Raw genomic sequence first — 114,580 nt, forward strand, 5'->3', positions numbered from 1 at the left:
CAATGCTGAAATTCTGATTCCTTGTCACATTTCCACAGAAGCATGGCTTGCACTCTTGGTAAAAGCCATGCTGCCACGGGATGGTTCTCCCATTCTAGGAGCCATTTCTTTAGGGAGCTGCCTCATACTACAGAAAAGCTGGAGATGCCAGATGCTGCTATCTGCCCAGACTGGTATTGTGAGTTGCATAATAAGAGGAGGGATAAAGGCTTCTTGACATAGATGGGAGTTTGTTCCACTTGGAGAATGGAGGGGGGGAAACCCCACACAACTGGTTAATGAGCAGAAATAGTGTTAATGAAACATTACAGGTATTGTAGCAGAACCTCAGCACAGCTGTGAACGGGTGGTGCTGATCAGTATAGATTAGGGCTACAAGATGGCAAATTAATTTGTGAACTACCATTAAATCTATTGTCTCGCTATATTTAAGCGTTTTAGCATATGTCTAGCACTGAATATGCTAATAGCTTAAGAAATGGTAATAAAAACTGTTCATCTAGTTGGATGGAAGGTCTCCAGTACTCCCCAGAGCAGGCTGCTGAGGTGGAGAATTACGACACTGTATACTAACCTGTGAGAAGTTTTTTAACCAAGTCATAATACTGGTTACTACTGGTTGTTACCATATTGCCTTTTAAGTACCATCTGCTTCCATGTTTTGCTAGTGTGAAATTGTTTCTGCTGGTTTTAATGTGCTTTGGGTGTTTGTTCAATGTTTCCCATAGCCAGGCAGCTACTGGCGGGCTCAGCTGGGAGCGGGAGGGTGCAGCACCATTCTGCATGCCTGTGTATGTGGATGAGTAGGTGTCTCATAAACCCACGGTTTTTTATGAAAAAATCATCACTTTCAAAAGATGAATTATGCATGTCCCTGGTTTATAATGTCTTTGACTCTTTTTATGCAATACAAGTGAAGGAGCAAGTGCATTTCTTTTGAAATGAAAACCTTTGAAGCTTTATTTAAGAGTTGTGACCCTGCTACCCAGCGTGGTGACACCACAGGAGGGGCTGTGGCGCAGGGGCCGGAGGGTCTTTCCAGAACCTTCCCGCCAGACGGGGGGATGGGGCAGCCTGCGAGGGACTGGGAGGCAGTGGCTTAAGGACCAGTGTGTGACTCTTTAATTTGTAAATTTTTTGTTTGCACCTTGACGTCAAGGCTGTGTTTTGTTCGGGATGGTACACTGAGGCCTTCCCCTCCGTGTGAGGAAGCGCCTCAGCAGGCCCCGGGGAGTGGCGGGCACCTCCTGCCAGCGCGGGACAGAACCGTGAGGGACCGGCCGCGGCAGAGGCGGGACGTGACCGACCGCGGCAGCAGAGCCTTAAGCCTAGTGGAAAAGACTTTGGCTTTCTTTTTGACTGGAAATGCTACTAATGGTCCCTATTGTTTCTTTCGGTTCTGATGCAGATTTCCCGAGGTCTTGTGTTTGAAATTGCTTCACCCCAACTGAATTGCAGTAATCCCACCCACCTACCCCAGGTGACAGGCCATGGGTCATGCAAAGTGCCAGCACCCTGCGGCTTGCCCTCTGGGGAGGAAACCTTTCTGTGTCAGATTTGCTTGGTAATTGCGTTTTCTGAAGTCGTAATTCACTGCCTCATCCCTCTTAAAGCTTTGGCAGAGTACTGACTTCCATAAGTTGCTGACCTAATTAGTCATGACAGCTGTTTGTTTAGCAGGGCCCCTAATGCCACCAGAACTACCCTTCTGAGATCATCTTTTCAAATACAGGGTTTGTTCAGATCTGAAGAAATACCTTCAGAAATACCAGCCTCCTAGTACAGACTTTATTGTGCTTGTGCTGGTCATATTGGATATCTGGGGAGGATTTTTATTCAGGAGTCCTTAAACTCACAGATTGAACTGTTCTGTATCAAGCAGGGGATTAAAACAATCTTCTTACAACTGAGCAGTGTTATTCTGCAAGCGCTAACTGCATCTAAGATATGTGTTTCTTTGCAGCCAAGCTGAACATTCCTTCAGAAACCTTTCCCATAGCACAGCAGTGCTCACACATGAGGTAAGATTTTGTGGTAAGTTTTCCAGTTTTTTTTATTGCTTCTATTTAAGAAGTCCTTGTTTCGCTTGCAAATCCATTAATTCTTTAGCTTCTGTAATGTAGCAGAGGCCTAATTGAGTTCATCTGAAAGCTGACACGAAATGCTCTGCAAAGGCAGTTAGTGTGTATATGCTAACATTAGTAACTTAGTTTAGAGTGTGTTTGTACTTTTTAAGTGACTCCTCTACATACCACTGTGGTTCACAGTACAGAGTGATCTCAGAGCACACAAACTTGATTCTTTTTGGATGAGACTAAACTGGAACATGTGCTTCAGTAGCGTACCGGACATGCTGCAGCTGCTAACACACGTTCAGTCCATGGGGCCAGACTGGAGCTCATCTAAAGTAATGCCCAGACATGTAGTGTGTGGGTGCTGGGTCCTCAGCACTCACTGTTTCACTATAAATCTGCTATTACTTGGGCTATCCCACTTGTCAATGTACACATAAACTTAATATGTTGCGAAAATGGGACAAACAATTTCAACTTTCCCCTAGCAAAGTTGGGGGGGGATGTCTGATATTTACAAACAATGCTATTTTATATAAACATGTCAACATGGAAATAAGTTTCACAGGAGGATGCTTTGGAGACAAGCCTTTCTGAATAAAATGTTCTGTCTGCATGCCCATTTATCTTTGTAAAGAGAGGGGAGTTCTGTTTCTAATTCAGAGATGCGTGGGATCCTTCAAAAGTGTTTTCGATCACAGGTAGAAGAAAAAGCCATCCTAAATCTTCCAAAATCTAAAATGTTTGAGGAAGGTGAATGCCAGGAAAATCCTCAGTCCTCAGCCCTTATGCTGCTGGATGACAGAAGAGTGTCTATGTGAAGTAAACTGGATTACGCCAGAAGTAGAAAAACATGGATTCTGAGTTTGCACTTGGTGTGCTTTGTGCTTGTTTAACCACAGATTGGGGTGATTAGCCCACCGCTGGGTTTGCACATGGACAGGATCTGCTTAAGATGCCAGACTTCCCTGTGTTTGACATGTGGAGGAGTCTGACTCTGATTGTCTTTGATTCTTAGAAATACATCTTTCAAATGGAAGTTTCACTGGGCCTTTTCTTACTCTCTCTGATTTCTTGTCAGCACTCCACTTGAACCATTATATCGGCAACCTTGTGAATAATACAGTTTCCGCCAGTTTCTGTGTGGTCATTTCTTTGCAGCTTGTTCTTTGCCATCTATTCAAGTAGTGCAACTCGTTTCCTCACTTTCAGTCTCCTTCCTTTAATTTTTTTACTAGCAGCTATATCCAAGAAATATCGTTTGACCCCAGCTTGCCAGAACTTCCCATTTTTGTCCGTCAGGTCACTCCTTATCTATTTCATGGAGGGAGGCCCCTGAAATACATTAGGAGAAATTTAAAAACCTTCAGCTTGGGTTTTCCCCAGCAGTTTAAGATAGCTAGGTGCAAAACTTACCTTAACTCAGAAAACCCCAGCCTGTGTGTGTGTAGTTTTCTCTACAGACACACACAGGTGTATCTGTTTATGTAAGATACATTCACACACACATTCCTACAGTTTGCCTGGGCAAAATTGTGTTAGCATTAATTGTGTTAGCTTTCTAGTGAGGCTGTGTCTAGGGACATGCTCTTCTACATGTGTAAGAAAACATCTCACCAGTTAAGAAATTCACTGGATGTTGGAAAGCATTATCCCTGAAAATTAGAATTGTTGGCCCATAAGCACACCCAGTACACATGAGTGTGCATATTTTCAAAGCTATCTTTTCAGGTAACTTTTGAGTTCTATTAATTTTAGAGAAATCTTTGCTTGTGTTGCTGGCGAGTTTACTAGGGATGTTTTTATAATTTGCTGGACAAACAGCATTTAACCAGATTTGACTTTGTAGTCAAAAGTCAGGAATAAGCCTGAAATATTAGAATATTAGAAAACTAATATTAGAATACTAGAAAACTAATAAAATGCTGGTATTTAAAATAGCTGATAAAAATATGGCATATGTAGGTGAGGGGATAACAGAACACACATACCATATGACCCTATGTATTGCATGTAGGTGTTCATGAAGTACATCACAGGGAACTTTTATGTTATCAGATATCTATTGTAGGTATAATGCAAGAACTGTCACCAAATCTCTGTTTCCACTCATTGCTTTCATTATGTTCTGATACATAAATGGAATGCCTCCTTTTTTTGCTGCTGCTGGCAACAAACTACAGATCATTAGGAAGTCCCTAAGCGATAGTGACAACTGTGGGTAGAGCTACCAGAGAAATTGTGCAGTGCGCTCCATAAGCTGAACTGTATTTTCCTCTCTCATGTGAAATGATAGGCCCCATATAAGCTTTCTCTGTTTACTTTCAAAGATCCTATGCTTTACAAAGCAAAAATGGGTCACAGGCACAGCTAATGTAGTCGAAGGTAGAAAACAAATATACCCTACCATCATCCAATTGTGATGTAAAAAATCTAATTAGGAGAGATTAGTTTAATCTGTTAGAGCTGTCTCTGTGTACATGCGGGCAGCAAAAAAAGGATCCATTTTCTTAAAATAACTTGACTTAGAATCTCAGGGTTAAAATGTTTGTTTGCTGAATAAAACTATTGAATTGTCTGATTGCCTCGGACATAGTTGTACTGCTTAAACACAGTCTACAGCTGAGCAGCAGCAGCACTAGTTTCTGTGCTTTGCATTGCCATTAATCAGAGTGGACTTCCCTCTGTGGCTTTATAAAGCCCTTTGTTTCTCTGTCAGGATTGCAGCAGGGTGAGTCTCAGCTGTGATATGAATATATGTCCAACAGAAATTAGATCAAAGCCACTGGTAAAAGAGGAGGTTGCCATGTCATCCTTTGTGAAGCAAGCCAGGTTAAAGTCAGTGGTTTAGGTGGCAAATCTGTGCAGAGCCTTGAAGGTCCTGAGATGGCGCTGGGAAGGAAGCAGTGTGCTAAGTGCAGTGCTCAGTGTGGTCAGAGCTGCAGTGTGGTCTGGTGTAAACCTATAGATTGTTAAATTCGGTGGAATGAAGTTTCATGGAGGATTCCCAAAGGTCTCCCCGAAGCCCTGTGAAGGAGAAAGAAACAGGCAAACACTACCACATCCGTTTTTATTTTTTTTAAATAATGAAGGCTGGATTGGTGCTGAACTTCTACTTGGAAGAACAGTTGCAGTGAGGGAAGCTGTGATAATGCTTATACAAAGCCATTGCCCGGCGTGAGCACCAGTGGGAGGTTTTGCTGCATTGCTGTCTCTTTCAACCCTTACAGATAAAAATCTATAAAGAATTCAATGTTCACTCAGTGCTTTTTTGCTTCTGGATCTGACCGTACTACTTGGGGGTAATTTATGTTGGAGACCTGAAATGAGCCATTTAATACTAATATGTAACTTGATTTAGTAAATATTAGTTGAAGTAGGACAGAGCTTGTTGAAAAGCTCTCTGAATGCATCTCTGGAGGTCTGAGTCTGAACACACATAAGGTCATGTTGTATTTAGGTTAATGCATTTCTATGTGAGCTTGCAGCTTGCTGACATTTTAGAAGTTCTAGAAAATATAAAATTGAAGATCAGATGAGAAGAATGAATTTTTTTTTTTCCCTGTAGTGTTGTGAAACACTTTTGTGTCTCACTGTCTATGTTCTTAGAGAGTGATGGTCCATGAAGAAATGTACTGAACTACCTATATTTCTGCACACACAGATGTTACAAGAACAAACGTCCCAGGCCTTTCACAAGGGAAGTGTAGCAACAGCAAGGACGTTAATTTTGTCAGAATAATTTGTGAAAATGAATGGGGTGGGAAAAAAAACATCTTCTCCAGTTACTGCAGTTCTGATTTGTCTAGAAAGCCTAGAAGAAATTCCCGGTCTCTAAAACATTGTCTCCAATAGGAAAAAAAACCGCTTGTGCCACCTTCATGAAACAAGCAGAGCTTAGAGAAAGTATTGAAAATCCCATGAACTAAGTTTTGAAGTAGTGGGAAAGACTTCGGTTTTCTCTAAGGCCATATCAGCAGACATACAGTTGAAAGAATCTGCTAATAAAGTTACCGAGGGTGATACTTGTTTGTCATGATAATATTAAAGAATTTGAGAATTAATGAACATGTTGCACTGTTCTTAACCTGATGGTAACGAGGAAGGCTGTGATATGTCAGTACCCATGGAGCTCAGGCTCCTCAGAAAAAGCAGGAACGTACTGCAGGTAATGATTAAATTCAGAAGACAATGGCTTAAAGAAATACTCAGTTGAGAGAAATTCTTGATAGCTTTTGATAATAAAGTGTAATTGATATAGTATAAGCAGGGTAAGAGGACCCTTTGCTAACTGCTGTTGACAGTCTGGAGGCTAGGAATGTTCTACTGAACCTCCAGGATGAAGTCAGGGAAGAGCTATTGTGTGTTGTTGGCAGCCAGTCAAAAATATGAAACCTTACTCTACATGATGCTAATTTGCTTACCTCATTTCTAGGCCTCACTGTTACTCACCTCACATAAAGTAAAATATAGAAATATCTGATTCACTGCATGACTGTCTTCAGCCTCCTGTACTATCAGCTGAGAAATAAATGGTTAACTTCATTCCTAACCCAGACACTTTTTTGTGGTTCCAGCTGTAACACTAGAATATTTGCTGTCTAGCAAGAAGGTCTAGGTGGTAAAAGCCATTAACATATTTCGCTGCTGAAGCACAAAAGCCATAAAAAGAGTAAAGAAAAGGCCTTTTTTTATTACCTCATTGTTTAAAGATATTTTTAACCCTTGTTTTTTTTCTTCTGATGTTGTCCTAGAGGTTGTAAGATAAGATTGAACTTTGAGAAATTAGATTTTTTTTAAATGTAAAAATTAAATTAATTTATTTCTGCTGATTTAAAATCAGTATTTAGACTTATTATACTATGTATTAAAACTATTGGTAATGACTGATGTAACTGATTACTTATTTCACTTTCTTGTCTTCTGTCAACAATATATATGAGTTTTCTTTCTGAATGTATGCAGCAAATCATTCTTCCATGTTATAGTCTGAACTGCTAGGGGGAAAAAAAAAACCCAGTAAAAAATCAGTGCTATTTTTTATTTTCTTGAGTTGGGGCTTTGTAAGAGTCTTCCCACACTTCAATAGTATGCTGGTGATAGAACCAAGTTATTTTTGTTGGCCCTTACAATCAGCCCCTGGAAAGGAAATCAGTTCCTGCAAAAGGAAAATTAACAAAACACAGATTTTCATATGCCATAGATATAAGTCACATCCCTTGAGCATGTTGTCTTCAGGCAGCAAACATATGCCATCCTAAATATTAACAGTCATAATGTGCATTTGCTTCTTAATGAAAAACTGAATGAACAGTTCACAAGCGTGTGGGGCTTTTTCTAATTTTAGGAGGGGGTTAATATCTATGTTAATAAACTTCGCTTTTTTGGAAACTGAATTTCTTCTAGAGCCTGTACTATTTCTAATTGCAGCTGTCTCAAGCCACCACTGATTTTGTGAGCAGGGTGCTGCCTTTAAAGAATGAAGATAGATCTCCACCATGACTAATCACTCCAGAATTTCATGTACCTCCTGAGCCCAAGTGGAGTTCTCAACACATTATTGCTAGGTACTATTTTTATCATGGTCCTACTCCATTATTTTATTATAGTGTTTTGCTCTGCTTAAATTAGTAGAGCTTGAATCTTAACCAAACAATTCTATGTTAGTCTGAGTAACACCCAGATAGGAAAGGATATTTCAGGATTGGAAATTAATTATTCCTTATTTATTCTGCACTGCTACAGAATCTGAGGCTTACCTGTCCAGTGTCTTCTGATTGCATTATTTAAGTTCTTTTTTCCTACTCTCGTCTCATATTCACCTGTCTAATTCAGATTTCTAAGCAGTATAAGGTTAATACACTTTAACACTCACATCTGTGAAGCTGTTCCATTTAGGAAAGCAAGGTTCTTTCCCTTTAGCTCCTAGTGAAGGTTTTATAAACAAAGCAGTCTGAGGAAATATAAATGTAGTCTTGTTCATCCTAAAATTAGAGGTGATTCTAAAGTGTGTCTGACGAGCAAAATAGAATCTTCCTTTAAGTTTTATATGTTGATTGCACTTCATGTGTTAATGCCATAACTTAAATAGTTTGGTTCGGGCCAAAAGATAAAGTACTTTTAAATTCTGACCCATTTAGCAGAATCTTAACCTTGGTAATCAATCTAGTAGTTGCTTTCTTAAAGAGCGATTCCTTTGGCACTTTGGTTGTCTGTCATTGAGTTACTCCTCTTATAAGGAATATCTCTCCGCATCTCTATCAACAAATGTAAATAACAAGGCTTAATGTAAAAAAACTTAAAGGTTAAATAGCAAGCACAACCTGGATAACCTTACTTACTGCCCTTTTTTTCCCCAAAGTTATTGGTTTTGGCTTCTTTACTACTTATATTTTTAGTTTCAGAAAAATAGCTAGATTTTCCAGAGCAAATGCTAACAGCCATTTTACCTGGCAATCCTAATCCCATTTATGGCCTTGCACTACAAATTTTCTTGCTAATGGTAGTGAAAGTTACAGGGTGGTGCAGGTATGTCATACATAGCGAGAGATTTAGGAACATGACCTAAGACACTCTGTACTACTAGGGAATCTCTCATTGAGATAGAAACTCTTAATGATGGATGGCTCAGTAAAGAGCCAGGAGGAAGAGGAGAGGCTGGGCCATTGGCACACTACAGATTTTATGGCCTTGACATGAACGCCTGAATTTCCTTTCACAGCTGTTGCAGAAAGATTGCAGTGTCCATCTGGGGTTTAGAGGAAGGCAAGAGGAGCTGGAACAAAACTGGCTCTACCTCATTTGTTCAGCTGCAGGATTCATTCTTCAGAATAGCAGCAGGTTGGAGAGCCCTGGGTTATGCAAGAGTGTCAGAAAGCTGTCTGACTGCCCATAGTTGGCAACTCAGTGAAGAGAACCTCACTGGAAACTCCTGAGGAGCGACAGGCATGTCACACTAATGGCAGCTGCAAGTTGGTGACTGCTGGGAGGCGCCTGCAACCAAATATAGGACAGCTTTCCACATAAGAATGTTCTTACGAGCCATCAGCCTGTTTACATGCAGAACCTGCTGCCACTAGTGAAACTGCAAAAGTATTTATTGTCTTTTCTTGATGATGCTCAGACGATTTTATTCCTGGGTTCTAAACCCTTCCAACAGCTAATTGCTCAGAAGTGCCCTGGGTTGAATAAATGTCTGAATAAGAGCTAGATGTGCTTCTTTTCAATTACTTAGTGAAGGAGAAAAAATTTTGAATGTTCGTGTGTAAATTTAGCCTTTTCTGTCCCCTGAGTACACTCAGCAATCAAATAATCTAGATTGGTTTTCTAGTGTCAGCTCTGTGAAAAAGAGATGTCTGTGTTCTGACAGGCTTGCAAAATTGGCCTCTTACTATATGGTTGGCTGTCTTTTTGCACAAATACAATGTGGCAAACTCTGGAAGGACTAGCATTTAGCCCATTTGATACAAAATTTCTTATTCCTCTGTATTCAGTGCTTTGGTCTCAATGACAAGACTTCAGTAATGTTTCCCCCCATAATGGTTGAAATAGGCTTCAGATCCCATCAGTGTGAAGCTAGATCTCCCAAAACAAAACTGGTCCTCTTCTGCATGTCATGATGCGTGTTTAGGATCCCAGTATTGTCTATACTATTAAGGCCATTTTTCAGCTTACGGTGTTGGGCAATGTCACCAAGCTGTGGGTTAATTTTGTTCCCTTCAGCTTTTATCCACTCAAAGTGGGAGGCTGCCACACCCCAAAAGTGTATCTTTTCAAGCCATCAAGTGTTAATCCATTTATTCTTTACAACAGCAGTAGCTTTTTATAGCTAGTCTCACTTCTTGCAGTGCTCTGTAACTTAAGCAATTAGAGTTGATGGAGTGACATTGAAAATAGTATGAAACTGTTGACCTACAAAATATGGAAAATGCTCCAGGTTTTGGCATCATTGGTTTTGCATGGATATTCTTTCTGCAGAACTGTTGTTTTGTTATTTGATCCCCAATAAGCAGCACAGCCAATTCTAGCTAAGTTTGGCCTTAAATATCCTGCTCCAGTCTCTTCCATGACCAGTATGTCTGCACATACTTTAGGATCCCTTTCCAGCAGGGTTAGTCACGGCTGGTGCCAGCCCTTCCCCAGTGCTGGCCACCTCCTCCCTGACTGAGGTCTAAATTCCTTTTCAATTCATAAAATATGGACCTGAGACGATTTTCTGAAACAGTCAAATAATTATTACTGATTTTTATCTAATGCTTTTAACTAATGCTTTGTTGAGACATTAGGCCAAAATATTCTGATGTGTTTTCCAAACCTTGTCTCTTAAAAACAGACAAAATCTCCTCCACTTAATAGATTTTCCAGAAAAAAAAAAATTCTAGAAGACTAGTGGCAAGAGAGATTCAACAAATCATCTAATCCATGAGCAGTTTTACCTGTGTAAGTCTTGATAGAGGTTTAAGTAATCTCCAGCAATGGAGGCCCCACAGCCCTCCCATGCAATCGGTTCTACTACTTCACCATTCTTATCATTAAGTGCTTTCCAAAATCTAACTTCCATTTCCTTTTCCACACTCTCCCAGTTACTAACCATTCATGAAGAAACTACTCTTCAATCATTTAAATCCTATAAGGCAGCTATAAAGTAGGAAGTTGATACAGGTAGCAAAATCAAATGGTTTGTTTGGTTTTTAACAGGTCCCTGTATCTGGTATTTAGATTTATATGTCAAATTCTTTGTCCTTTTGAAGGTAAAAATTCATGGTGATTAAAATGAGTCATGAACTTAGAAAACAGAGCATACAATGGTTTAAATTCTCATGTATACCTACTAAAATGTAGTGGGAGTTGCTGAATTTAAAAGCATAAAAATATGAGATCCTGTATTTTTTAATAAAATGGCAACAAAATGGATTTGCCTTTACAAAATCCATTCCAGGCTGTGTTAATCAATATACATTTATAGTGTCTGAATGGAAAACCTAATTCTGTCTTTATCATAATAACTAAACAGTTTTATATAAACTAATGTCCAGTTGTAAATCCATTTTTTCTTGGAAAAAATAGTTTGAAAGCACAGATTTAATCTGATAAATGATGCAACAATTAACTGTTTTCATTACTTGCAAGCCCAAGTTAATAGCTGGATTCAATGTCAATGACTTCTTTTCATTCGAAAGAGATGCTTTTCCTCTCCATTGCTTTTTGGCACTGATAAATGTGTCACAGGAAACAGCCTCCAAACAAAGGAAAACCACAATTTTTCATGTATGATAGTGTATCAAGTGCAAAATTAAATGGTTCAGACAATGAAAGGAACCAATCTCTATGATAACATAATCTTAAAATAAGAACAGAAAGCTGTTATTTTGCTCTGAGGTTTGTTTCAGCTGTCAGCTGAGAAATGGCAATGCATCCTTTGCCACAGGTTAACCAGAAGCGTTGATGCAGAAGAATGAGCTTCTTTAGGCAAGTCAGACTTCTACTCTGGAAGAACTGGATCCTCCGGAAAAGACAAAAGGTAAAGTATTAGTCTTTGGATTTTGGCTTTGAACCATGCTCTCCACTGGATGAAGTGACTGCTACATTTATCAGCATGTAAAAATCACGAATTCCTCAAAGAATCAAATGTGATCTTTGTATGGGCCTGCTGTCTGGGATCTTGTCTAGTGCAGTTTGCAAAGCTGCTCTTTACAGACTAAACACAGAATACTTGTATTGGGGTTTTCTTTGACAAATAGTATTGTGTACCAGGAGAAGAGTTGTGGGTAGTAATATTTTTGTATTTTCACATAAAAAGATCTGCTGTTAGAAAACATCATGGACACCATTCAGCTCAGGGAGGTTTGATTCCTAATTTTAGATTTGCTGCTCACACCCAGCTGCTCTTAGACGTGAATCCAGTTAGTGCCTTACAGTTCACACAGATTTTTATCTTTTTTAATATGGCTGAATGACATAAGTAAAGTGAAAATCAGAGAAGTATTTTAAATCCTTTCAAATCCTCTTAGATCTTATGATACTTCGTCTTACAGAAAATTTATCTATTACTTTCCACCTATTTCATCATTGTTCTTTTTCCTTTTTTAAAAATTTTCTTAGAGTCAAACAAAACCTCAAACTAGGGTCTCGGTCATCTGATGTACTGCAACTACTTCTGTCCAGCAAAGGAAGTCCCTTTGGCCTGGTTACCAGGCAAAAGAAGTCCCTTTGAAGTCCCATAGAGATAGACTAACTGTTTCAAACTAAAAATAATACAAAAGTACATTAGGGCATCTGTGAAGCTGTAACAGTCACGCAAACAATTTTGCCATAATAAGAGATCAATAGGGTCAAACTGAACCATGGGATGAGTTGAAATGCTTACCTATGCTGACCTGATTTTAGTCATTAGGAATGACTCACGTGCTGAAACTTCCAGGATAAAAGGATTATCTGATTTTCTTCATAGACAAATTGAATGTCCTTTCTTTCACAGCTTCCTGGCAGACTTTCTCCCACAGTCTACATTGCCATCAAGAACTGATGCATATAATATTGCTAGCTCATGATTTAATACAGTATGAAAGTCACCAATCCATACTTGAGCTAAATTACACCAACTATAAGGACCCCTTTTTGAAACTGAACTTCAGTTATTGATTGTAAAGGAGCTGTAGTAGTTTAGTTCTCAAGTTCAGAAAAAAAAGAAAAAGACAACCCAAACAGAAAATCCACGTCTTTCTGATCTTCAAATGTGTATACTGAGAGAATTGGAAGCCACTGTTTTTTAATTTTTTGCAAATGGATCTGTATGTAATTCTTCAGTATTTTCAGTGTATGAAATACTGTTTTATTTGGGCAAATCTGCTCAGATATGTGACCCAAAGTGCCTGCTTGGGTTTCAGGAATTATCTTTTTTTCTTGTTTATTTTTTCCTATAGAATTTTCAAAAATGTTAACTTGGTGTTTCCTGGTGTTGCCAGAGATCCCCTTCTGTGATGATCATTCCTAGCTTGTAAGCACAGTGATTTAATCCGCAACAGAGAAATATTTTCTCCACTCTGAAGAGTAAAATACTTTACAACAGAGTCAGTAAAAATAATTTCCTTTTCTAAGTATATAAACCTACCTGCTTATTTGTCCACACAGAGAAACAAGGTAGCCAAACCAAAAATCCATAATGTCAAAAGTAGGTATAAAATGTGTTTTGGGAAAATCAGCCTGGTTTTTGTTAACCATCGTGCAGTACCATAAATGGAGGCATATCCAATCTTCTACTCAAGTTCGTCATTTAGTCTAATCTAATTCACAAGAGGAAAGACTTCATTACAGAGTCAACAGTTGACTCAGCCAATTTAAGCTTGTCACATTTATATGGTCTTATCACTGTGCTTGGTCCATTACAGCTCTGGCTGGATATTATGTTTCTCTGTGCATGTTGCTGGGATTTCTGGCTGTTTATCTCGTGGTTCTGCAGGCTTATGGGCTGCTTTCTGATCCTTCTAGTGAGTTCTGAGACACCTGTGTGTCCTCAGGAAAAGGATCACAGGAAAGAATCAGAGGGCTAACAGCACTTGGTCCAACCTTATCGCGTGACACATTGTGTACCAGCTTGAAAGAAAGCTTCCCTTGTGCTTTAGCCTTCAATCCCTTCCAAACTAGTTAGCTCAGACAGAAAGGTATTACTGAATTCAAGTCTGAGGATTTTGTTTTTCCTGGGAATGAAGTAAGAATCAACATCTCAGCAATAACCCAGATTAACTCTGCAGCAAAGACAACAACCAAGGAGTCTCTCCAGTTCTTACCCGCCTGAGTTTACGGGTGTGTAGTGCTTGTCCCAAATGTCTTATCAGATGCATGGCAATGGGTGTTAATCAGACCTTGTGGACCCCTGTTGAGAAGGGTCTGCAACACTGTATTCTGAGCTGTGCACATCAGCTGTCAAGGAGAAGAGCTGTACAATGGCAGGTTTCCTTCTCTAATAATTGTGTCATCTGCCCTGTGCTGCTGGTAAGATTTTGCCTGGCTTTAAAAATATCAGGCATGCACAACTTCCTAGGTGGTGGTGGTGGATTTTTTTTGTTGTTGTTGTTGCTCTATTTTAAAAAAGAAAGCCTTAAGGGAAAAAATGTGAAATAGGAAATGGTTGCCTGGTGTAAAGCTTTCTACCCTTTTACTGTAAGCATAAGCTGTGCTTAACTAAAGCTATTAGACAAAGTTATAGTGGAAAAAACAGGGCAGCTCCAAAACCCTGTTCTTAATTATGCTGTGGAGTATCTTTTGCCCTGCATGGCTCAGTTTGGGGAAAAAAAACATTCACACGTGACCCATCTTGTCTCTGGCTCTGCTGCTGTACACATTATTGTTACGTATTTGGTGCCTGATCAAGGAGGCAGGAGCAAAGGAAAGGAGGCAGGGAGGGCTTTCCTGTGCACGTGCTACAGCCTCAGTTCTGGAGAGAGTTTGTCCTGGCTCTTGTAGGAGAAAAAGTGCCACGTGGCTGGACACAAAAATCCCATAGCTGGTCCTCAGAGCCCAAAGCCTGTGTCACAGGATCAAAGGGTTGTAGTTTCAAACCTCTGCCAAAACACACAAAGGCAGTAAAACAAACTGAAACACAGGAGTGGAGGAAACAGACTGAAAACCAGGCAGGATGTTGCTCTGTGGTAAAGCAGTGCCCTTGATTTTCTGTCATGACTGGGAGCTGGTGACCATTCTAAGTGTATTGAAAGATCTGGGCAATAAAGTGGCCTTTGATGGGGTCTTCTACGTAATTGAATAAGGTGTTTGATCTTAATGTATAAATTTCTACCTGTATTAGAAAATTAATAATGTTGAAATGAATGATGACAAAAAGAAGCAAAAGTAAACATCAAAGAATGTAAGCTTATGCTAAAGTCTTTTACCTTTGGGTAAGCACAGTGCACTGACAGCCTACTAATGAGCCCAGCATTGTGAAATTGTGGATAACCCCCCCCCCCACATTCTGTCGCTCTTGCATCTAATCCTTTTTTCCTGTATTGTTATAGAGTCATCCACTTTGGATAAAAACTATTTAGACTTATATCTGATCTATCTGGCAGTTTAGTACTACCTGCCACCTCTTTTTACCTCAGTCAGGATGCTTAAACTTTTCTTTAGAAGAGGTGGAGAAGCCACTGGGTTAATGGTGATGCTTCATGGGGCTCTGATGAAATCCTTGCTATTTTTGGGTGTCCTTTCCAAATGGTGAAACAGGCAAGGGATAACCATGGGCACATGCTGCACTGGGCATTGCTGCTGTGAGAAGGGGCCTCAGCCCTCTAGTCACTTAATGACTCTATACGTGGTTCATCTGTAAAATTTTTTTTTTAATTTATTTTTTTCTTTTTTTCCAGCTTCGTTTTCTGGTGGAGCTTGTATGGCCTCTGTCATTATTTCTTGCCCTTGTCTGGCTGAGGAAAGCTAATCCACTGTATCGCCAACATGAATGTAAGAACATTTAAGATTTTTTTAATGCTCTGACTTGTGCTAGATAATGGCTAGAAGTTCTCAGACAGAGGCACTGGGACCTGTTTGCTGAGTATTATTCTCCAGTGGCAAAAGAACAGCCTTTGCTTCAAGTAGTTTAGTTATTTATAGCCATATATTGTAAGAATTACCAGTGAGAAGGAAAAAAAAAAAAAACTCCAGTTTTCCTGTGAGGTGCTTTGTGGTCAGACTTACATGAGGTCTCAAGATTCTATCAAGTTGTAGATTTCTGTAATTCTGTTACTGAGAAAGTATTGCCTCACTACTTATTTAAAAAAAAAAAAGCGCAGAATTTATTTCAGTTGAAAATAGCCATATTGCTTATATTGGTGACTTTTTTTTTTTGCTTAGTAAAAGAGAAACCTATATGATTTCCATCGCGTTCCTTCTGTAGTGAGCCAACCCACCATGCCATTTAGATTCACACAGGCTGCATTAGAAAAGACACCTAATAATTTATATTTTGTGTTTCTGTACTCTAGGTCACTTCCCAAACAAGGCAATGCCATCTGCAGGAACACTGCCATGGTTACATGGCATCTTCTGTAACATGAACAACCCCTGTTTCCGCAGCCCAACCCATGGAGAGGGTCCAGGTGTTGTGTCCAACTACAACAATTCCATGTAAGCAGAGCTATATGTGTGAGACTGGGTTGCAGTAATACAGGCCTGCTAGGCAACGGCCGGTAGCCTGCTCTTGGCACCTATCGAGCATTCATGGGCATGAATGATACAAGGATAAAGGACGGAGTATCCTCAGCCTGCTTAGAAAGGTTCCTCAGTGCACTGAGGGATATTTTAAAGAATTGTTCTGTGGTGTGAATGAAAAGGGAAAGGTGAGCATTTAAGAAGACACCGGGGTGCAAATACTGGAAGACAAAAATTTTCATTTCTGGCACATCAGTTTGATTCCAACAATGGTCAGTAAAGTTGAAACAGAGCTCATCATGGTAGGTTTGGGTCTTTTCGAGAAAGGGTTCAGTTGTACTAGTCTCTAGGAAACACATGTTCACTTAATAAAATCCATCCTTTCTATTATCTACTGCTTAGTGAACGTCTCAGGACAAGTCTTTTTGATATCAGAGTGTGAAACCCCTAAGCTTTCTTTTCTCATCACTTGAGTTGTCCCTGCTGAATAAGACCTCTGATGAAGTAGCAGCAAAGGAAAATCTGCACTGCCACTTCTTATGTAGCACCTGGTTTGGCTATATACTTGTGAGACTTTAATGAGCATAGTAACCTTCAGATACTAAGCTTATTAACAAAATAGGAGGATGGGAGATTTCCGGACTGTTAGTGAAAAAGAGCTGTGGGAGTGCTTTATTGCATTGTTTGTTATAGCTGAGTCATGAAAGACAGCATAGGAGACAAAGACTCTTAGAGTAAAAACCTGTTAGAATAGCTATAAAAAATGCTCCAAATCTCCCTTTGCAAATAGTCAGCTTTGGAGCATCCAATGATTAAAATTCATGAGCTAACAATGTCAAGGCCATTAAAGCTCCAGTCATGCGAAAGTCCGTAGCTTGGAGTTAACTTAGCATTTGACCTTTTGTTCCTAGTGAACAGGATTTAAAATAGTCAGCTGGACTTTTTTTGTGGGGTAGAGTCAATCACACAGTGAAGCTAGAGGGTTCTGTGTTCTATACATTCTGGCTTTTCTAGGTTGCTTATTACAGAGCAAACTGTCCCTTTGTGAGTCAGAGTAAATTCAGTGCATTACAGAGGAAGCAAATACATTGTGTTTTCTGAAAGAATTTAGTCCTTCCTGTTTGCTGTTTCCTGTAAGCTAAAATAAGTCATGAGGACTGAGATATACCATTCCATGTATGGAAAAACATAACACCGTTAAAGAAATGTAATGGCCTCCCCTGCTGCTAACAAGAATTTTTTTGTACTTGTTTATAAACACAGGACCTGATTGCATCCTTGCTTGAACTGCATGTTCTAACCCAGAACCAGTAGGTGAACAGCTGCTTGTGACAGTTTGTCACTGCTGTTTTCCTGCCTCTCCTAGAAGAAATGTTTTGAAGGGACCTAAACGCCACCCTTACGTTGGAGGGGACTGAGCTGGGAGAGGGATGAGGATTCTGTGTCTGAGTGATTCCGTGTCACTTACCTGGCTGAGCAGGGCTGCATGTGCCCCAGGTGCCCCATCCAACTGCTGGAGCTGAGCCTGCGCCAGAACCAGAGCAGATTTGCACCATAGCTGTGAGGTGAATGCTGTCTGGGGAAGGTCCTGTCTCCCCAGCAAGATCAGCATGGCTAATGAAGAAAGTGTATGAGAGGGCAACCTTGTGCAACACCAGTAGCACTCTTAAACCTTCTGTGTACTTCCAAATCTAACTGAATCCCACACCACCTGAAACTACTCTGTTGTCACCACAAAACCGAGCTTTGAGTTTCAAGACTGAGGACAAAATAATTTATTTTTTCCTCATCCCAAACGTGGAGAAAGTCAACTTCCCTTTTTTTTTTTTAATGTGAAAGTTTCTCAAGAGTCATCAGTCTGAAATTATTGTTGGTTCACTATTTCTTCTTTCAGCCTTGCAAAGGTATATAAAGATGCTCAGGAGCTCTTACTGGAAGCCCCTGAAATCCGTGACCTTGGCAGAATCTGGGAAGAACTGATCATTATGACTCAGTTTATGGAAACAATGAGAACTAATCCTGAAAGAATTGCAGGTAATTGTTTTGTCTATATCCTTTAGACTATTGAATTTTTCCTTCTGAGAGCTGACTAGTAGTTACTCTGCAGACTGACAACATTATAATGTATTTAACATGTGGCTGTTACTCTGCTTACTGTTAGAGAGGGTAAGTTAAAAGTCATCCAGTGTTGTAACAAACACCTTTCATTTGAGAGAATATAACTTAATATATAACTTATATAACATATATATATATATATAATGTAACTTAAATAACGGTAGACAAAACTCAAAACACGGATATCTCATCACTCAAAGTAGAACATGTGAATGAAGAGATTTCATTAATTATTATTACAGTAGAGGCAGAAGCAGTAAGAAAGCGCCACTGGAAGATGCAGAGGAATGGAAAGCTAGGAATATGCCTGAATATATACTAGGAGCATAACCCAGAGAAGAGCTTGGAGACGCTTTGTTTCAAGTGTTAGCTGAAATAGGTTCGGAACAGTGAAGAAGAAAACACTTTCTTCTTGTTTTGATGATGTGTTTAAAGGGAGAAAGCATTGCACACTACTTACAAACAGGATTGCAAATTATATGACTCCATTAATTGTTTACTTAAAACAACCTGCCAAACTCAAAACACAATCCTGGGGAAAAATAGGAAATGGACTAATAATAAATTTTTAATTTAATATTTGGGCTTTAAGTACAGAATTTGAAAAGATACTCCTAAAACTAAAGGCACAAAAATGGACAGACTTTGAGAATTGATCTGTCCCATTCTCAAGTCCTCTGCCACAGGAATAATATTCTTATTAAAATCAAATAGTCACTCTCCATATATTTTTAATAAGATGCGTATAAACCATCTGATACACATGCTCCACTGTCTTATCAGAGGTTTCTAACTAGAAGTAAAAAAGGGACTATCTCATTGTAAATGACACTGAGACAATCAAAATGCCCCAGAATGCAAACCACAAGAACTTGAGTAAAATCTGAGCTGTGATTTGTACGCAGCTATAGAAACCAAACCCGCCTGTTTAGAGGTGAGGACAAGCATGACACACCATGAGTTTGCAACATATTGCTAAGGGACCACACCCCATGGTTTGCGAAGTTGCCTTTGCATCCTGTGTCAACTTTACTCAGCATTTGGAAAATAGAGTATGTTCCTCCCCACTCCTGTGAAATACAATGTTAATGCTCTTTCAGAATCTATGGGGTTTTTTAATGTGTTTTACTTAAAAAAATAATAGATGTTTGGAATCTCCTGTTTCATAAAACAAAATAATAAAGTCAGTTCTGGAGCTAAACTAATAAAATGTGAATTGCCACATTTTTCCATACAGAAAAAGGCACTGCAGAATTGACTATTTAAGTTTTCTCTGTGTGTAGCTTACTACTATTGCCTGTAATCTTAACAGAACATTGTTATAGCTGTGAAGTTGAGCAATGAAAAATTAACAAATGTCAGAAATGAGATTGCTCCTTCTCCTGATTCATTAAACTAGATCTACCTCTTGAGTCCTCCTTCCTTGTCCCGTTCCCCCTTGCACTGATACATTTGACAAGATGTGTTCCTGTAGTGCGCTTTTTCCTCCACAATACCTGGGTGCCAGGAAAGGCATCAGTGAGAATGAGGGACAGGCCCCTACTATTGTTTTCAGTGTTTACTGCTTGAATAAATACGTGGAGGAGCAATTGAAGAAGTTCTGCTCAGCCCCTGCAGCTCTAGGACAGAATATGCTTATTGCAGATGAATTGTGGAAGTTAGTTGTCAAACTCTGATGAGACTCTACTTAACTCACAGAATGGAGACACTCAGCAGCAAATTTGTGCGTGTTTATGTGAAGATGTCTAAAGCTGCATTCCCCATGTCAGTATGATACATGCTGCTCCTATCAGTTTCAATTGCCTGTTCTAAAGACTGGAAGAACTAGTGCTTTTCAAGCATTCTTTACCAAAGTCTGTTGATGCTATGTGAACTACCTTTAATAAAGGCTGTGGTATTCAATGGACGTGAGCAACATTCACTTTCCAAGCTTTCACTTGGACCATACTGAGGCAGAATTCACACTGATACTGATTTGTAACAGAGACAAGTTAAAAAAGATTGGCACTGTTTGACTTTAAGAGCAGCAGTATTTTGAATATTGTTATAATTGGGATTAGGGAAATTTGGAGCCTGTCATGTGTGTTTAATTTAACAGTGGGTAGTCTCATTGGTTTGCCTGAAGATTTGCCAGTTTTTAGCTTAATAGTTGGTAATCTAGTTTAATATTACTATTAAACTACAAACAACTTATGCTTCTCCAAGGAAAATGAGTTTTTTCTCTTGAAAGATTTTCGAGGGGGCATTTTTGCAATACTATAGAATAATATTAACTAGCTAAGATTAATTGACAGCAAGTGATAAATTAGTGTAAATGTAAAGGGTTGGCTAAAGTTATTTACACAAGGCCTGGAAGAAAGGACACTAACAACAGTAGCACACTTGAATCTGAACATTTAAAGTAAAGCATTACCTCAGAAAAAAGGCAGACACTTTCAAATACAGTCAGGGATGCTTTCAATACTTCTGTTGCTGAAGTTCTAATCTGAAACATCTTTGAGAGATCAGATATTCAGTCAGAACACTCAGCATTTTCTGATGATCATTCCCCAACAAAGGATTAAAACCATTTTTGAATTTCAAAAATAGTTTTGGACCGCATTAGTCACTACTAAGTATATGAGCCAAAGTACATACTTTTTGCAGGTTTAAGCCAGGGTATGAGTTGTTCTTTAACTTCCTTTGTTTGGTACCTCACTGATCTCTGCACTCCTTTCTTCGTCCAGGAAGAGGAATACGAATTCTAGACATTTTGAAAGATGGGGAGACCCTGACTTCATTCTTGCTGGAAGATGCTGGCCTCCCAGATGTTGTTGTTTTCCAGCTTATTAATGCTCAAGTGCGCCCTGAACAGGTGGGTAGAGTACAACAGGTACCAAGCTGTTATCTGTGTGGAATGCAATCTCTTGAGTTGTATGTGTGTGTATATGTGCAGCCTCAGTGAGGGCCTTGTGCCCAGAATACCTGCTGCCTTACAGGTTGTTTGTACAACTTCTGCCCTTGTTTTTTGTGAATCTAGAGGAAGAGATGTTTGTTTTGTCTTTAAAAAACATTTTGAATATGCATTAAATATAGATATTTGGTTCGATGCTGTTGCTCCCAAATAACGAGCATCAAGAAAAGATACTGCCAAGCAATGCATCTGTCCCCATGATTAAAGACTTGGCTCAAACACGTAAGACAGCTGTGCATCCTTTTGAGACAGCAGTCCTGATGAATAGCAGCAGAGAACTATCTGAGGTTCTTAATTTAACATTTAAATTCTCTTCCCCAATGTCAGCAGAGTGATACGGTGGCTTTATGGCATTGTCTCACATGAATAGGTGGGAGGAGAAGCAGACCCACTTTCTTAGATTCTGATTGAATAATAGATCTGCTCAGAAAATTCAGAGTGAAAACTGCAGGTCAAATCCCTCCTGAAGCAGCTAAGTAGGGGACTGTGTTTGACCAAGTCCAGGCTGTCTCTGCCTCTGCATGTACTGGTGGCTGGGAGCTCTGCAAGGAATGCTGTATTAATGAATGTTGCTGAATCAGAACTCTGGAACAATTTCTACACTGCATTAGTGTGTGGGTGGAAGCAAGTGAATAATTGAGGCTGAAAGACACAATTCCTCTTTTTCACTGCCACATAAAACACAAATGCTGGAACTGTGTGTGGCCAGAAAGAGGGAGGACATTAACGAACTTGCACGCAGTTCCTTCTGTGCACCACAGGTTCCAGCTGGTGTGACTAGTAGCCAGATTACTTATCTGCTGTATTCTTGATTAGTACCAGGGGAAGCCCTCCCCTCTCCTCCCTTTGTCATGAAGCAATACCACAAGACCATACCAAAGCCGGTGTCAACTGATACATCCCACTTATATTCGCACCTCTGTATCAGCTGAGATGGTGAAAATTTTCTTCTTTGCTGTTTGTGACAAGAAGAATATACACAAATATCCTGCTGGGCTTCTCTTTCCTTTTTTGTCCCTAACCTCTTCTTCGTCAGAGATCTGCTGCGCCAGGAGAACTGTGTGCTGCTGTGTTAGTCTCTATTAGCTCCCCAGTGGCATTCATTCATTTACTGTTAAACGCTCTGCCTGCCAGTGTACGCGGGACTGAAGTTTTCAACACCATCACCGAAAGTATGATTGAAACCTACTGGGACATGGTGTCTTTCTGCTGTATTTTCTGTGCTGATGTAGAAAGAGATGTAGTTCTCTTTACGCTGGAAATTAAAGAAATCTGAACATCAGTTAGAGAGGAAGCTGGTGTTAAATACTGCTTTTGCTGTCCTCCATAAAGTTTTCTTGTTAGCAGTAATGACAGGGATACAAGATCATCCCACAAGAGCTGATTTACAGCTATGAGGAAAGAAAGTGCTGTGAACGCTTCCTCCAAGAGCAACTGATGCAGAAAAACTAATCTCATAATTTTCAAAAGACCACAAGAGAATTATTTTCAATAGGAATTGAACACTTGATCTCCTATGGGAGATAAATCGCTTAATTCCTATAGACCTTCTTGATAAGCAAGTTACTTGGGCTGGACTTAAGGTTGGTTGAGGTAGAAGTTGCAGAGCCATGACTGGAACCTAGATCTGTGGTTATCTTAAGCCTCAGCCATGATAGTTCATCTCTAGTTCTTCATGCTGCTCTACCCTCTGCTTGCTGGCATATCGCTGTACACCCTCTCCCCCTGGCTCTGATGGCACAGAGCTGATCAACCTGAAAGCAACTTGTTTACAAGAGCCTGCCTGTTGCCAACGGCTGGCTGCAGATCTATGTCTGAGCTGCCTGGGAGTGCAGGAAATGACACACAGAGCTGAAAGGTAAACCTGATCAAACAGCCAACTAGCTGAAAAAATAATTTGGACTTCATCTTGCCAGCTTTGGCCAAACAGTGACACATTGATTAAAAAAAAAAAAAGAAAAGTATTGAAGTTTTCCTCTGAGGACCTGCTTTTTTGAGTCATTCTGAGATAAGGATAAAAGACTGATGTTAAAACACAATAAGAAGTTCAGGAAAGATTGGTAACAGCCCACCCTACCGGAAAAATTGGAAGGGCGGAGGTTTGTTGTTTTTCTAATCTGTTCATGAACATTCTTGAAATGCAGTTATAGTTTGTAAATAACCTCTCTTTTTTTTTTTCTGGGTTTAATCCTTCTCAATGATGTTAATGTCACAGTTTCCTCATTTCACAAGTCAAAACAAGGTTCCCAGGCTGCCTTCCTGTGCAGCTCAGTTTCATTGGAGTTCACACTGGATGACAAAGATCATGCCAGATCAGGTGTATATGGTTAAAAAATGCTGTTCTTTTCACACATATCCCCAAGACGAAAGTGACTGAGCAAATAAGCAAGTTCTTTCACTGACATAAAGTGAGTTAAATCCAGTTCAAATGTTCCAGTTTGAGGGAGGGCAGGGGTGTTTGGTTTTGGAGGTTTTTGCAAGTCAGACTGTATCTGTCAGTTGCATTTCCTCTTTTGCATTCTGCCTGTCTCCACACTGTCCAACTTGCATTAACAATGCCTTTATATGGGTACAGCTGCAGTGATGATAGTGACAGTACCTCTCAGATACTTTTACTAGAAATTCACACCTTTTTTTGCATCATAATTCCAATACACAATCTGTGTGTAATTCAGGTGCTTTTTTTGTCAGCTGCAGCTCCATAAGCTGAAACTCAGGGCAGTCATAGCAGACAAAATACAATGTTGTGCTAGACCTCTCTTCCCCTGCCTTTCCCATTCTGAATGCTGACTTTCCACAGCCACACTTGCAGTTTTATTGGTAGCTTCTGACATCTGAAGCATTTAATGAATAACTCCTCAAGCTTGAATCCACTTTCCAAAGCAGCTGAATTATGTTTTTTCTCATTCCTCTGGGTTTTTAAATATTTCTTTTTACAGGCACCACCAAACAAGTCTCAGCTGCTAACTATAGGAGATTTGCAGATAATTTTGATAATGTTCAGAATCTCTTAGATGGCCTTGTTAATTTGCTTAGATAGGAAATAAATGTGCACCTATGTCTGTCCTGGTATCAGTGTGGTGTGTTTGTTTTGATCCAAATGTCTTAAAGACTGGAATGCTCAGCAGATTATTTTTCTAGAGAAAATTATATTCTGTGTAGATTTTGATGATTTCTTTTTCTATGCAGCTTATTAAATTCATTTAGCCTAATGATACTGTGTCAGTGCATAGTTCTTGCTTGCTTGAAAGTCTGTGTTCGTCTCAAACACAGTATGCATTTACAGTCATCACAGTATTGTGAGCTTTTTTCCTTACAATTTGTACTGTGAAAGGAGATGGACAGAGGATGGGAACATTAGCTTATGAGCGATTTCCAGTGCTGCTTTTTGTTATATTGCCATGTATTCTGTCCATTATCAAGCAAGTAGAACTGAGTCATAGCCTACCAAGAGTATTCCATTACAACAATGTAAATCCCAGGTAAATCTACTGATTTCTGTGGAGTTATTCTGCATTTACATTGGTTTAACTACAAACTAATCTGTTCCCAGTGGTTGAACACTGAAGATAATAATTGTTTTTTTCTGTTCCATGTTTATATTAGAACTGGTAATCAGTAGATGGGTGTGGTTTAATGTAAAATGGCTTTGTAAAGCCTGGCTGTATGCCTGTGCACAGTGACAGTGAATAATGGCTGTGGGGAAGCATTGGGGTGGAAGTCATAACTGAAATAAAATACTGAGGGAAATCAAGCTTGAGAATCAGTGGAACTGGCCTTTTTCTCTTAGAGCAACGGACAGCAAAAATATAACTAGCCTAAACACGAAAGGTAGAGTGATGTGGCACAATTGGTTGGTCCTGGGGAAACACTTTCCAGCCAGCCGTAGCTATCCCTCTTTAACCACAAGGATGGGTGGCACGGCATCAGGTGTGCTTAGATGACAGAGAAAGGGAAGAAGATTCACAAGAACTTTTGCAATGAAAGGAAGAATCACTCATGAGAAGAGGAAAAACGTGACTGAAGGCAAGGTGATCTAGCGTAACATCAAGTGAAGGTGGTTCAGGAGTTGATGCTTCAGCTGACCACATCCTTCTGCCGTTCATGAAAATATTAGCAGGGGCTGATATCAAGGTGTCCACTTTTGATAAATCTTTAATTGTTCCTGAGCAATATGAAGGTTCCACAACAGTAAATGAAACATTGTTTTTGGTTGCAGTTTGCCTACGGTGTCCCTAGCTTGACTCTGAAGGACATTGCTTGCAGCCAGATGCTCCTGGACCGCTTTATTATCTTCAGCAGCCGAAGAGGTCTCCCTTCTGTGCACAAGGCCATGTGTGCCTTGTCCCAGGAAAGCCTACAGAAAGTAGAAGATGCCTTGTATGCAAATGTTGATTTCTTTAAGCTATTTCAGCTGGTAAGTATTAACACAATCATCGTGCCTTATGTTGTCATTTTTTTGGCTATGGGCATTTTTTCATTGCCCTTCAAGAATTTTCTTTGTAATACATTACCAATGTTCCAAGTGGTCTTTGTTTATTTACCTCTGCAAGTGTAAGGTTATGGATGTGTGATCATTAACTTACCATCAGCAGGACACTAGACAGTTCTGAGTATGCTTTGGGATGAAACAGATGAAATTCACAGTACAACAGAACTAAAAGATTCAAATGCAATTTTAAAATCAGAGTGTGTGTGGAACTATTATCTGGTCATTCCAGTCTGTGTAGCAAAACAGTGTGTGGCAAGACCTACAAGGACCTTGCTGAGGGTTCTGGAAATACCCCATACAACCCATCCTGTCTTTGCTCCATCCAGCATAACAGAATTTTATGCTGAAGTCAAAACCATGATGCAGCTTGAGTTGGGATAGCCATATGAGCCTTTTTTTTAAAAAAAAAAAAACCAACCCAAAACATTTTGTACTGGCTTTCATCACCCTCTACAGAAGCTTTTCCTTACCTCTGTTCATTTTCATTGCCCTTCATGCTGTTCCTGTTTCTACTGTGACCATCTTGCCATAAATTAACCACAACAGCAACCTTGGTTCAGTATGGAGATGATATGCCATTTATATATATATATTTGTTATTATTTATATTTTATTATATATTTAAAAGTAATAATATTAATATATGTATTTATATATATAATGGCATACTGGTGGTTTTTATTTTTGCTTTTGTTCTCTGTTCTTTTCCTAATATTTTTCTAATAGTCCATTTGTATTCTGCACACTGAGCTGGTGCTTTCAGAGCACTATTCATAAAGACTCCAAGGTCTCTTTCCTCATGATGGCAAACTTAGAGCCCATCATTGTGTATACGTCTTTTGTATTTGTTTTCCCCATAATCATGACTTTGCATTTTTCAACAATGAATTTAATTTGCTGTTTTTCACCTTGTAACTTAATGTCATGAGACCATCACATTGTCAGTTTGCTGTATACAGCAGGATATATGAGCAGCTGCTAAAGTTACATAGAAAGCATTGATCGGACTTTTCTGCCACAGCGGTGTAACATCATGATTAATTTAATATGGATTTTATTCAGCTTTGAGTTGCTCAGAACTGGGAACAGAGGATGCCAGAAGCTTTAATTAACACACAAGCCAAATTACTGTTTGATTATTGTAGCATTGACAGTCATTCATTGTGCCCATGTGATTTTGCTAATCCTGATAAGAATCTGTGGTCAGCTTTTGAAAGCTGCTGCTTTCCATTTCTAAAAATATACTCAGATATTTTCATATATCTGATTCTTGCTGGAAGTAGCAGAGAATTAATGCTACAGTACTTCTAAGATAGGTTTTCAGCATTTAAGGGCTTCATGTGAATATGCACAGTGCACTGCCCAGCTTTAAAATTAAACTGCTAACATATCGTGACTTTGCTGCCATATCAAATAAAATGGAAAGACGAGATTTGATGAAGCAGTCATCTACGTTTAAACAAAAATAGACTCACATGGGAAATAGGAACATAAACCTGAAACCAAAATCTGGAATTGTGAAAGACTGAGTGTTCAGATGCAGGATTACGGTCTGGTCTGTTACTACAAGATCTGTCTGCCAAGACTTCCCCCAAGTACTGGAAATCTGTGTGTTGGAAGGATATCCATAGCCTGATTCCCAGTGGGTTTTAATGTGCACCCAGCTGTGGAGAAGAGGGATTATCTTTTCATGATGCCTAGCGCAATGAGACCTCAAGTTGGTAGAAGCTTTCCCACACTCCAATCATTATAGTTGCTAAATAATAATTTTAATATATTTCTGGTTTTTTTTGAAGGCAGAAGTCCCCCTTTTAAATCAAAATCCATCTCAGTTACTCCTGTTAAACTAAAAGGTAGACTGTGCATAAGCACTCCTTGCCACAGTCATTTTTACAGTGTGTTTCACCACTTTGAAATTAATGTTTCTTGTTGAATGTGTGAACAACATATTCAGGTATGTATGTGCATAAACATACACTCAAATCCTTCATGTGCTCATGTATATCCTCTAGGGGTTTTTGCCAGAAATAAAAGCAACTCACATTTTTGATAGCAAAGCAGAGACAGAAAAACAAGACCCTTCCTTTACTGTCTGTCTGGCTCAGCCGCAGCAAGGAAAATCAGCCTCTTTCTGGAGCACTGCTGTTCTTGAACCTGCCTGTTTAAACTTTGTTTGAAGTTCTTTAAATCTTATAAATAAATGGAAATAAATCTTTAATACCTTATTGCAATTTTGGGTGAAGATAAGCAGTTCTTCACTAAGCATAGACACGTTGCTGAAACAGCTGCTTTGATCACATGCAGTTGATATGTAGTCAAACTGAGTGTAAATCTACACTGTTACATGTGCAGAATGAATCTTAAAATTCTGCATTAGTTTTAAAACTTCTGTGTTAGAAATACTTGTATATTCAAGACCCAGGTTATTTTCTGCTCTCTTACGCAGTCAGTCACTCTGTGCTTCATGGTCTTCAGGCTACAGTTGTGTTGTATAACCAATCACATACCAGAATTTGTTTTTGCAGAGCTCCTTGTTTGAGTAGGGCTTATGTTAGGATGGGCAGCTGACTGTGGGTTCCAGAACCAGGCCTTCTATTGTTGGAAAGAAACTCTTCAATATTTATGCTCTTGCTTTTTTTCATGACACCATATTCACTTCTAGTGAATATGAAAATAGTTGGATAAATATTCTGGGGAAAGCTTTCATCTTCCTCTGTGCTTAGGGTCAATAAATGTTTCTTGTTGCTCTGATATTTAAGTCAGATGAGAGTTGTAGTTTGTATATAATGTCTGCCAATCCTGTCTTATGTGTGCTTCTAGAGAACATGAACTAGCTGAGTACAAATTCAGTCATTTTAGGATGTTTCTATTAAGACTCTGATTCATACTGAATGCCTCCTGCAAGAAACACGTTTGCTCCTAAATATTATAATTTTGCCCCCATTTCTCTTTTCTTTTCCCCTAGCTACAAGAAGGAGGTTCTTAATTCCATATTTATCCCAGGCTTTTCTCTGGTTTGCTTCAGATTGTTTACAATACCTGTTGCCCACAGTTTCAAAAAGGCCAGGTTAAGGCAAATGCTCCAAGAATCCTGTATAATCTTTGCAGAGACTGGCTCCCCTTGGGGGACAAAGGAAAAGTGTATTTTGAAGCATTGTGTGTGTATACTTCCTGCCTGAACTGCAAGTGACAGATCAGAACATGCTAACATAAGCTTTCCATAAAAACTCTTGCCTTTGTGATTCCCTGCCAGGTACCTACACAGTGCAGCTGTCTTCTGCTTTCTTAACCACCTACTGACTGAAAGGAATGGCAGAAAATCAGCAGGGTGTATAGCTACACAGTTTTGGGGAAGTCTTTTTAGGGGCTTATCTCATTAAATATTACAGTCTAGCTATCTAAAATTCCAGCTTTATATTTTATTGTAATACCAGAAGAAATAGATTCCTGAGAAAGCCTCAAGAGTGCTAACTCCAAGCGCACATGTGATTCTTTAGACAGCTGACAAAGAAGGATGCAGTGATGCAAGCAAAGTGGTATGTGACAGCACGCCATGGTGTCACCTGTTTCTTAAGAAGCCAGTGATAACTAAAGCGTTAACTTCTGCTGGAAAGGCCATTTGGCCAGTCTGCAGGAGCCTGGAGAACTAATGGTTTCTGTCAGATCTGACAGATGGCAAGGACCAGACTGTCTCCAAAATCAGGAAATCTCTCAAGTGTAAAGTACTACCAGTTATTTACCTCCATGGCAAATGGGGGCTTCTGTATCACAACCTTTGCTAAATTCAGAAGTTACCAAGAGTCTATACATCTCACTGGAAGAATAGCCTCTGTGAGAAGCAGCTTCTCAGAAATCCCCATTCCTGCATTCCTCCTCCATTTTTTGCACCTTTTGGCATGGTGGGCTTAGATAAACAGAACAAATCCCAAGCTATATTTTCAGTGGCCTGTGACTGTTTTAGCCTCTTATTAGTAAGAACACTTACACAGGCTGCTGTGTGAGTCTGCACGCGGGTACTGGATTTGTGGCCCTGCAAGGCAGGCTTACAAGTCTCACTGTTCCAAATAACTCAAAGTATTTGAGCTGAAGAGATGCCATTTGGATTTTCTTCTTTCACTGTAACAGCTGTTGTCATGTAGAAACTATGCAAAACTCATCTGTATTTCTGATGTATTCACAGCTTCCCACTGTGTTGGACAGAAACTCACCAGGTGCTGACCTGAAGGCTTGGGGGAGGGTGCTGTCTAATGTGTCCCAAGCAGTGCAAAAAGTAAGTGGTCTAATAATAGATGACATCACTTTTCTGGGTAGCACATAGTCCTCCTTTTCCTTTGTTCTTTTTATGTTCCATTTACCTGCTTTATCAGAAAGAAAATAGACTTGTTTGGGAAGAGCTGATTCTTTAGAAATTCATTTTTCTCTCATTGCAAAATAAATGTAGACATAAGCATTGGCAATTATGAAGCATATTCTTTTCTTCAGAAAATACATGAGAGAACAAGAACTGAAAATGATGCGTGTGACCAGGACAGAGGAGATAAAAGGATGAGGTTCTGATTGCATCCATATTTTACCAGTCTGGGCACAACTGAGACCTCACCAGATACTTACCTCCTTTGAGGGTGGCGATTAACAAAGTCTTGTCTTGCTGCAGCTAGCCAGGAAGCCAAGCATTCAGGACCTTTTGATGGTTCTGCAACCATTTGTACAAGACGGAAGGCCAGAATCTTTAGGCCGCTTGGTGAGCTCCCTGTCTGATCTTTTCTGTGGCTACCCAGAAGGAGGTGGATCCAGAGTGCTTTCCTTCAACTGGTATGAAGATAATAACTACAAAGCTTTCCTGGGGATTGACTCAACAAGGAAGAAATCCAGTTATCTTTATGATAATACAACCAGTAAGTTTTTTCCACCAAATCACTACAGAGACTGTAAACAAGTGCAACTTATGTTAGAATACCACTGTTGCTTTTATAAAATAACATTTTTAAGCAGTCGATTCAGGAAATTAGAGACAGGTGAAATGATTTTACTTTATACTTCATGGCTGGAAGCAGAGAAGCCCAGGAATTGAGACAGAAATATGCGTTTACCTTCAATATGAAGGCAGAAACATCATCATCGGCATAATTAAGACAGTCCCTCTGTCTTCTAATATATGCTACTGATATCAGGAAGAACTAGATGCTTCTGAAGAAGGTTCAGGAAAATACACTGCTGCATTCTGGAACTTTTACCCAAGATAATTTTTTTAAAATCTCTCAACTTTATTGACGGCCTGGAGTACAGGAATTTTAAAATCTCTCCTTTTAAGTAATTCTCAATTTGATACATGGTGGCTGTTCTCTTCCTGCATGAAAGTACATATATTTTGTAGCAGTAATGTTCTACAGCATAATTAAATCTTACATAGAAAGTATTTCAATTTACCAGTTTTTGTTGCTTTGATTTCCTCACTTCTTGCTATTGCAGTAGGAGAGAATGCAAAAAGGAACCAAATTTATCTTTTCTACCATTCGTTATTTTATCTTTTTATGATGTCCCTTTCTGTTTGCTATTTAGTTTTTCTTTACATTGAGACCACCAGCAATTTTTTCTGTACTAACAGCTATATTATAGCTGGTAGTAGACTTCTGTGTCCCTTCCAGTATGATAGATATGGTTGCATGGTTACAAAGTACAGGTGAGCACTTTGCCTGTAGAGAGACTCCTAGCTTTCACTGTTCGTGTTGATACTTGGCTCTACTTATGTCTGAATCTTCAAAAGACCTGTAAAAGGCCCAGTACTCCGTTTCTTCAGCCAGGGAACAAAATAGTTGAATACTATTCAAGTAAACTAATTACTTGATAGTGCAGGAGCAGGATAGAAATGTTTACATTAAAATGTTTAGTTCTAAATTATTGTAGGATCCAGTTCTGAACTGTTCTGGAGTTCAACATCCGAGCCTGCTGGATCTCCAGTCCAATAGTTTATACTGTGTAAGAATTAACCACTAATAGGAGAAAAAATAGCTTTGTATCAGTATCAACTACAATACAAAAGAGCTAAGTCATTAGGAGAAAAACAGTTAGAGCTCAAAATTTTTTAGTGAGATCTGAGCTGTCTAGTTTCCTTCCATTTGAAATACCTTATAAATAACAGCAGCTTTCAAATGGTTACATTCATTTGTTTGCTCTTCCAATTTCCATGATGTCTACTTTATAACTCCAATATGTACTTAATAGCCTTTCCCATCTGTTCAGACGCTGTACTTCTGCATTGCAGAATGTGCTTAACGCATTCAGATTCAAAATGCTTTAAACTGTCCATATTGCCAGTAAAAAGCCCTGCAGGGCGTTGTATATATGATAGGATTTGAGTAGGGTTACATAAAGACTGTCTTTCTTTCTGTCTTTAGCACCCTTTTGTAACGCATTGATCCAGAACTTGGAATCAAACCCTTTAACCAAAATAGCCTGGAGTGCTGTGAAGCCCTTGCTGATGGGAAAAATTCTCTTTGCTCCTGATTCACCTTCTGTACGGCAAATCCTAAAGAATGTAAGAAGTTCTGAAATACAAAAATGTATATTTCTAAAAAATTGCATCCTAAGAAACATCTTTTGAAAAAGTGACCCAGCTACCTCAACCTAATCAGATTTTCTTCTCAGAACTCCATTTGTTGTGATGGTCATCAGAGGGAGGGACAGTTACTCTTTGTTTAAAAAACAGGAGACAGATCTTCACTGATTCATCCCATCTTGGCCCACACTACATGCTTTTTCCAGCTCAAGTAGCCTTTTGTTGGCATGATTCCACATTTACACTAGTAAAAATAGTAATGTTTATATATATTTTACAGATGTAGGAACATCAGCAGCTCTGTGCCAGTCAATATTTAAATGGGGCAGCTATGAGGCTTGGATAGACTTATTGAGACCTAACACTGAGACATTACAAACCAATAGCAACATCACGGTTTAGTATTATATATGTTGAAATGATAAATAATTTTCACTTCATGAAAATAGAATGGAGCCTGGAGTCTTCAGCTAAGTGCCTGAAGTTGGGTGAAATGAATCTGAGCAGTTAAATTGAGGTCACATATGACCTAGGTTTTGGCCACCTCATAACCAGCAATTCACTTCCTCTCAACATCTATGTAAGGCACAGAAGAACTGCTGCTCGTAGTTCACACAGGAAAACATCAGATTTACAGCAACCCAACATTTCAAATCTTACTCTCGTAGTTAAGATATTAGTTATCTGTCTTCTCCAACTGCCTCCCATTTATTCATCTACCCACATCATCATCTTTCTTTTTAGTTCTTAATGGAGAGAAATAGTCAAGGGGAAAAAGAGAGAAAGAAATCATTCTACCTAAAACCTGAGTATATAAAGGAATTAAAGTTAACTGGGGTTAATGTGCACTTGTTTTTTCCATTACATATGCAACAGAAATTTATCCAAAGTGACTTTGATTACAGTTGGATTTTACAAATTCTTTTTCTGAGGATTATTAACATTTCTGCTATTTTAACAAGTTTATTAAATATTGAAGGTAAAAACTACAACATTTGTAAGTTACAGGTTTCACTGTCACTGAATGGCTGGATCATAAATTCCGTTTGTTTATCTCCTTAGCTTTCTAATGCTCTTTTCTGCTGTTTTGTTCCTCAGGCAAACTCCACATTTGAGGAACTTGAACGCCTCAGACTGTTAACCAAAGCTTGGGAAGAAGTAGGACCTCAGCTGTGGTACTTCTTTCAAAACAGCCTGCAAATGAATATGATCCGTGTATGTTATAACTTAGCAGAGATCCTCAGTAAGAGCAGCCTTTCACCATCCTTTATTTTTACTAAGGGAGAAGATAATTAATTTGGAAGGTTTGGCTGGAAGCACAGCCTTTGCAGCAAGGAATCTGTGGCCTTTAAGGCTGTTGGACTTGTTACTGGGCTTGGTTGGAAGGCTAGTCTTAGATGCATTACAGTGTCTCTGTGACAAAACCTCCGATCTGGACACTCTCTAGGATCTGGCTAATGACTTCTTAATAAAGGCAGCAATTGCTGCTTCCCTGTCTCTCCAGAATGTCCTTCAGGAACAGACAACTTGATTTTCTTGGGTTCTGCATAGGCAAAGAAGGCAGTAGGACTATGTTTTTGCTGGGCCCAGCAATTTACTGCCTTAGGAGATTGCTTATTTCCACATCCTTTAGATCTGATTTTGATCAGCTGCAAGTAGTATCTGTAGTTCAAGTTTATAAAGCAGTTCATACTAGAGAAAACATTTGTTTTTCCACACTCTCTTATATTAGATTAGACATTTATTACAGTTATCCTCTTGCTTATAAGGAAGCAATGCAATAAATAGTCAAGGATAAATTTCTTGTCATGCATTCTTCAAGTCTCACCTCCAGTTCAGCTATGCAATTGCCCATTTATAAAATTAGTTCTTTAGCATACCCTTTTGTACTACTTCACAGCTCAGAAAGAGCTATGGAAATGGAAACCTTTCTAGCTAAACAGGGCATGTGAAGAGGATCACTGTAGTGAAGCTGTCCTGATGTGTTTCCTCAGGACTCTCTGAAGCATCCTACAGTGAGAGACTTCTTGAACAGCCAACTGGGTGCTGAAGGTTTAACCGCTGAACACATAATCAACTTTCTCCACAATGGGTCTCCAGGGAGCCGGGAGAAGGGAATGGCAGACTTTGACTGGCGGAATATCTTCAGCGCTGCAGACCAAGCTCTGCGTTTGCTCAGTCAGTATCTGGAGGTAAGGTCAGCCCTCCCGCTGCTGGGAATACTTGTAAAGAATATCTTAAAGCAGGGTAGGCAGTACTTGGGGTCTGTGGCAACAGACAAGAAGGTTAAAATCATAAGACATCTTCATTTGTTTCAAATGTAATCTCAATATTAAAAGCATGTTTTTAAAATAATACAGCAGTACAAGAACATGAATACTTATTATTATGAAAAAAATCTTCAGTTTGATGATCCCCAAATGATGTATTCAAAATGTTGGTTGAACATCTGAACACACTTTGATGCTGAGAGGCAGAAAGTGAATGCAGAACCTCAAGGAAACGTTTTTTTTGTAAGTACTAATAACTGACAGGCCACTAATTTCAGCAAGACCAGGCCCAGAGAAGCTAATAGTCCTTTGGTAAGTCCCCCTTCAGGTTTTTAAGCACCTGATCAAAATTCCATTGAAACCAATGAGGGAGTTTCCACTTGTTCTGTAGCCACTTCTGACAAGACATCTGTGTCTCTTTCCTGGAATCTATACCCCACTTCTCTAGGGTGCTGTGGTTTTAGTGGGGCTCTCTGGGGCTTTTTGAGAGCCACAGTGCAGAAAGTGAGGTGAATTTTCATTACGTAAATAAAAAAAATGCTAAAAATGTAGGTGAAAATATCGAGCCATTGTAAAAATACTTTGGAAGATACTTTGAGTAAGAGGTTACTCTGGTATGGGCAATCTAACTTACTGATGAGTTCATCAGACTCAGACTAAGTCCAGTGCAAAAAAGGTTATAATTTTTTTTAGAGGGCTAGGCAAACTGCTGCCATCAATTCCTTTCCAGAGCTGGGTAAGTGACACCAGGAGGTTTTTCGTTTGGGGTTGGTTTTGGTTGGTTTTTTTTTACCCTGTATATTTCTGATTGCAGGTAAAGATGTGTTTGGAACTGGACCTGAGATGGGGTGGATTCCTCCTAAGTTAGAAAAATTAAATTCCGACTGTTCTTTGTAAACTTATGAGCCCAGGCAAAACTAGTGAACCCTGCAATGCTGGGACCCTGCAATGTTGCAGATTAACTCCGAGAGTTTAAAAAACTATTGCTGTTGGCAGTAATAATACTTGGGAACTCAACATTTAGCATCTGCCATATGAGGGTCAGAGTCTTCATAGAGATGAATTACATCTTACAAGCATCTCTGAAAGAAAAGTAAATATTTAGTTATTATTTGATGGTTAAATAAGCTGACCCTCAAGCTCACAGAGAAAATTGATACTAAGTGTAGGCAACAGGACCAAGCCTAGCTCTCTAATTCCAATCCAGTTCAGTCTAAAAGACCATTCATCCCCTGCAAGAAGGCAGGAACTGAGAGTTTATCTGCCTTCCTTATAGCTATTACAAGAGGGAACAATAAAGCTTTTGCACAAAGCTCTGCTGATTCTTCTGATGATCTTTTTGCACCATGTTAGCAGAGTTATTTCTTACTCAAGCTGAGTGAAATATATTGCTTGCAGCAGGTCAGTGCTGGAACATCCACAATATCAGGGCAGTTACTGTAACTGGTAATAGATCTTTGTGTCCTACAGTTCTTTGTAATGAGCTTATTCTTTTAAGTCTGCTGTTTACACTGAGTTGTTAGCATTTCAGAATGTTTTCACACTGTGCCAAGCACAATGGGAACAAATAGCTCTCTTTCAGGGACACCCTACTCCTTACCATAGTATGCCATGAGGTGAGGTGTGCTACCAGCAACTGTCTTTGGAGACTCCAGATCTCTGCTGCAAGCTGTGGTGCAGCTGAGAATCTCACAAATTATGCAGTGGCTGCTCATCCTCACCACCCCAAGAATTTCCTGTTCTTCCCTTTGATTACCTTAGGCCACAGAACAGCTAAACTGTTTGTGAGAGCTACTTAGTCACCTCTTTATGCTTATTATTTTCTGGTTTTATCTTCCAAACCTGTTCTTAGTATTTTAGTTTTGGTTTTCCCATCTTCATTGGACCATTTTAAACTGTTAAATAATTACTGGGAGAAGATCTGAAATAAATTTACTGAAGTAGTTGATGAATCAATTTTGATATGGTGAGGTTTATGAAGGCACAAGCTGTGTTGCAATTCACTGAAAAAAGCCTACGTAGAGCACACAGCCTTTGTTTTGAATGCAATTAATGTTAAGAGAAGCTTTTGGCTAGTAGATTACAATATAAAATCTCTTTTCACTTTCAAATTTTGTGAATTATTGCAACACTGGTGTCTTAGCCTATGTTCCTCTACAAGCTTTGGTTTCATTCTACTCATGCAGAAGATCTATAAGCATTTGTGTCTTCTGTTTTGAACACTTGCTGCTTCCTTGGCTGGACCCGTGGATAAGAGCCTATACTGCTCCTCATCCCAGTCCAGACACTGTCTATTCTGCAGTGAAAATCTAGACAAGATCAGTTGTCTGTCAGTACTATGCCAGTGCCATTCCCACAGATTCCCCTGGAGAACTACATGAGTTCTTCTGCAGCTCTGACACGTACCTTGAAAATAATTTGTCATAACAAAGAAACAGCAAATAGTCCTCCAGACACTGCAAAGAACTCAGTTAGCTGTGGGATAAACATATCACAAAAAAAATAATACAACCTGAGCCATTAGTCTAATTTGATTTCTTTTCTGGAATACAAACCAGAAAGTTTTTCTGCCTTATTTTGCTTTCTGATATGAAATTCTATGTAGTTTAATTTTGTAAAGCAAACTAGGAGAATGAACATTTGCAAAACACCAGGAAGAGTAAAGCTACAAAATAATAAAGTTATCAATTTAAGCACTGTTTTGTTTTGCTGCCAGTTAAAAATATATTTTCATATAGATCCCATTAAACTGCGATACTTCAAATTTTAAAGGAAACAGAGCATGATTTATCACAGGGCAAGGTTAAATAAAGGAGTCTTTAAGATGTCTGCCTATTAAATAACAAGTTGCCTGTATGAGCACTTTGATGTGGAGTAATTTTTGGTTATTGACCTGCAAGAGATGATCAAGAAGATAAGATCAAACAAGTTAGCCTCCTGGAATTTTATGAAGCAAGGTAATTCAATAAGTATCTTCCCAGTCCATCAGAGGGTTAAATACTTATACCCTCTAGTAGCCAATTTTGAAGGGTGGAAGCTAAATATACAAACATAAGCCTGTAATTTTACAGATAACTAATGACAGAGTTTGTAGTGTTCACAATCTTTTTGTCTTACAATGCCTGTTAGGTACGAGTTAAATGGGGGGACATAAAGGGCTTAGATTTTGATGACTTGGTATCTTGTATATGGAGTGATAATAATACATTTCATAGTAATGACAGAGACTAAGAAAGGAGACAGTTTGCTGTGAAGGGTAAACTACATTTTAATACTGAGATAGCCGAAGCATGTTAACTTAAGCCAGCAGGTTAATCACATGTCAGATTTCAGTAGGGACACAATATTATCAGTAAGATCAATTGACTAGTTGACTTGCATTAAATAAGTGCCTAAATACCTAAGAGACTTTAAGATTCAAATTTATGCTCTGACTTTCCCAGCGTTTCACTTGACAAAGTGCTTTTCAGCTGAAGTCCATGGCTAATGTGCTTTTCTTATGGATCAGTCATCCTTTAGCTTCCTGGTGTTCACTTGGACACTTCCTAGGCTGAAAAAAATGTCCCAAAACTTGGAAAAGGATAGTATTTTGATTCAACTGGACTGCTAAAAAGCTCTCATGGCCAGATTTATTTTATAGCTGAGTTAATTTTATCTCGTGGATGCAGACTGTGGAGACAGTTCCTGGTACTGGGACCTCATCTGTACTGCAGCTTTAGCACTTCCAATTCAGATAGTTGCCTTTTTGAGGGAACCTTCCAGGTATAGTCCAAGTGGCACAGTTCACATTTCCATGGCTGGATGATTACAGTGGCTTCAATATATTTTTAATTTTTTTTTTTTTTTTCATTCTATCTAATTAGTAAACATGGCACCATAGGTTTTGGCTGAACCTAGTATTGGCTATACATTTTGTACAGGTACATCTAAATTTGCCCTGTCATACTTAAATTGCAACAGCAGCTCCTGCTCTAGTGGCCACCCTTGCTTGATTTCTTACTTGTCAGGATGGACATTCCTTGAGCTTGGAGGAGGTGATCCTTAAATATCAGGAATAAACTGCTTTCAAAATTATTCCATCCACTCACACTGACCACAGCAATGCTAAATCTGAGGTTTATAGTTCTTTTTAGGGAGAATGATGTTTCTGAGCTTGTATTGATAATGCTGTGTGTTTTGAATTTGTCATAAGAATTAGACTAAGAATGGGGAAGCTTTCAGGAAGGAGGAGAGAGTCAACTTTTAATAGTTTCAGCATAAGCTTTTAAAGCTGAAAATAGCAACTACTTCAGCTGAACCTACCTCCCTTTTCTGTTTCCAACCACTGATGTTTGCTTTAATATATACCTCTTACTAGTTTATTTCCATGTGATTTTTATCTTTGTGATTATTTGTAGTGCTTGACCTTGAATAAATTTGAAGGTTATCTTGATGAAACTCAACTGACTCATCAAGCCCTTCATCTGCTGGAGGAAAACAAATTCTGGGCTGGTGTAGTTTTTCCAGACATAGAGTCTACAACCAGCAGTCTTCCACCACATGTGAAATACAAGATCCGGATGGACATAGATGCAGTGGAGAAAACAAACAAAATCAAAGACAGGTAAGTGATGGTTCCTTCTCAGTTCTTGCCTGCCATAACATGAATATGAGAGACGTAAGGACATTAAAACCTGCATTGGATACATGCATGAAATCCAACTGTATTCACCAATAGTTAGCATGTATCGCAGTGTAGAATCCATCTCCAGTTACCAGGTACTGACACAAGTAGTATCACTCTTGTGACAGGCCAGGCAGTGGGTAGGTGCATGCATACATGGCAAAGGGAATGACTCTGTTCAGAATCTATTCAGTAACCTGCTTAAGTTTTTAGTTCGCTGTATCACTGGGAGAGGCAGACAAGGAAGTCCTATGTGGACTGTGACCCAGCTCTCTTCCACCTGGACAGCAGAACTTCTCTGCTGTTCCTCCTCAAGCCCCCCTCAAATGCACTCACTTAAAGGGATAGCAGAAATAATTTCTTAGGATTGTCTACATAGAGGAATATAATGGTGTCTGGTAGCTGCAACCCAGCTGTTCCAGTTTAATCTCCAAGGATACTGTATTCCAAATACAGTTATTTCTATTCTAGAACAGTTACTCTGCTACATGATTAATTTATGTACGTTTTTGGCCAAAATTGCTATTCTGTGTCGGTGTAGAGAAAATTAAAGGAAACAAAAGAACCTTCCAGGTCATATACTTTCTCAAGCAATGTGGTCTGACAGACCACCATCTAGAAGAGACAACTCCAGGCAGTGCCCCTGCAATTTCAGTAGCTAAGATTAATTAATTTATTTATTTTCCCCCTGCCCCTCCCCTAAAGCCACTGTTTACTCAAATGATTTCCGTGTGAATTTTCTTTTCAGGTACTGGGATCCTGGTCCAAGAGCTGATCCTGTGGATGATTTACGTTATATCTGGGGAGGCTTTGCATATCTCCAAGACATGATTGAGCATGGGATTATAAAGACCCAGACCAACGTTGAAGTGCCATTAGGAATTTATCTGCAGCAAATGCCATATCCATGTTTTGTGGATGATGTGTGAGTAAAAGCAGTTTGTCTTAATTCTGATGAATATTTGGATTGCTGGATGCTTTAAGACTCTCAAGCACTGGTTCTAACCCTAGTCCTAAGGTATATATGCAAGAGCAATAACTGAGACATAACTGAATGAATTTGTTCTTATCCTGTCATAACCCAGACTCCAGAAGCTGCATTTGCCAAGATTCTACCCCTAATCCCAATCCTGGTCTTTGTTGCATCCAGGCAACCATTGTCCAGAGCTGAAATGAACACAAAACACTGGCCCCTTAAAAGGCAGCAATTTTCTTCCAGTTTTGCATATCACACAAAATCCAAAAAATAATCTGGGGCTTTTTGGCCTTACTTTTCCAGGCAATAATAATAACCTAACCTAAACCTTCACACTGATTACAACCGAGAATCTGTTGTCAACAGGGCACCCCAACTATAACACTTTGATCTCTAACAATGTCAGCCCTGGAACTACCCCTGTGATTACACAGGATCTAGCAAAAATGTGATCTTTTAAAAAGTTTTTATCTAACTAAAACTAAGCCTCATGCTATAGCATATGACCAGTGCCTTTAGCAAAACTGAACACAAGCACTGACCCATGTTAGAACAAACACTGCCTCCTTCAGTTAACTGTGCAGAATCCATTGAAGTGTAGTAAGCTTCTTTTCCCTAATTACATCTCTAAAACCCAGGTTTCTTTATATCCAAAGAATTATTTTCTAAAGAAAAATTGAACAGAAAATGCTTGTCCCAATGGAATTGGTACCTCTCTTGCTATCTCTGTAAGTCTTGAAGAATCAAACAACCCAGTCTCTTCAAGTGTATTACCAAACCCTAACCCTAGACTTAATCATATGTAGATATACCAATACCCAAAGCTGTAGTTTTTGGTCCTTGAAGACACCTACAGGCCTTGCAGAATCCCAAGACAATTTAGGCTCTTGAAACTCTTTTTCTTTCCAAAATCCTAACCACATCCCTAAACAGGATTCCATTTATAACTACATGACTAATATCTGCAATCAAACTGGATATATAGCATTGGTTTCTGTTAACATCAGCCCTTTTCCTTCCCTTGTGGATGCTACAGTTTTCAACAATAACCTGGTGTTCTCTAACCTTCTTCTCCCTAATTCCTGTCCATGATTTTTATGCAGATTGACTGTGTTTTGTCTTAAATCTCATGTGAATCTAGCAAAGGATTCAAGGACTTGTGGCTGCAGTTCATTATTGCAGGCACCAGGAGTTTCTTTCCTTGGTGAAGAGCAGAATAAAGAAGCTAAAGGAGAAAGAGGTGGTTTGTTGCTCTGTAATTAATGAAAAAAGAAAGACACTGTGCTCCTGGGTGTGGAGATTTCATGGCTACATGGAGGCAGAGGGGCTGTGGATGCTGTGACCCCCATTAACACTGCCTGAACCAGCACATGTGCTCCAGATTTTATGAAGTGGTGCCTCTTCCCTGTTTACAGTGTGCTTCTTCCAATGCTGCAATCTGTGCTAATGCAACTGTCTTGGTATACATTTCACTGCAGAGGGGGGAAAAAAAAAAAGCACTATAGAAATCATTTCATAGTTCTGTCAGTGTGCCCTGTGCAGGCAAATGCTAGTACTTCAGATAACGGCAGATTGCAGATGTACATAATTTGACCTGTTGTTCCCACCAGTCTTTACCTGTTAGTCTGACAAAATGTCGCCCTGGCAAGCCTGCTGTTTATTTCCTCCCCACTGAGAATACTGCAGAGGCAGAAACCCCATCTGTGCAAAAGTTCTTTGAAGCCTGCAGCAACCACACACAGTTCGGGGCCGATACCCAAACCCAGTGATGGCCTCTGCAGAGAGCCTGCTTAAGTGAAACAAGCGCATCCTCATAGTAAACGTGTATGTTGTGCTATCCGTGGCCTAGTGCCTGGGTTACATGTGTCCACCAAGAGGCAAAACCCAGTGTACCCCAGGCCATTCCACAAAAGCATGGCTTTGTTTCAGCAGGCCAGATTGCTCTTCAGGAATTTTTGGTGAAAAAGTGAAGATTTTCCATTTGTTTTGACAATGGAATAGCTGTGATAGCATATGGCAGAAATGTAGTTCTGTAGGGCTCAGATTTAGGAAGCTGAAGTGGTTTTGCTCCTTTTTGTTTTTAGCAGCCCTAAGCTTTTGTCCTTTAAAGAATCACGTCCATTTGGTTTTCAGGGTAATTTCATTGAAAAATTGCAATCCCAAATTCATAGAAAATGTTTTCAGATTTTTCACCCCAAAATCTCTTTCTCACCCTGACAGCACACTTGAGGCAGTGCTTCGCTAAGGATCATCTACCACGGTTGAGCAGCCATAGAGTCTGGGGGGAGGGACAGAGAAAGGGAGCAGCGCCTTCATCACAGTACATGAAGGGCCACCCACAGCAGCCTGTCCCAGCACTGTCGTTTTGGATGTGGTACTTACTATGTGGGACAGTCCCAACACATTCCCCAAGTCATGGTTTGTACGAATTTCAGCAGCCTTGCTGGCAGCATCAGATGCTTTTATGCTTAATTTGTTTAATTTTTTTGCCAGTGAATCCTGGGAGCATAAAAAGACAGTGACACTCCCAAATTGTTAACATTAGCATATGTCTTAAAACATTCTTTTTACATCATACTAAAAGCATTATGGCAATTCACGGTGAAGAGAGATGTATTTTGATGAGCCACCACATGTTTTGTAGCTTTTAGTAACCCTTAGAACCTCTTTGTAAAATAGAAATAACATTTATCTGTCTCATGGGAGTGCAGCAACCGTTAGTTCATTAATATTTAGGTTGCTTGTGAAGTTCACTAGCAATGTGTTGGTGTTTAGACTGAGAATTTCCAGTCCCATGTTTAATAAATGCATTCTTCCCCACTCCTTTTCCTTTTCGTTCTTGCTTTTCGTCTCAATATTTCTCTGTTTTACCTGAATTTAATTGTTTTCTCCCTTCTTGCTTTGGTAGCTTCATGATCACCTTAAACCGCGCCTTTCCCATCTTCATGGTGCTAGCTTGGATATATTCAGTTTCCATGACTGTGAAGAGTATAGTGCTGGAGAAGGAAATGCGTCTGAAAGAGGCTATGAAGAACAGGGGTATAACTAATGGGGTGATTTGGTGCACTTGGTTCCTAGACAGCTTCGTCATGATGGCTGTGAGCACATTCCTCCTCACAGCACTGATTATGGTAAGGATTGCCACTCTCAAACTCACTGTTGTGTTTGCGCTGCTGGTACCAGTTTCCTGTTGAGAAAGAAGTAGCAGTTCATAGGGAGATGTAAATGGCTGGTGTCCTGTTCTGATCGCAGTATGTAGCAGGCACAGTCGTCTAAGCAGACCTCATGACAGCATCAGCACTTGGCAGAGACAGAAAGACAAATTCACTGGTAATCTCTATTGTGAGATCCCCCACAGAACAATACATCAAGCTGATTACTCTGTATATTGTATTTCCTGTAGACAGAGGCAGATCTCCCAATAAATAATAATTGTTGCTTTAAATAGAAGGGATCATAATACAAAGAATTTTAATCTTGTAATTCACCATATGTGATTCATTTATGACATTCAGCACTTGCCTGCTTAGAAATTATGCCACTATTTCAATGGAAAAAGAGACTGCAAGGACAGAACTTTCAGGACAGCCTGAAAAAAAAAAAAAGAAGGGAAAAAACCCCTTTTGCTTCTGTGACTCAGAATTGCTGTAATTTTTTTAACTTTTCAAGACAGTTTGGATGTTGTCTCTAAGGACTACCTCTTATCTCTGCTACCAGAGTACCAAGCTCCTCATAGCTCCTATATTTAGTTCTATAAATCTGTAGCATTTTGATAAGGAAGAATGCCCTTGCGCCTTTTCTGAACTGGTATTGGTATAAATGCATAGTTAGGGTTCAATCCACTCTATCTTATCAGCCTGCCCTGATGAGTTGTTCTACTTCCTTGCGGTTCCATTACAGCTTGGGTGGATAGCGAAAGCTTACTTTATTTGCTACACTGGTTTAATTAAAAATCAGGAGGTAGTTAATACCAGAGAGGAATGTGCTTATACATATAATTCGCTTCCTTTCCTGGGTTTCACTATGCCAGCGTGAGGCACCTTTGTAAATACATTCTTATGAGAGATTGTATCACTGTTGATAAAGAAATCTGTCTCAGAGGCCCAGTGGGATGTTGCAACAGTGTTGAGACCTATTTATAGCCTTGTAGACCTATTTGAGCCTTATATAAGGCTCAAAACAAAGTTGAGCCTAATAAATAGGTCTCAACATTGGTTTTTAGGAGTAAATAGATAATCAGCAGCAGTTTGTGATCTTCTTGAGAGGGAGCATTTAATCTACAAAAGCTCTAAGGAAGAAAGGTCAATAAAAGTTCACCCAATGGGTTGGTTAGTACATAAGGATCTCTGAGAAGCTGCACCTGGATTCCTCAGCTGTGATACCCTTCTGGAGTTTGAATATCACTTAGGTGCAGAAGCTTTGTAATTTTCCTGTTACTTTTTTTTTTAAGATGTGTTTTGTCAGGCTTCCTTACATTGTCTTTCCTGCACATCGAGCAAGTGGACTGAGGAGAAGATGAGAAGAGATCAATGAAAATTTATTATGATAGTTCAAATGGAAATTCATACATTTTAAATAAAACTAAGCAGGCACATCTTGCTTGGAATCATTTGCTTATTAAGACAGGGACAGAATGTCTGTTTTCAATCAGTTATGTGTTAATTCAGTCATCAAATATGAATATGAACTCCACAGCCTATTGTACTAGCCTGAAGTCACAATCCAGGAGCAGGGATAAAGATAGGTGAAGGATTTGTTTTTGTAATGACCTCAGGTGTTGAAACATCCCTGCCTGGGAGAGTTAGAAATCATATTAGGTAAGAAAGATTGGCTTATTGCTCATTCCATGTTACATGTCAATGGCAATTCTGACCTTTTCTGCTAGTTCAGAAAGTGGCAATACTTCTAAATTTTTCCATTTTCCTTTTGCTTACAGTGTGGACAAGTACTACGTTATAGCAGTCCACTTCTCTTCTTTCTATTCCTACTGACATTCACCACAGCCACCGTAACACAGTGTTTTTTGTTCAGCACCTTCTTCTCCAAAGCAAATCTGGCAGCTGCCTGCAGTGGAGTCATCTACTTCACCTTGTACCTGCCCCACATTGTCTGCTTTGTCTGGCAAGACCGCCTGACTGTTAATCTGAAGATCCTAGCAGTAAGCCTTTCACTGATTATATGGTATCTTTGGGTTCAAATTTTAGCTTCCCTTCTCACTGTGCATATGTCAGTAACAAAGCATTGCACACCTCTTCCTCTCTGCTTTACAAAATGTCCCTCTGTCTGAGTTCAATGTCATTTTTCCTCTATTCCAGAGTTTGCTTTCTCAAGTAGCTTTTGGTTTCGGTACTGAATACTTGTCACGCTATGAAGAGCAAGGTCTTGGCCTACAGTGGGGTAACATCAGAACCAGTCCCTTGGAAGGAGATGAATATAGTTTTCTTTTTTCCATTAAAATGATGCTTTTTGACGCTTTTCTCTATGGAATACTTTCTTGGTATCTTGATAATGTTTTTCCAGGTATGTCAATTTCTTATTCATACAAAGTAGTGGTAGTTGTAAACTGTGTTAGTCTAATCAGTCTCTGAGTATTTCTCTGTCAGAAAAAGGGTATTTGACATTGTAGACCATGAGTCTTATCCAGTATAGCACCACTGGTTTATTAAGCGCTTCCACTTTTCTCTCTTTCTTTTTCCTTTCTCCTACTTTAGTCCTGAAAAGAATGGAAAAGGAGGAAAGAGTAAGAAGGAGGATGCAATTTCTGGTCCTGTATTAAAATTTAAATAGAAAATAAATCTACAAAAATATCATCTGTTAAAAGCCAATTTGTGTGCATATTTTTCTTTTGAGAAGTTCCAACCATTTCTAGTGAGAATTTTTAAAATTTTTGAAAATATAGAAATAACAGTTCTAGTTCACATATATACTGTGGCCACATTAGGCCAACTGTTTCTTAAAGGATGGTACTATTTCCTGAGATGTATACTGTGTCCTAGGCAGCTGTGAAAGTTCCTGTGTGGGTTTATTTCATTTCAAAATAGGAACCATGGTTCTAGTGCAAGTTCACAAAAAGATTTTCTTTGTTATCAATTACAAAGTTTGGGAAATTTCTTGGTGAGAAAATGGTTTGTCCTTGTAGCTTAAATGGTTATCTTGCCTCTTATTGAATATTGTTACAATATAATAAATGCAGACTCTTATACTGTACAAGCAAGTGAGCTTTCTTTTCATTAATTTATTACTCCCACATGTGAACTGCAGTTCCAGAATGTGTTTCTTGGCAGATGGCTATCTTTCTTCTTTTGCCTTTTTTTTTTTTTTATTTTGCTTGAGTGGTTACTCAGAATTTGAGATCTTGCAGATTTTCTAGCTATGAAGGAAAATTAATGATGGATAAGGTAAGATGGTGCTTGTCTGCACACATCACTTATGACAGTTAATCCAAATCAAGAAAAGATAAGGATTTGCTAAATGGTTTTAGATGTGTCTGAGGATATTTTGCTTCAAAATAAAAGTATGACCTTAAGTTGCTTTGTTTGTGTCCCTACCAAAGCAAATGGTATGCTACACCAAATTAATGCCTTTTCAGTTTTTAAAAAACGTGTCCTCACAAAGAAGTTTAATGCAATTTTAACATACTTATTTTCAAAGCTGATTTGCAGTAACTTTCCTAAAAGTTCCTCTTTGGAGAAGCCCATGTTGCAACTCTGTTTATTTAAAAAAGAACGGACAATGTACTATTTCCATGAACACAGCAGGAATTAAACAACAGGAGTTTCTTTGCTCATAGATCCAAGTTGGTTTTTTTCAGCCAGCACTTTACACAAAAGTAATGCCTCTCAGGGCTTCTATTCATTAGCTTCAGTTCCTCCGAATATTTGCTCTGAGTATCTCCTTGGCTTTCTGCTCCTCTGTTTCTGTGGAATTTCTCACAGCATTTCTCTGTCACACACATGCAGACCTACCAAATCAATGCTGTAGTCTTTGAGCTTTACTATATGAGTTCCCTGGATAATCCTTTGAACTATATGGTTCAGCTCCTGCTCAAGTTTTCTCTGCAGCCAACCACCCATTGGCACATGGGTCCTTTGGCTATTTGAGCATTCTGCTCCATAATGGAGTTCACTTGGGTTTTGCATTCATCCTGAATGAGAAGCAGTTGTTTTAGCCACCAGCTTCAAAGGGGTGTAATCCAGTCCATAACAAGTGCAAGGCAAACTGCTTATGGATGCAGACAGAGCATTTGTGTGCATTAATGGGAGTGCAAGTGATTGTCTGAAATACAGGGTATTTTTGGTAAGTCAGAAATAAGCAGACACTTTCATAAACAGTGGGTTTCAATATAGAAAAACTGACCATCTTGCAGTGAGCATCACAAATACTATTTGTTTATTTTGAATAAGTAGCACAAGGCCAATAACATCTGGGCTCACAAGGATGCCAGTTTTAAACATAGCAGCTCAAATCCCTGCATTCTATAAATCAATATGATCCAGGAAAGCAGTGCTGACTTGCACTAACTCTGGTCTGGCCTGACAAGAACTGATAATGTTATTGTACTTTCTCTTTTCAAAACAGAATTAACCTGTGACCAAAAAAGCCCATTTCTGCTTAAGAAAAGGATTACTCTGTTGTCACTCTTCCTGCAAGGCTGTGGGCTAAAATAACAGCCAGAGTCTCTTTTCTCATTGCCAGTTATGAATTCAGGCCCAGGGTAATAAGTGTAAATATAATAAGCTTTTCACTCATGTCAACCCTCAAGTGTTAAGCAGGCCTTAAAAGAAAATCCCTGAGTGAGGCTGGGATCCCGTCTTAAGCAGTCAGGGTGTTCCTTGGCAGCTGCTGCCCAGTTGGTGAGGATTCAAATTGTCCCCATGTAGGGAGTAGCTTCATTCTGTAATTAAACCACATTCTACTTAAGAAAAGGTAAGGCCAATCAGATCACATATTTTCTGAATATTTTACTCCTGTCCAAAAGAAAAAAAAAAATCTGTTCTGTCAGGTACTTGGTGGATGGTTTGACCTTCTGATATGTAACACTAGGACTGCAAGTGTTTATAATTATAGCTCAGACTTTGCCTAGATGAATTTGTGCCTATTGAGGAATGTGTTTATGAAGTGCACTTTACCCACTTATTTTTTGTTTAGGGGACTATGGGCTACCACAGCCTTGGTATTTCCCTGTGCAGGAATCTTACTGGCTTGGCTCTAGAAACCCAAAAGCTGAGAAAACAGCAACTGCTGATGGTGAGTTCTTTTAAAACTTTGGTGTTTAGAAATAACTTCAAAACCACTGATCCGCTTAAAGGTGACTACGTAACATTTCCATTACCTGAGCTGCTGCAAAGATTAGAGACAGCCATACACTGGGAATCTCAGCAGGTGCCTTTGAACTTGGAGTGGCCTGCTATTATTAGAGTTATTAGAGGTGAGTCACTGTTCCATCTGAGAGCCTTTACAGCATTGGGTTATAACGCAACATCAAACCCCTATTCTCTAACCAACACCTTTTGAGATATTCAAGGAGTTCTTATTGCTCAACACAGCATTTGTGAAATGAGTCAAAATGAAATACAGTGTTGATCTTATTTACACTGAGGCTCCCCCATCTTTCTAAACCTGATTCTTTTCTATCTAGTTTGACACTAATTTAAGTCTGTTTACTTTGGATTTGTAAGCAAGATCAAAATTTATGCCACCCTTGGACCAAGTGCAAAAGTCCTGCTTTTGTGGATTTTTTTCTGTGCGTTGATACTGGAGTAGTTAAGAACAACATGCGGGTGATTGTTTTGAAATAGGAATTAATGCAGAATGATGATTAATGTCCGGAATAGAGGCTTGCTGAAGGTGGTGTTTTGAAATCTGCCTTATATTTACAAGGTAACAGTGAAACCGATCAAAATGACAGATGAAGAAATGATTTCTTCAGTCTTCTCATTACCATCCTTCCCCTTCATCAACACAGACTGACTGCTGACAAGACAGTCTTATCTCAGGGTGATACCTATAAACCAGAAGGGAGTTAATCCTTTCTGTGAATATGCTGATAATATGTCCACTGCTCACATGTTTTGATCAGAAGAGAGGAGGTTATAACACTGAGGTTTTTGGAGAGGCTTTGCCTTGTGGTGCATTCTGAGGGAATGAACAGGTTTTCCTTTAGACTTGCTGTGAGGGTATTCAGAATGGTAGAGGCTTGTCTAGATATTACGGAGTCTGTTACCTGCTTTAGCTTTGCAAATGCTGCCCACCAAATCAGAATTTGTATAGGAAGGAGGAGGAAAGAGCCAAAGGAGGACTCGGAGCATGTTTACAGATGAATGGAAAATTTCCGAAGACCCAGATAAGATGTCAGCCACTACCTCTCACTGGCTTTCTGTGGAATTTGAGCATATCCTGCACCAGAGCTCCTTCAAATATCTCAAATTTGGAGCACAGTTACTTACAGGATTTTATCATTTTCTATTTCTTTAGTTTAAGCTTAAATTTAGTAGAAATGAAATCCATTTTCTGATTATCTTAATGCCTCGTAAGTTCTGTGTGTTCTTTAATATATTTCCAATACGAGGCAGACTCGTGATTTCTTAGTACCCAAACTAAAGGTTCTAAGAAGGCTTGAAAGCCCCAAAATATTCAGTTGCTCAGGAAGGTCAGCAGCAGAAAAGTTTATGGCTACTACTTTATTGCCAGGTTTTTTTATGTTATGAGCTTTTAATAACATTTTTTAGATTACTTAGACAAAACATGTTGCTTAAGTGAAGCCTAGGGTTTATTTTGTAGATGACATTATATCAGATAGCTTAGCTGATCTAACAGTTCATTGTTGAGAAAAAATGGGGCAATCTTGCAGTCCCTTCCACATCTCTCATCCTGGTTGCGCTGATGCTCATCAGTCCCTGGTAAGATTAAGAGGTAGATCCTTCTGGAAGCCATTCTGAAGAACATGAAGGACAAGGTGATAGGAAATAATGAACATGGATTTACCAAGAGCAAATCTTGCCTAACCAGTCTGATTTTCTTCTGTGATGACTGGATCAACAGACAAAGGAAGAGCAGTGGATGGCATTTAACTTTACTTTAGCAAAGGCTTTAGCATGGATTCGTATAGTATTCTGATAGCCAAATTGATGACATACAGGCTGCTTGAGTGGACACTAAAGTGGGTAGAAAACCGACTGAACTGTTGGGCCCAAACGATTGTGATCAGCAGTACAAAGCATAACTGGGGACCAGTTATTAGTGGCAGGGGTCTGACAGGAACTGACACTGGACTTAATACTGTTTGATGACTTTATTAACAGCCTGAGTGATGGGATAGAGGGCACCATAAGCAAGTTTATGGAAGATACCAAATCAGAGGGAACAGTGGAGTGCAGGGCAGCTCTTCAGAGGAACCTCAACAGGCTGGAGAAATGGCTTTATAGGAACCTCACGGAGTTCAACAAAAGTGAATGCTTAATACTGTGGCATGGAATAATTCCATAGGACAATAGAGACTGGCCACCACCTGGCTGGCAGGCAGCTTTGTAGAAAAGGTTTGGTTGACAAAATGTTGAACATGAGCCATCAAGTGTGCCTGTGTAGCCAAGAAGACCAGATGCATCCTGAACTTTATTAGCAAGAGTATAGCCATCTGTTCAAGGGAAGTGATTCTTCCCTTCTAGCCAGCACTTGTGAGACTGCATCTGGAGTACTGTGTTGTCCAGTTTGGGGATCCTCATTGAAAGGAAGATATAGAGTTACTGGAGGGAGCTCAGTAAAGAGCCATCGAGTTGATAAGGAGCTGGAGCATATAACATATGAGATGATTCTGAGAGAGCTGGATCTGCTCAGCCTTAAGAGAGAAAGCTAAGATAGAGCTAGACTTCTCAGATGTGCCTAGTGGAAGCATGAGAGGCAATGGATGTAAGCTGGAATACAGGAATTCTGATTCAATATAAGAAAAAAACTATTTGTTGTGACGGTAGTTAGAATACTGGAACAGGTTGCTCAGAAAGGTTGTGAAATCTCCATTTTTGGAGATAGTCACTGTGATCTGAATTGGCCCTATTTTTGGAAGATTGAACTGGAGATCTTCGGAAGTCCGTTCTGATCTAAATTGTGCCATGATTATCTCAGCTAGCCTGAGTGTGCTGATACTTATCTCATTCTCTTTTCTACAAAACATTGCCTTGGGTTTTCTCAAGCAGGGACAGTTGGAAAGGTCATCTCTGATTAATTCCTTTGTAGGAGGCACGTGATTCTTACCTATTTGAAGAACTGAGACTCTTCCGTGCCTCAGCTTACGTGAACAACTGCAGAACATTTCTCAACTCATATCTTTCCTTCAAGGGTAATACTAAGCATTTTCTTAATTTATCGTAACTGGTTAATGTGTTGGGAAGAAAACTGGATAAGAAAATATCAGATAATGTAAATGCACAGATGAAAATGAAGCTAAACTGGTAAATTATCTTGGTACTTTTAAAATTTACTTCAATCAGTGCACTTTTGTATCCCCCACTTTGCCATTTTAGGTGACGCAGTGAACTTGTTTAAGTTGTTATTTGTGCACCAGCTAATTTTATACAGTTTTATGAGCTAAAATTTCTTATAGCAGAAAGTTATGGTGGAATTTCACAACAAAATTAAGTCCTAGGCCATCTGATAAATTACAATTGTGCTAGTTGCACTCTAGGCTGCCAGCTTGAATTTGTGTTATGTAAACAGTTCCTTCAGAGGCTCCCTCTTCTTACATCACTGTTCTTCCTGCTTCAAGCCTGTCCCCATTAGTGATTTTATGTGACTGTTTTCCTTTGTGGCAGCAAGGTCTAAGACCACATTGGAAAGCCAGAAATTCTTGTACAGAAGTTAACACCAACTCATTCATTCTGTCCTGGAGCTAGTCCCTTAATCTAAGTAGTAGTTTAGCACTTTGCTTTTCATTTAACCTTTTTATTTTGTTTTTCTTCCTCTCGCTCCCTGTAAGTCTGGGAAATATTTGTATGGCCTTTCTCTTCGTGTGGAGAAGAATTTGGTCTAGAGTTGCATGGACAAAATATAAAGCATGTACCTAATATTAGTCAGGATCTTCTACTCTGAGTCTGTAATTGCAAAATTGTCAGTCATCTTCCTTAAAAATCTGTTTCTGACACTGTGAAGAAGATTTTAAGCTAGATGGGTTTGAGTGCTGTGTTCCTAACCTGAGTAAAGCACTGATTATTAATGCTCTTGGAGAGCTCAAGGTTTAGGACTACCTCCTTTTCCTCAAACCACCTCTAGAGATAAGAGGAAATTAAATTTTGGTTAATTAAATGTTGATTACTTTTGGTTTATATAGAAAAAAGTCCAGAGTCAGAAGGCTGTGTGGATCAGAAGGCCGTGGAAGGGGAAAAAAATGAAAGCAGAACAAAGAAATCTGAAGAACCTGAAAAGCCAGAAGAAAAGAGTGACAACCAGGGGGAGAAGGATGGTAAAAACAAACAATGTAAACACAAACGAGAAAAAGAACCCGGCGAGCAGGGGAAGCCTAAGACAGATGTCCAGGACAAAGATGAAATTCATAGTAAGGAGAGAGAGCAACCTGAGTACTTCTGAGATACTATACTCATTGTACTTCATAACAAACTAGATGTAGGAATGATTGGAGTCAAACTACAAGAGCCCAGTAGGCTACAGAGGATAGCATGCGACTGCCAGAGCTAAGCTGAAGAGAGGCACTGGTTCTCCCAGCTACCCTCTTATTGATTCCTCTACGTTCACAATCCGTTAGAATATTTTAGCCACCACGCATAAAAGAGCTGCCTTCCAGAAAAGCTCTGTAACTTGTTTTTTATGGTGCAAATGCAGGCTGCTTCTATGGTAAGTTAGTGTTCATGCTGAGGGAAGCCTCAGAGACATATACATTGACTTCTTAGAATTAAACAGAGCCATGACTTCAATAAAAATACTTATGCTGAGAGGAATGTTCTTCCCTCCTAGCCCCCCCCCCCCTTTTTTTTGCCTATCTTTAGTGTGTCTTGCATCTGTAGGGAAAGGCTGGTTTCAAAGTGTTTTATCTGAAGCGTTCTGTGTGTCTGTCTGCAGCCTTTTCTGATGCTGACATTAGCCACCACCTAAGAATTCCTGAATGACCTGCCTTATTTTCAAGTCCCAATGTCATCTTTTGTGGGGAGCCAGAGGAGTTTTCTGTATGTGATGCTCAAAGGAATGCATGTGGATTCTGTAGCAAAAGTAACTGCTACAGACAGCTCTGAGCCCACTCTGACTCTCTTGAAAAGCTAGAGATAAAAGTGGGGTCATCAGAGCTCCTCACGTAGGCACTGAAAACATGCATTCAGGGTGAACAGAAACAGGACAGGACTTCAAAAGAAAAAAGACAGGCAGAGGGCAAAGGTTATTTCAGCCAATCTTCTCCTAGTACTGCCTTATCTTTGTGGTGCTGTACTCAGCTCCCAGGTTCCAGCTGCTCCATGGCCACAGAGGAAGGGCTTTGCCTGTCACTGCGCAAAAAAGCCTGCCTTCCTTTTTAGTCAGCCACAGAGGAACTGGGAGACATGTGGAGAAGCCAAGAGCAGACCTGGTATGGTTCAAGGACACAGTTTCCAAAATGGCTTCACATAAGAGCTAGTGCTTCATGTAAGAGTAATGGGATGGGAAATGGAGGTAGTTCTAATGGCTTAACTCTACTGCAGTCCGATACTAGCACGGGTTAGCAGAGCAGGCCAGACACACTATAAATCTGTCCTAATTGCTTGATACGTTTTAAGCAGAACTTTCACCAAAGCCCCATCCTCAGAACTTGTCAGTGAGTCTTGCAGGCAAATATGAATTGAGCTCATGATACATATAAAACCAAGGATGGTACCTCAATTGCCAATATATGCATAACTATCTAGCCAGACTCCATGTCAACTTTTGTAAATACAGAGCTGTTTGTATTTGGCCCAGTGGGGTAAAAGGAAAGCTAGATTCCTTCACAAAGCAAAAGAAAAGTTTTTCATAAACATAATTTTATTTAAAATAAAGCTACCCATTCTAGATTAATTATTTCAGCTGCTCTGTAGTATACACAGCTCTCTCATGTACAACATATTTGGGACTTTTTCCTGAGTATTGTTTATAATGACAGTCATACAAGCCACTGATGGAGGTGGGGCTGGTTTCACCCAAGTGGCATTGGCTGCTCTCCACACAGGCCTGCTGGGTACTGAACAATTTAAGTAAACTGCAATTGCAAAACAAGCCTCCCTACAAAGCCTTAAGCACTCTGTGTAAACAAAAGTGGACAGGGTCTTTAGTTTAAATTTCTCAACTCCCATAATTCACATTGCCCAAGGGCTTAATTTACTTCAAAGGAAGTATGTTTTGTCTAGAAGCTGATGCAATAAAACATCCTGATGGTGCTGTTAACAATATACATTTTTAATCCTGAGAGAAAGCCATCCCATGTAGTGCTCATGTTAGGTACTGCTTAAGTCTTGAGCTGGCCTCAGCAAGGGGGTAAATTTCACCTACCAGGATTAAAGGCATATGTTGTTTTTTTTAAACCATCGTGGTAAAAGATTGCACAGCTGGGCAGATGATTTGAATGGCAGATTTCAGCCTGGCTAGAAAGGCAACCTGCTGTTTGTTTAATGTAATCTCTCAGCCTAGCTAAATATCTACAGACAACAATCCCAAATAATCTTCCTGCTACACAATGAAAACAGAAAGCATGGTCAGCTTCACCTGATCCAATGAGTTACCTCTCCACAGATCATTACAATTCTGGGCTCTGCTTCTCCTGTCATTGATATGTGGGTGAATCTAAATAAATTGCACTGCAGTTAGAAATCTTGCCTCAGTTTGGTACTGGCGTGACTGGAGAATCTGGCCCTGGCACATGATGCTGTATTTTACTGGGTATGTGCTGTTGCTTCTGCACTTATTGATGTGTCATCATCAGAACTGGGATTAAAACATGTGCTTTTATTCTGTTTTCATTCTTGATTTCTTGCCTTTCAAGTAAATACCTTCTTTGAGCCTGAGCCAACAGGATTGATTCCAGGAGTATGCATTCAGAACCTGGTGAAGATTTTTGCGAACAGGCCCAAGCCAGCAGTAGATGGGATGAATATTACTTTTTATGAGGGCCAGATCACAGCCCTCCTTGGTCACAATGGAGCAGGAAAGACAACCACCATGTAAGTCTGTATATTAGAAGAAGCAATTCCAGAGCAGTGCTCTATTGCTTTGTCCTGAGGAGCAGTCTTCTCTTTTCACTCTTCCTTTGTCTCTCTACCACCCCTGCAGCTAGCTTGACGCACAACATCAAGCTTTTTCCAGACAGAGAAATGCTGCCCCTAGGCAAAAAGATATCCTGGATTAGCTAAAGCCCTGGGAGGGAGGCAATGCATGACACAAACAAGTGAAAGTCTAGAGAGAAGGAAGCAATTCTCTCCCTCCGAAATTCATTTCCCATGGTCAAACTCCCGATAGGTGAAGAGGGAGAAGGATCTTCTGGCTGAAAGAGCTGAAGATTTGAAAGCCACCACACTCCACATGTTCTTGGTTTCTCTGTCTAACTGGCTTTTTAAGTCAGTCACATTTTTTGGTCTGTGTGCAAAGGAGTATAAAATATAGGCCCTCTTTAGGTATATGGTTACATATATGCAAGATCCATGTCCAGATTAAAATGTCTCTCTAGTCCTAGAAGCCTAGCGTCTCAGAAAGCTGGAACTTTAAGAATTTTTAATTTTCTTTATACAGAACTTTATTTGGCAAAATAGGATTAATTGGTGAACAAAACATTTCATGAGTCTGTGACAAGTTCACCAAATGTTGAAAGAACTGAAGTGTTTCATTATGATTTTTCCCAGCAGAACACTTTAGTTTTTTTAATTAAAAGACTTTTATTTCAAATGCACTTTAAATTGCCTTTTAATTTTTTTAATTGTTCCGCAAGAAATATGTTCAACCCAAAACAAAAGCATTCTAATCTGCTGAAATGTTTTGTAATTTTTTTTCTATTCTCCTGATAAAAACAAAAAATTTCTATTGCTTTGAAATTTTCAGAACTGAAAAATCCATTGTTCATCCAAATCTAGCAACAGGTTCCACCCATTTGCAGCAATAACATTTGGCCCCCTTCCATTTTACAGAAAATAAAGGTGTAGGGCGTGAGTCAGCGTGCCTGGAGACTTCACACCATTATTCTCTATCTTGGTCCTAGTGAGCTTCATTTTAGAATCATTTGTACATAGCGGTGATGTAACATGCTGAACAAACTACTCATGCTCCATCTAGTGGAATCATGCAACACATCTTCCTAATCTGGCACAGAAAGACAGGAGAGTGGGAATTTCCTCATTTTATTTTCCCAGGTCAATACTGACAGGCCTCTTCCCACCCACCTCTGGAACTGTGCTGATTGGTGGCCTGGATATTCAGACTCACATGGACTCCATTCGGCACAGATTAGGCATGTGCCCTCAGTACAACATCTTATTCAATCAGTGAGTATCGTTCCATACTAGCTTTAAGAATAAAGGTCCCAGTCTGCAAGCTTGACACGACCCCAAAGTCTGTGTTGTTTCTGTTACTGTACTGGCAGTAGATAGATCTCAGAGGCACTTCTCCAGCTATTAACACTTGCATAGGGTAGGTGGTATCCTCCAGTAGAAATCTCCTGCATCATTTAGCTGGGAACAAAGAAGTTTCCAAGGAAAATGACAGTGCTCTTGGTGTTGGTGTTTTCTGTTGCAGTGTGGATTAGCAGGAGTTCAGCCTGGGGATTCATGCACTATAATATAGGACTCCTAAAAAATAAATCTGAGCCAACAGTGCAGTGACAGGATATTTTTTACGCCCATTTTGCACTACCAGCCAACCATTTACTACCTTCTCAGGTGATTTCCAGCTTCACTGCCATCAGTTTGCGTTCATCTCAACAGCAGACTCTCTTCCTTAATGCAGCTACTCACATTAGCTTCCGTTTTATTCCTATAAATGGATAGCTTGATGCCTGCTATACCTGTTCCTTTAGTAGCAGGTTCTGCTTTGAAAAGGCAGAGAAAGAGCCTATGACATCTGAGTGAAGTGTGTTGATCACAAAGAAGATCTGTGATCCAGATTTAGAGTAAAGCAGCCTCTCTTCCTTTAGCAAGATAAAGCTAGAGTGAATTTACTGCTGTTTGGGAAAAAATCTGCTTATTCATTTAAATTGCCTTGGTGCCTTTCTGTCTGATTTCACAGCCTTACTGTAGCAGAGCACATCTTGTTTTATTCTCAACTGAAAGGGAGATCCAGGGATGAAGCTGAGCAAGAGTTGGAAACAATGCTAGAAGACATGGGCCTCACCCATAAAAGGAATGAAGAGGCTCAGAATTTGTCAGGTGCCCGCAGGATTGTTCTAAGACATTTTTTCTGCTGTTTTTTCTTTGTCTTTGGGCAATTGTTTGAGTTACATGTTTGAGGCCATATTCTGACACATCACTGTGTACTGGGGAGGTCTTTACTCTCGAAGAGTAAATGGGACTGTACAAATAGTAAAGCTGGTACAACCTGTCCCTAAAGCTTCTGTTTCTTATAAATATACAACAAATTCAAATATACTTAAAGCTGTTATTTTTAAATGAGTATATATATATAAAAAAATCTGTCAATGTAAGAAAAGAACAAAATACAATGTTCTATTATTTCAAGGCAAATGAAATATTATACTACCATGCTGCTCCACTGTTTGGATCAGTACCCTATAATACTGTATTATTTGGCAGGAGTAATTTCTTTCATTCTAAAGGTACAATTGCATGTAGTGTATTTGAACACATTTCACTTTCAGATTCAAAAGCTGATTTGAATAAACAGCCAGGTGTTCTTACACTACTTTGTACTGATTGCAACTATAGAAGTTGGCTAGTTTCACATAAGAACATGAAAATCTCATATTTTCTTGCTTTTGCTTCTGGCAAGAAGCAGAAAATGCAACACGTAAATGAAAAATATATTTTTAAAAAAATAAAATTTTGAACAAGCTGTTCTGAACCTCAGAAGAAAAATGTGACTACTGATTTAACTTTGCAGAAATATTTGTCTGAGGATGGGTTTTGTTTTACTCGTATCAGTTTGTCCCCCCACTGAAAAGCAGTGTTAATTACTTCCCTGCCACTTATGTAACTCATCTCAGACTCCTGGATTTGTCTGTCCTCTGGTAGGTGGAATGCAAAGGAAACTGTCTGTTGCCATTGCTTTTGTGGGTGAAGCAAAAGTGGTAGTCTTGGATGAGCCCACTTCTGGAGTTGATCCATATTCCAGGCGATCTATCTGGGATCTTCTGCTGAAGTATCGCTCAGGTAACAGGTTTGAGAGTGGAAATTATTTTTGGTTTTGTTTTGTTTTGTTTTTTAAACCTGTTATAGATGCAGCATGTGTCTGCTGTGTAAACTGTCATGAGTAGTGGGATATGAATACAAGCAAACAAGATTCTTTGAACAGATACCTATGGATGTGGCAAACCTGGGACCTGGCTCTGGTGTGGAGAAAACCCTGCATTAATTGCCAAAAAACTAAGCACTGTTTTGAGTTCCAGAGGGAGTCCATGCCTTGAACATTCCTCCTTGTTCCTTCTAGGCAGAACCATCATCCTCTCAACCCATCACATGGATGAGGCAGACATCCTTGGAGACAGAATAGCCATCATATCCCAAGGGAAACTCTTCTGCTCAGGCTCTCCTGTATTCCTGAAGAACTGCTTTGGGTCTGGTTTCTATCTCACTCTTGTTCGAAAGATGAGAAACACCAGAATTGGAAGGGCTACAGTAAGTATGTAGTTCCCTCCCTGCATATGTAATCTGAAAAATATTTATACGTATTCATGCACTGCACCAAGGTGGAAAGCAGTTAAGTGCTGCTTGAGGCTGTTTACAAAACTCACTTGAAAATGAAGAAAGCAATGAGAAAATTTGATAACACCTCATGAAATTATATGGATACATAAGTCTCTCTGTAAAAATCTTCTCTGGTTTTATAAATATATATTCAGCCAGACAGGTGAAAATAATAGGTGGATATGAAGCCCTCAGTGGTCTACAGTTGACTCTCATCAGTTAAGTACGTCTAAACTTTTACCAATCAAGTTGCCTTTGTCCATATGCAGGTCTTTCTGATGCTTGCTTTTGCAGTACACTGGTTGTAAACACGGTGTAGTCTAGTAACCAGCTCAGACACCAGAAGAGTCTACATTTATCCATAGCTAAACCAGCCTTGCACAGCTTGAGAATTAGGGATCTGAATTCTTTCTGCTGTTAGTGGCACTTCCAGTCTTAGTAGCAACGTGATCTGTACACTCATGGCCACTGCTGATCATATTTCCCCAGGTATTTTGCATGCAATTTAGAACTGACAGATATGCATTGTGCAGGTGGATTTATGTTTTCTATATTGCTTAATCCAGTCCTCATGACTTTCAGTATAATATGTTCAAGATGCTCCAGATATGACATATTTTTCACTGACTCAAGCCGTTCAAAGGCTGACAACACTTACATCCTGTTTTGCATGTATCTCAAGCACTTTCATCTTCGTATCTGTTGCTTGTCCATGCTAGTCGCTTTGTAGCTGTGGATCTCAGTGCTCCTGCTCCTGCTCCAGCTGTGCACACACGGACAAAGAAGGAGCTCCAGAGCTGGAACTGGATGGTAAGAGGTGGCATGGTTCGGCATTCCAGCACATAGCTATGTCTCCTGTTATGCTGCAATCTCATCTAACAGATCAATGCTGCTGAGGCCCACTTCTTCAGTACTTGTGTCTAACATCTGTATTGTAACGTGAATTTGATAAGGTTTTGTCGTGGTTTAACCCCAGCCAGCAACTAAGCACCACGCAGCCGCTTCCCCCTCACAACTCCCAGTGGGATGGGGAGGAGGATCGGAAAAAAAAGCAAAACTCGTGGGTTGAGATAAGAACAGTGTAATAACTAAAGTAAAATACACTAACTAAGAATTAAAAAAAAAATAGTAATGAAAAGGAATATAACAAAAAGAGAGAGAAATAAAACCCAAGAAAAGACAAGTGATGCACAATGCAATTGCTCACCACCTGCTGACCGATGCCCGAGCAGCGATCCGCCTCTCCTGGCCAACTCCCTCCCATTTATATACTGGGCATGTTGTTCTATGGTATGGAATACCCCTTTGGCTAGTTCAGGTCAGCTGTCCTGGCTCTGCTCCCTCCCAGCTTCTTGCACACCTGCTTGCTGACAGAGCATGGGAAACTGAAAAGTCCTTAACTTAGGATAAGCGCCACTTAGCAACAACTAAAACATCAGAATGTTATCAACATTATTCTCACACTAAATCCAAAACACAGCTCTGTACCAGCTACTAAGAAGAAAATTAACTCTACCCCAGCCAAAACCAAGACAGGTTTCTTTGTGGTTTTGCTTACCATTGCCTGTTTTTGATGTATATGTGGTCTCAGGTTGTCATGGTTTACACCCAGCTGGAAACAAAGCACCACGCAGCTGCTTGCTCACTCCTCCCTCGGTGGGATGGGGAGGAGAAAATACAACGAAAAGGCTCATGAGTTGAGACAAGGACAGGGAAGGATCACTCACCAATTATGGTCACAGACAAAACAGACTTGATTTGGGGAAAAATAAATCAATTTAACTTGTTACAAATAAAATCAGAGTAGGATGATGAGAAATAGAACCATATCTTAAAAACACATCTTCCCCTCACCCCTCCCTTCTTCCCGGGACTCAGCTTTGCTCCTGATTCCTCTACCTCCTCCCCCCGAGTGGCGCAGGGGAACAGGAATGGGGGCTGCGGTCAGTTCGTCACACGCTGTTTCTGGCACTCCTTCCTCCTCGGGGGGAGGACTCCTCACACTCTTCCCCTGCTCCAGCATGGGGTCCCTCCCATGGGGGTCAGCCCTCCACGAGCTTCTCCAACATGAGTCCTTTCCATGGGCGGCAGTTCTTCATGAACTGGTCCAGCGTAGGCTTTCCCACAGAGTCACAGCCTTCTCCGGGCCCAGCCACCTGCTCTGGCATGGGGTCCTCCATGGGCTGCAGGGGAATCTCTGCTCCGGGGCACCTCCTCCCCCTCCTTCTTCACTGACCTCGGTGTCTGCATGGTTGTTTCTCTCACATCCCACTCCTCTTCTTCTTCCTCAGCAGTCCTTTCCCCTTCTTAAATATGCTATCGCAGAGGTGCGGCCACCGTCGCTGATGGGCATGGGCTTGGCTTGGCCTTGGTCTTGGCCAGGGGCGGGTCCAAGTTGGAGCCGGGGAAGCTTCTAGCAGCTTCTCACAGGAGCCACCCCTGTAGCCCCTCCCCCGCTATGCAAACTCCCGCAACACAAACCCAACACACAGGTACAGATGATGAACTGGAAGTTTATATGCTTTAGAAGTATAGACTGAATTTTTAACTCCTTTGCAGCAAAATGTGTGATTTGTTAATGAAAACTGAAGCATATGTAGATCAAAGGAAACTGGCTTTCTCAGAAAAAGTCATTTTGGCTTTTCTACATAAGAGAAGAACTTAAGTAGATATTCCTGAAGATTTTGTTGTGCTTTATTAACAGACTTGAAATAGCTTCCTGCTACGTAGTTCCAGAGCACAATTAGCAACATAACCCAGTCTAGTACAGAATTAACTGAGATATCTGTGAGTTATGTAATAAACCAGTCCCCTTTTGTATAGTGCAAAAAATAGCTTTTGAAATCATGCTTAGCATGGTTAAATATTCATTCTTTGAACACTGTTTTGACTTTTCACAGGAGATCTGAATGAGCTAGCAGAAGTAATTCATCATCATATCCCAGAAGCAAAATTAATTGAATGTATTGGTCAGGAACTCATTTACCTTTTGCCCAATAAACACTTTAAACAGCGATCTTATGCCAGTCTCTTCAGAGAATTGGAGGAAACATTGGATGACCTGGGACTCAGCAGTTTTGGAGTTTCAGACACACCACTTGAAGAGGTAACAGACAGATTAAAATACCTGCTGATCTTCTCATCAGTCCCCAAAATGTTTTCTGAGACAGTTCCTGTTCTTAAACATTTAATCTTACTAATTCCTAATATCCCCTTCAAAACCTAGTCACATATGCTGTGGCACACTCAGAAAGTCTTTGGGATGGGTATAGAGAAAGGATCCAAGCCTTACTTCATGTTAGCCTTGTGGAGCATGACTCATTAGCCTGAAATCTGTCTGTCTTTGTATCTTAGTTGTTCCTTTCTTCATTTTCTGAGATATTTCATAAGAGACCTCTGATTGTGTAATAAGCAGGAGTACTGAACAGGTATCTAAATTTTTTTTTTGTTACATTAAAGGATGACGTATAGTGCTCCAGAGGTCAGGTTATTATATCTGTTCTATTCCTAACCGGGAGATGTATTTGTCTATGGCAGGTTTTCCTAAAGGTTACAGCAGAAGCTGACCCTGGAATGCAAAAAGCAGGTATAGATCCATGAATCAGTATTTGATAAACTTTTCTTGGGACTGTTCTGTATTCTGAATGCCAAGTAAAGAGGAGCTTCAGAACTTTCAGTCTTTGTGTGGTGTTCTTGCCAAAATAAATTTGGTCAGCAAATATCTGGTTTTAGGGCCCGACATGATATCTGAGAAACAAGATGCAGTCAGCAGAAAGACTTTTATTTAGATTGGGTGATGTTCTTAACTATGTAAATAAAAGTGGAGTGTCAAGCCCCCAGATGTCAATGGCTTTAGTAGTTTTATAAAAAGTACTTTGCTGATCATTAGTCCATAAACTACACACATGATTAACTTGTTCATCTTGCTGAGTAAGAGGAGTGTTAACCTACATGATGCCACTAGATACAGCCACAGTGCAACAGTTGTAATTAAGGCAATCTGGTTATGTGATATATACAGTTGGTAAAATCTGGAGCTCATTAAAATGTTTGTGCTACCTTCATGTGTGGAGGATAAAGTGTCTTCTCTGCCCCTTTTCATCTTAACCTAGGAGACACTCAAGAAAATGGTTCTACTCTTGGCAAAACTTCTACTGAGAACAAATCAGCTGAACAAACTGCACTGAAAACTAATGACGCTTCTCGAATGCCAGTAGGCATAGCAGGAGATCAAAATGAAGGCAAAGGGTCCCAACAGTATAAAGGTTTTCAGCTTGTACATCAGCAGATCAAAGCACTGCTCATCAAACGGTTCCACCATGCCTCCCGCAGCCACAAGGACTTCCTAGCCCAGGTATTGACTGACTTTTGCTGGTTTTGACTCTTTCCCACAACATTCTTAACACTGTCTTTCCCAGCAATGTCTCTATGCAAAGCAACAGAGATGCTGCAAATGGGTAACAGTGTCCCTAACTGTTCTAATTATGATTCCAACTCTTCTGCCTCTTATTCTATTTCTTTCTGCCTAGAGCCTATCACCCGCACCAAGTTCATGATTCAATCACTACTAGCCCAGCATTTTATTTTTAATATAATACAGTTCTGTGACAACCAGAATCTTAACTGAAAGCATTGGAAATTAAATTGTTGGTGTTCAGGAGCCAAACCAAATCTGATCTGTGTGCTCCTGCTGTCCCTCTTTTGTTTATACATATTATGAGGTGCGTACAGTGTCACTCTACAACATATATCTAATAACCTAGTGTGATGTTTTCATGTTCCCTGCAGATTGTTCTCCCTGCTAGTTTTGTGTTGCTGTCTTTAATACTTACAGTCATTATTCCTCCATTTGGAGAATATCCCGCCTTAACCTTACACCCTTGGATCTATGGACAACAGTTTACTTTCTTCAGGTAAGAGGAATCACTGAGTAAAAGTACGTCTGTCATATATACACCCTTTTCTCCCTAGCGTTTAGGATCATGAGGCCCTGTCTTACTGGGCTTTTCTCACTCTGTGTGGTATAAAAAAGGATTAACTCCACTGGAATCAGCAGATTTAAAATAGCATGAAATTGGTGCAAGTGGAGAATACAGCTGCTAGTATGTCTAACCAATAGTCCTTTAAATATTTTGCTGTCTTTGGTACTCTCCTCTTCCTACCTGAATTCATGACCTCAACACTTATAAAGTTACATACCCTGCCTAACAGGAGATCCAGGACAGTAAGAAATGTGACTGTTTCTGACATGCCATTGAACTACTCCTATATTCATAATCTTAGAGAAAATGAGATTCAAGCCTACCTGCTGACCTGTGGTAGATTTATTTATAGTTAGTATAGTATTTGGGCAAAGTTATGGAAACAATATAAAGCAGAGACTCAGGTTTTATTAATGCTGCTGCAGCTTAGCAGTTTTTCCCCCCCACAGTATCCTTTGGCTGGGTCTGAATTTTTTTGTGCCTACTAGCACTTTGTCTTTTTTTATTCTTCATAGAAGCTTCAGTTCTGTTCTTTCCAGGTCACTGCACAATTCCTCTGTACTCTCCTGAACACTCGCTTCACCTTCACTTTCACGTATTCCAAAGCTGAGCTTGCACCAAGTCAAAACATGTGCAGTGCAGAGGAAATTTATAAACAATGTTTAAGTCCTAGACTAGATCGCAACTAGCAGAAAGCAGCAAAACTGAAGGCAATAATTTTGAAGCATTTTCCTTGAGTTTCATACTGAAAATTCACATGAAACTTTAATTTAATTTACACATGGTAGTGTGTGGAGCAGAGTTTGATATTCATACTTGTATAACACTTGGCACTAGCAATGTTCTGTAGTCTAATGTAATTAGGTTGTTAGTTGCAGACACTTCACTATTAGCAGCATTGTCTTTTTGGCCTCAGCAAAGGAAAATGCAGAATATGTTTTTCTTCTTCTGGTTACTGAGTGTGACAGGGCTGAGAGGGTAGAAATGTGGATTCAAGCCTTTTTGGAGAATATTGCTATAGGACTATGTCAGAAGTCATGCTTTAATATTAGGAGAAAAGGATCGTTGCTTTAGCCTGTTAACCATCTTGGAAGGTTCTGGGGTTTTGCATAAATAAAAAAAATAATTGAATTATCAGCATTTGGAGGGAGGCAGTTGGTTCTGCCATATGGCTGTCCTTCACCAGTTGCTATGTGTATTCCAGTACAATAGTTTGAACAAAAATTTTATAGAGCAAATCCTTTCTTATTCCCTTAGCAATGAGCGTCCTGGCAGTGAGCAGATGGTCTCCCTCACTGATGCTTTCTTGAATAAACCAGGATTTGGAAATCGCTGCATGAAGAATCAGCCTCTTCCGTAAGTTGCTAGCTAATCTCTCTTGAATGAGATTCTAGCAGGGTATTACTAGTGTAACTTGAGTAGCAAAACAAGAATGAATTGGCTTGACTTTTTACTACAGCCAGTGCTTCAGATATATTGTTGGCAATAATATCTAATACTGGGTCAAAAGTAACAAACAAACAGCAAAACAGCAATGCCACCGGATTAAGAATGATTCACAGTGCTCAATGTGACTAGCTGGCAACCAGCACATGTAGCCTTGTATTGAGAATTAAGCAACCTTGAAATTTATGTCAGGAGGCCAGTGGGCTCAGGCCCAAATCTTCACAGCTTCCCTGGCACTTTCCACGCGTGAGTCCCCTCAGGTTACTCCTGTTCCCACTGGTGTGTTTGGAAGCAACAGCTTCAGCAATTGCTCAGATTGTGAAGTAGCAATAGGACAGTCTCTATGATTTGAAGCTAGTCTCACTCTGAAGTGAGGAAAACATTAGTAGAGCTCTTACTTTTACATTTGTTGTCCTACCCACTTACCCTGCTTGTGAGTCCTGCTTTGGAGGTATTTGTCACTGGCATGCTATGCTTTGTCATTTGTTCCTTTTCTCTTGCCTCTCTCCCAGTCGTGATATCCAGCAATTTGATTCTTCTGGCTGTCTTCTCCTCTTTCTTCCCCTTCCTCTCCTCTGCCTGGTACAGCAGGAACAAAGAGGAAACTTTAAAAAATAAAGAGAGAAAAGATACCGCATAAGCAAGGAAAAGGATAGTTTCTTCACAAAGATATGTGTCCACTGCAGATTTCATGTGTACTAATGGGTCAAACACAGTCTCCTTGTTCCTTCAGTGTCCTATCTGCAAGCTGAAGACAGTAAACTTGGCAGAGATGTGGGGGGAGATTATATTTATTCATGTTTACCAAGTACTCTAAAATGTTCTTATTATTCATAACTCACAGGATAAGGACTGAGAGGAGAATGTCTGCTGAGAGCACTGTGATTTTGTGGATTTGTGAGCTCTCATGAACTGTATGTCTGCACAGCTTAAAGAGTCTGTTCCTCTACACAGGAACTACCCATGCAATAATATGCCAACTGCCTGGAACACACCTCCTGTTCATCCTAACCTAAGCAGCCTCCTGCTGAGCCAAAAGTGGAGCCCTGAGAATCCTTCACCTTCCTGCAAGTGCAGCACTCACAAGAAACTCACTATGCTGCCAGAATGCCCTGCAGGCGCAGGCGGCCTCCCACCACCACAGGTTGTGTCCTTGCGCCATAAACCTTTGTAGAAAAGTTTCATGGCAAGTGCTGGAAAAGGGATTAGTGTGTAAGTACCTTGCCATGCCAATATACATGGAAGGAATTGAGTACATTTTTTTAAGGGAGCAAGAACTGCTGGAGTTTGGAATTCAGTTTCAGAGGTATTGGAAATTCTTGCACATTTAAATGAAATTTGATTACTATTTTCATCCAAATTGCAAATTTTTCCTATAGAAGAAAATCACAAAAAATTCAACTATTTATCAAATAATTAAAAAAAAAAATTGCCTCAAAGAACAATTCTATTTAGAAGATTGCCTTTCTTTAAAGAAGGGAAGGAGGGAGAATGAAGAAAGGAAGGAATGAAAAAATGTCATGATTTTGAAAAACATGGAGTGGGGTCATCTCATTAAAAATGGAAAAATTAATATTGAGTCAACCCCAAATAATTATTTTTTTACACGCCTTTTGGTTCCATTTCTAGAAAGAAAGTTCTAAGCTAGCAAAATGAATGTTTGTATGCATGTGCATGAAGATGAGTAATTTCGTAACCACTGATGCTGTATGGAGAGGAGATGAGAGGTACATGCCCACCTGTTCCTATCAATGAATAATCTTAGTAGTACCCTTTATAAAATGTGCTTGGTCTTTTGAAAAGCAAAGGAAAATTATAGCCTGTTAGTGTTCACATTTTCTAAATGTTTTTCTAACAAGTTAAAGAAAACAGAACTGCAGCCACTCTGAGTAATAGCTCACTAATTTAATGTCTCACTATGCACATCGTTCAACTTTAATATTCCTGTTTGCCAGGCTACACACACTAGCCAAATGACTAAAATAATTATAGTTTTAACACTAATGTCACAATCTTAATCAATTTCTGAATCCAAATCCATGACACAATCTCTCAAAAATACTGATTCAGCTTGCTTTGGTTTCTCTATCACTATTCACAAAGCAACAAAGCAAAGTTGTTTTGAGTATCTGTAGAATTCCTGTCTATGAAGCAAAAAAAGAAATCAATAAAGAGGTTATATTCTGACCTTATTCACAGCATCCCAAGTTATGTCTGATTTCCAAGTAATCCCTGTCCAACAGACAGCCAAAGTTGAATTTTGCTAATTGCATACTAGTGTATTTGAGAAGGAAATCTAGTCTAAAACTTCAAATCCAAGTAAGATGCAAAATTAATTTTTTTGTTTGTTTGTGGGGATTCTAGTCCTCTAAGGGAAATGTGTTTGTTATAATATTATCCTGACAATTTTGCAGGATATGATAATTTTGTATAACTTGTCAGGAAGAAACAGTTCACATTTGAGTCTTCAGGGAAGCAACAGTATGTAAACAATCGTGAGGTATGTGTGAGCATAGACAGCTCATTTAATGAAGGCGCTATGAGGATGCTACCAGTCTTCCTGTGTATTGTCTCGAATCAACTGGACATTTGTAATGTATCTTCTGTGTCATCTGGTTCTGCCTCTCTGTGGACAAACGTAGGAACTTCTGGAAAGTTCATTAGACTTACTTTCTAGGTCGTTACTAGGTCATTTCAGGTTGCAAGCATTGTCCTCTGAAACCGCTCAGGAACCTTTTTAAGTATATTCTACCTTGGGATAAACTCGGCAAGTTTGAGGTCTTGCGTTTCACAGCGACCCTGTATCTGCAAAAGACTCAGAAAGGTGTCATGTGGCATCATTTTCATTACAAAAAAAGAGAGTAATTTTCATTCAAAGTATCTAACGTGCTAGTGAAGGTGAAGTTCTCATATTAATTTTTACTCCAACTTGCTAAATCATAGAAAACTACCTTATCTTCACTGGGACCTCAATTTATTTGAAAAGCTTCCTTCTTTCACAGTGGAGAAAAAGCCTTGAGCAACCCTGGCCTTTGTTGCAAATAACTCGGGCCAAGTTTCAGGGTGAAGTGCAACTGTTTTGTGTCAGGCATCGCAAACTTCTGTGATTTCATGATTTCTTCTGAAATCTTAGTAAAGTAAGGATGTTTGGGCTAGAAAGTGAATGACCCACTCTCATTTCAGTGACACTATGAACCTGAGAAATTTCTCTGAACCAAAGCTACTTTTGCTGTTTTCCTGACAAACACTTAATAGCTTTAGAGACTGTAAAGTTTACTGCGATTGATTAGGTTTTCTTTTCTTTCCAGAGAGTGCAGCACAGCACAGAAATTCTTCAAGATCTGACCCACAGAAATATTTCAGATTTTTTGGTGAAAACATACACCACTTTGATAAAAGAGAGGTAGGGATGAATATCTCTTTGTTTTTCACATGCAGTATTTTGTACCTAGCCATGAAATTCTCATTTAATAATAACATAGCACCTGATTTGCCACAGTATTGTGTAGACTTGAGCATCATGTCCATATTCCTAATGTAAGAATAGGAGATGCTCATTTTAGGGGAGTTAAATTGTTCTAATTATACCTATTTGTATAATCGGGTACTCCTTTATAGGCATAGCTAAGTTTCAATGTTGATGGAATGCCATGTTAATGGTAACTGTGTCAATGGTGAGAAAACTGGTGCCTCTGCACAGCATGGTGAAGTGCCTTGCAGAGGTACTAGTTTGTGTCCCTGAAGAACTGTTGCCACACCAGCATGACCATCCACCTGAGTTAATTATCACTTGCTTCCCAGAAGTGCTAAAGAGCCAAAGGACAATGTTTCACAGATGCATCTATCCTACTGATAGCTCCTCAGCTTGCCTGAGTGTCATGCATGGTAATTAGATGTGCAGCGTCCATGGCATATTATTTCTGATTCAGGCCTTGCTACCTTTTCAATTCCCAGCAGAGTTCTTGAAATTCCCATTATATTAGCTATGTGCTGGCTGCCTTTGACTGATTCCTCTTAGCACATGTCATAATTGCTTTAGATACGTCTTTTAAAATCAATTCGTGATGGATTTAGGACAGAGCCAGTACGTGTCACTTTAGAAACCTTGCTTATCTCTGTATGAGCTGGAGATGAATCATGTCAGAAAACAAAACAAAACAAAAAACCAAAAACCCACTGCAGGGAATACCAAAAGTTCTGACAACCCCACAACGCAAAGTAATCAGCAGCAATTAAAAAAGAAAGCAAATAAAAGAAAAAAAAAAAAAGAAAAGCTATCTAGGGAAAACTGGAGATCTGCAAAGCATAGGAATTCACTTTTAATTTCCATTTAAGCCTGACAATACCATTGACTGTGGTTCAGTGCATTAAGAGACAGGATTCTTTTTGTCTGTTTCAGCTTGAAGAGCAAATACTGGGTCAATGAGCAAAGGTAAGAAACCAATTCACAGATTATGGTGGTAAATAAAGAAACAATGAATTTCTGTTTAACTGCGGAGCCTCTCAATGTTTCTCTGAATGGATAAGGGGAATTGTGGCAGATAGTATAGAACAAAGAGATGGCTTCAGTGGGAAATAGGTTGGGGGTCAGCAAGGGTTTTATAAAGACAAGGGGATATATTTGTTTGGACTACCCCCACAAGGATGAAGGCCAGAGGCACACAATGGAACTATCACAGTTTTACTATCTACAAGAGTCAGCGTAATGGGATCTGAGTGATGGAAAGTTACAATAGAATACTGCACTACATTGCGATAGTGCTCTGATGCAGCTCTTTCAAAGTGCACAGAAAAATATGAACCCTCCAAAAAAGGACCTGGGTAAGACGAAACCTAGACACCAGCCTATCAAACACAGAAGTAACAATGACAGCTCCTCATCCCTGCTCTGAACATGTGTGGTAGTTATAAAACAGATTCCACTAGTGCTCCACGCTTACATAAAGGCATCAGCTAACGCCAGTGTGATGTCTACACTGCAGATACTAAACTTAGAAAGATGACCACTTAGCCTGAAGAACATACTTATTTAGTTTTTCATCAGCAGTAGGAATTCACTTCAAAGGTAGCAGCTGGATGACTGGCTTCCTTCAAGGAATATCCGCTTGTTCATGTGCAAACATTACTTTCTATGGAATTAGACTTTGGTTTATCTCGTGCAATAGTATTTATCATTATGGAGTATTGGCTGGCACCAGCATTGGTGAATACCTGCTCCTCTCAGGGCAACTGAAATTTTAACTGAGGTCCATGCTGTCCTCAGTCCTCCATGTTATCCAAACAGTTATATGTCAATTATCTTGATTTAAAAATTTTGCACTGTAGAAATAACTGTTTTCTCCAAATCTTCTATCTAAATAATAATTTTCTCAGGATCGTGGGATGAACCCCTCAGAAACTGATAGAACTTCTATTACTGTAAGCCTTATAAAGACCTAGTACAACTTGTTAGAAAGAGTGGAGATTGTCATACATGAATTATATGATGTATAGAAATCAAACTTACATTAAGTGGATTTTTAGTATTTCCATCAATGTACAGAGTTTTGGGTCTGTGGTACAAGTGACTGATGATACCGTTCTCTTTGTTAGATATGGAGGAATTTCTATAGGAGGAAGGCTCCCAGTCCTTCATGTTTCTGGAGATCAAGTTGTCAATTTTTTAAGTGATCTTGGCCGAATGATGAATGTGACAGGAGTAAGCAAGATTCCCCCCCCCCCCTTACTAAAGAATTTTTACAAAGCTGAAAACCTGCAGCACTGGATTTCACCCAGAGACCTCATCTTTAGCCTTTTCTTTTTTATTTTAGGGACAAACTTCACTGGCTGCTGCTAAAGAAATTTCTAATTTCCTTAAATACATGGAAACTGAAGATAATATTAAGGTATTTGCTGGAAGTAGTCTGCTAACTCACAGTCTTTCTTGACATAGACTTCAAATTGTGAGAATATTCCTAGTGACATTCTCAGATGCCAGAAGAGCTGAAATACTATACTTTATAATAAGTAATATGGGATACAGTGTTAATGCAAAGTTATTTCTAATGTCAGATTTTTTTTTAACGACGTCCTTAGTACTTCTTGCTGTCCTAAATACTTCTGAGTAGGACACATTCTGCTAAATTTTAAAACATGCTTCTACAAAATCCCTTGACGGTTGTTCTCCAACCCTTTCAAAAGCATAGTATGTGAGCTCCTCCTGCTGGACTGTGCCTAGGAGCTATGAATTCCTGGTGCTGGATTCTTCCCTGCTGACAACGCCCGCAGAAGTAGATAAAAGGCAGCCAAGTTTTCTCCTGCAGCTCAGGGTTATTAATGAAGGCTTCTTAAATGAATCTGTGCTTTCTGACTCTTTTAGGTGTGGTTTAACAATAAAGGCTGGCATGCTATGGTTAGTTTCCTTAATGTAGCCAATAACGCAATCCTTAGAGCTAACCTGCGGACTGGCCAAGCCCCTGAGGAATATGGGATCACTGCCGTAAACCATCCTCTGAACCTCACTAAGGAGCAACTCTCTGAAGTCACTGTGTAAGCCTGCCTGTGCTCTGCTGCTGGCTTTTACCCCTCCCTCTCCTGGCAGCTTACCAACTCCAGTGTACTCACACTCAGAAGAGAACTGACAGAATGCAGAGGCCTTTCCCTGAAGTTTTATTCTAATCAAGAATTAGATATACAATCCATTCTTTTCTGTCTCATTATATTCCTATAATAGTTCATTCCCATCCCATGTAGGAGCTATGACCATTGGTTATACATGATTACATGTTTTTGTTGATACCCGAGCACAAAGATTCTGAAGTCTTTGTTCATGCTCCAAAGCCAATAGATCTACTTGTGAAATAACACAGAGATCATAATCAAAAAAGGAATCAGCAATTGTCCTTAATTGACTACAGGTAGGCAGTAGTCGACAACCTCCGTCTTGGTGCCAAGGACAGCACACAGGTAGATTTTCAATGGCATGTAGTAGGGTTGGTGTATTCCAGAATCTAAAAGCCATAATTTCTTGAAAAAGACACCCCTAAGAAGACATGACTTCCCACTCATGTCTCCTATTAAGTTCAGAATTCAGAGGCAAGATCTGCGCTTCATCTCACTGCATGCAACTTGCCTCTTTGAGTCCCTCTTTTCCCAGCTCCCAGAGCACTTTGATTATTGTGCCTTAATGTCTAGCTTGAGACACACCATACAGGAAAGGCTGTCAAACTGAGACATATATATAGGAGTTGAACTGTTCCAGAGAATGAAGGCAAGTAAAAAATCAGGGAATGGTGCCATCGTCATCCATATTTGTTAGCTACAGTCCCCAACACAACTTGGGAAAATACACTAGCACATTTTGAAATTGGAGAAGTCTTCTACTTACAGAATAACCTTGCTACTTTTAGATCTTAAAATTCCCTCCAGATTCCCCAAATGCTAATATAGTGTTGTGTTGCATCCATTCCCTTGCTCACAGTCCCTTCTTGTGCTCTGTTTTAGGCTGACCACTTCAGTGGATGCTGTTGTTGCCATCTGTGTGATTTTTGCCATGTCCTTTATACCAGCCAGTTTTGTTTTATACCTGATTCAAGAACGTGTAACAAAAGCCAAGCATCTACAGTTTGTCAGTGGTGTGAGCCCTGCAATCTACTGGCTAACTAACTTCATGTGGGACATAGTGAGTAACTGCTGGTCTAATTTCATAGCCTGCGATTATTCCTGGGTTTGCATGAACTAGGGACTAATCGGTGAATGGAGTGAAGGTGATTGAGTATTGCAAAGCATTCATTTCTTTAAGTGTGTCTCAGAGAGCATGCTAAGGATCTGACCTCCTAACTAATTACAGATGTAGAAATTGTCAGGTGCACAACTCATAATTCAGCTAATGAAGCTGAAATTGTTGTAATCTTAGGGTTTCCAGTTCTTACAACTGAATGTATAATAAAGTACAACTTACCATAGCAGGGGAAAGCCCAGTTGCCTGATGCTAGTCGCTCCTGCCCTCTAGAAGAACCACAATGTGTTTCAAGATATTCAAGAAATCCAAGCGGGGGAGATTCACAGGTTGCTGGAACAGTAGCTGGAGACCAGACAAAATACTCTAGGGTGTCTAAAATGGCACAGATGTATTTGTTTAGGTCACTGAATCATGTTCACTGTGTTGTTCCAAAAGGATTTAGACCACAGGCCCGGGCTTGCTTAGACAGGGCTCAGCTACCCTCCCATCACTCCTCAGGCCACTTTGTCACAAAGGATCAAATTCTTTGCCTGGTTGAGGCACAGCAAGGGGCTTGTTTTCTAGCCATGCCTTCTCAACAGAGAGAGCAGCCAAGGGCTTATGCAATAAGAAAAGCATGAACATAGAACTGAAAAAATTAAAAAGAAAAAAACCTGAAATAATTGAAAACCCCAAAACTCTTCAGGCTTCGGAAGGTGCTCTTTCAGGAGAAGGTAAAGCAAAGCATTAATTTAGTAAATGAGGGAAAAGAAGCAGGTCTCTCAGTTCCTGTGCCCTGCTGGTCACAGAAGCCTCCCAGCATCTTCCTTGACTGTGGCCATTGACAGCATGATGCAAAGGTATTAATTGGTGTTAGCACTTCTGTGAAACGCCACCTTCCATTCTGCATGGGAGCTCTGTGCATTGCAGTAGACTAGTGCTATTAATACTGAACAGAGAAATTGAGAAGAGCAGTGGCCAAGCATACTCACTTTAGCCTCCTCCCAGGAATGTGGCTCAAGTAACTAGCTTTTTCCCTCCTATGCAGCCTTTGCATCACCAGAAACTGCACTTCCTTTGCATACTCACAGCCTCTTTCTGTGGGCAGCCTGCCAGCAGAACCATGAAATAATTGGCTCCTAAACCATAATCTAAGAAACAACAATATATGTTGTATTTTTGATGAACAGTCTGATAAAAGATGTCTCAGAAAAATGTCGAGTGCTGCCAGGGACCCGTTGATCCAAAAACTCAAGTGTGACTAGTCTAGCTCATAAATTCCGGTGTTCCTCAATACAAAATCCTTTTGGAATAATGTGTAGGATCTGGATATGTTTGCAGGCCTTCTCAGGTCTTACACACTGATCTTCACCCTGTGATGTGGCAGGTGAATTATGCACTGAGTGCTGGAGTTGTTGTGGTTATATTCGCTGCATTCAACAAGAAAGCATACACCTCTCCGACTAATCTCCCGGTGCTTGTTGCCTTGCTGCTTCTCTATGGGTGAGTGTTCAACGTTATTCCTGCATGTGGGGCCCTATATTTCACATGCAAATGATTTCATGTTATTGAGCTCGGTACTTAGTGAAATCCAGCTTTAAAGAATAAAACTGAGTGGGTACAATACAGGTTAGAACTGGATTCTGTCCCTGCTTCAGGATATTTACACACTCTGGCCACATGCTGTAAAGGAGATTTTTTTGTCACTGCCTTACATTTTTAAGCGTTAAATGTGATCCTTACAGGAAAATATATTTGTTCAGTTTGCCGCTTTCTGATACGTACATTGTGTAGGAATTTAGTGGTTGTTCATTTGTCTCGTTGACAGCCAATACTAAAATATCTTTCAGCATTTAACCCAAGGGCAAAGAGTACTGAGTCTTCAGCAGTTTTTTTAACTTCAGATGAGCATTTGTGTTGGCAAAATAGCATTTTATAAGGCTGACTGAAATTCACTTTCTCTCATTTAATTAGTGAGCATATATTTTTATCTATAAAATCATATTCCTGATAGCCCTGCAGCTGATGTAGTCTAGGAAAAAATGATCGACCAGATCTGTTTCTAGAGTTAAAGAGAGAAATGAAGCTTTTCACATCCTCCTATGTATATCACAAATTAAGCCTAAGAGGGAACAGTTCTTTTCTGGGCAGATTACCTTTAATTTTCTGAAGGTTTTGTGTTCTCTGAATGAAAATCCTGAGAAAATGTGAAGCATTATCATCATTTAATCTCTGTAAAATAACCAGTGTTAAAAAATGCTATCAGAATGTTCATTTGTTTTAATTTTTCATTACATCTTTTTAAAGTGCAATAGTGGTATCTTTAATAAGTTGTCTGTGGCTCTGTATATTTTTTTTAAAGTACAGTAGTTCATGGCTCTGTGGAAGGACATTTAAAATTTCTTTGCATATTTTAAAGCATCTACCAAGATGAAATTTTCAGAAAATATGTAATCACATGGCAGTCACTTCAATAATAATTTCATAATTTACTACTCAAAAAACGGAAAGGAAGGTAAATTCATAGAATCATACATTAGCCCTTGTGTCTAGCTGCAGTCACAATAGGAAACTTAGGATGATTCTTTCTGACTATGTGTGTATTGTCCTGTTAAGCAATTCAGGTTGTTGTTACTGAATTCTTCCTAGTCAGACTGATTGTTGCTAAGCATTGTAAGTTTATTCCAGAGGAATACTCCTCTGGTGCTGCTGCACGTGCATTTGCTGTGTCCCAGAAATCATGGCACAGGAAGCTCCAAATCGGGAGTAAAAAAACAATGGTAGAGGAGTTAGAAAAGAATATCAAAACTTACAGAGTTTCTCATTTCTTTGGACAGTTCCAAAGGCTGAGGAGTATCTAGCAAAACAGTACATTGTATTTGCTTTATCTAACGTTTCTTTGTTTTTCCCTCCTGGTGTACAATCCAGTGAGATGTGCAAGGATACCTGGGGTGATAATAACCTTGCTAGCATTAAGTTTTCTCAATTTTAGCAGTTTCTATTGCCCTGCATTTTAACACCAAAAAAGACTAAGCGGAAAAAACTTTTTATCTAGTAACCAGGGAAAGAATACTGTAGTGGCACCTCCGGATGGTTACACCATTTCATTACACTTGGGATGAAAAGAAAGCTCAACTTTGTGCTTTCGTTAGGCTAACTGACATGAGAATACCGAGAAGCTGTTATCATAGTTTTTCTATCTTTTGCATGCAGATGGGCAGTAATTCCCATGATGTACCCTGCTTCTTCTTTCTTCAGTGTCCCTAGCACTGCTTATGTTGCATTGTCTTGTATTAATCTCTTTGTGGGGCTCAACAGCAGTGCCATTACATTCATCCTGGAGTTATTTGAAAATAACCCGGTAAGTAATGTTTTTGTTGACACCTGGTTTTAAAGAGCTGTGCAAAGGGTGTCCAAGCATAACCATCTCTAATAGTAACTGTCTTTCTCTACCTTGCCGTTTTGTCTGGCAGTAAATGAGTGGGGAACTTGCTGAGTAGCTGCAGGGACAGGTGAACAGAATAACCCAGAGAAGCGACTCAGGGCAATTGACATGTTGGGCTACACACACAAGGAATGACATTGAGTGTTTTTCATCCCTATGAGCAAACTTCTGTAGACTTTCACAGCTGGGGAGGAGAGGAGATGGCACTTTGTGTTTGCCTCTGCAGCTTGGGTTGCACAGGAAGATGTAGATGGTAGAAAATCATGGAGTCACCACTAAGTGAGGAAAGACACTTACTCCTGCTAGTTACTGTGTTAGAGGAGATGTTCTGCTTACAGTAGCATTTTGAGAATTGCCCAAAAATGTTTTAACACCACCGGGAAGGTGACAGAAAGTACAAGAGTAGACAGAATACAGTGAATGCCAAAATTAGTTCTTAGAAAGGCTAAGAGATCAATTTATAAAACACTGTTGGCTTATATGCACTACTACTACCACCTCTACAGTTGCTGATACTCTGGCCACTGAGACTGACACCCTTTCTACATCTGACAGCAATCCAATTAGCTGTCATTACTGATGGTGCATTTTCAAACACCATGTGCTGATGAAGCATTGTTGTTTGCCGGGAAGGAGAAACAGATCGTGGTGAAGTTCATGGTTTCAAGGGCCAACTTTACAATACTTTCTGTCCCTGGTGTTCCTGCATTCTCAGCCATGCTACTTGATAGGGCAGGGTTCAATCTAGTGCCAATCAGCCTGTGGGACAGCAGGCCAGTATTGTTACCTTTGAGACTATGTCTCCATAGTCCGTGTTGGTGCAGCTAGACTGCTACTGACACACTGTTTTGGGTATCTCCACATTGCACCAAAGTCTACTGTGTAGTTATGCCCAGACACTGGTACTTTTCCATATTGTGGCAGTCCTGATTATGGAAATATTCCAGCTATAAATAAAGATGTTACAACAGAAAAATACCACTCTTTCTTGTTGCTCACAATTGCTGTTTATAATAGCTGACACCAGAATTACATTACCTCTGCTACATAGAGAAATACTTCATTACAAAGATTAATTTCTCTCCCCATTGACAGTTTTTCACAAGCACCTTGCCTGGTGCAGTGTATGCCAGCATTCTGCTGTGCTGCATTTTAGGTTGCAGATGCTTTGGGTGTAACTGAATAAATACTCTGTTTTCTCTGTTGTAAGAACACAGAACATCCAGTTTCTCTGACATGACAAGGAACTTTTCACTCATGTTGCTATGTTTTCTTAAAGAAATCTGGTTTCAACTGCTTATTATGTTGTTTCTCTTTCTTATAGTCTTTGCTGAAGTTTAATAAAACATTGAAAAATGTGCTGATTGTCTTCCCACACTTTTGCCTGGGCCGTGGACTCATTGACTTGGCCATGAACCAAGCTGTGACTGAAGTATATGCCAGGTTTGGTAAGTAAAGCCAATAAGCAACAAGTTATATCAGTGTCACATGTCCTGACCTTAGATGAGATGTTTGGAAGTGTTATCTTGGAAAATTAGTGGCTGTTTCTGGAATTCTCCCCTTTCACATCATCAGGTGGATGAGGAGTATGAAAGTTCAATCTCTCCGAAGGAATCACAGCTTCTGACACAGCTGCCAGAACTCTACGGCCCAACCACTAGTCTGTATTGGAAATGAACCCATTTGTTCAGTGCCAGACTCTGGTGTCTTTTTATCATTTGTTCTGAAGTCCTTAGATCATTACAGCAGGACACTTTATTTAATTTCATTTGAATACTTCAGCGGCCCTCATGCTAATGCTTAAAGTGGCTGCTGTTCTTCAAATGCATCCTCTTGGGATATGGCTGTCTGATATCAGACAACTTCTTATTAAAAGAATAGTCATATAGCAGAACTCATCTGGTTTTATTCAGAAAATGTATGTCTTTCACACAATCCATGCAAATTTCATGTTATGATATCCAAATCAGTGCATATTCAGAGAGCTTATATTCATTTTTACTCCCATGCAGCAGCTGAGCTTGGAGTGTATTTACTTAAGAATCTTTATAAGACACTGGAAAATGAAGACATTGCCTGATTGTGATCAAATAATTTAGGATTTTCATCCTAAACCATTATGATTATGCCTTTTGTTCTGAGGAGCAGTGTTTTTTTTCAGCAGTATTTCACCTGGCTTTCTGGTGCTGTTTCTCCAAAGGTGAGGAGCATGTTTCCAATCCTTTTCAGTGGGACTTTGTTGGAAAGAACCTGGTTGCCATGGCTGTTCAAGGGGTTGCATTTTTCATTCTGAATCTCCTTATGCACCACCATTTGTTCTCCACAAGATGGTATGTCTGAAAGCTTGTATTAATGTTCCTTTATTAACAGGGTGTCTTTGTTATTCTCTATGTCCCTCTTTTTTCTTTTTTCTTTCTTTTTCTCTGAATTTGTCAGCTTTTTTTTTCTGTTTACTTACCTGATCTCATCGTAATTTGTTGATATCCTGGTTCAAGAAAGCATTTACAAATGTGCGTTATCTTAACAGGATTTAAGAATATATTATTAAAGAAATGAGTTTTCTTAAATTAAGACTTTAATGTATTTTTTTTTAGATTAAGACACTGTAATAATGAGATTATAAAATGACTTGGAAAGTTTGTAGTGTCATAGGTACTGGCATGAGGTACTAGTGTGACATCCCAAGACAGGAATTCTAGTCCATGGCACAGGACAGTTGCAGCCTGGACACTATGCAAGCTTCCCCTCTCTGTTTTACAAATGTGCTTCTATCTCAATGAAAGCGGCTACCTTCCAGGTCTGAGTGGCTCATTCACTCCTGTTCGAGATTGCCAAGAAGAGTACTAATTGGTACAATTATAAAAATACTGGTTTTTACAAGGAGGTCTACTCAAAAGATCTGTAGAAGGACTATCACTAGCTACTGAAGAGCAGCCAAATAGCGAAAGCTGTGGCTGAGGTGCAGGTTATGTCATATCAGTGACTGACAAGGCATGCTCTCTTGAGCAAGCCATTTCCTCCCTTTTTAGTATTTAGAGATTAACTTTCAAAGGTCAGGGATTCTCCCAATAGCAGGAATGCTCCAGCCAATGTCACATTGTGAAATTCCAATCCCACTGCTTCCACCAGTCACATTTTTGGCAATTGATTAGCCATTGTTTCACACTGTTATTCTAACTGCACCCAGGGCAACTCATTGTTTCTGCAATCAATCTCTTGCGTTTTTCCAGGTTTGCTGAGACTGCCATGTTACCTATTATTGGTGAAGATGAGGATGTTGCAGAAGAAAGAAAAAGAATTATGAATGGAGGGAACAAAACAGATATCTTAGAATTACAAGAACTGACCAAGGTAATATTCTGAGAATGAAACAAATGAGTCTAGTGTAAATTTATTCTTTCAGAATGTATTTCAGCTGTGGATTCAGATGGTATTGTTTTCAAAATCAGCCTTGTGCCTTAGAAAATAACAAACATTTTAGAAGTCAAGACTATTTCCTTTGATTAGAAATCAAGCCACATGGAAGTGCAGCAAGGACAGCGCAACCCTCCCTGCTTAAGGTTTTTTTTTACTTCACATCGTCTGACATGACTGTTATCTATTAAGTATCCATTTCTACTACTGGTCTTTTCTTCTACAATGCTGTTTTTGCCATAGGTGAGTTTCAATCTCAAGTTAAAGTCATTTGGTTCACAATGAGGGCTATAGTTATTGCTAATTTATCTTCTTTCCAGACATTAAAGGCACCTGAGTTACGCTATCAGAATGCATGCAAGCTTGAGCTACAGAAATACAAAGTTTACACACATTGCTGGGATCTCATGAATAGAGAATTGGAGTATCATTCTTCAGACTATCTTGCTGTATTGTTCCACTATGGTTTGATATGTCAGAGATACTTTGTCCCAGCAAAGCATCAGGTCTGTCTCCCAGTGCTAAAGATATGAAGTAAAAGGCTGCATGCAGAAAAATTGGTATTTTTAGGGGTCATTACAAATTTATTTAATGTAAATAAATGTCTGACTTTGTAGAATGCTTACTTTTTTATATTTTTATTTACTCCTGTCTTTGTTCTAAGGTTGCCTCATCCCAATAGCATTAAACTAAAAAATTCAGAAGATTTTCTTTGCCGTAGATGACTTGAAATAGGATTTTTCTTTTTTTTTTTTTTTCTGTCAATTTAGATTTATGCAGGTAAGCACAAGCCTGCAGTGGACAGACTTTGTGTTGGCATCCGTCCCGGAGAGGTAGGTTGTTCAATAACACTAGATTACATTCCATGGATCAGTTCAGATTTCATGCCCCTGTTAATTTGCAAATTGGAAATAATAAAGAACATGATAAATCTTGTCATTTAGTGCTTTGGTCTTTTGGGAGTGAATGGCGCTGGCAAAACAACTACGTTCAAAATGCTGACTGGAGATACTGATGTGACATCTGGAGATGCTGTAGTGGCTGGCTATAGGTAAGTATCTTAAAAAAAGAACCCTGTGACAGTCCATTTAGCAGGGTAGAACTGCCCAGATCATAGTCTCAATAACCCAGCAGCTCTTTTCCAGTTTTATGGCACTGAGAGAGACCACAGCTAACACACATTAGCACTTTATACTTTTAACACTCTGTTGTAAAATCTGTGGGTAAGTTATAGCGATGCTAACAGTGGGACAAGGCAATCAAATCTAATGGCAAGAGCTTGCCAACATAAGATAATCAGTCCAACAGGTACTTTGATCTGAGCTTTGGGACTTTTCTCTGGCTGTTTCTAGCATCTTTGTTTACACAGTGCTGGCATAATGTCATAAGTTAATACAGCATGATCTGGTATTCACTTATGTTAATTTAGTTCCAGGTTGTGTGTCTTGGTTTGTTAGGTATAGTTGGGATTTGATTCTTTGTCCATTGATGTGATTTGAACAATAGCTATTTTGTTGCCAGGACATGGTCCTGAGCAACCTGCTGTAGGTGGCCCTGCTTGAGCAGGGTGGGTGGACAAGATGACCTCCAGAGGCCCCTTCCAACCTCAACCATTCTGTGATTCTGTACTTCTCCTACTACTACTACTACCACCAACTAAGTGTTAGCCTTGTGTCTTGCCTGTCTGTTCCCAGTGACCACACTCTGAGACGAAATTGATTTTTTTCTTCTAGAAATAAATGCCATTTGCAAAGAATAAGATCTGAGTGGCTGTTCAAAGACCTTCTTGTTAAGTTAGCCTATACTTACACAGGAAAATGAGTGAGGGGAAATGGGCTTACACTCTTAACCAAGACTGAGCTGACTTAGATGAGACTATATTCCTTGCTATTCTGTACAGATATTTTAGTAGGATATTGTATCAGGAAGAATTCATTCTCCTCTTACAAGAGTTGCTGCCCCAGAAAAGAAAGATTTTATTCAAACTGTCCATCTGTCTCAAAGCCAGCATTATAGAACTAAGATTCTTTTCTTTGTTTCTCCAGTATATTGACCCACATTTCTAATGTCCATCAAAACATGGGATACTGCCCACAGTTTGATGCCATTGATGACCTGCTCACAGGACGAGAACATCTCTACTTATATGCACGCCTGCGGGGGGTTCCAGCAGAGGAAATCAAGAGGGTAAAGCATTCTTGCTTTTGACTTATACATAGTTACAGTGAATATTTGTGATGATTAACAAGGTTCATAACATGCCGAGGGCCATAATTTCCAAAGCGGGCTTGCCATTCTGTGTGTTGAAGTCCTGGGAGTGGTTCCTGTCATTTGGACAGTTAAGTACAAGACTGCACTATCAAATGCAGGTTCTTAGGCATTAATGGTACTTGCAAAACTGTGGTGCCAACTGTGGAAGGCTAAAGATGCAATTGCTATGACTCAGAACTGCACTGGTTGCTGTTTTGTTCTTGTCTTTAAAGTTGTTTATGTATAAGAAAGAAAAAATGAAGAAGATTCCAGCAGAAAATAATTTAAATTCTTGCACAGATAGGAAGTCTACAGCTGAGGCTGGTTTATGGCTTTCCCTCAAGTAGTTAGAATTCTTATCATCATCGTAAATTTTTTGGACTTGCCTGCTCCAGTTCTAAAATGAATGTGCTAAAACCCAGGGGATTGCCATGTCTCTGCCAGAAGAGGGATACATCAGCAATCCCGTCTGTTATGCATTAGCTGCTGTGTGAAAAAGACGGTCTTTCTCATAGGTTACTGAATGGGGCATCCAGAAGCTGGGACTTCCTATGTATGCAGACCACCTGGCTGGTACCTACAGTGGTGGCAACAAGCGCAAGCTCTCCACTGCCATTGCGCTGATAGGCTGCCCACCACTCATCTTGCTAGTAAGTGTCATGGTAACATAGCTCTGTGGTAGTTCAATATAACATCTCATAAAACTGCATGCTGAAGAGGTACAAGGATGTTTATGACAGTCCTTGCAAGCTCCTTTCTGCCCTCAACTTACATCTACTTCAATGCAATTTTGAGTTCTTTAATTTCAGGGACAGACTGGGACGCATAACTATGTTCCCAATGGACCCCAAGGGATTATGAAAGAAAGATCTTCAACAAAGAATCGTTTGAGATAAAATCTATAATCCAGACAAATCTGAATTTAAATCCATGATTGGTTTCAGTCTGCCTTTTCTTGTCAGAGTATAACTACTCATGTAAAAGATGACTTTATGACATACACCTTGCTGCTTTATCCAGCAGAGGAATCCAGCTTTATCTTCCAGAGGAAGATAGCTACCCTTTTGCAACCTTTAATATCTTTGGAATAAATTATACAAATTTAGACTAAACTGTGTAAATGCTGAAATGTAGTTCTCCTCAAATAACTTAAGTTATCAGATAATTGCATATCTCAAGGGAAATTCTAAATGTAATTACTACAAAAATTCTTTATTTAGATTATACTGTACCACCTTAATTTGTAGGCTAAAAAGAAACATTTCAATAACATTTTAATAGCATGGTTCCTTGTACCATTTAATATGCCTTTACATGTATTCTGCCTGTACATAGTAAACAGCCAGATAAAATGTTTTCTCATAATTTCTTAAGACAAAATGTTGAATGAAAATTTTTTTCTCCAAGATTTTTAAAAATTTTTTGTTACTAACGGAGTTAACTGATTTATGCAGGACCAGATCCTTAGCTGGTGTAAATCAAGGTGACTTCACTAGCTTCTTGGGTTGAGAAATGTGTCCTATATGTTTATGTAAGTAAGAAAGTTACGTGGGGAGAACTCACTCTCCTCTTACAAGAGTTGTTGCCCCAGAAAAGGAAGATTTTATTCAAACGGTCCATCTCTGTCTTAAAGCTAGTATTATTGATATAGGATTCTTTTCTGTTTTTCCAGTATATTGACCTACATCTCTAATGTCCATCAAAACACGGGAGCCAAACTTGACACAATTTGATGTAAATGCTACTGCATGAGCCTCTTTCCATTTGTTCCTATTTTGAGTCCTAAATGTTTTTATAATGGGGTATCACAAATGCTTCCATTTTTGACATCTAAGACCCTAGACTGGGGACTGTCTTTATCATAATGGTCACTGCATTCCCTTCCCTGTAGCTGTGCCCTACACAGACAGCATTATATTCTTACCTGCAGTTTCTTGTACTTGCTTCCTTATTGCTTTGTGCCAAGAAGTACATTAGTACCCATTCACTCATATGCTTCTCAAGGTGCATGTGCTTTCTCAAGGCACAGATTTCAGTAGGGAAGCAGCTACGTGCTAAGGCCCAAACACACAATGACTTGATTCTAAATAGATTTTGTTTTTCTTATCTGCTTCTCTGACTCTGGTTGTCTTAATGTTTCCCTTACAGGATGAACCAACTACTGGAATGGACCCTCAGTCCCGGCGCCTTCTGTGGGACTCTATTGTCAGTGTGCTCAGAGATGGGCGAGCTGTGGTTCTAACCTCACACAGGTAAAAGGAGTTGGAATTCAGAATCCCAGAGTAGCTGAAGTTCATCTGCTGGCTTTTATCTCAAATAATCTCTTCTCTGTTTTGAAAGTATGGAAGAATGTGAAGCCCTCTGTACTCGTTTAGCCATCATGGTAAAAGGTACCTTCAAATGCCTGGGCACAATTCAGCAGCTAAAATACAAGTAAGTAGAATATTTTTACAGTGTTTTTTAATGGGAAAACTTAGTGTATGTGACACGTACCATTCTTAATACAGAAATCCAATCTGCAGAGCTGTTGTTTACACAGACCCATTTCTGGGTGCCACTCTGTGGATCTCATTTCAACTCTGTTATGCTACATACCACTTCCGCAGGGCAAATACAGGGCTTCCTACAAAGCTAGATCTTATGTATTATCTTTCAGATACTGTTAATGTTTTCATAGCTGCAGAAAATTAATTTCCTTCCTGAATAATGAAACCATCCACATGTGCTTCCCAGGTTTGGAGATGGCTACATTGTCACTCTGAAAATCAAAGCTCCGAAGTCTGGGGTGCCTCCAGATCCTACTCCTGCTGAGCAATTCATATGCAAGAACTTCCCAGGGAGTTTACAGAGAGAGAAACACTACAACATGCTGCAGTATCAGATTTGCTCCTCCTCTCTGGCTAAGATTTTTCGGTTAATAATCTCCAATAAGGAAAACTTGCATATTGAAGAATATTCTGTGTCTCAAACAACTTTAGATCAGGTGAGTGAAAAATAAATTATCCATGAGAAAGCCTGTCTGGTGAGAAATAGGCAATGCAATGGGGATGTATCCAAACAACTCAAGGAACAAACTGTTCAGAGTAGAGAATTATCTTGCACCTCTTTCTCAGGCAAAATTCCCAGACCCCTCATCAAGGAGGGTGGATCAGATATGAAATCTGTAACTAATTCCCTGTGTAAATAGGTGCCATGTGAAAGCTGGTAAGACAGAGTTTCCCAGATGACAGAATTCACACAACTCATTCCTTCAGGAGCAGCAGGTCAGCTATTCAGAATGAGGCTTGCTGAGCTGGGAATAACATTTTATTTTAAATAAGAGATTTGGGCTGTGTTGTGTCAGAGGTACTGTGATATCTAGTTAAATGTTTATGTCTCTGTCATGCACTTTTATACAGGAGCAATTAGACACACAAAACCTGGAAAGTCCACTGGGACTGTTGGCAACACCCACTTGCTAGAGGGTATTAGCCTCATCTGCCTGCTTTCCTAAGTAGCTGAGGGTCCGCATATGCGAAGCTATCTCTGATGGGAATACGAGAGAGGCATTCCTGGCTGCCTTACAGCTTCCTACTAAAATATTCTGTCTCCTCTTCCCCGTCACAACCAAACTCACTTATGTTGTGCAAGCCATGCAAACCTTGTTGAACCCATCTCCTGCTTAAGAAAAGATAGGATCTTAGTTGCAAGTAAGTGCATCCAAAGGAAGTTGCAAGGAAGTTTATCAAAATAAAGAAGGAATTAATGATCCCTGCTGATACGCAGTGTCTCAGTTCAGTCCATGTCTATGGATTCCCCTTTCTGTCTCTTCCCTACAGCTAGGCCAAGAGGATGCAAATGTACAAGAGACGTTCCACTAACTCATCTCAGTTGATGAGATGGTGACATTTTCTGCTTTCCTCACACAGGTTTTTGTGAACTTTGCTAAACAGCAGATGGAGGATGAGGAAATTCCTTTGCATCCCCGTGCAGCTGGAGCCAGCCAAGAAGCAAAGGTGTCCCCTGCTTTGCATCAGCAGGCAGTTGCATAGACTATTCCTACAGTCACTTAGAGTGTGCACAGTGCAAAGATGTGCCATACCAGAGCAGTACAAGGGTAAAACAAAGGTTCCCACACTCACTATTATACCGATCCTTTTGCACCTTTCTGAGCACTGTGCTCACAACAGCAACAGCCCTAGCAACAGCCAACTTCTACTGCTCTACCAGGAACACTACATGCTGAAAGTGTCAAAGGAAAGGCAGGTCCTTGCTAAAGAACAAAATCTTCCTCTAACATAAAGTTCATTATGAGATACAAGAAGAGAAGTCTCATTCCTCCTTGTTGACATGTAAAGAGCATTAAAGACAGTTTCTCTACCTGGTCCTTTCAGGCTGGTAGGTTTTTCTTGTTTAACTCTTAAGTCAGCTGCTACCAGTCAGCAGAGAGGTCCCAAGGCAGAGAGCATTGCCCAGCTTAGAAGTGGATTCCTGCCATCCTGAGTGCACAGGACTACCAAGGTCAGAACATCAGTGCTGGCTGATGAGGCTAGTGCTGGGAGACTGCTTCACTGTCTCACCAGGCTGCCAGTGAAAACAGACAGTTGTCTCAACAAGAATGGGAAGAATTAATCCAGATCTCAGACCCAGGCAAGAAATTTGCTTTAAAAAAAAAAAAAATCTTAATGATAATAATCTCATACTCATCTTCAAGTTTCTCAAATATAAGCAGAATGTCAAAAAGCAAATTAAAAGGAAAGAGAGTATGTCCAAATCTGCCAAAAGTTTTGTTTTCTCATGGAGGCCTGGAAAGATATCTTTGTTACTAAACAAGATCAAATTTTTCTTCTTTCCCGTGACTGGACCTTAAGTGAGTATAAAGTGTGAATAGGGTATGTGCTTTCTCTGTGCTCAGAAGGAAAATTTCAACCTGCTTGTACTCCACACTGCACTCAGTGGGAAATCATTTGACATTTAGCCTTTTTCTCTTGTTCACAGTTAAACTAGTGGAAAATAACAATACAGAAAACAAATTCATAATGATGTATTGCTTCAGTTATCTACCAGATCTAACCATTTCTAAGAAATCTTCTCTAAGATATGTTATACAGAAATAAAATCTAGGTCATGTATTTTTGCTTTGTTAGGTTTTTTCTTCAATTGATATAGATTTTTTTTTTTTAATATAAGGCCATTCTTGCTTTTTACGGTACAAAATATTACGAAACTTCAGCAACCAGCTGTAGTCTTCTTCTTTTGCCATAATTATTTCAACTTATTTCAAAATATAGTCTAGAATTTATTGCATATTTCACCCTTACAAATAGTTGCAAAAATCTTTCTATACATCCATTATAGATAAATAAATTAATCATGAAACAAAACAGTATCTATGCATTCTCTTCATATTCTAAAATAGCTTCTTTAAAATGTCATTCAGATAGATTGCAATAGTCTTTTTTTACTAGATTTGCACAAAACTCAACTAAGTCCCACTGAACATCTTGTGAAAAAGAAAACACAGGAAGTCCAAAATGTAGCTGATTTTTCTCCTTGGCTCTGAAAATAGGAAGGGAGCTAGCATTCTGAGGACTAGCAGTCACTTCATATATTTACAAAGTGTATTAAAAATTATTCAGAGAATGCTGACATAAAATGCTAGGTAAAAGGTCCTTTAGTATCATAAGGACTTGTTATATGAAAACAGGCCAAATATCACAGATACAGCATAGATCAGATCTTCTGAACCTTATTTACTAGTATGCAATTTACTAATGAAGAAGACTAAAAACAAACAAAAAACCCCAACAATGCAGGATGTTACATCCACAAATACTACAAATACTTCTTACTTCAGATTCTTTTGGCAAATTAGGGGTTAGACCCAAATCAGGTATTTGAGATATTGCCTATTTCTTTATTCCAGGAACCATTCATATTCTTTGGTAATGTTATTTGTTACAAAGCACCTGCCTCCAGGCAGCACACTCTCTTCTTAAATCAAAGAAGGCAGATCATGCAACTGTCTTCAGGCCAGCTGGCCGCGCTGGCTGAGCTGAGCTTTCTAGTAGTTAGCTGGTATGTCCTCGTTCCAAGGTACTTATGTCTTGCAGAATGCCACTGCTAAATTTGGAGCCGCTTTTCAGCACAGACTTCTCAGTATCTCTGATCCATCAATCTAAATAGACTAGTACGGGAAAAATCTAAGTCAATCATGTTACAGTAGGGGCTTTTGACTACCAGCTGTGCAATGAAGCCTTATTTTTTGAAGGTGCTTCTGAGTTGAGAATTCTTGAATGTAAGGAAGTGTAGCTTTCAAGTGCATACAATTTCCCTCAGCAGTGGAGATTCAACATGCACCAAAATTCTTTAAATTAATTCACTTATTTGGCAGGAGGTTTATTAGCTTTTTCTTCTTGAAGTTCTGTGCAATATTCAAATTAAACGTTTTTTCTTACAACAAAAAGGGAATAATTGGCATTCGAAGACTTGGATAATCCTTGAATTCTCGTAGGTAGGTGCAGTGCTTATCCTTTGCCCAGATTGTCATCTGAATGAAGCAAAGCAAGGTGAACAGCCCCACTGGAAGGAAGGGAGAAAAAGATACGTTTCATTATCAGATTAAAAACACACTCTTGTTGCTGACATCACTTCAGGGTGAAGTACCAAAACATTACTCACCTGGAACACACTGAGTCATGACAGTGAAACTGATCCAGGTCCCCACCTGTTTTGGCCAAGGAAATTTAAAATATTTCTGGTGACAGCATTTGCATTTATGTCTCTATTGAACAAAAACAACCTTGCCCTAGTATAGGTAAATAAAAAAGCCAAGGTCAGCCAGATCAATTTCTAGTGTTAATAACCTTTAGCCAAAAAGGTGAACAGTGCCTTATCATCACAAACAAAACCTTTGTGTTTGCTTCCATAGCTATTATCATGACAAAATTTTAAGCATTACAACATAGTGTCCTTTCCGTTTCTCTGCCTAATTTGTATTTGTCACACCTCCATCAATGCTAGGAATGGTAACTTTCTATAGTCTGAGCCCAAATGCTGTTTTCATTAACGTCTGTTAATCTCCACTGAAGTTAAAACCTCATGCTGTCCTTCTGTGCAAGAGTGAATTTTACACTGAGTTGCACTGGTTTTAACTGCTTTTGAACTGAGTCAGGAGTTTGGCTCCTGATTAAGGAATATGAAGCGATAAACTGATCAAGCTTCTAAAGCAGTCACCACCAACACAAGTGACTGTATAACTTAAGAAAATGGGGAAGACGACCTGGGCCTACTTTGTATTTTCTCCACAATTTCTTCTATTCGTCTATTTCCCCATTTTCTCTACCACAATATCTTCTATTCATCTGCCCACTATCTTCCTGCATACTGTGATATTCCTGGGCTCTCTTATATTATAAATCCACCAGATGCCCCCATCCCCTCATTGCAACACACATTCAGTGGCAATCTCCCTGTTCCTGTCTGCAAAATTTGCACTGCTTTAAAGTGTATCTGTCTTGTCTAGCAGCCACACTGAAGCATAGGCCCAGGGTCTGAGCTGTCTGTTTAAGGTTAGCCCTGTAAGTACTGCCTCAAGGGAGGAGAGGAAGAACAGACAAGTTCCTGTCACGGGGTTTAGGGGAGGGAGGGAGATGTATTGAGCTGAACTGTTTCAGAGGCTTCTTCCATGTTTAACATTCCAAAAGAAATGAAAATATATTCAGCAAAACTAAAATCTTAACATCTTGTTTGAAAATACATACCTCATATGTATAGTTAGGGCAAGATACAAAGAAAAACAGCCATGTGAAAGGATTCTTTGTTGGATATGGGATCTTACGGGTTTTGGATCCTATAGATTAGAAAACAAATCACAAAATATTCACACTCCTAAATATATTGTTTCCTATAAAGACAACCCAAATCTGCCTACTCCTGTGTCTCATCACTGTCAGAGGGACAAGCAAGATGTGGGAAAACAGGATGTCCTCCAGACCCACAAGAAGGAATAGGATAGCTGTGAGGAAATGTTCTGGGCATTAGAAAGTCATCTACATATGCCTTTGATCACAGTCACTCCTGTAAGAGGTACCTCAAGTTTTAGATTTAGAAGTTAAAGGTTTTCTCAGATTGTCACAAAATGGGATTTTAGCAGTCATAGTTGATAGCTGTAAGATGTTTGGCTCATGCCCAAGGAACCCTGGCCTCCACAGAGGTCTTGTGCCCCCTGTAGAAGCCAGTGAAATTACTTTCCCTTGCTCACCAAAGCATAGTTTATACTAGCATTGTTTCCTTTTGCACTACCAGTGTAACTAATATAACTGCTCCCCCAACACAACCTGGCCCTAAACAATAAAAATTACAGTAAGATAAGAAGTGCTGTTTAACAGTCTGGTGTTGGATTCCTTGCACTGTCTGATCTCCCCTAGAATCCAATCTTTGCAGTGCTGAGCAACCTGCGCACCCACAGCAGTCAACTGGCGGGTATCAACGCCCTCCAGGATCAGGTCTTTCATGAGGTAGAGTGACTGTAGAAGTACTGAATGGCTGCACAAAAGTGAAAAATCATAATGCAATTTTTACCATTTCTCCGGAGGTCACTGAGCGCAACATGAATGGAAAAATTTCCAGCTTCACACAGCTGCAAGAAAAAGCATGACAGAGTGAAAAATATGCTTTCCTTCTATTTACTCTTCTTCATTCTGTTATTTCCTGGGGTACTTTAAAAAAAAAAAAAGGAAAAGAATCTATCATCAACAAGATTAAAAAATGGGAGTTAATGCACCATGATAAATATACTGAATCAAGATTGCTCTCTGACAGGAGGATGGAATGTCTTTGTTCAAACATAAGTCCATATTATACTCTGCTATAAATTTATGATATTTGCCAGCAAATGTGGACTCAGTGTCCAAAAGATCAAATTTACTACTTATACAATCCCTATGAGATCTAAAGGCAATAAACCAAAGGGGATAAAAGTAAACCCAGGTGATACTTGCTTTATCTTTTGGTTACTCTTATGTCTTTAAAAACACCCAAAAATTTGATTTGGATAGTTTTGGTTTCTCAAAAGTTATTGAAATCCCAAGGAAGATACAGGTTGGGCTCTAAGTAAGTTTTCTTCTCTAGAGTATAATTGATATGAATCATGAAATGTAATTGGCCCAGCTTCCTCCACTGGTTTTAAATAATGCTTCCCCAATCAATTATGTAGAAAGTGTACTGAAATGACCCATTTATATGATTATGGACAGTCTCCAGTGTCTGCGAAGCATAACTATTAAAGCAAATGACTGGTGGTCAGAGCTCCTGAGTTTTATTCCCAGCTCTGTGCTTCCAGTTATGTAGTCTCTCTATAAAATGGAAATAGATTATTAACTCACAGAGTTTTCATACTGGGAAGCTGCTTTGAGATCCTGCAGTCACTGACAATTAGTTTATCAAAGCAAGTGAACAGCTGATGTTCTAAACAAGTTATGCATACATAGGAAAAATGGGTACATCTTTGTTGGCTACACTAACGTTGCTTCTGCGTGTACGAAAAGTTCCTAGGAACTGTGAGAATGAACAGACAGTGACTTAAGAATTTTGCTTCATAAGGAAAGCTGTAAAAAATTTCTGAAGCCCAGCAAAATGAACCTCTATCCCTGGAAATTCTCAGCAACATTCTTTCTTAGTTGGCTAGTTGTCTGAGTTTTATGACCTGTTGTGATTCTTAACACTCAATAAACAGTTCACAAAACAAACTCACTGGCTTTTAAACACAGTGTCACAAACTGGTAGTTCCAGGATTCTTTTAAAGATTATGAGAGATCATCCCAGCAGATAAATATCCCAGTCTTGGAATGGATACTGAATCAAAATCTTCCCTTGTGTACAACATCCCATTAAAAACTGACAGATTTATCTGTTCTGTGTGCAAGTGCTCAGCTTTCGTAGTATGTCCCAAGTGTTCAAGTTTCAAGTATCTGCTTATCCTACTCATTCCTCTGCTTATACAACATAAGAAATAAAGCAACATGTTTTAGCATTTTATAAAAAGAGCAACAGACCTACCAGAAACATGATCACAGCAAAATTTATCTGTTTTTTCCCATAAGCTATAAAAAAAAAAGTTTACATGTGATTAGTACTAATATACAAACACATAAGTACTTAAATCATATTGAGGGTTGTTTTGCTACTTACAAGGAGGAGTGTAAAGAGGATGATTGATGTAATAAGCAAGCCAAGCTGCAAATCCCCAGTAATACAAGCAGTTCTGAAAAACAGGGAATTTTTCTTTGTTTTAGTAATCCTCTAGGCCAGTATTCACTGCAAGGACCGCTGATAACAATCAATTGGGCTGATCCTTCAAGTTGCTGATAATACAAAAAGTGACAATACTAAGTGTGGTAAGGTGGGAGCAAACAGGAAATAACAGGAAGGAAGTAGTGCTCATAGAGTAAGATTTCCTCTCAAATATTTTGGAGCTCTTAAGTTTATAAACAGTTTTAGAAAGTATGATCATACTATTGAAAACAAATTTATCTTGTCTGGCAAGCCATTTGGCCAAAGATGAAGTGCCATACAGACTGTATGTTAAAGAGAGGCTTGTTTTGCTAACCCCTGAGACTTTGTGAAACCAGATTTAGGTACTGTGCTCTCTTCCCTGGTTATTATTCTGTATTGCCCAATCTCTTGCCCTTCCTCTTCTCCTTCACCCCATCAGTTTTCTTTCTTTCCCATGCTTTAACTTTTCCTACCTAAAGTCATCATGCCTGATGCTTTCCTCTGCCCTTTCACTGTGATATCTTCAGTTTGTCCCTTCTGCTGCTGTCCTTGGCTTTCTGTGATCCAGCTTCCATTCTCTAAACTCTGATAACATAGCTGTCACTAATGGTTGTACTGACTGATTCCTGACCAATCTCAGAGCTTGTTCACAGGCTTCATCCATGAAAAAAACTACTTACAATGACAATCTCTATCTCGTTTGGTTTTCCTGGTCCTGCCTCTTGTGGTTTTTCTTCTGACACTTATTGTTGCTTCAGTATCTTGGTGACAGGTTATCTCCTCCCTCCTTATTTATCTGTAGGCAGGAGGGAGGCCTTTTCTTGGCCCATTCCTCTTCTTCCTCTGTGCTCTCACCTCTAGGTGCCATTCTTTTGTGGACAGACTTTAACCCTTGTCAACAACTCATAAATTTGCCTCTCATCAGTTGAGATTTCTTCCTTTATCAAACCTAATGCCTCAGTTTTTAATGTTTCGGGGCATGTTTTGTTATCACCTGGACTTCAGCAAGACCAAAACTGAGCTCTTTATCTTCCTTTCACCACTTCTCCTCTTTTTTTCCTTCCCCTTATCTTTCCTTCCATCCCATTTTCACTCTTGAGTAAAACACTGATCCTCTTAGTCTTTCTGGTGATGTTTTTTTCTTGGCCTTCCAGTAGGTTCATGTACCTTAGACGTTTCTAGGTCTTTCTGCTTTCTCCTTCACAGCTTTCCTTTCCTGCTCATGCAGTCAAAATTCTTATCCAAGGCTGCATTCTTTCCTGTCCTGAGTGGTTTAACTTTTTTTTTGGCTTTGAATTTTGCAGCCTTTTTCCCCTATATATACCAGAGACTGCATTTCTAGCAATAATACCCCCAAAAGTGATTACCTCAGCGTCTGCAACCCACACTAGCTGACTGCAGTGTCTGACGACGTGTTTTTCTGAAAATGCTGGTGAGGGGTAAGCCCCCCCATCTGCTGCAAGCAGTTGTATCAAACATTCTGTTGCATTTCCACTTTCTTTTCAGAGTTAATTGAACCGTTGAAGTGCTCAGAAACCTCAGACAAAATGGACACCCTTTTGGGTATGCTGTAATACAAACACATAGTATGTCCTTGCTCTGAGATTATATATTAATAGATAACTGATGAGAAAGAGCAAATTGTTAACAATAATTACAGACCAGGTGGGACAAAAGGGCAGAGAGATTAAGTAACTTCCCTGTGACGACTTTCCCTTTTCCCCAGGAAAAGCAGCAGAGCCGGAAGAATGACTCCGGTGAGGAACAATCTAGTTAGTGTTCTATCCATAAATTACTGCTTCCTCCCTAACACTAGCTTCTTCCACCATCACCTACAATTTACTAACTGCTGTACAAACTTAGGTGGAAACAGTTTCTTGTACTCTTGGAATGGCATCTTATGAAAAACCTTTCCCTAACTTTGGGCTTGGCAGAGGATGGATTGTATGGCAATGGATTTCAGTAAAGTAAAATTAAATAAATAAATTATCATGGCTCAGCTCCCAACAATACATGCTGTAATTAAACCGAACAAGTACTATTCATCCAAAGAACATGATTTACTGCAAGAGTATTCCTCAGTTATAAGAAAAGGAGCTTTAAGATGAGTGGAGTCTGCCACTGCTAAGGTCCTTAGCAGTAATACTACAGATGTCCAGCTGCCACTAGAAGCCTTATTGCTCATAGAAAAGCCTCCAGTGAGATTCACATAGGAACAGCAGAGTACATGCAGGCTTCACAAACTCACTTGAAAGACAGAAATTGTTTCTGTGAATCTTTCATATTTCAGGTGAATAATAAAGCTTTACAACAATCTCTTATAAAAAGATTTTGTGAATCAAGTTCAGATATTACAGGGATGACAAATAAATTATTCCTAAGTTTACAAAGTTATGGTTAGGATTTTTGTCTTCTCTACTCCAATTGATGATCCCTATGATGATCAAAACTATTTCTTAATGCCCTGCCTATGTTTATTCATGATCACCACGTACACTTCTGTTTGTCTCGTTATATTGTCTTCTGGTTTAAATGGTACTTCTTTAGGTCTAGCATTTTCTTTTCTCCAGATGTTTTTATAGAAAGCAACAATATCCCTTTTTTCCCATGAAAATGTTCAGTGAGACCAGTCATAAGACTAATCTTTGAGGAATTCCACTGGTACGTCCCTATTATTAAAGGTCTGACATGCTTTTCTGGCACAACCACAATCATCTTTCCTTTAGTTAGTTCCTTTATCACCACACAGTTTTTGTATTAAACCCTATCTTATTCACCCTAAACCAGTAGTTTACTAAGTTCAGATAAATCAGGTATTCTATCTTTCCATTGCCTAGAAAAATCACGTATCTTAGAAAGAATTATACTATGTTAGTATATAGCATGAACTGCTTTTGGTGAACCCCTGCTGCGTTTTATGGCATAATTTATTCCTATTTCCATTTGGTAAACAAAGGGTCAAAATCACAAATCTCATCAATTCCTGTCTCAGATCTCTGCTTATTGAGACTGAAGCGTCTCTTGTTAAAGGTAGCTTTCCATTGCGCTTAGGAAATAAGCTATCTATATCTGCTATGTATGTGATCAAACACTTAAAGTAAGAAGCTTTGTCTATCATCTGTATATGAGAGAAAAAAGGGAAGAGGATGTGATATTTTTCTCACTGGCACAATTTTGGAGTAACACCACCAAAGAAAATGAAATTATAAAAGCAAATCAAATGCAAGCACTGCTAAGCAGGTAGAAGAAGAACTGTGAGCAACTTTACAGATGAAAGGAAGTACCACCAATCTTAGAAGGTGGAAAAGTAGAAGTGATCAGAATGACTGGTACAAATGTCAGTTTTAGCAACAACAGTTTATATGGTCTGAAAGGAATGACTAGTTGCCAGAGATGGCAGTGAGAAAATGAAGATTTATCACGCTGTACAGATTTTTTTTCAAGGTAAAGTTGCTCATTTATCTGCTGTTTAGCATGCATTAGCTACTATTGTGTCAAGAACAAGTCTTTAAGAGATCTGCTAGCCTTTTAACAAGCCCTGCACTCTTCTGCTGCAGAAAACACAGTAAATTGCTAGGTAGGATTCTTTCTGAGGGCCGCTGCTCAACTACAGACCCTCCTTCCATTTAGAAAGCATGAAGCTATCGCCAGAGCTAGCAAAGCCGCTGCACAGCTGTAAGAAGTTAGCCACAAGGTAGAGCTTCAGCTGCTGGGAGTATCACTGCCATAATGCAAATTCCAAGGGATTGTCTAAATACCAAATGTTAAATATTCAAATGCTGATACTATACTATACACTTTTCCAGTTGTAGATGATAATCTCCTGTCTTCCTGAGTATAAAGCATATTTTTTAATACCAGTGTGTACTCTGTTGCAAACCTTTGTAAAATAACTACAGCCCATGCATAACCATGCAGTCCACTGTACTGCTTCACAGACATCTAGGAAATAGGGGGTCTGCATCTCAACAGCTGCCCTATGCCACAGCCGCACTGGTAACATTAGGGAGTGCTCCTGTGGGAGAAGAAAATGCAGAACAACCAAGCTGCTTTGCGCTGCATCAAAGGTAAATTAACAGTTGCTTAACAGCAAAGAGAGTGTTAGGGGCAAAGAAGATGTAAAACGACTGTTACAAAAAGATTTTTTTTTTTTAAAAAGCAGCCCTCTCAATATTGTGCCTGCCTGTGCTACCTTAAAAGTTACCATTGTTACTAAAACCTTCATGCCCAAGGAGCTAGGTGAGCGAAAAGGAAGGGTATGCTGAAGGTTTAAAATTCTAAAAGAGCAATGAGAATACTATAACATGAATAACAGTATGGCAACATGTGGGTTATACAACGGAGACATTGAGAAGTCTTTTGAAAGAACTACAGATTTATGGGTGAGATTTGCTGTGCATTACTACAAAAGCCACACCAAAAAATCTGTGCTGCAGCGGCAGAGCATAGGTTGGCTAGGTTGGATTTGTAAGGGGGGCTATGGATAGATTCTGATACAATTTACCTTCACAATATTCCTCAGTGGCATAGTCCCATGGCAGAACCGATGAACAAATACTGTTTCAATCAACCTTTTGATGTAGTGGAAAGAATGGCAGATACATGCCAAGCTAGAAACAGCAAGACAAAAGCATTTAAGAGTGCTTAAAAAAACAAGTGTGGCAAGACATTTGGAATAAGACTACAATGCTAACAAGAAATACTGCTCAAGCCTGCAAACGGACTTACTTAACTACTGGATGCGGGCTTGATGTAAACCTCTCATCCAGTCCATAGACAAAAGGCATGCGGAAATAAAACAGAAAATAGATGAACAATGGACCTGTATATTCTATCAAAAATACCTGCAAAAAGAGAGAAAATAATTAGACACCTGAATTAGATGGTGGTTTTCCTTTGGTTTCTTTGTGATAACTAATGCAGTGGGATAAACACCTCCACTGACCCAGGATGGCATTTAGAGAGGCAGGGAGGGAATAGCAGCTTTGGGCTTGGGCTATGAAAGTGATAGACATGCACGTAACTGTTTTGCAATGCATTTGCCTCAGTTGCATACAAACAGCCATTGCCAGTGCAGCTGACGCAGTATGGGTATGAAAAGATAATCATGGCAGCCCAGAGATCATGATAAATATGCATGCATGTTACATTTATGCAGCTCTCACCCTCCTCTTGCCCTCAAAAACTGTTGCTTTATTTTGGGTTAAAATGAAATTGGGTGAAGAATTTATCTTGAAAAAGAGGAGCTTTGTTTCTAATGAATGAATTTGGTTTAAACTGGAAACACAGCTTGTAAGTGTTCACAGGTGACCCCATCTGTACGAACAGTTAGCACAGCAGATGTCCCAGGAAACAATCAATTCATTTGATGTTCAAACAATCTTTAATTTGAACACAAAGAAGAAAGAAAAAAAAAAAGAGAGGAAACCGAAGAAGCTGTTATCTAACTTGATTTCATTTCAGATAGGTGTGTATTTCTTAGGAACAACATTTTAAATTGAAGTTAACTTTGGACCAAACATTAACAGTTGAATTTTCCACACTTCTATAAGTGAGGAAGGTAGGCCCATACCTCATTTATGGAGAAAGAAGGGAAATTGATTGCACTCCTGTCAAAAAAAAAAAAAACCCAAACCACTGTTTTCTAATGTATTTAAGAGTTATTTTGACACTCAGAAAAGTTGTGTTATCAACTTCTGCAGAAATCAGCAATCCAATCTGGCGAAGATTGGATTTGATTGTAGGTGAGAAGTTTGTCTTTTTTATTTGATAAGACTGAAGTATTTCTTGCCTTACATTTGAATGAAGTAGCTTGAAGGCCAGGGAGAGCAGAATGTAAAGGAAAGATTATGGAATGGTAGAAGTTTGATGTTACTCTGCACTGTGATATTTTGGTATATACTAATGCATGTGTGTCTTGGAGTCTACATTGCCATTAGAAGTTTTGCCTGTCTTACTGTTTTTTGGACTGTGTAATAGCTGCCTGATTTATCAGTATTGCATCCAAAGTAATGATGTGAAGATTCAGTCCTGCAGAACTTTTGACTTTTTTTATTTTACCTCCTATGAATGTCGTCTTTGCTCTTTGTCATTAACACAAGATTTTATTAATGTCTCATAGCTAAGAAATGGCTAATATGCCTTTAAATTACTGGGTACTTTTCCCTTTGTTCTGTGCTGTTTCATTAGAACTAGTGTAATATGTGCATCATGGACCTTCTGAAGAACTGGAAGGGTTATTGGTCACCTCATTGCATAAACAGCAGTGCTGTGTTGCCTGCCGAGTGAGTTGTGACAGAATTTGCATTTGAGCTAAGACAGTAAATATGCGAGGTCTTTGTGGATGGCTACTAATATTGCAGAAATCATCAGCTGTCATTAGCCTGCCACTAGCATCCTGGGACGCAGCCACATGCAGACAGCTAACTGATCTTACTTTTGTGCATTTTCCTGCTGAAGTCACTTCAGTTACCGACATGTGAAGTTGCTCACATGCCTCTTTGCAGGACAGACTCGTAGGAGTATAATTCTGATCTTTGTCAGGGAAGTTACGCAGGCCCTGTGAAGCAGATCCCCAAAGGCATTTAGACACCTAGGTCCCAGTGATTTTGCAGCAGACATCTAAAGCCATTTGAGAACCTGCACCTTAGTTCAGTAGAGCCAACCTACGTTGCAGCAAGTTTTCCACTGCTGCTCTCCCAGGGAACTAGGCATTCAGGATATCCTGTTACTGCTTTCCCTGATTAAATGAACTGAAGCAATGAGGATTTGTTGCCTGCATCCACTATCAGAGCAGGCATCATGCAGAAATATTGGAGAGAGACAAAAAGTGACGTAAGGATTAATTATGGAAAAATAGCCATTAAAATGGCTCAGACTTGAAGCATAGCTCACCGTAGTCCATCCTATCTGTGGCCCTAAATCTTTAAAGTATAAGGTAGCAGTTGTGCCAACAGGGAGGTGCTGCAGGATTTCCTCGTCCCTCAGGGACTTTCCTTCTGAGAAGGAGAGAAGTAATTACATCTCAGTGAAATTCAAGTCAACTTTGGTAGCATACTAGCTTTATATTGTGCTTTAACCAATCTGTGAGATTCTTTGACGTGACGTGGGTTTATTGGAATCTCAATAAACAAACTAAGAATGTTTATACTTAATTTTGAGTTATCCCTGTAATCACATATAAGCTTGGATCCTCTATTCACACCAAGACAGTTAGGAGAATCCTCAATCCTATGTGCCTGCCTAGTCTAGTAGACTTGCTTCATCACTGCTACAGCACAATTTGCTGATGGGTCACTGCCCTTTAACATAGTTCACCGACCTCCTAGTCAGCTGCACCTCCATCTCTCTCCTCTCTCTTCTTCTCTTCTCATTGCTCATCATCAGATAACCAGAAGCTAGGATAAGCTGAGACTGGAAGGCTCTCCTACAGAGGTTTTAATTGCCTCCTCTTTTCCTAACCAACCAGCTAGGACATGATTCCACAGGACTTGAGCTAGTACTCAAGCTTTTAATGCCTAGATTTGGGGGAATCTCCAGAAGGCCAGCATTTTCTCATGGCAAGTCTCACAACATAAGTCCATGGAGGAATCTAACAAGGTAGATCTTGGAAGAAGGAAATAAGATACTCATACGCCTGTTTTCCATGGACAGATTCTACACAATGAACTAATCTTCACCAGCATGCTTTTAAGGGACTGTTGAAATAAAATTATGCTTAATGGAAGCAAAAGAAGGAAATGCTACATTTTATACTGAATGCTAAGATGAATTAACACAGTTCAGCAATTAGACTTTGTTTTGTGCACCCAGGCCATGTACTAAGATCCTACTAGTAGCACTACCTACAACTGCATTAATGAAGTCAGCCAGCTGGCATCAGCTTTGTCAGCAAATCCTACATCCATGGCAACACGTTTTGCATTAGCTTACCTCAAAAGAACTGTAATTCCTGCCTGAGAGCAGAGGGTTATGTGAATTGATAGCTCTAACTCATAGCCCTTTTTAGTACTCCCAGCTGAGCATCACTGTGGACATCATTTCACTGCAGCTAAGGGAAATTAGTATCTAGATTTCTGTCTGAAAGCAAAAGTGCTCAGCAGTTAGAAAGTACATTGGAACAATGTACAGACTCCTGAGTTAATTGCCAAGCACCAGGCACATGGGTGGAACTCTGTTCAATACTTTCAAAGAGCTAAATTTGTTCTGGATTCTCTTCAGCCTTGTAGTGCTAATTAACATAGCTGGAAACTCATTCTTAAGAGCTAAAACCCATGCAAAATACACCTTTTATGCTAGGCCCCTGCTCAGAGCTTTGTTACTCTAGTCCTCACAAGTACTTACTCGGATCAAGTTTTATCGACTGCCTTGCTGGATACCACCGAGGATCTGTAAGACCATACAGAATTGTGTGATATACAATGTTTGGTTTAGATCATCTGCTATTATAACAAATGCAACGCAACAAGATAAGATTTAGTTAAAGATTTTTAGGAATATTTATTCAACATGAATATCTGTGAGAAATCATGCAGCAGAAAAAATACAAAGGTGTATCAGCATAGTATAAAAAAATAATACTGAAATCTCACTGTGATCACGCATTCATGTGCAGGTTACTTAGCATTATGTGTGTGTACATCACATGTTTCAAATTATGTAATTTTCTCCTATTTATATGCTGGATATTCTGATGTGATGTGAACTGCTGCAAAAGTTATACTCACATAATTTATGAAACATCAATCTGATCTCCCTAATTGTAGCATTTGGTTCCACCTAGGCAACAAAAAATATTGCGTATGTAAGATGCATATTTTGAAAGGCAACTACTAGGTGTAAGACTATACAAGTAGAAATGTGATTCAAACAATGTAACAGTATAACTTTCTTACAGATGGCTAGGATTGGTATGGATGATTCAAAGTACTTCTTACAGGAAAAAGGGAGGACAATTTGTGGCATCTGTTTCAGAGGCAGCTTTTCTAGCAGTGATCAAGAGTTACTACAACAGCAGTGACAGTTTGACGGCTTATGAGCGAGTAAGGCACAACTGGCACCATCTTAGTGAAGCAGCTGAAGTTGTACTCTTTGCCCAAAAGCTCCTTCTGGAAAAGGATTGAAGTAGTCTAGTCAGTATGAAGTATGCATAATCATTGCCTCTTCAGTGGCCAAAGAAAGGCTATCAGGAGATGAAATACCCTTCATAAACACTAAGTTTACTTAAGAAAAGTTACTAGTTTTTAAATAGGCACCTAGCATTTTAAACAGATTTTTGTTTTACCTTATCTAGGAAGCATAGCTGTTTCTTTGTCTTCCAATCAAGGATTTCCACCTGATAGGACACAAAATGATAATTACTAATTATTGGCTAAATAATCTCTAAACTCTTAGTTGATTCCCAAATTCACAATCATTGTTCAGAGTGAGACACCATTTTTCTCTGATCTGTGGACTGTGTTAAAAACACTTCTGATGTGCTCAAGAGACAGCTTTACTCATAGCCAGGTTCTCAAAGCACTCAACTTGCAAAAAAATAATATTCTTGCCAAATAAATTGTCTTCCTGGATATATTCAGAAGCAGAAGTAGCTAACTTATTGATCAAAACACATTGATCTGGGGTATTTTCTTATGCTAGAGCAAAAGAAACAAATAAGGGGTAGAGAAGTTTCACAGGAAGTACTAAGGAACAGAATTTTTATGATTTGTAAAACTAGAAAGACAGTTTGAGAAAAAAAATTAAATGTGCATATATATGCATGTAAGCAAATATTCTGAGTACATACAGCTTGAAGATTAATGTGCATTGTTCCCAGAATAATTTAATTGTAAAGAGAGCAGAAAACATTGGCAGGCATAATGAACAGATGCAGCTAAAGATCTGGACTTCACAAATCCTTAAAAGGTTGTTACAGGAATATTCAGTGTTACTGTTGCCTCTCAGATCACCTGTATTAGTAACTACATATTAGCATTTTATATTCCAAGCAGTGGTTTAGCTACAGCTCTGAAAAGGAAAGAGCAGTTTTTTTCTGTGACCAAATGGCACTTTGGCAAAAGGTTGATTAAAATGATTTTAATCAACAGCCAAGCAGAAAAGTCCCCAGACGTTTCAAAGTCCAGTTGCAGCAGGCTAGCAAAACCTAAAATACAGTGATGGGGGTTTAATTTCATTTGTTCTCATCAAACACTTTGTAATGGAACTTTATGGTATAGCTAAGAGTGAAAGCTCAAAGCTTATCTGTCACACTAAATTACTGTGACTATCATTACTTAGTACCAAAAGAGCTCGTTGTTGTTTTTTTTAAATAAATATCTGCCATTAATTATGTTTGGTATTAACTGGCCAAGAGGATAGATTAACATCAGACTTTAAATATGATTCCTTACTAAAAATAGGAGTCACAGTCCAGTATCTTTCTAATAGGGTTGCTTTGAAGAGATCACTTGGTTAAAGTATCTTATTTCCTTCTTTTACTTGTCCCAAATTGTTCTTTCTCTATTGGTGCAGCAATGGAGCACTTCAGCTCCAGCCAGATGTATCAAATCTGATCTCCACAAGGAATACTAATGCAGCGACATTTTCTACTTGTGCATTGTAAGCTCTAAATGGGACATGAAGGGAGGTAAGCACTTTTCCTCCTTTGTGATACGTAATGAATGTGTGACAGATCATTGGGATATTGTATGTTTCCCCTTCATTTTTTATATTTGAAATAACACAAATTTCAAATTTTAATGTCTCTGTTTGTGGGATATCTCCTTCGGAAAGCAAATGAAGTAGATTCCCTTCCCAGAGGGCTGTTCTTGAAATACAGCTTTCTGACTCTTGCAGTCCACAGAACAAGTACTGTGGGGGCTGTAAACCACTTTTTGTCCCTTCTGATGCCGAGTTGCTACAAGGGTTATTGAAACCTTTGGTGTATCTCAAAGCTTTTGTGTTAATGAATACCATTGGGCTGCCCTACAGACTGCAGCAGGGCCCACAGGTTTAGCAGTCTCCTTCCTGTTCCATACCCACTCCCATCATATACATATTGGATCAGAATCCCCCGGGGCAGTTTTAGTCTATGGCCTTCACTGGCTGTGTTAGAGAAATCTTCTCCAAGCCAATTACAGAGAGGTTTGGATATCCTTCTGCCACCTACGCTCTTTTAATTGGGTTATTCTCATTATGCACAAGGCCAGACTGAAAATTATAGAGCACTTTCTTTTGCTCTGTGGTTTTCATGGGAGTGGCTGTACAGAAATTTAGGTACTTCTGTGAACCTTTGGAATCAGTGTGGAAAACAAGCAAACAAACAAATCATCCAAGATCTTCTGTGCTGTTATTTGGTTCCATTCCAGCATGTCTCTTTGAAGTGCCAAACTGACATACCTGCCTGTACTGGCCCATTTCTTCAAATACCTAAAGGGAGCCTATAGAGATGATGGACCCAGACTCTTCTTGAAGGTGCACAGTGATAACAGTGAGAGGCAATGGACACCAGTTGCAATATGGGAAAATCCAATCAGATACAAGGAAATATTTTCACCATGAGCTTGGCCAAACATTGGAACAAGTTGCCTAGAGGGGATATGGAATTTCCATCCTTGGAGGTATTTAAAAATGGACTGGAAAAGACCCAATGCCATTTGATCTAAATGTATCTGCCTTGAGCAGGAGTTGGACTACATGGCTTCCAGAAGTCCCTTGCAACCTAAATTATTCAATGTTTCTTTTTTTTTTTTTTTGGACACCCATTCCTGAACTTCAAACATTTCAGTTACTTTCAGTTACTTTCAAGATCTAAGCAAATATCAAACATTCTTTCCCTTTTCAGAAAGATGGACACAGGAACACAGCTTTAGATTCCACTCCAGCCCACAGAAAGTTGTGCGACGACAGAGTGAAAACAAGGTGACTGTTTCCTCCAATTATCATGCCTCTGAGCTATATCAGAACATTCCCCAGTGTTTAGATGTTCCTTGCAGAAGGGACAGAAAAGCCTGATCCAAGGCAAGAAATGTTATCTTTTCTGAACATAATGGCCAATGACATGAACCAACGTAGCACTGAACACAGTGTTTCCAGTCTTCAGGCACAGCACCAAGTCAGTTAATGTATTGGTTGGCAACAGTTTTTACATACCCAGCAATCTGTTCTTGGAACACTTACTGATGGTTATCATCCCTTTCAAACATAAATTGTTTGGCTCAGAGAACTTTAATTTCTATGTGTTTTCAAAGCATTTAGCACAATAGAACACTGACTGTTGGCCTGCACTAGTGCAGTATGACTTACAGTCCATTTATTTGGTGAATTTTTAAAGGCATTTTAAATTATGGCTTCTCTAAAACTACTTTGAGTAGAACTTAATCAATAGGTAGATTTGTGCAAGATAGATAGTTATGTTAAAACTCTTTTATAAGTGACTATAAATATATACCTTCAATGTTTAGAAGACAAATTTGTTCTAGTGCATAAGGATTAAAGATTGATAGTGTCTTTAAAAACAGAAAAATTCTTGATTATTAGTGTTTAGAACAGGTCAAGGGCAAATAATAATCAATATACAATATAAGCAGAGAAAAGTACATTCAACTGTTAAACTTCTATTCAGAAAATTAAAGGGGAAAATAAACAGGGGAAAAATTTATTCATAGGGGAAAATCAGTTGAGCGAACAGTGTTTAAAAAAGAATTTTTAAGATGTAGTGTCCCTGCAATAAGATTACAAAAATATAGTCGATCAAATTCCCACAGTTTAAAGCCATATCAAATGCTTAAGGATCAACAGATCTTCAAAATTACGTGGTAACTATTATGGAAATACTGACACACTTTTCCTGTCTGTGCATCTTGGAAGTTTTATTTGCGGCCAGTTGCACTCAGCAGATTCAGTAAACTGTAGCTGAGTGAGATTTTGTGAGCACTGACATAAGCATATGTTGTATTGATTTCTTTTGAAATTACTCAGTAAAAAAATTGCTTATTTTACAGTCTAGGAACCAACCAGCCCGAGAAAGAGTAATGCAGAATGACTTCTCCCTGAACTATTAGAGTGCTTACATAAGCCAGGTTCCTTGAATTTAACACTAAAAAAATTCCAGTGGTTGCCACAGTCCTAATTAAATCTTTCTAAACATTTTATTTTTCCTACGGAATTAGTCATTTTCTCTATCTCCTTAGACTTTTCTGGTAGACTGTGTTGTTCCTGAAGGAAGCAAACATGCCTTAGTGTGATCTCACACTAGAGCGTATCAGGAATAACTTCCCTGAAGTCAATAGAGTTAAGCCAAAGTGAAATTACTGTAAGTGTACTTACACTGAAAACTATCTTTGTGCTGCTGCTGCTGCCACAACTGACTTTCAGTCTGAAACTTCCCTTGCACAGGAATGTACAAACTGTTGCAGAGGATGAGTCTAAGGATCCATCTAGAACAGTATCTTTCTTTCTGATACAGCCAGCAGCAGGTGACTCAGAAAAAGTAATAAAACACGGCAAGAATGTAGTGACTGGGGGGAGAGGAGGAGACAGACACCGAGATTGTGATTTTCCTGCACCAGAAGTACTGCCTTTGTATTTAATAGCTTTTGATGGATTTTTCCTCAATTAATTTATCCACTTGCCTTTTAAACCAGTGTAAACTTTTTGCATGCACAGTGTCCTGAGGCAGGGAGTTCTACAGCTTAGCCACATGCTGCATGAGGAATTCCCAAAGCAGGACCAAGGCAAATGTTTAACCACAAAGCGAAATTTCATCATCTTACCTGTGGAGTGCTGTACTTTATTCTGTAAGTAGTCCAACTAAGTAAAGCCTTACCTCACTGAAGCAATTGGCTCATATTTCATGAGACTAGAATCTTATTACATTAGTTCACTGTGTATAAAGAGAAGAGATACAGTGACACCCATACTCAAAAGGTTTCATACAATTAAATTTCACTTTTGTAGAATTTAGATGTCTAACATTCACAGGTTCACAAGATATACACTAGATACTTACTCCTCGGCTTCCTAAGTTCTGCTCCTATACAAGCCAATGAGAACCACTGTCTGAACTGTGCTGAAACTCATCGTACACTTTTATTTCTTCCACCTGTTTCAGATTTGTTAGTGAGGCATGCTTGCATCTAAGTCCTTGAAGATCTTGATCCGGTAAGCATCTTTATCCCAAGGTCAGCACAATGCACAGCATTTAGATTATTTCTGAATGAAACTAAACTGTCAGCAAAGGAGATGATCTAGTTCTTCATGCTTTATATGTAATGGTTAGATGCACTGCCAGGAAGTGAGAAAATTACTTTAGACTGTCTTCTGCCATTCCCCACTCCTCCCACAGAAGGCTTAGGTGGCTTGGGCCACCGAGCAAGGAATAAAGGATTCAAGAGAGACCAAAAAGTACAGGCAGGAGAGGACAGGAGTGTATTCCAGCGAAAAGGACAGTCTCCTACCAAAGAGAAATCCTGAATTCCTGTCTCTCTGGGCTGCTTCAAGCACTACTCCCTTCCATTGTCATTCTGTTCAGCATTTCCCTACAGTGGATGCCTTTTGGGATACCACACAGTGAAGGGGTAGAGTTGAAGTAAACTTGGATACCTTAACCAAATTGTCATATCCACTCTTGGAGCTGGGTGCCTAACCTGAAGGCATGGCAAGCCCCAAGTCGCTTTGTGGACCTGGACCTGAGGACGGTAACAGGTGTAGAGCTACAAATAGTTATCCTTCAGAAAGACAAATCCATTTATGTAATTGACAGGGGATAAAATGAGTGAGTCTAAGAATGGTCAGGAAGGAAAAGGAAGGTGTATTCCGTTGGAGTGGGAGGCTGGTTTATTTTTCACAAAATGGAAGAGCTGTTAAAGGTTTGTGCTTTCACAGCAAATTCTGGCTCTTGAAAGCCTACGAAAACTTTCCAGCTTTTACTAGCATGACATCTTCCAGGAGGATACACAAGATGGGAAAGGAACCGGCACCAGTTAATACTGACTCAGTGGGTATTTACTTACACTGGCTAACACAGAGCTGCACATTGCCAATTTCCCAGGCATACTGAAGAGTCACATCATTCACTGAGTATCACTGTCACTATGAAGCAGTCTGGAGTGCCTCCATCTGAGAATCTAAGCCAGCTTTGACTCAACACTAAGCAGACATCCAGGTTTTTCAACACCACTGCGTAGCCTTTTCCATGCGCAACAGAATATTTATTGCCTCAGGGCTTTAGTTTATGGTGATTACTTTCTACAATGACAATATTCAGGTAGAAGAGGTTTATAAATTCTTTGTGAAATCACAATCATTTCTTTGCATCAGCACTGTGATTTGCAATGTTGAACTTCAGTATCTGTAGTTCCATTACTACTCTTCATGGATCATTTCGTGTATGGATGTCAAAATATACATCCAGTGTATGCTTTTGACATGGAATTGAAGAGACTGAAGAGAGATAGACTTCTTTCTTTTTTTTACCTAGAGGTATGAAGGATGGTTCTGCTGTCTTTTGACAGGGCAGGAAGCCCTGGGAAGTTTGGAGCCCTTATACTGACAGGTGAACTCGCAAGATTTGTATTAATTTTTTTAAATATACTTCAAAGAAGTCTATTATTTTTTCTAAAATAAGACTTCTGATTCAAACGTAGCCTTCAAATTCTGAGTAGCTCCAGGTTCTTCCTGCCAAGTAATGTTTTCCTATCATATTTTCCTATACAAAATTAAAAGTTTCTCTCCCAAGCTCCATAGAGAAAAAGGACAAATTGTTGTCTTTTAAATGAAGCAACACAACTGACTGTAGAAAGTGTTGGTAAGTGTGTGGAGAAGTGGTGAGGGAAGAGAAAGGGAGAATGTTTTTCCCTATCTTCTCATCTCTTTCTGTGATAATAATCCTATGTGTTACTTGCGAAAACGGAGCAGGTGTCTTCAAATAGCAGGGTAATTTTGAGCAGCGTCCCTTTAAATGACTGTGCAAATATCTCATATGTGGCCTTGTCTTGTTCAGGCAGCTCTTGGAGGATACAGCATCTTAAAATCCTCTGCAGTCCTGCTTTTGGCACTGGCTCTCAGTGCTCTTACTTGATGAGGCTTTAGACAGCATAGCTCTGAGTGGGAGAAAGCTTTGTAACAGGAGCTGTGACATCTCAGCAATGCTAGCTAGGCAGCAGTCATCCCCGCCTTGCATTCAGAGGGTTTTCATCACAGTCAGAAGGGGGAGAAGCTTTAAATGCCAGCAAGGGGGGCCAGTACATTATTGCTTTTAGACTGTACTGCATATGTCAGTTCAATCTATCCTCAGGGAGTGAAGACTCCAAAACATTTTTGGTTATCACTGCTCACAAAAGGCACTTCCCATCCAAACCAGTTAAAGAAGCAAAAGTACAACTGTGGCTCTTATGACACTAATTTTCTACAGTATGAGTGTATTTGTTCAAGTATCTTTCCTCTAGGAAGTCAGAGCGCCATACTATTTTCTTTACATGAAATGCTTTTGAAGACCTAAACCTGTCAAGTAGAAAGAAAGGGTAGAATTCATCAGCCCAACTTCAGAGCTCTGTACTATAGACATTGACATCTGAGCATGTCGCATAGACATCCTTGTATGGAAAGGAGAAAAGCAGGCAGTTTTAGCATAAACTGTATCATAAGCTCTGAAACATATCTAAAATAGGTCAGAAGAGTTGTTCTCTAATCAATTTGGAGAAATAAGCACTCCTAAAGAATATTAATTATCTAGCTACAAGTCTTTATCATAAATCTCTAAATTTTCAGAGGTGAATCTTCTTGAATTATCAGGTGCAGTACTTTCAAGTATGCACATATTTCTTCAAACTGTAATTGTTCTTGCTAAGCTTCTCCTGAGCTATTAGTGATAAAAAAGCTGAGGTGAAATTAGAAATATACCAATACCTGAAGTAAACAAGACCTATTCTAGCATTATTACAGAATAAGAAATGTAGAGGCAGCCATCAAGACATAGGTCTTGGAGTACAGGGACCTGACTTTGCATATCAGTTCTAATACAGACATCTCATAAATAGAGGGAAATCACTCAGCCACTCTGGTTTTTTTGCTATCCAGCCATTAGGTCCAGCATACTTTGGCTTAATTAGGTGGTTGCTCATAATTCTTGGTACTAAGTTTGAACACAGTCAATTCAAAATAAGGAGTAAAAGGTACTTCCAAAGCTGAATCTGCCTTTCACTGGCTTCTTAATAGTCACTTTAATACAATGTTGGCCATTTTTTAAGTATTTCTGTCTTTAGCTGTGCTGAGAAAGAATCTCATAAAGAAAAGGAAGGGAATTAACAGCCAGTGCCTCAGCGCTCACAGTCAGTCTGATGTTCTTGCCCATCTTTTTGTAGGTCCAAAATTACCAAAGAGTAATTTTATTCATGCATAAGGGAGAGGACCTTCCTACATACTCAGGAACCTATGAAATTGATTGTGTACTAAGCATGATCAAATGCACAAACTCAACAAAACAGGAAGAAATATTCCACCAATAAACCTCTGCTAAACTTCTAACAGTCATATTCTAAAAAATTCAGACAGCGACAGTTTGGTGATTGTAAAGTGCTTCATGATTCTTATAAGGAAGCACCACAGAAGACCAATAAAGGGTAAATGGTTTAGAGATGTACAGGGAAAAGTACAGAACTATACAGTACCTCAAATAGGGAACGCTAACGTTCGTAACACCAATAGAGATCCCCCCTCAGGAAGCATTGGGAGAGGCAGGACACTTACTTACCTTCTCTCTTTTGATAGCTCAGTTTTGAATGCATGGTGGGGAAATGCAATTCAGAATTCAAATCCAATGAATTTATAACAGAAAGCAAATCAGTGGGGAGAACAGCGCAGAAAGTGATATGCAACAGCACTGCTCGGTGCTACCTAGGCTGTTTTTGTCCACATCCTACACCCTGAGTCAGCTCAGACGCACACTGGATGAGCGAGGCAAATCTGTTTCCACCCGTTATCTGCTGTACAGAGAAAAGGACTAAGACATACAAGACTGATATGTAAATTCATGAGGCATTCTGAGTTTGGATTACTGTTGCTTAGACACAGGATCTTGATTTAGGACTCAAAAGACCTGTACCTGCTGCTATTGCTCTGCCTAGCAAGATGGAGCAAGTCATTCCACTTTCGTGTGTTTCCCCATCTGCAAAATCAGGTAGCAGTAATGATGTCCATGCTTTTGAGGTCTTTTAGTACAACAAGTGCTATTCAGAAGTTCAGCATGTCTAAGGCAGAAGAGCAAACTTGCAGACCAGGCAATGACTGAAGACATTCAGGAGCGTAATACACATTTACCTGCTCCTGCATTTGGATCTCACGAGAGTTTGGGACACTGGTAGAAATGCAGGAGGCAGTGAAAAGCTTGGTTGTTTTTCCTAAAAAACAGGGAATCCAACACTGCAGAGCAAAAAGCCTGGTGCAGGTGCCTACCTCACACCCACAAGAGCCAGAGACAGCTTATTTTGCTGAATCGTTCATGATGTCCAGAACACTTTTATAGCTTTGAAAAGCAAAATCTGAACTTTTAGGTCATGGTAAGCAACTAGAGAAGCAGCTGCTTTTCAGATTGTTTTGGATTCTGTTAATGTTATAACAACAATTGCTTTGTATTTTGCACAGGGGGAGGAATTGCGTTCATTTTTAGGCGAGTCGTGCTGGAGATGCTGAAGTGTAAGCCTGCAGGAACGCATTCAGGATTGCTGCCATTTAGCTCGTACTGACCTGTCTTTGTAATACGAGCCACTCTTAAGAAGTTTTGTAGTAGCCAGCCTAACTAATTCTAGCAAAGAGTCAGTGTGGCTGTTTATGTAAGTTGATGAGATACATTACCCTTCACACTCACCAGGTGCACGCTACTGTGCGCTTTCTGTACACACGAGCTGACTGTACTAAACTCCGTCCGGCTATTTTTCATTTCCCACGCAAGACTCGAACGCACCGTGCTAGCAGAGGGCCGGTGGAGCCTGCCCGGGGCCGGGGCCGCGGGCACCGCTCGCCCTCGCTCCTCCGCGCCGGACGGTGCGCGCTGCGCCGCCGAGGGGAGCCGGGCTGGGAGCCGTCCTCTCCGCCTGGGCACCAACTCCCTCCCCAGCTCCGTGCCGCCGAGCCGAGCCGAGCCGAGCCGAGCCGCGCCGCCCCGGGGGCGCTGCCGCCCGGGGCCACGCCTGCACCGGGCCGGAGGGCTCAGCGGGACGGCTCCCGGCGAGGTGCACAGCGGCTGGCGACAGGGTCTTCCAAGAAGTTGGGGACAGAAGGTGCCGAGAACATTCCTCGCTCTCGCTCTTTCCTTACGGCTGGGATGCACTGCCAGACCCACCCCGGCAGGCTGACCACGGCGCTACCCTCGGGAGGATCCGCGGGAAGCCCAGAGCCATTGATCCGGTGCCTCCGCGGACCGCCGAGAACCCGCCTGGAGCCCGCAGACCGCCCCCCCCCCCCCCCCCCCCGCCTCCGGGGCCACGTCCGAGGACCACCGGGGACGCGGGAAACAGGAGCGCCGAGGGGAACGTGCCCGGGGAAGGGGAGGACGGGGCGGGCGGGGGCCGCTTCTGCCCTCTCGCCCCGAGGAAACCCCGGCGAGCGGCGCGCCCCCCCGGCTCCCTCCGCCCGGCTCCGGCGGCGGCCGCTTGCCTTGGCAGACCCGGGAGCGGATGGCTCTGGCTCCCCGGTGCTTCAATGCAGATGACGGGGGAAGAGAGAGGAGCCCGCCGGGACCCGGGGCATCCCCGTCCGCCGGCCACAGGGTGCTGCGGAGCGCGGCCCGGGCTCGCCCCGTCCGCCCCCCGCCCCCGGCGCTGCCCCGCGGCGCCGCCCGCACCCACCTCGAAGAAGCCGGCTCTGCCGCCCATCCTGCGGGCTCCCGCCGCCGCCGCGCCGCCTCCCGCCGCCGCGGCACCTTCCCCGGGCCCCCGCGCTGCGACCAATCAGGCGGCGCCCGGCCCCCGCGGGGGGGGCTCCCGGCGGCAGCGCCGGGCCGGGGGAGGCGGCGCCCGGACCCCCCCGCCCCGCCCGGGGCCGCTGCCCGGCGGAGCGCGTTGGGCAGCTGCTCCAGCAATTCCATGTAAAGCCAGCAGTGGTACCCCAGGCAGGCTGCGGCAGGGCGGGGGACCGCCGGCACCTCGGACAAGCCAAGTTCTGCAGCTCCCGGTGTTCAGAAACTGGGAGAGAAGAGTAATATTCACCCACCGCCTGGAGTGACGATTCGGTGGCATTTCATTCGAAAGGGTAATTTATTTTTCCTCGAACATTACAGAATTACTGCAGGAAACCAATCACATTTCATGTTTTTTGCAGAACGGAAGTAGCCTAATGAGATAACCTGCAAAATTACCACTGACCATGAGCTAGAAAACATCCTCCTTTCTTTCTCTGATAGTTTACCTTACGTTTCAGGGGTGATTGGACTGACAACAGAACTCTGCTGAGATCCCTTCTTCTCCTGTGATGCGTTCCTGCTGCTGCTGAGAAGTAAACGCATGACATAAAGCAGTACAGAGGCTGATACTATTTTTCCTCCAACCAGTCTTCATTACGTGATATCCTTTTTCTAGAGCTAAGGTAATTAAATATCAGCAAATTCTACAATGCCATAAAGGAACATTGCTTTTTTCACTGCCATAAATTTCCAAGAAAGATTTATGCTATGCACTGTTTGAAAACCTTCTGCAATCCCCAAATTCAACCTGCTTCCATAGAATTATAACTATCAAATCTACTTAAAAGAAATATCAAAGAATAAATTCCACCAAAAGAAAAGGCCTCTACTGGAAAGCCAGAAGGCCGATGAGAAAGACCCAACAGGACAGAATTCACTGCTAGCGTAAATATGGGCAAAGCTGTGAAGGCATATGGAGGTGTCTGCTCCTTCTCAAGCCGATTACAAGTCTGGATGGTTAACCTTTGGGCCAGGTTAGACCTTCTGGATTTTGATGTTAAAGAAAAAGAAAACAAAATTACTGCTTTTCCAAATTAGCTGACATTTATTTCAGTATATTTCGCTTCCAGATGCTCTGTATTCATACAATGAGGAAAACATTTCAAATACATGAAAGTAATCCAATACAGAAAAGTAATCAGAACACAAATATAAAGAACATTTAAACTAACCTGTACCAGAAAGTGATCAGGCAGTGCTTCAGACTGACAGAAGTTATGCAAATTGGTTCTCCGTATTAGCACAACATGCAGCCTGGGGAAGGAAAATCTGTTAGAAACACAATTCAAATTCCCATGCTGACAACAAAATTACAGTTTGTGGCTTACTGTTCCCTTTAACTGTAGTTAGGGGGGGAAAAAAAGGAAAAAAAAGCCCTCCCTGCCCTCGAATCTCCAATACAGAAGGACTTTAACGTTCAGAGTATGGCTTTCTGGAATCCACCTGGTCTTAAAAAAAATCCCCAAACCATAATCCTTCAAGTTTCACCAAGTGTGTCTTCACTGAAATCAGCTGGTGTAAAACTGGAGTTACACCCTGACATTAAGTTCCATCAACATGTAAACATCGCCAGACTAAATAAGCACTTGGTTTCCTTTTTGGGGCCTTTTATCTCAGTGCCTATCAGCGACTATCTGTTACTTGAAACCGCCGTGACTGTAACTCAGATGGTTTCATTGCTTTTACTACGCCCGCAGAGCAGCTAAACAAGCAATGTCTGTAAGGTGATTACACTGGGCCCACCAGAGCGACTCACGGCCCGGCAGGCGGCTCGGGGCGGGTTACCCCGCCGCCGGGGGCCGAAGCGGGGGGGGCGTTACCGAACCGCCGGCCGCTCCCGCCCGGCACAGCCACGTGTACCCCGGGCGCTCCTCAGGGCGCGACGCCGGGGCCGGCTCCCGCGGCCGCCGGCCCCCCTGGGCCGGACCGACACGCAGACCACGCAGACCGCAGCTCAGCAGCCGCCACCGCTCTCCGGGGCGGCGGCAGCAGCAGCCGGGCTGCAGGGCCCGCCCCGCCCGCCAACCGCCGCTCTCGGAAGGCCCCGTCCCACCCCGCGGTGAGGGC

At 40.0% G+C, this 114,580-nt stretch overlaps 2 protein-coding genes across 2 annotated transcripts; one reads left to right on the forward strand and one right to left on the reverse strand.

The window, feature by feature from the left end:
* The first annotated feature begins 11,526 nt into the window (after window positions 1-11,526).
* Window positions 11,527-86,354, forward strand: ABCA4 (ATP binding cassette subfamily A member 4). The gene is made up of 49 exons (XM_050900640.1): window positions 11,527-11,592; window positions 15,431-15,524; window positions 16,046-16,187; window positions 18,106-18,245; window positions 21,056-21,183; window positions 25,502-25,699; window positions 29,955-30,044; window positions 30,429-30,669; window positions 32,170-32,309; window positions 33,429-33,545; window positions 34,325-34,522; window positions 38,998-39,203; window positions 40,012-40,188; window positions 43,148-43,370; window positions 45,176-45,397; window positions 45,555-45,759; window positions 48,388-48,486; window positions 52,559-52,783; window positions 55,226-55,403; window positions 56,583-56,714; window positions 57,454-57,593; window positions 58,416-58,553; window positions 58,831-59,018; window positions 59,807-59,897; window positions 61,988-62,193; window positions 62,625-62,673; window positions 63,200-63,441; window positions 63,876-64,000; window positions 65,327-65,425; window positions 66,470-66,659; window positions 68,824-68,918; window positions 69,915-69,947; window positions 71,108-71,213; window positions 71,326-71,400; window positions 71,874-72,043; window positions 72,998-73,175; window positions 74,602-74,717; window positions 76,428-76,575; window positions 77,984-78,107; window positions 78,860-78,989; window positions 79,890-80,010; window positions 80,844-80,906; window positions 81,018-81,124; window positions 82,119-82,260; window positions 82,839-82,973; window positions 84,472-84,575; window positions 84,664-84,756; window positions 85,057-85,306; window positions 86,232-86,354. The coding sequence occupies exons 1-49, from the start codon at window positions 11,527-11,529 to the stop codon at window positions 86,352-86,354; spliced, it is 7,002 nt and encodes a 2,333-aa protein (XP_050756597.1).
* A 2,402-nt stretch (window positions 86,355-88,756) lies between these two features.
* On the reverse strand, window positions 88,757-112,427 carry TECR (trans-2,3-enoyl-CoA reductase). The gene is made up of 14 exons (XM_050901132.1): window positions 112,401-112,427; window positions 105,886-106,011; window positions 101,861-101,911; window positions 101,304-101,355; window positions 100,921-100,965; window positions 99,472-99,575; window positions 97,306-97,421; window positions 97,082-97,187; window positions 92,494-92,566; window positions 92,362-92,405; window positions 90,886-90,943; window positions 90,066-90,154; window positions 88,984-89,029; window positions 88,757-88,884 (listed from the first exon to the last, which is right to left on the reverse strand). Exons 1-14 carry the CDS (start codon window positions 112,425-112,427, stop codon window positions 88,757-88,759), a joined length of 1,065 nt encoding a protein of 354 aa, XP_050757089.1.
* Between the last annotated feature and the right edge of the window lie 2,153 nt (window positions 112,428-114,580).

Source organism: Gymnogyps californianus, chromosome 8 (assembly GCF_018139145.2).
Source record: "Gymnogyps californianus isolate 813 chromosome 8, ASM1813914v2, whole genome shotgun sequence".
In the NCBI taxonomy this organism is placed as follows: domain Eukaryota; kingdom Metazoa; phylum Chordata; class Aves; order Accipitriformes; family Cathartidae; genus Gymnogyps; species Gymnogyps californianus.

Excerpts from the sequence above, each read along its gene's own strand:
- TECR (XM_050901132.1), bottom strand. The coding sequence starts at position 112,427 with ATGGGCGGCAGAGCCGGCTTCTTCGAG. Across the intron at positions 101,356-101,860 it reads AGCTATGCTTCCTAGATAAG|GTGGAACCAAATGCTACAAT; the intron begins GTAAAACAAAAA and ends TTTGTTGCCTAG. Across the intron at positions 88,885-88,983 it reads CATGACTCAGTGTGTTCCAG|TGGGGCTGTTCACCTTGCTT; the intron begins GTGAGTAATGTT and ends CCTTCCTTCCAG.
- ABCA4 (XM_050900640.1), top strand. The coding sequence starts at position 11,527 with ATGAGCTTCTTTAGGCAAGTCAGACTTCTACTCTGGAAGAACTGGATC. Across the intron at positions 34,523-38,997 it reads TGCTCAGTCAGTATCTGGAG|TGCTTGACCTTGAATAAATT; the intron begins GTAAGGTCAGCC and ends GATTATTTGTAG. Across the intron at positions 65,426-66,469 it reads ATGAAGAATCAGCCTCTTCC|GAACTACCCATGCAATAATA; the intron begins GTAAGTTGCTAG and ends TCCTCTACACAG.